The 144,179-nt window shown below is 39.3% G+C and overlaps 1 protein-coding gene across 2 annotated transcripts; it reads left to right on the top strand.

Moving 5' to 3' along the window:
• Nucleotides 1-56,309: 56,309 nt before the first annotated feature.
• On the top strand, nucleotides 56,310-142,183 carry xirp2 (xin actin binding repeat containing 2). Of its 2 annotated transcripts, none has more exons than XM_002936750.4 (9): nucleotides 56,310-56,449; nucleotides 104,705-104,847; nucleotides 113,533-113,664; nucleotides 125,494-125,592; nucleotides 126,949-127,021; nucleotides 128,174-128,283; nucleotides 129,260-138,599; nucleotides 140,738-140,868; nucleotides 142,096-142,183. In XM_002936750.4, exons 1-8 carry the CDS (start codon nucleotides 56,416-56,418, stop codon nucleotides 140,827-140,829), a joined length of 10,023 nt encoding a protein of 3,340 aa, XP_002936796.3. In that variant the 5' UTR covers nucleotides 56,310-56,415; the 3' UTR covers nucleotides 140,830-140,868; nucleotides 142,096-142,183. The 2 variants fall into 2 exon arrangements, with proteins under 2 accessions (XP_002936796.3, XP_012826760.2); XM_012971306.2 differs by lacking the exon at nucleotides 56,310-56,449 and adding an exon at nucleotides 74,063-74,277.
• Nucleotides 142,184-144,179: the final 1,996 nt, after the last annotated feature.

The raw sequence follows: 144,179 nt of genomic DNA, 5'->3' as shown, positions 1-144,179 counted from the left end.
AGAACAAGGAAAGGTGAAAACTAAATAAGCTTTATCAGAAAGGTCTTCGTAAATACAGCCATAAGCACTCACAGAAACGCTGAGGTCCTGTATTTCATTGTTGGTTCCCAAATAACTTCAGCAGAGCCGCAAAAATTATTGCATCAGAGAGGGAAATTTTATTGGTTAAGAACAGAAGTATTTTTTTCAACTATCTATCTATCTATCATCTATCTATCTATCTATCTATCTATCTATCTATCTATCTATCTATCATCTACCTATCATCTATCTATCTATCTATCATCTATCTATCTATCTATCTATCTATCATCTATCTATCTATCATCTATCATCTATCTATCTATCTATCTATCATCTATCTATCTATCTATCATCTATCTATCTATCTATCTATCTATCTATCATCTATCTATCTATCTATCTATCTATCTATCTATCTATCATCTATCTATCTATCTATCATCTATCATCTATCTATCTATCATCTATCTATCTATCTATCTATCTATCTATCATCTATCTATCTATCATCTATCTATCTATTTCATATCAAATGTATGTATCTTAAACTTATTGGAAATTAATCTCTTAGTCATAATGGTTATGAAAAATAGTCTCTAGGCAAATTTTATTCTAAGCAATAGTAGTTTCTCAACTTTGTTTGTATCAAGCATCAGTTTCTTAATGTCTGCACATAGCCAAACCGCATATTTCATCAAGCAATATTTGTTCCTCCTTATGCTTATACCGTCACATATCTATCTAAAATAATTGAGCTGTTAATATCTGTTACCTAAGATAACAGTTCCTAAGATACCTGACACAGTGCTGGGAATCAGCATTCCCATTGGCGGATTCTTTTGCATTTATAATGATTTTTTTTGACCAGTGGAATTCTCATTGGTGACTATTCTTGCATTTATAATTAAAATTTCCTACAACTTCTATAGCAAAACTAGGGGGCCCAGTGGGACATAGTTGGGTTTACAAGCCCTGAAACTTACCAATCTAGCACTACAAAGCGATGATAGATAACACAAAACCACATTTTTCCAGTCATTACATTTCCCTTTCTTATAAACTGAGACTGAAGTGTCAGGACTGAATTCTAAGAGGATATGTGGATGCAATATAATCATATAGATCTTGTTTAATGCTACTGTGAAGTGTTGAATCTTCCAATGTAGTTTCTTTTGTTTCCCTGGAGCATTGCCAAAGTATTGCATGGTTCATCACCCAGAGATTGGAATCCGCAAATCCTTCATGTTCATTCTCTTAGTTTGCTTGCAAGACGCTGTCATACTACATGGATTCGTCTTTAAAAAAAGGATAATAGCAGTCTGTTGAACATCATTGTGAGTCATACTGGGCCTTTGTTTGCAAAGTGGCTAAAAAGGTTATTTCACTGCTGCATTTTCTCATTTCATAAATGTCCTATGAAAGAACTCCCACACAGACATGTACAACGGGCAATGCAATAAATGTTACAATTACAATGAGAGCGTTAGATTTTGCACTTAAATTTACCATCTGTCCCTGTTTTATGTGGACAGCACATTTTGCAAACGTTTATCCTAACCCAAATATATGTTTCCATTGGACCAATGAATACCTGCGGTGCTATTACTAACAGTGAAAGGCAACTACATGAACCCCTACTTCAGCCAATCATGGAAATACACAATGCAAAGTAACATACTTGCTGAGAGGATGGTGAAACGGGTAAGGCAGATATTTATACTTTATATTGCTGTGCAGTTTAAGAGTGAACTCCGTGGGCAGGAGTTTTTTACTTTGAAAATTCCAGACAGACATCTTTATTAGTTCCATTAGTAATAAGGACATTGCAGTACTGAATGTCATCATCTGCTGTTGGCCTTAGCCGTGAACTCATCAGAAGAAACAAATACAGTAACGTTAATAAGTAAAGTAAATGATGGGAGCAGCTCTAGTAGGAATTTCTAATAAAAAAGTCTTAAACACTGCTGTTAATCATAGGCCAATCATAATTGAGCTGACATCCTAGCTTAGATTCCAGCCAGGGCACCTGCAAAGTTTTATTATGTTCTCCCTCTGATTCCATGGGTTTCCTTTGGGTAATACAGTTTTCTCCCAACTACAAAAACATACATGCAGGTTAACTGGCGTCTGATGAAACTGAACATAGTGTGAATAAGATAGGGACTTACCTGTAAATTGTAAGCTCCATTGTGAAAGGGACTTCATTGTTAGCATTGCATTCTTGTGACCTAACGAATAATAAAATAATAATGGCAAGAGCTGTACCCCCTGCCCTTCAAGACAAAGACTGGTACCTAGATAAGGTGAGAATGGTAGCAAGTAGAGCCATAATTGGTGGGAAGAGGGGGAAGTGGGGAAGCGCCAACATATTCTGCAGCGCTGTACAATAAGTGGGTTTCATACATTGGACATACAGAGTAACATATAAAGCAATCAATAACCAATACAAGAGGAGATCAACGTATAAAAGAAAAGGTGGAAAGGAAATATGGCAAATTACTGGGAAGGAACAAGGGAGAGAGAATGGCAGATAAAAAAAAGAGATGAGTATAATAAATAATGGAGGAAAGAAGAAAAGTGTGAGAAGAATGGTGGAGAATGGATAGACGGAAAGTATGGTGTTGAAAGAAATGGCATACTATGATGGAGAAATTAGAGAATTACTCACCAAAAGGACAAAACAGGAGAAAGAAGATTATAGCAGAGAACACAAGCTGAAAGTAAATGGGACTTAAGTTCTATTTATTTAAGTAGTGGAAGAATGAGGAAAGAAAGAAAGAAAGAAAGAAAGAAAGAAAGAAAGAAAGAAAGAAAGAAAGAAAGAAAGAAAGAAAGAAAGAAAGAAAGAAAGGAGAGAGAGAGAAGTGAATAGCAGATAAATGAATACAAGGAAAGACAAATATATTTAATTTTACAGATTAAGATAAAGTATCATGGTCCAGGGTTAGATTATAAAGTAGATTTTTATTGCATTACAGCATATAAACCATTTGGAAATAAAATGAAGTATGATATGAAATATTTAGTTTCTTACCACTTCAGTATGTTTGGTAGAACATGATGCCACTACCTACTAACTTCAGGCATGTCAAGTATTATTAAATACGACAGTGCAGCGAGTAGGTGGTTTATCTTGTTTTCAAAATGTAAAATCTACTTTTTATGACTGTCTTCTAAATCTGCTTCCGCTAATGGCAATTCCATCAAGGCTGTGACACTGAGCCCCAAGGAATCAAACTGTGTCCGAGTATGTAATGTTGAATCAAAAGTGAAGGTTATTTTTCAAAAATGTGAATGCATTGAAATTACAAAGCTGAATATAAAGTTATGTACTGAAAAGGATCTGGTGACCAATACAGAATCAGAAGCTTCCTGGCATAAATAGGTTACTTTATCATGCTTTCTTTATATTGAATACACATTTAGTGCAGTGCTTTAAAAGATACTACATCACAAACAATCTAAGACCCTATCACATATTCCCTATCATATTCATAAGGAGCCAATTAACCTTCCTTCTTATTTATGAAGTGTGGGAGCAGGGCGATTTTAGGGCCTTGGTGGGCCCAGTATATGCCAGTATAATTACTACAGAAAATTAATAATGACCATATTGACCATACGTGCCAATATAATCACTAAGTAAAATGGATAACAGCCATATTAACTTGAGACGTGCCTGTATAATTACTCCAAAAAATAAATAATCAGCATATTAACCCCAGCTGTGTCAGTATAATCACTGTAGAAATGGCCAATGAGCACTCCATTAATCTCAGGTATGTCAGTAGGATCATTAAAAAATGTCCAATGAGTACTTCATTAACTCCACACATGCCAGGAAGACCAGTGGAATGCACGGCCATCTTCTCCAAACAGAAAAGGTAGCTGGAAGCGGGAGAGAGGGGTGGGAAGGTGTGCAGGTAGTGATGAGTGAATCTGTCCCGTTTCACTGTAAAATTTGCGAAACAACGAAAAATCCGCGTGACTTTTTTTGATGCCCCCATCTTTTTTTACCATGACTGCGCCCATTTTGGCAGCACCACGGACAATTTGACGAGCCACAATTCACCATGGTGAAATGCGGAAATTCGCTGCAAATCTATGCCTGGCAAAAAAATGTGCTCATCACTATGTGCGGGTAACGGCGGAGAGGGGCATGGAGGTGGCAGGGATTGGCAATGATGTGGTGGGGAGCAGTGAGTGGGTGGCAGGAAAAAAATAAATTACAAAAGAAAGAAATATTGGCACACTGGGCCCCCTAAATTAGTGGGCCTGGAAAAGATGCCCCTTTTTCCCACCTTTGAGGTGGTGGGAGAATATAGATTACACTTAGGCCCTATTTACTAATGAGTGTATTTTTTTTTTTTTCATTTCCCCGAATCATACTTTTTAGCACTAAAATCTTCAATTACACTAGTCAAAAACATGAAAAATTAATAAACTATTAAATGTAAAAATGACAAAAAAACAGAAACTTCCCCATCTAGAACCTGTAGAAGTCAATGGTGGGAGTCCTTTGCAAATAGTAATACTCTTTAATTCATGGTTTTGAGAGGTTTTTGTGATTTGTTTTTTGTTTGTTAGTGCATGAAAATTCTTACGGAAACGAGGATTTCAAGGTTTTCAGATTCTTAAAACACATAAAAATAGAGATGCACTCCCATAGTGTAAAATCAAAAGTAAATGGTTTAATACATAAAAGTTGCACTTACAATTGTTGCAGTACAATAAGCGTATCAATCAATGTGGCCACAATTATAAGTGCAACTTTTATGTATTAAACCATTTACTATCGGTAGATATCGCTAGATTGATTTGCTAGGCGAGGTGACTGCACTGACTATGCACCTGGAAAGCTGTATATATTTTCTGAGAACTCTCATTACTACGTTTATTCAGACTGCGTATTGGTTCAAGAACACTGACTCTCTATTTTCACTTTTTGCTAACTATATTTGCTTTTTGGCTTTTATATATTTTTTGCTCTTTACATAGTGCCCCTTTTTTCTACTTTTAATGTGGTTTTCAGATTCTTGTTCAGATTTAGCTTAGGGACACTAAACCCTGCTGCACCTACTCAACCAAAACTTTGCTCAGTTGTTGCTGGACTAAAAATCCCAGAATAATGTAACATATAATAAGGTTGAGGCAATAAAACTTTTCCAAAACGTTCCCAAAAATCTCCAGTGCCCGTGGTTGCATTAAAATACAAAAAATGCTCCAATGAGAATCCCAGCTGATCTGTGTAAATCCGGCTCCCTGTTCTCTGTTCCAGCAATTGGAGTTGGGAGCATTAAGCACAGTTTCCCAGCACTGAACAAGTCTGTCCTTTATCCCCATGTCTGATTCCTGTGTCATATAATGAAGGAAGAATAATGACATAATTATCTCTATATGTAAGATACCAGCAAGATGCCTGACACAGTGCTGGGAATCAGTATTCACATTGGATTATTTTGCATTTATAATATTTTTTTTTGATCAGTAGAATTCTCATGGGTACATTTTCTTGTATCCATAATTAGATTTTCCAGTAGCAAACTACAGGGCACAGTGGGGCAGTGTTATAGTTGGGTTTACAACCCTTAAATGTCTGTACAAATAGCACCAGTTGATAGCACCAACTATTCATTTTTATTATTTTTATGATCATTCACCTGGATGGCCAGGTCAGATGATTCCCATCCCAGCAACCCATAGGCCAGATGGTTGGATAATTCGACCATGACTGGGCTTTTTAGCTGGACTAAAAGCAAGATCTTCCCCAAATGTATAGCTATAATTTGTTTTTTTAAAACTTTTCAACTTTTTTCACATTTTTTGATGATTCAAGTACAGCTTCAAAGTTCAGGATTGCTTTGGAAAACTTCACAGCTGAATGGATTTTCTGCTAAATTGGCTTTTAATGACTGCAGGTAATGTAGGTAGTTTTCTTTTTGATGGATTTTTCTGGATCTCTAAGGGCCAAGTTTTAAACTAAAGTTGTAGTAAAGTGGTGGGAAAAGGAGCAGATATGATGGCTATCATTTTTACACCGTAATTTTGTGCTGTTATTCTCCCATAAATCATTACTCCTTGTGGAAATACCTTTCAGGTTAAATATGATGCCTTCTAAAGTCTAGGATGAAAAGCCTTGGCTAGTGCTTCAAAGCATTTTTATTCCCCTTTGTGGTTGTTATGAAATACATCAAAAACTTGCAAGTTTAATTACTGCACATTTGTTTCATTCAGAGAAAAGAAAAATTGAAATAAAACATTCTTGTTTTCTCTAGTGACCCCAATGAAATGCTGAACTATGTGAGCCAAATAATGTTCTAAGGATTGATTGATTTGTGCAGCAAGTGGTTTTAAAGTTTAAGTTTTTTTTTATTTAATTTTTAGTTTGAAAATTGCAAATGTCGCCCATTTTTGAACTGTTCAAATTTAATATTATGACATACGGTTTGATGTACAGTGTGTTACAAATGTATAATGCTATATATAAAGATGTTTCAAATAGTTCCAAACAAGGTATTTAGCAGCACAGACAGACTGTATTCATTTATTGGAGGAAAAGATTGATGGAAGAAACAGAAAATAGCAGTAGTGATGGGTGAAAAAATTCGCTAGGTATGGATTTGCAGAAAATGTACACGTTTCGCCATTGGCGGATTTTTTCGCGAAACTGAAAAATTCGGCGTGTGTCCAAAAATTGTCTTGCGCATCAAAAGAATTGTCATGCGTCAAAAAAGAATTGTCTCGCTCGTCAAAAGAATTGTTGCATGTCAAACGTATTATCGCACGCATCAATATTTTTTGACATGCATCATTTTCCCTGTTTCTTTTTTGGCCAATCGATACGGGACAGATTCACTAAATAGCAGTATTATCCCAAAATAATGTAACATATAATAAAGGTTGAGGCATTCTGGGAGCTGTTTTCCAGCATCATCAGGGTTGTATTCTTAAAGCAATATTGCACAGATTTCCCCGAAATCTCCATTAAAATGCAAGAAATCGACCAATGAAAATCCCAGCTGATGTCTGATTCCTGTGTCATATAATGAATGGAAGAAATAGCATAATTATTAGTGATGAGCAAATCTGTTCCGTTTCGCGAAAAGATTTGTGAAACGGTGTAAAAATTTGTGAAATGGCACAAAATTTGGGAACTATGGCTACTGCACATGTTTTCCACGTGTATGACTTTTTTGACGTGCCCATGGCTTTTTGGACTAGACCGAACTGTATTTGACTTGACCGCGACTTTTTTTTCACAACTGCAATGTATTAGATGCGACTCTTTTTGTGCCGAATTTTCATTGGAGGATTATTCTGCATATTAATGCAGCTGCTGGCCCTGGAGAGCTGGGTCTTTCTTACACACATGCGAGCAAATAAGGGCACAAAGTATCATTTGCATGTTAGTCACAACATGGCTGCCTGCACTGGGAGCTCTCACCTGGTGCCCATAAGAAGCATTTTTTGCACAAAATGGTATTGTTTCCCTCAACCAAAGTATGGGGTCTATTAACCTGCATTTCCAGTTGGGGACGCTATTTTCCACCTACAGCTGCCCTAAAATAGATTTTGTTTAACTTAAAAAGTTTGTAGTGTAAGTATTAGAAAAATCTACTCCTTTGGCCGAGAAGGGGCCATTCTTCATTCTCTGTATGTGCCGTATTATGACATTCTCTATATCAGTGCTTCACAGGTTTCATTATGACAACTAAGGCAATAATTAAAAAGTGAGATGCCCTTTTCTAGGTGATTTCTTTTTCTAACTTAATCAGAGTTGTCCCAGGTGTTTGACCTTTACTAGTCCGCTGGCCATGACCACCTACTACCTATCACATTGGCACTTAATTGAACATATTACCAAATCAGTGTGACATTTAGGCAGTTCATTTTCTATAAAGATTTCGGTTATCATTGATGTGGGTGGGATATAAGTGATTTATATGCATATTTATACTTTTGTTACACTGGACAAATTTGGAGGGAAAAAACAGGGGTGGAGCTATGTAAAAGTGTCTAACTTGGCTACATGCTACCAAATCCTTTACATTTAGGCTAATGCCACACCATGCTGAAAAATGCTTGCCGAAAATAAGCGCTATATGCTCCTACCTGTGCCTGCACCAGAATGAATGGAATACGCTCGGGTGCAGACACATGTAGCCCATATCCGCATAAAAATGCGGAGGCTTTGCACTCTCTCACATTTTTATGTGGATTTCGGCTAGTGCCTGCACCCTAGCATATTCCATTCATTAGGGTGCAGGCACAGGTAGGAGCATATGGCGTGTATGGAGCGTATTTTTCAGCTTGCCGGGCATGTACGCCATACACATGGGGGCACATTTACTAATCCACGAATCCGAATCACGAATGGGAAAAAATCGTATTGGAAACGAAAATTTTGTTAGATCGTAAATATCACGAAAATGCTTATGAAAAAATCGTATTAGTCATGATAATATCGTATTGGCGATCCGAAAGTCACGAAATTTTCGTAACGAACAATTGTAAACAGCGGTAAAACCTTTCCGATTTTTTCGTGCACACGTCCAAAAAAGTCGTGCGCTGTACGAAAAAGTCGTGCGCCGTACGAAAAAGTCGTGCGGACGCCCGAAAAAATCGGCGAAAATATGCTCGGAGCGTTCGCATGAACGCTCGAGCGTTCGTGCTTTTGTAAATGTGCCCCATGGTGTGGCATTAGCCTAACTGAATGCTTGTAGGTACATTTTCAATTTCTTAATTTCAATTTTATATCAGAAAATCTATTAACATATTTGATTATGATCAGATTTATACTTATTTTTGAGTGAAGATCCTACTAGCAAGAGATAGACAGTTCATAGTCAAGCACAGGGATAGCTTGGTAATAATTTTATAGTCAATTGAAGATTTATTTTTAAATGATTCAAGTCTGAAATAAAACCATGGTGTAGGCCAGAAAGCTTATTCCAAAACACCATTAATTAATGATATATATTTATTGATGAGCAAATTTTTTCGGTAGGCATGAATTCGCAGTGAAATTTCACCTTTCACCAATGACAAATTGTTTCATGAAACTCCCGCAAAGGATTTGTGGTCGCGTCAAAAAAGGCGCGGTCAAATAAAAAAAGGGTGCAGTTGCATCAAGAAGGGCGCAGTCGCGTAAAAAGGCATGGTCCCGTAAAAAACAGGTGCAGGAAAGTTTTGGAAAAGTTTTATTGTGCAATATTGCATTAAGAATACAACCCTGATGTTGCTGGACTACAGCTCCCAGCATTTTACATTACATTAACATTTATTTATAAAACGCCAACATATTCCGCAGCGCTGTACAATAAGTGGGTTACATACATTGGACATACAGAGTAACATATAAAGCAATCAATAACCGATACAAGAGGTGAAGAGGGCCCTGCCCAAAAGAGCTTACAATCTACAGCATGCCTCAACTTTCATTATATGTTACATAGTCCAGCAACATCCGAGTAAAGTTTGGTTGAGCAGCGCAGCGCAGCAGGGTTTAGTACCCCTTTAATGGTGCAGCCATGGGTACTGCCATCTTGGATTAAAAGCAGAGCCCTCCTGACAATCCTAGTGGTTGCTGACATGGAAAAAAGAACATTTTATCATACTTACTGTGAATTACCTTTTCAGGACAACTCCATGCCAGTGGATAGTTTTCTAGAAGCTTTTCGCTAAACATCGGATCTCAGGTGTCGGGTAAATCAGCTCTCAACCGCCGTTCTAATTATCTCTTTGGCCTCACTAAACTTTATTCTGGTGGTATCAGCAGAGCTGCCTGCAGCAGATCGACATAAACCTAAATTAGACTGCATATAGGGAGTTCTCATCTGCCTGTATTAATCACAGCTTGTCAAGTGAATGTACTCGATATGATATTTACATGGACACAAACTATTCAAACTATTCAGCATTTTTCCCCCCCAACTTGCCCATCAAAAAGCGAAATAATAGGCCTGTACTTAATGGTCAGCAGAAATAAAAATAAATAACAAATCGTTATTTCTTTGCAGGAATTTCTGCAGACTGGACACTTTTGCACAATCAAGCGTAAAACAGACATCAGTAATCACTTTTGAGTGAAGAGAAATGTTGTTAGAAAATATATAGACAGTGAAAAATCCCAATTGCTATAATCTAACGGCTAGGCTTCATAATCCAAAAATTGTTTATAGTTTGCAGAGTGGGAGAAAATCTATAATTGGTTTCAGTCTATCAGCAGCTAATGCTGAGTGTGGAAATATAGAGGTCTTAATTATTTTCTATGCATGCATGAAAACTGCAGTGTGTATGGGCATAATGGCAACATATTCTTTAGTCTAAGCTAAGTGGAGCATTTACTAACTCCTTTTATTTTTTTTTCATGATTTGCGCTCAAAAAATACACATTTTTTACGTTTTTTTCGCCATTTATTATCCATAAAAATTTAGAAAAAGCCAAATCTAAAACCACACCATCTAAAACCTGTCGAAGTCATGTAGAAGTCAATCAGCAGCTGTCCTGTTCCCAACTGGAAGATCTTCTTTTGCTTTGTGATTATTAGAGGTAGTGATGAGCGAATCTGTCCCAGTTCGCTTTGCCATAAAATTCACGAAACCGCAAGAAAATTCACGAAACGGTGAAAGATTCGCAAAACTAATTTTTTCTTGTCGCCTGCGTCTATTTTTTGTCGCCTTTGTCAATTTTTTTGTCGCCTGTGTCTATTTTTTGTCACCCGCGTTTATTTTTTTGTCGCCCGTGGCCAAATTTTCACGGAATTTTCATGAAACAATTCACCAATGGCAAAATGCAAAAATTCACTGCAAACCCATGCCTGGCGAAAAAATTCACTCATCAATAATTAGAGGTTTTTAGGATTTTCCGAATGCTCCATTATTCGTTGAAAAACAGGAAAAATGTGTGTTTTTTTGCGGGTTTTTTTTTGTTCATATTTTTTTAAAAGGTTGTTTTAATTAATCACTTGGTATTCGTGTTTTTAGAGAAAGTGAGTTTAATCGTGGTTTAACAAAATAGTGATGAGCGAATCTGACCCGTTTCGCTTCGGCAAAAAGTGTGCAAAACTACAGAAAAATTTGCGAAATGCAGGTGTCGTGTGACCATTTTGTCGAGCTCAACTTTTTTTTACGTGACCGCACCCATTTTGATGCAGCCGCATTATTATTATTATTGGGCCCATTTTTATAGGTCTGCACCTATTTTGACCTGAGCGTGATTTTTTTGGACGTGTGCCATATTTGTGCATGCCAAATTTTTTAGTAAGTTTCATAAAACAGTTCACAAATAGCAAAATGCGGAAATTAGCTGTGAATCCATGCCTGACGAAAGAATTCGCTCATGACTAAATAAAATAACACCAAAACCACAAAAATGAGAATGTTCCGCGGGTCTCCAAATGCCAAATCTTTCTGGTTGAGAATGGCCCCGGGGGGGGGGGGGTGCAGGGGTGCAAGTTCCACATGGTTATCTGTTGGTTATGGTATCAGTGTTAGGGGACTGGAATCACAGTGACACATAGATACGAGGGTCACAAGAGTGGTAGAGATGAGATTTGTTCCATAAGGTTACTGTAGATGTAGTTAATTGCCCATGTAGTACAACTGCAACTTTATAATTTCACTTACTAAAATTTGGCTGCCTTGATTGTTATAAAGCACTATGAGTACCAAGGTATATTTCAGTGATATCAAACCAGTCGCTCATAAGCAACTTGTTGCTCACCACCCCATCTTAAGTTTGCTCCTATTGCCCTCAAAGTAGGTGCCCATTTTTACATTTCTGGCTTGGAGACAAGTTTTGGAAGCACAAAGACAGTTTTACTCCAAACAGAGCCTCCTGCAGGCCAGCATCCCACATGGAGCTACCAAATAGCCAATCACAGTCCTTATTTGGCACCCCCAAAGAAATGTTTTCATGATTCAACAACACTTTTTACATCTGAGTGTGGCTCATTAGTAAAAAATGTTGGGAACCATTGGTATATTGGGTCTTGCTCTACCAACAGCTCGAAACTGCCTTCTGTGTTGTTACTTTGCCATCTAGGAAAGGCACATTTCCCTTTAAAGACAGAAAAAAACTCTCTGCCCTATGACTGAAGCAAAAGGAGAGCATATCAAAAGTAAATATTGCCATGGCAGTGAGGGAGATAAGATAAGAGAATAGCTTATTAATGATGTCAATGGAAGCCTATGCTCCCAAGAGATGACTGTCCTGTCTTCCTGACAAAATGTCAAAGAAGATTATGTGTAACCAAAGAAAACAGAAAATGTCAAACCGGTACATTTATTTTTCCTTAAACCTGCTTCGCCACCTCAGAAAACTCATTTTCCTCTTTAAAGTGGTAACCTTTCTATAGTTGATACACTGGTTGCTGCTTCAAGTGGCCACTAAAGAGACACTTCTACCCCAATGGGAACACAAAGTGACCACAATAAGAGACCTGGCAACCTAAACCCTTGTTAAATCCTGTTGTCACATTTTCTATTGACCTCACAAACATTTTATAGGTACCCGTGTAGCTGGAGTGGTTTGAATAAATCCCATATGTCCTATTTTTGCATCTGTCTTGCAACTCTAATCCGATCAAACTCTATCACACCGTGTAAAACTGCAACTCTATAAACATATTAGTCATCAACTAAATATACATTTTGATGACTCAGATGAATGACATAAACATGAAAAGGCTAATTTTACTTATGTCCAATTACATAAGAGAGAGGAGTAGGGAAGTAACAGTCAGAAATTGAGGCTGTGTAGCTCTCCAGAGAGGACAATGGTCTAGATTGAGGGGAAAGACCATAGAATGTGCAGAAAGTTCACATTACAGGCATCTATGCATACACAATGGGGCTGATTCACTATTATTATTATTATTATTAACATTTATTTATAAAGCGCCAACATATTCCGCAGCGCTGTACAATAAGTGGGTTTCATACATTGGACATACAGAGTAACATATAAAGCAATCAATAACCGATACAAGAGGTGAAGAGGGCCCTGCCCAAAAGAGCTTACAATCTACAAGGAGAAAGGGTTGAGACACTACTAATGTGCGTTAATTCATAACGCATGTTTTTTTGCGGTAAAATAGACGCGGTAATTAAGTACTGATTCATGAACGAATTTTCGCAAGCGTTAAGTCGCATATCGTATGCGCTAAATAACGAATCATTGCAATGCGTTCTTTTTATCGCATTTCGGAAATTAACCAATAGAAATAATACGAACGCATGATTCACAAACGAGTATGAAGCGATAAGCGCGCAAAATATCGCAACAATCTGTGCGAATATTAACATCTAATTGGGGGAGGCGTTAGTCACAGTACATTGCACATTGGGAGTGTTTGTGAAGGCACGATGGAGTTTGAAATGGGATTTTTGTTGGATTTGGAGGAGGATCAGCAAGTATGTGAACATCCTAGAGTGATGCATCCTAGAGTTTTCAGGGAAATAACAGTTTGCAAACAAATGTACAGTGAGGAAGTAGAATGAAACAATAGAAACATATCTCTCCCTCAGCACATCAAGAAAACCTGGACATTTTTTTATATCACACGCAACGAAAATTAACACAGGAAATGAAAATTAACACACGAAACGAACATTAACACAGTAAACGAAAAGTAATGCACGAAATGAACATTAAGGCACCAAATCGCTCATCGCCAGATAAATAACGAACAGAACATCGCTTCCTAATTATGACGCGTGTCCTTTTCGTGAATCGATCGTTAAGTCCCAAAAAATAAGAAGCAATAACATTTTTAACGCATGCTATAAATAGCCCTCGTTTTAACGCACTTTAGTGAATCGACCCCAATATTTCTTCTTTTACCCCTATACATTGTCTGTTGCCTGGATGTCTTCATCAACTGAAACCCAATTGTAACCCCATCCCTTTCCATTTGAGATGCAAGTTTCAAAATATGTAACTGCATTCTAGGAAATCTATTGCTGCATTCCACCCGCTTTCGGCACTTAGATGTGCCTGTGTCAGTACGGGCACATTAGAAAGAGTAAATTGCGTTTTATGCTGCACTTTCCTATGGTGGAATACAGGTGCACTCAACTGCAGGGAAACCTAAGGGCAAAACACCTGAGAGTAAGAGCCCTTAAGTGGAAGAACACTGGGTTTTGTTGCATTGTTTCAAGACACTGCCTTTAGTTACTACTGAACATTTGTACATACTGAATGTTGAAAGTTGCTTTCAAAACTTTTTTTCATTATAGAAAAAAATTGGGTGGAATTTCCCCATCCAGACTGGCTTTAAGTCAAACAAACCTCACCCCTAATTAAACAGCTATAACAGGAGAAATTCAAATGATATCAGCTGATGAGGGGGAAAAACACATACTGATTACTGGATCTCACAATTACCTAATTGAATTAAGCTCCTAAATTTCTCGGTATACAGCAGAGTTTTATGCCTTTAAACTGATTAAGTCCTATATTAAATGGCAACGATATAACTGAATTAGAAGCTGCCGAGCAGATGCTTAATGTTTGCAGCCGCCCTCAGCTGTCAGAACCCAACGTGTATTTGCACTCCTGTAAACGCTTGTGTTGGCGCCATCTGCTCCGGATGTACTTGAGATGCTCAGAGATTTGTAGCGTTCATATCCAAGCACCCCTGATGTTTGCTGCCTGTAACCTGCACCACCTTTCCACATGGGCAGCTATAAAGGCCATTAAAAGAGAAGAAAAGGTCCAATCACTGGGGGGGTACTAAATGTTAGAATTGCTTGTATGTACCCTGGGTCAGTGCAGTTTTCAGAAGCACCGGCCTGGGGTATCAGGTAAATGAATACAACCACTGGGGGCTGGCTAATATTTGTGATTGGACCCAGCGCCGGAATTATCTTCCGGGCGCCCCTAGGTGGCCCCTTTTGATCACCCCCATTGATCGCCCCATTGAACTCCCCCCGAATGCACATGTGCGAACTTGCGAGTATCCATCCCCCCCCCCCCATGTAGCCACGAGTGCGTATGTGCATACAGTACATGTAAAGTCCCATATGGAGCAGTGGGGAGAGGTCCCCATTGCTCCGTATAGGAGCAAAATTTTAAAATATTGTTGTGGCAGGGTGGCATGCCGCCCCTATATTAATGCTGCCCTAGGCCCGGGCCTTTTGGCCTCTCCACAAATCCAGGCCTGATTGGACCTCGTTTAAGGGAATATTCACCTTCAGACAACAGTTCCAATTAGAACAGCCCCTGTTAGAAAAAAACATTTTTCTAAATCATCTTTAAATTTAAATTGTTTGGTTTTGAAGCTACAGACCAGGATCAGCACTGCTGAAACACTCACCAATCTGCTCTCTGCTCTCTCTTCTGTAGGGAACTTGGAAGGCAGCCAAATAAGAAAATTTCACATTGAACTTGTTACTGCACATGCTTTCCTTCATCTGCTTTATTTAAATATCTTTGATACTATTGGCTGGCAAGATTTAGCCAATTGAATCAATGAAATGCAAGTTGGTGTTGGGGATCCCTTCCAAAGAAAAAGCAGAGAGCAGAAGAGAGAGAATTGTTGCAGTACAGATCCTGATCTGTAGCTTTAAAACAAAACATTTTAAATAATGAAGATGAATTACAAAAATGTTTTTTTTCTGAGGGGATCTTTAAATTCAGACTGTTGTGTGAAAGTGAACATTTAACCATTGTAGCCAATCAGATCTTTGATCTCATGTTCTAGCTTGCAGCAGACTGATTGTCACTCTTAATATGGTTATAGTTTCAATTTTATGTAACGAAATAACAGGCTCCCTGCATTCAAAAGTACACAAAATGCGCTTCCTGGTGCCAGCCAAGGACACTAGAAAATTGCATGGTGGCTATGAGTTATGGAATAGCTTTATCCAGTCCTGCAATGTCTGTATGAACAAGATTTACTGCTCCAGTAGGAGATTTACCATCCAGCATTCAGGTATCTTATGGGAGTGTGATTTGCATTATTGAGACAAACACATAGCAGAAGATGAAACCAAAGATGCATCTCTGCACATTCAGTATAAACACATGAGGATACAAACAGGAGGAGAGGGGCTTTCATACCCATATATACAGTGTGGCAAAAAATAACTCATGCACTTCTGGGCAAAGCTCAAGGAAAGGAAGGCCCTGGAGCTATGAGCGCAGGGGCTGTGTGACAAGTGATCCAAATGACCAGCAGCCAGATTATACTGCTTTATGTTTAGAGATTGGCAGAATCAGGTGCAACTGTGATTAAGTGTGAAGGAAAGATTAAAGGGAGGAGAAAGAGAGGGATGTGATGTCTGGGGAATGAAGCACTCACTTCCTTAACTTCTGAGCAGGTAGAAACTTCAGATCTCCAAGCAATTGGTACTGCCTTAAGGCTTGGTCTTTTTTTGCCTGCCTCTGGATCAAAACAGTGGATATATGATAATGTATTTTTAGTTTTATTGTTTTATTTGTCACAGAAGCAGTAAGAACTTGCCAGAGTACTGCACAGGTAATTTTAGCAAAGGGAGAAAGGAGGCTCTCTCCTGTGACTGCACGGTGGATTAATTGATACAGATGCTGCTACTGCTTGTGCTAGGTGACAGCCTGCTTGGATTTCCTATCATCGAGACACTGCAGATCCAGGACCGGCAGCTGAATCTCTCTCATGATTAGGGATGGTGCTCCTGCTGGTAGCAGGGTTTGGGGCCATCCTCTCTGTAAGTAGAGGCAGTCTAATACTTGGTGGCAGATATAATGACATAGTGTTGATCTCAAATGGAAGTAAAAAAAAGTCTTCAGTGAGGAACAGCGGAGCATAGTATCAATCTCTTATGCAATTCTGGCTTTAGAATACTGCATTGGGTTGGACTGGCAAGGTCCTATTTATTTGATAAAATGTGAATAAATGCTGTGGCCATATACACCCCATCTCAGTTTCCTGTTGTTTCATTAAAGTATGTAACAAGGGTGGTCAGTGGGTTGGATCAAGGTGAAGGTTCAGTTGAGAAGTCTCCATGTCAAGGCTGGGCTGGGGTCTAGAATACAAGGAGAATGAGTACAGGTCTACGATTGGCTGAGCCTTCTATGAAGAAATGATGCAAATGAACAAAAAGTAAAATAACAGCTTCACTACTGAAAAATAAATGATTTCAGCCCCAGTTTTAACCCACAGCATTTCATATTCCCTGAAAGAAGAAATGAGCTAATCGAACGGAATATTGATTGGGAATGAATCAGATGGGGCAATGTAATCAATGGAATCAGTCGTTAATGAAACAAAATATGCACAGTGCAGTACCTGTAAATGTATTTAGTGACCCACTGACTAATTGAAATAAGAGAATGCTCGTTTTTCTTCCTACTGAAAAAAGTACTGTATTTTTCGCTGTATAAGACGCACTTTTTCTTCCCCAAAACTTGGGAGGAAAAGTTTGTGCGTCTTATACGGCGAATGCTCCTTCCTCTATGTGCCGCGGCTCTCTGCCGCATACTCGCTTTTATAAGGTTGCGCCCGTGCGTACTGACGTCACACTCACAGGGCGCAACCTTATAAAAGCACAGAAGCCGCTGGGAGCCGCGGCACAGAGGAAGACATCACAGGAGCCGGAGGCCGCTGGGGGGAAATGGAAGGTGCTTGGGGGCCCGGGGGGGAAGCTGAAGTATGCTGTGGGTGCCATGGGGGAGCTGGAGGATGCTTGGAGGCCCTGGGGGACGCTGAAGGATACTTGGGGGGGGGGCCCTGGGGGAAGCTGAAGGATACTTGGGGGGGCCCTGGGGGAAGCTGAAGGATACTTGGGGGGGCCTGGGGGAAGCTGAAGGATACTTGGGGGGGCCCTGGGGGAAGCTGAAGGATACTTGGGGGGGCCTGGGGGAAGCTGAAGGATACTTGGGGGGGGGCCTGGAGGAAGCTGAAGGATGCTTGGGGGGGCCCTTGGGGAAGCTGAAGGATACTTGGGGGGGGCCTGGGGGAAGCTGAAGGATACTTGGGGGGGGGGCCTGGGGGAAGCTGAAGGATACTTGGGGGGGCCCTTGGGGAAGCTGAAGGATACTTGGGGGGGGCCTGGGGGAAGCTGAAGGATACTTGGGGGGGCCTGGGGGAAACTGAAGGATACTGGGGGGGGGGCCTGGGGGAAGCTGAAGGATACTTGGGGGGGGGCCTGGGGGAAGCTGAAGGATACTTGGGGGGGGCCTGGGGGAAGCTGAAGGATACTTGGGGGGGGCCTGGGGGAAGCTGAAGGATACTTGGGGGGACCTGGGGAAAGCTGAAGGATGCTTGGGGGGGGCCCTGGGGGAAGCTGAAGGATACTTGGGGGGGGCCTGGGGGAAGCTGAAGGATACTTGGGGGGGGGCCTGGGGGAAGCTGAAGGATGCTTGGGGGGGGCCTGGGGGAAGCTGAAGGATACTTGGGGGGGGCCCTGGGGGAAGCTGAAGGATGCTTGGGGGGGGCCCTGGGGGAAGCCTCATTATGTGCGAGCCCAGAGACATTTAACTTTATACAGTTGATATAAAATATTTTACTACAGTATTTGCTTCAGAATCTTTTTTTTCTAGATTTTCCTCATTTAAAATTGGGTGCGTCTTATATTCCGGAGCGTCTTAAAGGGCGAAAAATATGGTAATTAAATTGGTGGCAAAAAAAATTCTGATAAGCAGATCTTGATGAGCTATGCACAATTAAATGGACACTAAACCCAACTGTACTGCACTCCTGCACTTTATTCAGTTGTTGCTGGACTACAAATCCCAGTATACTTTAACATATCATGAAGATTAAGGAATGCTGGGAGCTGTAGTCCAACTACCTGGAGGAAGCCCACACAGACGCTCAGGGCCAGTTTTATTAACATTTCCATTTTTTTTATTACACTGAATTGTACTTTTTAGTGCTAAAAACACTTTTTTTTTATTTATCAAGAGTAAAAACCACGAAAAACACTAATTACTTCATGTAGAAGTCAATGGGAGCTGTCCTTTGCAAATTTTGAAATCTTTATTTAATTTGTGGTTTTTGAGGTTATTTTTTTTTTCATTTGAAAACCCATGAAAATTCTTACGAAAAAATTAGGTTTTTGTGTTCTTTTTCGTATTTGTTGCACAACTGGGCTTTTTATAATTGTATTTTTTAAAAACTGCTGATATAGTAATGCTTTTTTTAAAAAAATGTGAGTTTAGTTGCGGTAGAAAAAAATACAAAAATTACACAAATATGAATTTAGATAAACCTGCTTCCCTGAGAAAATACAAATTGCTCGTGGACCTGAATAGTCTCAAAACACATGTTGGCAAATGCATTGATAAAAAGGGTTATTTACTATGACCTGTGACACAAAAGTAAAAAAGAAACTTAGGGGGCAGGAAGGGAAATGCCTACGCAGGCAGTGCTGTAGTTGTTGGGTGAGTGCAGCACCTCGTTTTGGAATGAAGAGATATCCGGCAGTTCTTCAAAGTACACACAAATGCACAATAAAACTTTTCAAAAACTTTCCCCAAAATCTCCAGGGCCTGTGGCCAGGGTCGGACTGGGGGGTGCAGGGCCCACCGGGGCTCCCGCCCCAGGAGCCCTGCAGGTGCCCCAGCCAGCCGTGTCCCCTACCCCCACCAGGGGCCCCCCTAACCCCCCCCCGCAGGGCCCCCACCCAACTTACTCCCCGAGCGCGTATAAATTGAACACGTCAGGGGAGTAACAGTCAGTAGGGGTAGTAACGGCAAAGGTCGGACTGGGCCGCCGGGGCCCACTAGGGCCGGGGCCCACCGGGATTTTTCCCGGTGTCCCGGTGGCCCAGTCCGACCCAATGAGAATCCCAGCTGATGGGTATAAATCTGGCTCCATGTTCTCTGTTCCAGCAATTGGATTTGGGAGCATTAAGCACAGTTTCCCAGCACTGAACAAGTCTGTCCTTTATCCCCATGTCTCATTCCTGTGTCATATAATGAAGCCAAACTGACAGTGATCTCCGTATGTAAGATAACAGCATGATGTTAAGAATTAACATTCTCATTGGTGAATTCTCTTGAATTTACAAAGATAGTTTTGAGTCAGTTGAATTCTCATTGGTTAATTGTTTTCCATGTGTAACTACATTTCTTATTGACTTCTATTGAAAACTTTAGGGGTGTTGTGGAATAGTTTTATGGTTGGGTTTAGTGTCTCTTTTAAATACAGAAGCCAGTAGGAATATAAGGAAAATAAGCTTTTTCCCCTATTCCATTGATTAGACAGTAGCATATAAATCACAAAGCAATCTAATGTTAAGTTGTTATATAATATTAGTCTGCAGAGTTGAAGAGGGTAATTTTAAATTCTGATCTTTGAAATGCCATCTAGATTACATCTCTTGTTCTCTTAATCATCTCATCATATGGTAGGGTTTTGAACCTAGGGGAGACTGAGAACTCTGCCGAATTGTAAGTGGGAAGTAAAATAAAAATAATGGAAGATTTCAAAGGAAAGAAAATTCTTAAAACAACTTTGTTTTAGGATCAGTTAGCCCAAGAAGATCTTCCAAAGAAAAGCTTCTGCCTGCTCTCAATATAACAGGTTCCCTCTTCTTCAACCTTTGGCATATTCAGCAAGTCTTTGCAAATGGTCCTGTTGGAGGTAACAGGGTTAGATTGGCTCATTGGGATACCGGGAAAAATTCTGTTGGGCCCTGCCACCTGTCCACAAGCCAAGCAAAGTGAAAGCAGGTCATGTGATCCACTAAGGAATGCAGGTCCATCTTTAATTTTTCCCCTGGAGGTGTGGCCTATTTGACAGCAAAGTATGTAACTACGCAGTGGTTGACACAGGATATGGTGATTAAAGGGTTACACAAGATAAATGTAAACACGGCACCTGGGCCAGATGGAATACACCCTCAGGTACTGAGAGAGCTAGGGGCAGAATTACAGTGGCCTTTGTTTCTGATATTCTCAGACTCGCTTACATCAGGTATGGTACCTAGGGATTGGAAGAAGGCGAATGTCATTCCCATATTTAAAAAACGGAGTAAGATCTCAGCCTGGCAATTATAGGCCTGTAAGTTTGACATCCGTGGTGGGCAAGTTATTTGAAAGCTTGTTAAGGGATCACATACAAAATTATGTACTGGAGAATGCCATTATGAGCAGTAATCAGCATGGCTTTATGAAGGACAGGTCATGTCAGACCAGTTTAATTGCTTTTTATGATGAGGTGTGTAAGAAGCTGGACAGTGGGGATGCAGTAGATATAATTTATTTGGATTTTGCCAAAGCATTTGATACCGTTCCCCACAAACGACTGCTTTCTAAACTAAGGTCTATTGGTCTTAGTGAAGTCGTTTGCCCATGGATAAAAAAACTGGCTACAGGATCGGGTACAGAGGGTGGTTGTTAATGGCACATTCTCTACTTGGAGTAAGGTTCTCAGTGGGTCCCTCAGGGTTCTGTACTGGGTCCACTTTTGTTTAATTTGTTCATAAATTACTTAGGGGAGGGTATTACAAGCAATTTATCAGTGTTTGCAGATGACACAAAACTCTGCAGACCAGTCAATTCTATCCAGTATGTGAAATACCTGCAGCAGGATTTTGACCAACTGGCAATCTGGGCGGCTAAGTGGCAGATGAGATTTAATGTGGATAAATGTAAGGTCATGCACCTGGGATGTAAAAATATGCAAGCCCCGTATACCCTTAATGGAGAAGGACCTTGGAGTCCTTGTAGATAATAAACTTGGCAAGCAATGCCAGGAAGCAGCTGCAAGGGCAAACAAGGTTTTTAGCATCCCCTTTACAGAGCGCTGGTAAGGCCCCATCTAGAATATGCTGTTCAGTTTTGGTCTCCAGTGCTCAAACGGGACATTATTGAGTTAGAGAGGGTCCAGAGAAGGGCAACTAAGCTGGTAAAGGGTATGGAAAGTCTCAGTTATGAAGAAAGACTGGCCAAGTTGGGTCTGTTTACACTGGAGAAGAGGCGCTTAAGAGGTGACATGATAACTATGTATAAATATATAAGGGGATCATATAATAACCTTTCTAATGTTTTATTTACCAGTAGGCCCTTCCAACGGACACGAGGGCACCCACTCCTTTAGAAGAAGGGAGGTTCCGTTTAAATATTCGGAAAGGATTTTTACTGTGAGAGCTGTGAAGTTGTGGAATTCCCTCCCCAAGTCGTGCTGGCTGATACATTATATAGCTTTAAGAAGGGGCTGGATGGATTCTTAGCAAGTGAGGGAATACAGGGTTATGGGAGATAGCTCTTAGTACAACTTGGTATAGTGATAAGACAAAACAGAGGCGCCAAAAGGATAAAATTAGCTAAAAACACTTAAAAACCCAATGGGTAATTCAGAGGAGGTAGTACAAATACATACAAATAATACAAAGACACTGTTGTTTTTTTTGCGCCTATTCTACATTGCCTGATGAAGCAGGAAATGCCTGCGAAATGCGTTAACGCAATATTGTTGTGAATAAACTATTACTGAAAATTACCACTTTTGTTGGTGTCTGCCTGGAGGAGGTAAGTTCACTACTACCTCCTCTGAATTACCCATTGGGTTTTTAAGTGTTTTTAGCTAATTTTATCCTTTTGGCGCCTCTGTTTTGTCTTATCATTATACCGAGTCCACCCCGAGTGGAGGGGTGTTATCCCCATTTTTCTTCCTTCTACAGAGAGCGACTTCTTATTCCTGAGTGGGGTCAGGATAATCTCCCCACCTGCCTATACAGTGGTTGCCTATTGGTAACCCTGGCTTGTGAGTATTAATTTGTTTATTCTACCATTACTCCTTGTAAAAACATATTACACTATTGGGGCTCTTGGTGTTCCTTTTTGTCTTCATTTAGTACAACTTGGAGTCAGGAAGGAATTTTTTCCCCTCTGCGGCAAATTAGAGAGGCTTCAGATGGGGTTTTTTGCCTTCCTCTGGATCAACTAGAAGTTAGGCAGGTTATATATAGGCATTATGGTTGAACCACTATATGGTTAAGTACAGCATTAACATGATGGCAGGTCTCAAGATATCTGGTGTATAGTAAGCAGCAAATTTGTTTCACTTTGCCGAAAAAGTTGCAATACATACCTTACTTTTTCTTTTTTTAAAAAGCCATTGAAGGGCAAAACCTGGCAAAAATATTGATTTTATTATTACATGAGATTTTCTTGGAGATTTTAAACCAGTTTGTATAATAGTTGGAGCTATTTGTGCAGATACATTGATGTGTCTCAGCCAGAATGAAAACCTTCTATGACACAGCTGCGCTATGGATTACCAAAGACTGCCTGCTTCATTTACAAATTGGCTCTCCATTCTTTGTTTTATAAGATCACTGCCATATGAAATAAATAAATAAACATGTTCTAGACCTAAACAGCATTATATTCACCCAGAAATAACACCTTAAACTTAGTATATTGAATAACTGTCAGATGATTGATGTTAAGCTGGCAAAGAAGATTCCCATTGGAGAATTCTCTTGCATCTGAAATAAAGCTTATGACGTCAACTTGGAGAGCTAGGGGGAGTAAAGCAGTCAGTTTACATCCCAACTTACTGTAATTATAAATGTAAAGCAAAGAAGTACAGGACGTGCCTTAGAGCTTCCCAGAGTATAACAGGGACATTTTCATTAGGCTCACGTGTAACTCGTGTCTCTTTAGAGAAAAAACGAATGAGATTTTGCTGCGCCTGAATACTAACTTATGATGGTGCCGTAATTGCAATGCAACAATGATGCACTGACAAGCTTGTAGGCTGCATAATATCTCGTAATCATTAGATCATTTGCAATTCTCCGCGAAGGACTTAATTTGTTTACAATAGAATTTTATTACAATTGCGCGTAATAGAAAACTAATGATACAGAAGAGTTATGAGACTGTGCGTTTGAATAGAGAGAAAGTTTCTTCTTGATTTTTCTGTTTTGGGGAAAAAATATGTAGACAATTTTTTCTCTTTTGTTTCTGAGGATCAAGAAGTCAGCACTGTTGAGTCAGATAGACCTGGTTCCATCATAGGACTACTGAACTGCCAGATGGTTTGTTCATTGGAAGCTACAACCAAAGCCCTAGGGCAAAGAGAGAAGAGCAAATCAAGCATAATACATATATTTTATATTTGATCCATCCATACTGTGCCTTGTGTGTGTGTGTGTGTGTGTACATAAGTCCTGGAAATATGTCTTCTTTATGAACCCATCTTTGGTTTGAGGTTTTTTTTTAATTAATCTTTAAATGCCATGAAACACAGAGGCCTCCTTTACAAACTATATCTCGAAGAAGACATTGTGCAGACATCTATGTTTCTGTAGACTGTTTGATCCATGGTATGTGTTTATATGCAGGGTAGGGTTGGCAACTGGCCAGTATATGACCAGCCTAGCCAGTAAGACAGCAGCTAGGGCTGGCACCAGTATTCCAAACTGGCCAACAATGTACTTGCTGGTAATTGCGCAATGCCCTATAAATCCTTCCCTTCCCTGACCCTCTCTGCTGTCAATCACATTTATAACCACGGGCTAATATCTGCTCCACCTATAACCCCCCATTTTCATACCTATTTCCTGACCCCATCCACCTTTTCCCGATCCCAATTTTCTTGCATCCATAATTAAGTTTTTGCAACTTCTACAACAAAACTAGGGGGTGCAGTGGGACAGCGTTATAGTAGGGTCTACAACCCCTTGAATTGTTAACAACAACGGAAGTGGCACAGCAGAGCAGGAGCAGCAGTAGCTAGAGATGTAGTGGGAGCGATGGGGGCTGGGTGGTGGGCCCTTGAGTCAGGTACCTGGTGAGCCTAGAGTGGAGTAGGAGCGGTGGGTGGTGGTTGGGTGGTGGACCCTTGAGTCAGGTACCTGGTGAGCCCCGAGTGGAGATGGAGTAGGAGCAGTGAGCGGTGGGTGGTGGTGGCGGGCCCTTGAGTCAAGTACCTGGTGAGCCCCGAGTGGAGATGAAGTAGGAGCGGTGGTGGCTGAGTGGTGGGCCCTTGAGTCAGGTACCTGGTGAGCCCTGAGTGGAGATGAAGTAGAAGTGGTGGTGGCTGGGTGGTAGGCCCTTGAGTCAGGTGCCTGGTGAGCCCAGAGTGGAGGTGGAGTGGGAGCGGTGAATGGTGGGAGGTGATGGCTGGGTGGTGGGCCCTTGAGTCAGGTATCTGGTGAGCTCAGAGTGGAGATGAAGTAGGAGCGGTGGTGGTGGGCCCTTGAGTCAGGTACCTGGTGAGCCCTGAGTGGAGATGAAGTAGGAGCAGCGGTGGTGGGCCCTTGAGTCAGGTACCTGGTGAGCCTAGAGTGGAGTTGGAGCGGTGGGTGGTGGTTGGGTGGTGGACCCTTGAGTCAGGTACCTGGTGAGCCCCGAGTGGAGATGGAGTAGGAGCAGTGAGCGGTTGGTGGTGGTGGCGGGCCCTTGAGTCAGGTACCTGGTGAGCCCCGAGTGGAGATGAAGTAGGAGCGGTGGTGGCTGAGTGGTGGGCCCTTGAGTCAGGTACCTGGTGAGCCCTGAGTGGAGATGAAGTAGAAGTGGTGGTGGCTGGGTGGTAGGCCCTTGAGTCAGGTACCTGGTGAGCCCAGAGTGGAGGTGGAGTGGGAGCGGTGAATGGTGGGAGGTGATGGCTGGGTGGTGGGCCCTTGAGTCAGGTATCTGGTGAGCTCAGAGTGGAGATGAAGTAGGAGCGGTGGTGGCTGGGCCCTTGAGTCAGGTACCTGGTGAGCCCTGAGTGGAGTTTCAACTATTTATATGCCAACAGTACAGATTAAAGAAGAACTAGCCATTGGCACTGAAAAGGGTTAAAATAAGCAGCAGAAATGTGAACTGAAACAAAAAGACAGCAAGTCCTCCCTTGTTAATTTGTGAAATTGCTATTGCTGCATTAAGTCTCACTTCAGATCCAGTCAAATTTGTGCATTGTTAGTTAGGCGCAAGGCAGAGGCGGAATACAACCTATTAGATTTATTTCGGTGACAGTTCCACAAATAAGTGAATATTACTGCTGGGAATTTGGGGGAGAGGAATGGAGAGCGCTATAACACCGTGTCAAATCCATTCAGTCGGCACATTCGGAGCACGGAAGAAAAAGAACTGGAAAGGTAAAATCAGATTATGGATGATAAGTAACTCAATGGGCTTCCATGAAGATTTATCCGTTAGTCATGGCATCCAGACAGCTCCTGCTGCTTAAGGACCATTCAAGTATATCATTAAAATGCTGAGTCATCAAGCTCACAACCTCCCCTTGATGAACGTAATGTTATTTAGAGCAAGAAAACATTAACTGGAACTACACAGAGAGAGAAGGGGCTCCCAAACTCATTTACTGTGTACCTGTGCCGCTCTGAGCCCTCACTATAAAGGCAAAGAAAAGCCTTTCTCTCTGAAATTGTATTGCACATTCCATTGTCTTGAAAGATTGTTTTGACATATCAGTAGAACTGTTGAATAATAGTGACATGTTAGAGACAGCAAACATTTATCTTATTTCAGAGCAAAATTCTGATTTCTGAATTCAACTTTAGAGATCTTAGTACAGGTATAGGACCCGTTATCCAGAATGCTCGGGACCTGGGGTTTTCCGGATAAGGGGTCTTTACATAATTTGTATCTCCTACCTTAAATCTGCTAAAAAAAATATTTAAACAGTAAATAAACCCATTAGGATTGTTGTGGCTCCACTAAGGATTACATATATCTTAGTTGGGATCAAGTACAGGTACTGTTTTATTATGACAGAGAAAAGGGAATCATTTAACCATTAAATAAACCCAATAGGGCTGTTCTGCCCCCAATAAGGGGTAATTATATCTTAGTTGGGATTAAGTACAGGTACAGTTTTATTATTACAGAGAAAAAGGAAATCATTTTTAAAAATGTGAATTATTTGATTAAAATAGAGTCTATGAGAGATGGCCTTTCCGTAATTCTGAACTTTTTGGATAATAGGTTTCTGGATAAGTGGTTCAGTACCTGTAGTAGCAGTGGCTTTAAAGGGCACCTATCGGTGGAAGATTGTTTACCCCCACTGAAAGTGTGGGTTAATAGAGCTCACATTCTGGATGGGAAAAACAATACTATTTTGTGCAAAAAATGCTCTAATGGGAACTATGCCACCAGCAACAGGAGGGAGCTCCCAGTGTAGGCGGCCATGATATGATGCGAACATGTAAATGTTACTTGTGCCCCAGTTTGTTATAGGCACTCATGTGAGAAAGACCCAGCTCTCCAGGGCCAGCAGCTGCATTAAAGGGACACTAAACCCTGCTGCACAGCACTGCTCAACCAAACTTTACTCAGCTGTTGCTGGACTACAAATCCCAGAATAATGTAACATATAATGAAGGGTGAGGCATTCTGGGAGCTGTAGTCCAGGAACATCAGGGTTGTAGTCTTAAAGCAATATTGCACAATAAAACTTTTCAAAACTTTCCCGAAATGTCCAGGGCCAGCGGCTGCTTTTAAATGCACAAAATCCTCCAATGAGAATCCCAGCTGATCTGTGTAAATCTGGCTCCCTGTTCTCTGTTCCAGCAATTGGAGTTGGGAGCATTAAGCACAGTTTCCCAGCACTGAACAAGTCTGTCCTTTATCCCCATGTCTCATTCCTGTGTCATATAATGAAGCCTCACCTCTGTATGTTTGATAACAAATTAGAGAGGCTTCAGATGGGGTTTTTGCCTTCCTCTGGATCAACTAGTAGTTAGGCAGATTATATATAGGCAGGTTATATATAGGCATTATGGTTGAACGTGATGGACGTATGTCTTTTCAACCCAACTTACTATGTTACTATGTTACTATGTGATAGCTGCCAAAGTACTGGGAATCTGGATTCTCATTGGTCAGTTCTCTTGCATCTGTAATTAATATTTTGGACAGTAGGAATCTTATTGGTGAATAGATTTCCATGTGCTGGGAGGAAGATTTATACAGATCACCATGGAGGATTTTTCACATTTTAAAGCAGTCGCTGGCCCTGGAGATTTAGGGAAAAGTTTAGAAAAAGTTTTATTGTGCAATATTGCGTTAAGAATACAACCCGGATGTTGCTGGACTACAGCTCCCAGCATGCATCTGCCTTCATTATATATATATATTACATTATTCTGGGATTTGTAGTCCAGTAACAATGAGTAAAGTTTGGTTGAGCAGCACTGTGCAGTAGGGTTTACATCCCCTTTAAATACTTCCCCTAGTTGGAGATTCTATGTTCCCTACGACCATCATGCTGTATTAGGATAATATATCGAATACTTTTGGGAAGAGGCTAATTTCACTTCTGCACCTCGAATACTGGAGCTAAATACTGCTAAGACAGAAGATGAACTGCTCAGTAGCGTCAACATTATTTGAAATTAAAATGTCCTTTTAGATCTTCGAATAGAAAAAGGCTTTTCAACTTCAAGGGAAGAGTAAAGACAATGGCAGCTTTCTGTGGCTGGCAAAGGTGATGATTTAAAGGATCAATTACTTTCAGTTATGTCACGTTAATTACATTATCCTGAACTGGGGCTAAGCAAAACAATTCATTCCCATTGTGGTTTGCTGGTTATTAGCCAGGACATTAAGACGCCATCGTTTACAAGCAAACACCCGTGCTCTTTGCCCTGAGCTATTCTACAGCCCTGGCTCCTGGCTAGGCATCATTAACAAAACACTAACAGGGTGCTTGGCTCTATATATATAGGATGAAACAAAGGCATTATTAGCTAAAGTGCATAGAAACGTTAAATGTTGTTTATCACAGCTAGAATATAAAGAAATAATAGCCATATAATATATTTACATGAAATACATAAAATCCAACCTTGCAAATCTACTCCCTAATCAACTTCCCAATAAAACTGGTTATAAATTAAACTAGTATTGGCACCGGCACTCATAAATATAACTGTATGGAATGAAAGGTAGTTACCCTTTATTAAGGTAGTCCCCTAAGATTCTGGCCAACTAAAGGTGGTCCTAGTTTACAATGGGGAGAGAAAATATTCTCCTATTGTAGGTTAAAGTATTTTCCTGGCACTTCAGTAAATGACCAGGAGATGCCAGTGTTCTAGTTTTTAAACAGGGGAAGCCAACATATGCTTGGCCTCTTTGGATCCCAATGGAGGAGGTTGGTTCAGTAAATGAAGAAAATGTCAGGATAGTTTTGCAATAGCTCACTCCAGGAGTGAAAATTAGGATCAGGTTAGCTAGCAAGTAGCCTGCAGAGCCACCAAAGAAAATTAGAAGGATTAGCAGTCCTAGGTGCACCACCCGCATTGTAGGGACTTAAGTGTATAGACCTAGGGGTAGATATGCTTCCACCTAGGTTCCACTTGGAGGGCCTTTACTTGTTATTGGACACATTTCCAAGTTGACTCATCCCACACATTGATTACTGACCCCTGATGGGTAAATGCTGAAAGCTTTGTATCTGAATAAATGCTGAAAAACTGTACTACATCTGTGACTGTCCTCAAAGTGATTGTTTTATGTTCCTGTAAACGGAGTTATCATTTGTTTTAAAGAACCAGTGGTGCCAAATTGATTGTAGTTCTCCACTAAGTCCATGAGGAGTCTTCCAAGAAATTAAGAGTCACATTTTTATTTATTTGTATGGTGAGCAAAGAGTTTTCTGAAGCACACCGCGCCCTTATTTAACGATAGGCTTACAACAGTATTCCATGTATTTAGTCATTTACTATGCAACTCTTCTGAGCAGTCTGAGAGCTTGGTTTTCAACATAAGGCTACAGTATAATGTATAACAGTGTATAATAAAGTATAACAGTGCTCTAAGATGGACACAATGGAGAGTACATGTTCATGCAATTAGTGATGGTGGGTTTTGCTTTGCAGAAAAATTCACAAAGCAGCAAAACTTAGCCAAAATGTTCAATGAGAAGGTAAAATGACATTGTGATTTAGGGTTTTAGCTCTGCAATAGCATATACATTGCCTGACCTTGTAGGTTTGCAAACATTTTTGCCACAGTTTTAGCCGCAAAATTGCCCCGTGTAAAAAAGTTTGCTTGTTTGATTAATCCTATCGGTTGGCCTGCAGAGGGCCTTCAGCAAGGGAATTACAGTGATGGGAATAGGACACATCTGTCAGAGTGAGGACCGCATACGTGAGCATATGTGGTCCCCGATCCAATGGGAAAAATCAGGGAAAATCATGATACAAAAATTGCACTTTGCCTTCTTCACTTGCTTTCACAAATGACCCCTAAGAGGTCACTCTTGGCCCTTCTAGTTTAGTAGCCAATTTGTAAATGTCCTACTTTTGTCAGTGGCAAAACATTTTTTTCCACAAGCTTTTTGCCTTTACTTGTACCTTTATGCAGTTCAGTTTTTCAGTTTTTTTTTTTAATATTTCTCTTTTATGATAGTCTATCATATTAGAAACTTAAATCAGAACCAACCATTTAGTGGCAAAGACAACCAGGTGGGGATCAGTGCAAGTAGTCTATCATCAAAACCCTCTACTGAGACAGGGGGTTTGATGATTCCAGGTTAAAGATATTTGAATCCTGATATGAAAGAGAATCAGTACAAGAAGCAAGTAATGAGGATAGTATGGAATAATAGCATCCATAATAACTAAAAGACTAGAGTCTGCATTTACTGACTTGTGGCATAGTTAACGTTCCTGTTAAATATTCAAAAAACAATTTCTAAAAGGTTTGCACCACTATATAAAGCCAAGAAGAAAGGCCACCATATAAAGCAAATATCTACATTACTGTCAGGTGGACCTATGCAAACTTGCTTGTATTATCTGATCTGCTGTACTTGAGACAGTAACCAAAAAGGAAAGTTCATCTTCCCACCTCAAGCTTCTAATGCCAACAGTGTTGGACTGAATTGTCCAGGCCCACTGAGGACCACCACCCTTAGGGCTAACCAGGTATGGAGACTTTTCATCCTAGCCATGGAGGGACCCATCACATACTTCTTCCTCCTTGCCCCTGGAGATGTGTTGCTGCTGCAGATATCAGACAGACAGCAGGCTTAAGGGTGACAGGGCTCAATGGGTTTTGGTGTGCAGCCCAGTCTGACCCTTAGGGTTGTCACCTATTTGGTCATTCACCGGTCTAGCCAGCAAATTACCAACTAGAGCTAGTAATTTGTATGCCCCTGATCTGCCAATACCCCTCCTCTGTGCAGTCACTTCCAGCCTCCTTGGACCGCAGGCCGGTTAAACCTGGATGCCATGGCTCAGCTCAGCAGACCATGTATAATACTGCACCCTTCATTGCGCTGCAGTCATAGCTGCGTGGATGTCTTACATGATTTTATTTTTCAAATAATATTATTTACCAGTTTTTCAGTTCCAATCATGAACCATGAAACTGCCTAGTAAAGGCAAGTCTTCAATGAAGAAACAGATAATCATTATTCTATAATTCATGTAATTTCAGTATTTGCCAAATACTCAATGTATAAGTAAATTACATAACCTTATAAGTAGAACAACCCCTATTTATACATTTATAGTCAACTGGGGGCCAATACATCTAAAGCCGAGTTCAACCCTGGCGAATACAGGAAATCCTTTTTGGAACTGACCTTTGCAACTGCCAATGCCTTTGCAGTGCTGATTACTTGAAAATTATTCATTTCTTTAAATGACTCTAGTGCTGGTAATCTGTCAAGCTCGACAACCTTGGTAATAGACTGTAGATCATGATCAAATAACCAATTTTTAATTTGTAGCAGAGCAGTAATTGTCATTCCATTAGAATACGAGTATTCTTTAACATTACCAGCAGCTTATATAAACACGCTCAGTCTGTATAAAGCCACCAAGATATTTATATTAAAATAACAGACGATTAGGCATACATTTGGGGTATCCATTTTAACAAAAATAATGCCAAATGTATCCATTCCTGCACATTGTACAATGGGCACTGTGCATTTATATACACTGTACAGAATTTTCATCACAAGATGCGAAAGGGAGCCTTGTAATTGGGGAATTTTTGCCTTGTTCTGGTAGTTCCATACATACATAGACATGTTCAAGAATGGGTTGGTGGGTTGGATGAAGATTTAGTAGGGCTACCTTCAACACCCCCCCCCCCGCCCCCGTTTTCTGATTCAAATAAACTTGCATATTAAAAAAACTCAAATGCTTGCTTATTCATTAATATGGAAAACTGGTCCGATTAAAAAAAAACTCATATATCTCGAATTTGTGAGTTCACAAACTCGTAAAACTCCATTGCTGAGGACAACTCCCATTGACTACTGCATAATCTCGCTAGCTTTTAGATGCCAATGTTTTACATTCATGTTATTGTGGATTTTGTACTTAATAAATATGGGGCATTTGAGTTTTTGAACCATAATTCAAATTTTGGCAGCTGTAGCACAAAAAAATTTTAATTGCAGAAAAAGTCGAATTTGAACATTGTTAAATTTATTGTTTGAGATCAAACATGAATATTTCATACACAAATATTCATGAAATGCTGAAAAATCACAAAATGCAGGCACCGCACAACTTTTGTTGATGTGCATGACTTCTCTTTGGAGAGAAGTAGTCAGCACCTAGCCTTGTGATTAGTTAGAAGTAGTGCAGGTTCCCCAATGGCCACTTTCCATCGGCATATCCTGGTACAGAAGAACAGGAACAGCACCTCTTGTCTTTGTAGATTAAAATGCCTTTATTGCAAAGTTTTTTGGGGCAAACAACAACAGCAGCAACGTTTCAGGTCACATAAGACCTTTTTTAGCTGTTCCTGTTCTTCTGTACCAGTGCATGACTTCTCTGACATGGCCACGCCTTTTTTATGTGGCCACTCCCTTTTTTGACACAACTCTGCCTTTTTTGTTGACATGCAATTATGGGACAAAATAAGGCACGGCTTTCTAAAAAAAAAAGGTGCTTTTTTACGCGAGCGTGCCTTTTTTTTATCCCATAATTATTCAAATGTTATGCCCTTTCTATATTCTGTTTTTAAAGAGCACCTATCAGTGGAAAATTGTTTACCCCACTGGAGGCATGAGTGAATAGAGTCAGCACTCCATTTTGTGCAAAAAATGCTCCTAATGGGCACTATGCCACCAACAACAGGAGGGCACTCCCAATGCAGGTGGCCAAAGGGTTGTAAACCCTACCATAACACTGTCCCACTGCGCCCCCTAGTTTTGCTATAGAAGTCACCAAAAACCGTAATTATAGATATAAGAAAATTCACCAATGAGAATTCTACAGATCAAAAACTTCATTATAAATGCACAATAACTGACTAGTGATGGGCGAAATGTTTCGCCAGGCATGGATTCGCAGCGAATTTCCGCGTTTAGCCATTGGCGGATTGTTTCGCAAAACGGATGAAAAAAATTACCGCGGAAAAATTCGCCGCACGTCCAAAAATTGTCGCCGGTGTCAAAAAAGAAAAGTCGTGGGTGTCAAAAGAATAGCCACGTGACTAAATATTAGCCACGGGGGACAAAAGAATAGCCGTGGGTGACGAAATAATAGCCGCGGGCAACAAAATAATAGCCACGGGCGACAAAACAATAGCCGTACGACAAAAGAATAACCACGGGCGACAATTTTTTTTGCCGCATGACATTTTCGCCGTTTCGCGGATCTTTTGAAAGATTTGCAAATGTTTCGGCGAAGCGAAACGGAACAGATTTGCTCATCATTATAACTGACCAATAAGAATGCTGATTCCCAGCACTGTGTCAGGCATCTTGCTGGTATCTTACATATAGAGATAATTATGTCATTTTCCCTTCATTATATGACACAGGAATCAGACATGGGGATAAAGGACAGACTTGTTCAGTACTGGGAAACTGTGCTTTATGCTCCCAACTCCAATTGCTGGAACAGAGAACAGGGAGCCAGATTTACACAGATCAGCTGGGATTCTCATTGGAGGATTTCTTGCATTTTACAGTAATACAGCCACAAGTTCTATTGTGCAATATTGCTTTAAGAATACAACCCTGATGTTGCTGCACTACAGCTCCCAGCATGCCTCACCCTTCATCAAAATGCCTTTGATTTATAAGCCGGAGCGACATCCATGGCAATATTCGCACCATGCATAATTTGTATGCCTCTGTACAGAACAACATGAAATCAGTTCAGATGGAGAAATAAAGGCTCACGGACCATTAAAACAAACTACAGACTTTTTTCTTTGTGCAGCGTCTTCATTTATATTCAGTCGTTCCGCTTTCCCCAGCATTTTAATAGGCTGATATTTTTCCCTTCATAACGCAGTAGATAATGGTGCAAAAATAGATTTCTTTAAATGGAAAAATCTGATATATTATTAATTTAATATCCATCAGCCAGTTAAATGTGTCTTCAATAATTGGACATTCTCCATAATCACGGAAAAGCAGATTTTTTAAAACATAATATATGTTGAAGTAATAAAGGAGCATAATTAAAAGTGATTGAGTGTAAATCATTAAACCGCAACTAAATTGTTCCCAGACAAAGGGAAAAAGTAAGGTAGCTCTCTTTATCTAGCACAGCAGACTTGACTTTAAACTTGTTTACTCTCTTCATTTATAGCATTTAAATTGGGATTTTTTAAATAAATCAGAATTATGCTATGTCTAATTTTTGTTAAAGCGTAGGAACTGTAAGATAATTTGTTTTTTATTATTTGGATCCCTAAATCCAGCCTTCAGGGAAGCCAGTCGCTGTAGAAATATGCATGATATTTTGTTACTGAATCCATGAAAGGCGGGGTATAGACTGATAGGTTAATTGGTTCTGATAAGATTCACCCTAGTGTGTGTGTGCGTGCATGTGTGTGAGTGTGGGTGTGTTTGTGTGTGTGGGTGCGTGTGTGTTTGTGGGTGGGTGTGGGTGTATTTGTGTGTGTGTGTTTGTGTGGGTGTGTGTGTTTGTGTGTGTGGGTGTGTTTGTGTATGTGTGTGGGTGTGTTTGTGTGTGTGGGTGCATTTGTGTGGGTGTGTTTGTGTGTGTGGGTGCATTTGTGTGGGTGCGTTTGTGTGTGTGTTTGTGGGTGTGTGGGTGGTATTGTGGGTGTGTTTGTGTTTGTGTGTGTGGGCGTGTTTGTGGGTGTGTGTGTTTGTGCGTGTGTTTGTGGGTGTGTTTGTGTGTGTGGGTGTGTTTGTGGGTGTGTGTGTGTTTGTGGGTGGGTGTTTGTGCGTGTGGGTGTGTTTGTGTGTGGGGGTGTGTGTGTGGGCGTGTTTGTGGGTGTGTGTGGGTGTGTTTGTGGGTGTGTGTTTGTGCGTGTGGGTGTGTGTGTGTGTGGGTGTGTGGGTGTGTTTGTGGGCAGGAATGGATATAAATTTTTTAATATTTTTTTATCAATATTTTTTCTATAGTCTTGAAAATATTAATGGGGTTATGTAAGGCTACATAACTTGCTGGCATTATATAAATAAATTAGATTATTTTTAGTGCCAACATATTCTGCAGAGCCTCACAGAATATACATTATTATCATTAGTTCCTGCCCTGGGGCTCACAATCTAAATTCCCTATCACATGCACACAGTATGGTTTTTGGCAAAAACCTGTTAATCTGCCAGTAGATTTTTGGGGTATGGGATGGAAACGGAGTACCCAGTAGAAATCCTTGCAGACATTGTGCCCTGGCTGGATTTGACACCAGGACGTCAGTGCTGCAGGATAGCAGCCCTTACCACTGCACTGCTGTGTTTGCTCCCACTCCATTGTCAAAAAGGCTGGCTGAACTGTGCTGTGTAACCTTCAGCAGATATAACAAAGGAATTAATGGTGGAGACGATCTAGAGTGGCCTCCAACTCCTTATAGGATGAAAATTTGTGAATGTAATAATAAGGAGAGTGCTATTCTAAACACAAAGCAAAAATCGTTTTTTTTTTTTTATATTCCAAGATATGAAGGCAAATATATACTCTTAATATGAATACATTTTGTAACAGCGCCGCCTGCTGGTCAGTTTTCAACCGTGATCCAGTCTAGGAGAAAAGAGGTCCGGTTTGATGTTCTTCTGTTGTGAGAAAAGTTATCTGAGGTTTCTAATGTTTTTCCTAAGCAGAAGAACATCAGACCAGCCCTTCTTTCTTTCTCTTGAAGAGATCCTCATCTTGATCACAGTCAGAAACTGACCTTTAATTTAGATTAACATTATATATTTCCATTAATATCCCTATACCTTGAAAAACATGTGAGTGCAAATTGCAAAAGTGCTTAGAATTGCTCTCTTATGGATCATACATTCACTTATTTTAAAGGTTTACTTTAAAGAAAGACAATATCAGGTCAAGAATGGTCTGGGCAAATGGCAGGTGAAAACCAGGGAGTCAGAACGGGGACTCAGGAGGTCTGGTCACAGCCAAGAGCTCAATGATCAAGCTCAGGGTATAGGAGGAGGCAGGAAGCCCCTTTGCTCAGTTAAGCTTCCCCCATCTCTCCTGGACCATTGGGTGCATTATAATACAAAATAGTCCTCCAAAATGACTTCATAATCTCTGTAGGATAACGGAAAGATGCCTGACATAGTGCTGGGACTCAGCATTCTCATTAGTGAAGTCTCTTGCATTCATAATGAAGTTTTTGGTCAGTCTTCTTGCATCTACAATTAAAGGAGAGGGAAAGTCATTTTGGCATTTTACTGCCAATGGATCCGCCACATTAGTGTCACCTAGAACGCTATATTTATTCTGCAGAAAGCTTTACTATACCTGAGTAAAGAGTCCTAGAAGCTCCCTCTGATAGCAGCTGCCATTTTAGCTTGGTCTTGGTAGCTTCCTGCTGCAGTTATAGACGCTGGAAGCTCAGATCACACAATCCTAAGGGTGGGGGAAGTGAGTTCTTATGCATTCTTATGGAAGGGGGGAGCAAGAGAAGGGAGGGAGAGAGAGGACAGAACTGAGCAGACTCAAGCCCCAAACCTGAAGGAGCCCTAAAATAGAGTAAGTCTGATACTGAAGAACATGTTCCCAAAAATGGAGACAAGAAATCCTGTGTTTCTTTTGATAGTGGACTCTCTATAAACAGCGTTTCTGTGAGTGCTTATGGCTGTATTTACATAGACCTTTCTGATAAAGCTTGCGTAGATTTTACCTTTCCTTCTCTTTTAAGCAGTTTTTTAACTTTAACAGAAAGCTAGGGTCTCAGTGAGACCACCCCTTTAAAGATACTCACATCCAAAAAAGATCCTTGCACTTCATGCACCAAGCACCAGTGGTATAATGCAAAGTCATTGGCCCCCTTGCAAGAATGTTTTGAAGGGCCCAGTGTGCATCTACTTAAGTCCCCAGCAATTATGAGGTCTGCTTTATGGTAGTTACACCACTGCCAAGTGCCATTGCTTCTGTCCTGCCAATCATCGGCAAGTGCTCCTTTTGATGCTGGGGATCCATAGATCTAGGACCACCCTAAACATGATGGTAATTCCAGAGCAGGCCTGGACTGGGACTCAAAATAGGCCCTGGCATTTCAAGTATACTAAGGCCAAACAGCCCCCACAGGCCCAATAAATAGTGACTGTCTATGGCATCTTACAGCAGCCCCTCTGGCATTTGCCAGAATTCACTACGTTTATAAATTACCGGTATATTGCCCCTTAAGATTTTTCAAAGATATTCAAAACAGTTGATACAAAGGAAAATTTGCTTGTGTTGTGCATCTTTTTCCACTGATGACAATCTATTACATTCCCCCATTAAGACTGATAGCAGGAGCAGGAGAAATAATTAGATTGAGGGATTTCCCAATTAGTGATTATCCTCATTAAACAAACCAGTTCCAGCAGGAATTAGCAGTTTAGAATGCCCAAGTGTAACACAGCACGACTGAGCTATTCATAGCAGCTAAAAAATAAAGTGATATCCATTTAACATCTGATGGGAAAGGAAGCATTACATTACTGTTATGCTATGGTTACTAGGAAGGAGGATGGGTACTTCGGCAGTGAGAGAGTCGGGTTTAATAGATATGGTAACATTAACTAAAGTTTTAGCCAGGAAATGGGACTCCCCTTCACTGATGACACTCAAGTGTATCTCTCCTCTACTAATCTTAACCCAGACCTCATCTTGTTTCTCAAACATTTCTACTTGGATATGCTAGTATCCAAGCAACACCTATAAGATCCCATTAATCTCTGATACAATCTCTGTCCTCACTCAGCATATCCACTCAATATCTAAATCATATCATATTCACCAATGAAATATTTATTAAATGTAACTGTTCATTACATAAGATGCCACTCACATCATGACCACAGAAGTTCAATGTTAAGTGGCCCACCCCTCCAAAGGCAGCGACCACTGTAGTCCATAATAGATTTAGCTGCTAGGCTCACATACACCTCACCAACTTCTCCTCCTCCTTTGTGCCCCTCTGCCAATCCTCACAGTGGTTTCTACTACCTTTTAGAATAAAATTGAAGTGACAGTTACTGACCTTACAATCAAAATACTGAATGTTCTGTCCCACCTTATGTTTCTGAATTTATCACAAAATATGCAATATACGCTCTTCTGTTGATCAAATCCAAAGGATGGATTAACCTTCCCTAGGGAAGGCCCACCCATGCTCCTCCTCTGGTCAATCCATGCTCCTCCCCTGGTCCACCCATGCTCCTCCCCTGGTCCATCCATGCTCCTCCCCTGGTCCACCCATGCTCCTCCCCTGGTCCACCCATGCTTCTCCCCTGGTCCATCCATGCTCCTCCCCTGGTCCACCCATGCTCTTCTCCTGGTCCACCCAGGCCTCTTCCCCTTTCACAGATTCTGAATGGCCTTAAAGCTACAACAGCCCAGATATGACACACTTGATAAAGGGCGTCACATTGCCCGAAACATGTTGTGTATTTTGGTCTGAAATAAATAGCATTTTAGCAGAATTCTGCTTTATGGTGCTCTCCTCTATATTTGGATAGCCCAGATATGCCCTTTAGATACCCACTGCTATTCTATTCCTCAACACTAGTGATGAGTGAATCTGTCCCGTTTCGCTTCGCCGAAAAATTCGCGAATTGGTGAAAATGACGCGCGTCAAAAAAAATTGTCGCCCGGCGAATTTTTTCGCGCCAAATTTTTTCATCCGTTTCGCAAAACAATCCGCCAATGGTGAAACGCGGAAATTCGCCGCGAATCCATGCCTGGCGAAACATCTCGCCCATCACTACTCAACACCTTACTTATTACATCTTCAAATTCACAGGTTCAAGACCTTGCTAGAGTGTACCCTGAGATTATCTTCCATGTTCCATCAAGTTGTTTAGCCTTTAAAGGCATTCTAAACTGTGCTGCACTGGAAAACTTTTATTGTGCAATATTGCTATAAGAATATGATCCTGGTGTTGCTGGACTACAGCTCCCAGCATGCCTCAGCCTTCATTATATGTTACATTATTCTGGGATTTGTAGTCCAGCAACAAGTGAATACATTTTGGCTGAGCAGGGTGCAGCAGGGTTTACATCCCCTTTAAAACACATTTCCATTGAGAAGATCACACTCATCTAGCCTAGCTTGCCTACATATTACATTATAAGCCACTGCCCCCTGTTGTATCATTCAGTATGTGTATTAAATTCATATTAATGATATATAAACCTTTCTATTGTAAAGCACTGCAGAAAACTGTATGTTATTATTAGAATTTGTTTTTTTATGTATACAAGTATTATTACTATTTCTACCGTTGTATAACTCTTTAAAATAGCTTTGGTTTACACCCTGGATATTTTATGGTAATTATTTAACAAATAAAAGCAAAAAAAGCTTTATAAATGCTTTAACCCTTTCTGTACCATTGGTTTACATTTTGGACTATGCTGCACATTACCATGGAAACATTGGCCCAAAGGGAGTAATATAATAAGGATTAGTATAGCAACAGGCAGCAACCAGTCAGATCCCTTCAAACTGCTAACCAGTAGTAATAAGCTAATCTGTCCCACGTGGAAAAATACGTGAAACGGCAAAAATGTAGCATGTCCCAAAAAATTGTCACGCGGGTCTTTTTCCTTATGTGCATAAAAAAAGACGTGTTCGCCAATTTTTTTTGGCCGCGTGTCATTTTTTGAATGTGTGCAAAATTTTTTTTTGACGCAGATGGCAAATTTTTATGTGCCGAATTGTGTCAAAAATAATCCGCCAATGGTGAGACATGTAAATTCGCCACAAATCCATGCCTGGCGAATTATTTTGCCAATCACTACTGACCAGTACATTGTGCTGATTGCTATGTGTTATTGGACCTGTACAAACCTTTGTTTCTTCTATTTCATTACATTGTAAATATTAATGACCACATTTTTCCACCAAGTGTGGATCCACTGTGAAACTCTGCATTTTGCCATTGGCAATTTTTTTGGCAAAAAAAAAAGGAAAAAGTTTCGCCCCATGCAAAATTGCAGTTTTCTTCTGCTGAAAAATTTATATCTTGAAAACATTGTATTAGATGTTGACTATATATATATATATATATATATAGTATATCTTTATATATATAAAGATCTATATATATTTATATCTTTTTTTTTCTAGTTGTGTAAGATAAAACATGTCATATTTCTTTCTCCCAGGCATGGCATTCAAGCTGTTTGTATAGCAGAAAATTAGGAATGATCAGTGGACATTATATAAATTACCAATGATTGTATTAATGCCTGGAATTGTAAAAGAAAAACACTATAATTACTGTATATGCATTTGTTTATTTTCTTATCTCCTTTACTTCAAACCATCAGTTTGCAGGCTAATGATACAAGAGAACAAAGGCATTCAATACCACTAAAGAACAGGGGCCTTTTTATAAAATAAAAGAAATAGAGAGAAAAATGGCCATTTTTGGTCATTGAGTCATTACTTATAATGTGCTGAAAGTAATAAGAGTTTATTTTTCATATTCTACGATGCAGATAATGTATGTGTTACTTTTGTCACCAAGATTATGTAGGTTTTACTTCTCACTGGGCAAATTACCTAATGCAATTCCCCTTAGGTTTTTATGTTTTGTTTTTTTTTCCAATTCTTTATTTTTCAAAGTATTTTTTATAGGGAGGGGATACAGAAAGGAAAGGGGTATGGGTAAGGGGGTGGGGAACATTGCATTTACAGTTTTTTCACAAATAACATAGTGATATTTTAGGAGACAACATTCAGCAAGTCATGTCTAGATTTCAGCTAGTAGATAGGGTCCATATAGACCAGGGATCCCCAACCTTTTATACCCGTGAGCCACATTTGAATGGAAAAAGTGTTGGGGAGCAACACAAGAATGAAGAAGGTTCCAGAGGGTGCCAAGAAGAGCTTTAATTGGCTACTTAATAGCCCCCATGTTGACTGGCAGCCTACAGAAGGTTCTGTTTGGCACTCACACTGGGTTTTTATGAACCAAAACTTGCCTCCTAACCAGAATTTCAAAAATAAGATCCTGCTTTGAAGCCATTGGGAGCAACATCCAAGGGGTTGGTGAGCAACATGTTGCCCCTGAGCCACTGGTTGGGGATCACTGATATAGACAATATTCTACCTTTAAAGATGCTAGCCTGAATGGCAGAGATTGGTTTTGGGATTATAACGTTTTTATGTAGTTAAGCCAGGGTGTCCAGAAATTCGAGTAATACATGCTTTTGTTATGGATCATAAATGTAATTTCTTCTAATTGCCTAATTTTGTTTGTGTTGTTTAACCATTCTATGAATGTGGGGGTATCTGTGGTTTTCCACTTTCTAGGTATGAGAGATTTTACTGATTGCAATAAGTGGAGGGTAAGGGGGTCTGATATAGTGACATTTTTTACTGGGTATACTGTATGTTCAGTAAAGGTTTTTATGTTTAGGCATACTACTGTTCCTATGGGATTTTCCCTAGATGTGGGCAGTCAGTAACAGTGTATGTTAAGTCTGCTAAAAAATAATTTAAACATTAAATAAATCCAATAGAATTGTTTTGCCTCCAATAAGAATTCCTTATAATTGGGATCACGTACAAGGTACAGGTATAGGACCTGTTATCCAGAATGCTCCGGACCAAGGGTATTTCGGATAAGGGGTCTTTCCGTAATTTGGATCACCATACCTTAAGTCTACTAAAAAATCAATAGACCATTAATTAAACCAATAGGATTGTTTTGCACCCAATAAGGATTATTTATTTCTTAGTTGGGATCAAGTACAGGTACTGTTTTATTATTACAGAGAAAAGGGAATCATTTAACCATTAAATAAACCCAATAGGGCTGTTCTGCCCCCAATAAGGGGTAATTATATCTTAGTTGGGATCAAGTACAGGTACTGTTTTATTATTACAGAGAAAAGGGAATTATTTAACCATGAAATAAACCCAATAGGACTGTTCTGCCCCAATAAGGGGTAATTATATCTTAGTTGGGATCAAGTACAGGTACTGTTTTATTATTACAGAGAAAAGGGAATCATTTAACCATTAAATAAACCCAATAGGGCTGTTCTGCCCCCAATAAGGGGTAATTATATCTTAGTTGGGATCAAGTACAGGTACTGTTTTATTATTACAGAGAAAAGGGAATTATTTAACCATGAAATAAACCCAATAGGACTGTTCTGCCCCAATAAGGGGTAATTATATCTTAGTTGGGATCAAGTACAGGTACTGTTTTATTATTACAGAGAAAAAGGAAATCAGTTTTAAAATTTTGCATTATTTGATTAAAATGAAGTTTATGGGAGACAGGCTTTCCGGAATTCGGAGCTCTCTGGATAATGGGTTTCCGGATAAGGGATCCCATACCTGTACTGTTTTATAATTTCAGAGAAAAAGAAAATTATTTTTCAAAGTTTCAATTATTTGATTAAAATGGAGTCTATCGGACATGGCCTTCTGTAATTTGAAGCTTTCTGGATAATGGGTTTCTGGATAAGGGATCCCATACCTGTACTGTTTTATTATTTCAGAGAAAAAGGAAATTATTTTTGAAAGTCTCAATTATTTGATTAAAATGGAGTCTATCAGAGAAGGCCTTCTGTAATTTGAAGCTTTCTGGATAATGGGTTTCCATGCTTCTTGCTGTTGGTTACTAGACTTATAGTAACTTCAACATCTTTTATTTTATTACCCTAATAGAGTTTAAAACAGATACTGAAGTGTATACTCTTCATAGCCCTACAGTAGAAATCAGGAAAGCAGTTCTTAATATACTGTTTAAGATTAGTATAACGTATAGGCAGGGTATCTTTAGATTCTAGCACAAATGGCCTTTTCCAATGGCTTTCCTGAAATTAAAAACAAAACAAAACATTCTTTTCATCTCTGCTTAGTAATAGAACTGGTCACATTATGTGGTTTGTTCTTTTGCGGGGAATATCAGTATTCCCTATTTCATCTCGGTGTTTTGGAATTTGTATTCGTGTTTGCACCTGTAATACAAGGCAAGAGATATTTCCCCAACCTCCTGCTCATTTCTCTGCTCGAATCAATATAAGCTCTGGCAAAGAAATAATCGCCTGCTGACCTTTTTCTTCCTGTGGAACCAGGTAAAGGATTATTTCTACGTAAGGAAATATTGATATATACATTGTGTTTATAGAAATAAATCCATGTGTGAACCTGTTTTTACAGCATTTTACAGAAAAAGGATATAGAAATATGGAGGTAAACTGAAACAGGAACGAGCCTTCCCCAAATGAAGCACAAACTTGTCAACAATGTCATTGTATGATATAGTGGCATCTTTGTAGGCCATGACGTGTGGCTTCAATAGCCAATTCCAATAATTAGAAGAGGTGTTCACATACTTTTGTCTGTATTAAAGCTTCACAACTCTGGTAATATGGATCCCAACACACTAAAAATGATAGAACATATGCTAATGTGGTATTCCTTATAAAACCTTTTTTATGGTAAGGATTTTCTAGAACAACAACACTAAATGGAATATACTGTAAACCTTTTTTAATAGCCAACTCGAATGTTTCTGGACTACAGTTTCAAGACATATTATCAATAAGGTGCTAATAAAAAATTCTGCCTACCAGCCCAAAACTAGCCCCCCTGGTTATAATCTAATTCCTGTGATTTCAACTACAGTGAAAACAATGCAAGTCCATAGCTCTAGCTTGACATCTTCATACACATATATCATCCACATAATCCATAAATACACTATGTAGAACTTGCATATAAAGATGAAGAACAGACATCCAATTAGAACTAATACAGATTATAAATAGTACTCACATGTGAGACATTATATTAGCTATACATATCCTGAGACTGACTGATTGTCCTTAAACATGGTTCTGGAGTATAAATTTCTCAAAAGAGACATTCTGGGCATCACATGTATGGGCCGTGGTTTGGTACCTACATGCCCCTCAACAGTGTGTGAGATTGGAGCCCTATACTTTATGCCTGGTCTCAGGGCACCCTTGCTCCTCTGGTCTTTAGGGTGAACCTCTTCTGTAACTGGGGAAAGCCTCATAATTAGTGATGGGCGAAATGTTTCGCCAGGCATGGATTCGTGGCGAATTTCCGCGTTTCGTCATTGGCGGATTGTTTTGCGAAACGGATGAAAAAATTTGATGAGGAAAAATTCGCTGCACGTTCAAAAATTGTTGCCCGCGTCAAAATAATAGTAGCGGCGACAAAACAATAGCCGCGCGATGAAACAATAGCCGCGCGACGAAACAATAGCCGTGCGCGACGAAACAATAGCCGCGGGTGACGAAATAATAGCCGCGCGACAAAATAATAGCCGCGGGCGACGAAATAATAGACGTGCGACAAAATAATAGCTGCGGGCGACAAAAGAATAGCCGCACGACGAAAGATTAGCCGTGGGCGACATTTTTGCCGTTTTGCGAATTTTCCGCCGTTTCGCGAATCTTTTGAAAGATTCGCAAATTTTTTGGCGAAGCGAAACGGGACAGATTCGCTCATCACTACTCATAATTCAACTAGTTAAATATTTTTTAAAAAATTAGTGGTACACTAGCTATGGGTGGAAGTTTAGCAACCTTGAACCTAACATACTAGTACCCGGGTCTTTTATTTTGACTTTAATAAAGAATGTAGCAGGGATGCTAGCTTGTGAAGAAATAACTGCTAAATTAGAGTTTGCTTAAAACATCATAAAGAAGAAGGGCTTTAGCCTAATTCCATGCTGTATATGTCACAGGAATTAGAATTCGAGGATGAGAAAATAAAGCTTTAGCCAAAGCCCACAGAAAGCCGGCAAGATATTGCCCTGGATAAGATTTATGAAATTCCCTTTATTCAAACACCAAATAGAAAGGGCTTCAAATCATGAGCTTAAAAGATAATTGTGTGTTTATGGACAACCCCAGCTAGTAAAATAATTAGGCTTCGTGAAATTATCGAAATGCTGATTATTAATAGGATGTATTATGTCTGTTGGCAAAATACCCCGAGCCTGAACAAGACTCCTGCAGCAGCTCACCTGGGTGCAGTGTGCCTCTCTGTGTCAAGTGCCATCCAGTTACTGTTAAATGCCAGTGGAAATTGATCATCCAATCACACTAATTAACTTGCTAGTGCGTCGGAGAACTATCGTTGCCTGGATTCCACTTTTATCATCCATCAGCTCATCCCCCGAGCTCATCTATTTTCTTCAGCATAGAGAAAAATTAAATCAGATGTAGCTTCGCTTTCCTATATGCTTTATAAACCACACGCAATGTTGCTCATAAAAGAGTTAAGCGCAAATGGTCTCCTGCTTCTTGGTAGAAGATCATCATTGTTTATTTATATAGGCTATTATAGTTCAGAAAGTCACTATCTGGAATCAATGTAAAGCCTGCTGCAACTTGTCAGCCATATGGCCTTTTATACACATGTGATACTTTGAGACGCAAGTCTGAGTACACCAAACGCTTAAAGGAATACTGTCACGGGAAAACATGTTTTTTTCAAAATGCATCAGTTAATGGAGCTTCTCCAGCAGAATTCTGCATTGTAATCTGTTTTTTTTTTTTTTAAATTATAGCAGTTTTTTTTTATATTTAATTTTCAAATTTCACATGAGGCTAGCCGTATTCTTAATTTCCCATGGTCCTACAGCCATGTGACTTGTGCTCTGATAAACTTCAGTCACTCTTTACTCTTTACCCCCCTCCCAGCAGCCGATCAGCAGAACAATGGGAAGGGAGCAAGATAGCAGCTCCCAGTAGGTATCAGAATAGCATTTAATAGTAAGAAATCCAAGTCCGGCTTGGGACTCCTCCAGTTACATGGGAGAAGGAGAAACAATAGGTTAGCTGAAAGCAGTTCTAATGTGTAGCGCCGGCTCCTTCTGAAAGCTCAGACTCAGGCACAATGCACTGAGATGGCGCCTACACACCAATATTAAATTCAAATGGCAGAGGGAATTATAATATATGTAAATATTGCAATTTAGAAATAAAATGTGCACCATAAAAATCATGACAGTATCCCTTTAAGTTGATTGATTTCTTTTGTTTCATTAGATCAGTGATCCCCAACCAGTGGCTCGGGGGCAACCTCCTGTAAGCTGATAGTGTGCATAGAGGCTGACTAATAGCCAATCACAGCCCTTATTTGGCACCTACATGAACTTTTATGATGTGTGTGTTGCTCTCCAAGTCTTTTTACATTTGACTGAGGCATATGAGTAAGAAAGGTTGGGGATCCCTGCATTAGATGCCCAGGGAACCTAAATGGCCCTAAATAAGATAAGGCATAAAATGTAATACATAGACTAATGGAGCAAGTTACAGCAATTACGAGTGCTGGGGCAAGTCAGGAAAATTCCCAAGACCAGAAGCTCTCAATCACCCCTCCCCCCATAGATGAGCTCTACAAGGATCTTCCAGTTGATTCATTCCCTCACCCCACCCCCACACTGATGCACCCTAGGCACATACCATTTCTGCCTAACCCTAGTTCTGTGCTTCCTTAACCTAACCTCATTATAGCATTGCCTACTGCTGACTCAACAGGAATAAGCCAATTAGATCAAGTGAAATCTGTATGACTCCCAGCACTCACTGGAAGATGGTAACAGTTTTGTGTGATGCTAATGGAACTGTAATAATCACCTTGGTTGAGTCTCAATATTATCTTTTAGTTAGGGAGAATTATTCAGCAGGGTTCATGCCAATTCTGAAGACTTGACAAATAAAAGTGTTGAAGCTATTCCGTTTAGAGGTTACTTCCAGTCCATATTCACTCAATGTCCGTGTCAAACCTCAGTTCTTCAGGTAACCAGGACTAAGGCTCATTTACTGAAAAATCACTAGATATATGTGAACCTTGGCAGTAACCAAGCAAACTTCTAATTGATTGCTATAAGTAATTGCTTAGGAACAAATATGCCCATTGCTGGTAAATGAAGCTAACATGTCTGCTTGTGAAGCTTGAAAGGAAGAATACACACAAAGACGCACAGGGAGCTGTATTTCACCACCATAAAAAATACTTTAAAAAATAGTGATCAATTTATTGAGAAAAATATTACTTGTGAACAAGTCATATTTGACATGGACCAATAGACACAAAGAAAATAAACAAAGCCCAAGGTTCTCTAAACTAAATATTGGCTCTGGGGCCCAGCAGATCAGTAATAGCACAGCTTCTGGACATTATGGGGGCATTTACTAACGTTCAGAATATTTTTTTCAGATTTCATGGAAAAAAAGTTATAACTTTTTTGAGATTTCCTATGCGGCTAAAAATACGAATCAGCCAATTCGCCAGCCAAAACTTCTATGTCATTTATAAGCCAATGGCAGATGTCCCTTTCCTTTCCTGGAAGATCCTGCTTTTGCTTCAAAACTTTCAGATTTTTGATGCTGGCTATTTGTGCGACAATTCAAAAAAGTTGCAATTCTCATGGGACAAAAAATGTGGGATCTTTGCGACTTTTCAGGGACTTTTTCAATGCTGACTCAGTTCAGACTTTTTAGTAAATGCATTTGTGAAAATGAGTTTCTCGATTTTTTAAAAATTAGAAATGTTAGAGTTTTAATAAATCTGCCCCTATGTCATAGTCAGATTCTGTTAATGTTTTTTTGATGTCGTACTATGACTTGATTTGATATTGTGTACATATTTACCATTTAAAAAGATATTTGTCGCCATTTAGAAATATTAGTTTGGGCAGGACCACAGTTATTTATTATTCCTGTTTATATGGTGCTGACACATTTCTGCAGTGCTTTACAGAGATAATTCACATCAGCCCCTGCTCCAGAGGAGCTTACAATCTAAGGTCCCTATCACACATACTATGGTCAATTTTCTGAGGAGCCAATGAACCTTTGTGTTATGTTTTTGAAATATGGGAGGAAAGTGGAGGAAACCCACACAGACATAGGGAGAACATACAAACTCCTTGTAGATAGTGCCCTGGGGGTTTTTGAACTCAGGACTAGAGATGTAGCGAACTGTTCACCGGCGAACTAATTCGCACGAACATCGGGTGTTCGCAAGTTCGGAGGTTCGCGAACTTTTCGCGCATGTTCGCAATTTGGGTTCGCCGCGGTTTTTTTTCCGCTGCGTTTTTTCTCGGCCTAAAAACGCTGCACAAGCCACACATGGCGTTTTTCAGCCTAGTACTGGTGTAAGCAAATCCCGTTTCCATGGTGCTAATAGTGCGAAATAGCAAAAAACGCTGCGTATTTCCACTAGGTCTGCCAGCTGCCTTTGCGGTTTTACGCAACGCTGTGTCAGTATTTTTCAGAGAAATTTTTGCCCTTGATCCCCCTCTTGCATGCCCCTGTCCAGGTCGTGGCACCCTTTAAACAACTTTAAAATCAGTTTTCTGGCCAGAAATGGCTTTTCTAGGTTTTAAAGTTCGCCTTCACATTGAAGTCTATGGGGTTCGCAAAGTTCGCGAATATTAGCGCTTATTCGCCTTCACATTGAAGTCTATGGGGTTCGCAAAGTTCGCGAATATTAGCGCTTTTTGGCGTAAGTTTGCGAAGTTTGCGAAGTTTTTGAGGTTCGCTACATCCCTACTCAGGACCCAAGTGATGCAAGTGCCACCATGCAGCCACAGTTTAGTACAAAATCCGCTTAGTTCTTGCCTACTCTTAAGGGCTGTGGTAGATGGGCAGATTAGTCGCCCGCGACAAATCTGCCTCGTTGCGGGTGAATAATCTCCCGATATGCCATCCCACCAGCTTATTGGGGAGATTAGTCCCCGTCTACCACTGCCCTAACAGGCACAGGGAGAAGGTACCTTTGTTGCCATCTCAATTGCAAAGACGTCAAATGTACCTGAAGAAAAGGAACATTTCTTATGATATTTTATCCAGAAATAAATCAGATTGGTTAGATTAAAATTATGACTTGTTTGGTTAAGGCTGTATAAACTCAACTGTGCTTTATATTCTTGTGCTTTATATTTGGATAAATATTGTCATACACAAAAATAATGCATCCTGTTCTTTTGATCAACCAACATATGTTGAGACAGGGTTATTTTAATCATGAACAAAAGTTTCCAGACCTTCAGTGTGAAAATCACTTTATTCAACTCAGATATTGCTATGGAGAACACACAGCATGGGACAGAGGTGTGAAGAGCCTGTGAAATGCACCCTGGGACTGCTACTGAATGAGTGAATAGGGCAATATGGCCCATTAATTATATCATGGAAGCCACACTTTTTCTTGCCTTGATTTCCCCATAGGAGGGAGAGTTGATTATATTATTGTACAGACATTTGGCATTTCTAATCATGAGACATTTTCACCAATGAAAAGTGGCACACATTTTAATCATAAACAATATATATATTACAAAAAGAAAGTTAATGTGTAGTATGTAGAAAGGTGATGCCTCATTAATACGGTACTTATGGAATATTTAACATTGGAGCGTTAGCCATTAGCACCATATAGAATGGAATTGTTTTAGGGCAACCCCTAACCATAAATGTCAGCATCTGATAGGGCAACAAAGCATTTATCAACTTCTTCCAGAGCTTTATGTTGGTACAGAGACCAGTTACCAGTGTAAAAGTATGGGGTTTTTTTGGTACAAAAGAACAGTTGAAGGTCTGAAATAAGCAAAAAGAACATGGTGAAACATGGAAATTTCCACCAGTATAATTTTCCGGTGGAGGTCAGGCAAGTGAGGAATGATGAAGACTATGAAGTTAATAGAATGTTTAAAGGGATACTGTCGTGATTTTTATGGTGTAGTTTTTCATTCTTAATTACACTGTTTACATAGCAAATAATTTAGTCGACTATTTAAAATTTTGTTCTTGAACCAACAAATGTATTTTTTTTAGCTGTAATATTGGTGTGTAGGCGCCATCTCAGTGCATTGTGCCTGAGTCTGAGCTTTCAGAAGGAGCCAGCGCTATACATTAGAACTGCTTTCAGGTAACCTATTGTTTCTCCTACTCCCATGTAACTAGAGGAGTCCCATGCCGGACTTGGATTTATTACTATTGAGTGCTATTCTGATATCTATTGGGAGCTGCTATCTTGCTTCCTTCCCATTGTTCTGCTGATTGGCTGCTGGGAGGGGGTGGTATCACTCCAACGTGCAGCGCAGCAGTAAAGTGTGACTGAAGTCAGAGCACAGGTCACATGGTTGTGGCACCCTGGGAAATGAAGAATATGGCTAGCCCCATGGGAAATTTCAAAATTAAATATAAATAATCTGTTTGTGTTGTTGAAAAACAGATTACAATGCAGGAGTCTGCTGGAGAACTGGTGCTTAGCGAAATGGTGAAAATGGCACACGTTAAAAAATTTGTTGCACACGGAAATTTTTTTGATGCACACAACAAATTTTTGACTTGGACAACAATTTTCTGACGCGGGAGAAAATTATTTGTCGCGCAGGAAATTTTTCTGCGGCAAATTTTGTTTCTCATTTTGCAAAAAAATCCAACAATGGCGAAATGCAGCAATTTGCAGCGAATCCATGCCTGGCAAATTATTTGACTAATAGTAACCCATAGCAACCAATCCGCAAGTAACATATACTGGTCAGCTGCCTGGTTATGTGTCTGAAAACAAGCATCTGATTGGTTGCCATGGGTTAAATAACCTTTATTACATTCCTCTACAGTATTTGTTTCCAGATTTAAACAAATACTGTAAGAGGCAGGAGCTTCTTAAAGGAACAGTAACACCAAAAAATGAAAGAGCTTTAAAGTAATAAAAATATAATGCACTGTTGCCCTGCACTGGTAAAATTGGTGTGTTTGCTACAGTAACACTACTATAATTTATATAATAAGCTGCTGTGTAGCCCCGGGGGCAGCCATTCAAGCTGGAAAAAGGAGAAAAGGCACAGGTTAAATAGCAGATAACAGATAAGTTCTGTAGAATACAATAGTGTTTTATCTGTTATCTGCTATGTGCCTGTGCCTTTTCTCCTTTGAATGGCTGCCTCCATGGCTACATAGCAGCTTATTTATATAAATTATAGTAGACTTTCTGAAGTAAACACACAACTTTTACCAGTGCAGGGCAGCAGCACATTATATTTTAGTTACTTTTATACACTTTCATTTTTTGGTGTTACTGTTCCTTTAATATATCCCACTATGGTTTTCTCTTTCTGAAACCTCTGTGTACACACTGCTGTATTTCTATCTCTCCTCTTCTGATCCCCCAGCTTGTTCCTGTAGCCGCCGAGGCATGCTTTATGGCCGGGATTCTAACTATCTGTGTAACAGGGCATGAGTCACGGTAAAATCAATGATTTGAATGATCTCAGCAAATGTTGTTTTAGTGCCACTGTAAACTGTGAATCCCAAATGTATTTAAGTGCAAGAGTGAAGAGATGGCAAAGCTCAATATACGCAGTTTAAACTGAGTATTTTGTATGAACAAAAATGACATTACCTTTCTAGGGAATATCAGAATATTTCAAAATATCAGAATTGCTCTTTTTCACCTTATATTCTCTTGATTTGACAGTAAAATATACAAACACAAGGCTTATTCTACATTGCCCTAGGTGTACCAGGTGCCCATGAATTTGTCTAGGAATCATTGTCTAAGACCCTAAAGTATTGAGCATAAGATATTGCATATATAGACCTAGATGGGTTTGTAGGTAAAACCAAACTGGTCCAGACAGGGCTGTGTAGGCAGAAGAGGTTCTATTATAAAGAGGCTGGTAAATGTGTAGTAAAGGAGCCAATGTGCTGTATAATCACGACTACACTTGACACATACTGTGTGTTTCAACATAAGGTTTACAAAAAAAAAAAAAAAAAACACACCGCAGAAGTGAGAATATGGAGCAGACGAGTACTTCCGAGCACCAGCAAAGAGTCAGGGCAGGCTGCAATCAAACAGGACTGAAGGTCAAGTGCAGGCATCAGACAAACAGGGGTCCAGATAAGGGGCCATGGTCAAAACCAGGAAGTCAGATCAAAGGGAACAAGGGCAGTATCAGGAATTACAGGACAGGATTCTCAGGACAGGATCTCAGGATCAGGAACATGAGACTCAGACAAGGCAAAATAAGCAACAGGCTTTTGTAAAAGTAGAGTAGAATTGTAGTACCTACAAATTACAACCCACATTATAGTGGGTACAGTAGGTCATGTCAAAGGTCTGGCTCACCCTAACCTGTCTGTTATTAAATTAAAGCCCACATTGAAAAACTTCATATGTAACATCATCTTTTCAATTGAGAAATAGAGACCAAGTTCCTGAATAGTTTAACGACCAATGATTTGTCAGACAGACCCCCAAACACAAATTAAGTTTACAATTAAGGAAGCCCACATAGCACAATTCAATAATGCAAAATATATACCTAGGAGCAATGTGAATGTGAGTTCCCATTGTGTGCTCAGTAACCTATTGAATCACTAAGCAAGACCATTATATACAACTATATACACACCTACCCTTAAACTAAGTCATGTCACATATATCTGTTGTTATTGGAAATATAACATGGTGGCAGGTTGTGTGGATCGGTGGTCTGCCCGACCACCTTAACTCTGCACAAACAGTGAAGAGGGGGGGGGACAACTTTACATCTTCTTAATATCTTCTTAGGGCCAAGATACACAGAGCTACTAGTAGCAGCTACATATTAATGGCTACTAAACTCCAGAAAATACCCTGCCATAGACAATACTGAGAATTGCCTCTGCTAAAAAACATTTTGGCACAGTGGAGAGAGTTTTGACACAGATTATTACTTCATAGTTTGGAAACAACTGCGTATAAGTTCATAAATGTCTTACATAGAGTGGCACGTGTTGCAGAAGGATGTATAAGATCTGCGTTACCATCTTTATCGGATATTTATATTAGGAGAAGCAGGCTCAGAGCAATTAGAATTAATAAAGATATAACTCGCCCTTGTGATTATCTGTTTGAATTGTCGAAGTCAGGAAGACGTTTTAGAAGAGACGTTTTAGAGAAGTTATTACCCCCAGGCTATAAGGATCTTAAAAAAAGACCTCACAGTCACATAAAAAGAAAACCTCACATAAAAAAGGTTGCGCGGTAGCCACATTGTGCTAATCTTTGCCATTTCACACATTTTTCAGCAGTTTCACAATTTTTTCAGTAAGGGAAACAGGACAGATTCACACATCATTATTGGTGGTTTGTAGTATAACTGGTTTATTTCTGATGAATTTCTGGTGAATGTTGCACATTAGCACAATGCACTTTACAGCTGCTTATTAACAGGGATTTTTTGCACATTCATTATTGTTTGCACCATGTTTTAGCTGCTTATTATATTGGGATTTTGCACATTTAATATTGTTAGCAAAATGAACATAGCTGCACTGGCCTAACAATATTAAATGTACCAAGTACCTAGTTTTGTATTTGACTCTGCACAGGCAGCTCTGGTCTGTTAGAGTGATAAAACAATAGTAATATTAACAAAATATAATCACTATGTTAGTATGCACTGTTTCATTATAATGCCTTATTAGCCGCAGTAGATAGCAGTTGACAATTGTTATTTTTTTTTCTTATTATTTTCTTTCTTATTTTTCTTTCATTAGTCTTGGAACAATCAGGGTACATTTCATTACATGTTGTACTTGTATAACAGTTTATGTGACAAATAAAAGGATCTATCTATCTATCTATCTATCATCTATCATCTAATCTATCTGGCTGTCTGTTTGTCTGTCTATCTATCTATTGTGCTGGGTATATACAGCAGAAGGTACCTAGTTCTATATATAACTGCCGGTCTGTATGTGGGTGGCACTGTATGTAGGCAAAGCTATGTATAGGGGGGGGGCAGGGCCCACCAGGGTTCCTGTCCCAGGGGCTCCACACACCCCCAAGGGGCCCCTGCCATGGCCCCTACACCTATCTATCTATCTATTTATCTATTCTGCTGGGTATACTGTATACAGTAAATGAGCAGATGGTACCTAGTTCTATATATAACTGTGCTGGTCTGTATGTGGGTGGCACTGTATGTAGGCAAAGCTATGTTTATACCAATAACCTCATGCAAGGTTTATGTTACCATCCTATGCTGCACTCTATATGGAAGGCAAGGGCCTGGAAGAACTTTATCTTCTCTTTACATAAACCTTTATGTACATGAGGAACACATTGAATGTGTGAATTTCGTTTCTGCTGGGAAACAGCATTCTCGCTAGTAAATTCTTCTGCATAAGTTACAAGGCCAGTACAATTCTCATTGCTGAATGGTGCATTTTCTATAGGACATTAAGGGGTGCAGTACAGCATCAGAACACAACCCCGATGTTACAGAACTACAGCTCCCAGAATGCCTTAACCATGATAATATGTAAACGTATGCTGAGATAAGTAGAACAACAACAAGCACTGGAGTATAGTAGGGTTTTGTGTCCCACTAAGCTTTTCATCAACTTCTACAACAAACTTGTATTCTTCCTTTCTGGCTGCCCACCCAGGGATACCCCACACTGAGACAACTAACCTCCAAAGCTGCTTGCTCCTAGGTAATATGGATATCCTCCTTTCCAGATCTACCATTTAAACTTTCCTGTGCCTCTCCAGTTTTCAAAACCCGCCCCAACCTACAGTCAGCATCAGATTGGGGTGTCAGGGGCCCACCACAGCTGCCACCTTAGAGGCCCCAAACCCCCTCAGGGGCCCCGGTCATGAGGTCCTCCACATAGAATACCTGACGATGGAATCTTTTCTCCCACCTGAATACCTTGTACTTCTTTTGATCGAGGGGAGATCAGGGGGTAGTGCCCATAGTATGGGTTGGTGGGGGCCCCACCAACCCAGTCTATCCCTGACTACAGTACCCATAATGCTTGCCCCTTCCGTGTAAGCCTTTTAAGGCTTTCTCACCTGGAGCCCCTTGATGGAAGCTGTAGTACAGTAGCCATAAATTTTTGTCTATACAGGTACAGGACCCCTTATCCAGAATGCTTGGGATCAAGGGTATTCCAGATAAGGGGTCTTTCTGTAATTTGGATCTCCATGTCTTAAGTCTACTAAAAAAATCAATAAAACATTAATTAAACCCAATAGGCTTGTTTTGCATCCAATAAGGATTAATTATATCTTAGTTGGAATCAAGTAAAAGGTACTGTTTTATTATTACAGAGAAAAGGGAATCATTTAACCATTAAATAAACCCAATAGGGCTGTTCTGCCCCCAATAAGGGGTAATTATATCTTAGTTGGGATCAAGTACAGGTACTGTTTTATTATTACAGAGAAAAGGGAATCATTTAACCATTACATAAACCCAATAGGACTGTTCTGCCCCCAATAAGGGGTAATTATATCTTAGTTGGGATCAATTACAAGGTACAGTTTTATTATTACAGAGAAAAAGAAAATCAGTTTTTTAAATTCTGAATTATTTGATTAAAATGGAGTCTATGGGAGACGGGTTTTCCGTAATTCTGAGCTTTCTGGATAATGGGTTTCCGGATAAGGGATCCCATACCTGTACTATGATGTAATCCCACATTTCAAATACATTAAAGGACCATTAATCAACTCCTGATAAAACTGAGCCTAGTATATATGAAATTGTAATTTAAAGCTCTACTGTTGCAAAGACTGATGTGAATTATCCATACAATGCTATGTGAATGTGCTATAGGATAATAACATCATCAATATCAAGGAACCAAACCCGAAGCAAAAGGCTGTCACAATCATTTTATTCTTGTGGCATCTTCTGGAAGAACAAGTCATAAAATAATATACAAACACATTCTGAAGCAGCAAAAATATAAACAAGATCCCAGTTTTAAGCATCTGCCAAAATGTTTTATTGATATTGTGTGAGCTGGCCTGCAAGTTGGTACATTTCCAAGTACCCCCTCTCCCAAAAAAAAGAGTCGGTGTTATACTGGAAAATACAACTTTCATAGCAGACACCCTTTGGCGAAAAAAAAAAAGCATCTGTTTCCTACTGATAACTTCTCAGCAAACATCCCCTTTATTTCTACTAACAGGAAGGTGCTGAAATCGAGAGAAGTTTACGGTCACCAACGCTGAAGAGACAGCCTGGGAGCCATTCCAGCTCAGTGACAAAAGGTTCTGATGCGAAAGGTGGCAAAACAGTTCTCAACAAGATGTCAGAGAGTGAGCAGAACCATGTCCCCGACGGTGAGTGGCACTTTGATCTCTGCTGGCGTTTGCTTAGACCTTGAGATTAATGAGGGAAGGGCGGTTTCAATGAATGTAGGATGAAGTGGAGATGACTTACTGCAGATTCAGCTTTGCACTAACATTCGTTAGTTTGCTCTAACTAGCAGGGCCCTCTGTTTGTTCAGTATTTCTATGTAATGTGTATATTTGACATACCCTTCTTTTGTACGGGGCTGCAGAGTATGTTGCGGCTTCTAAACACAGGTATGGGACCTGTTGTCCATACCTGGGGCATATCCAGATAAGGGATCTTTCCGTTATTTGGATCATGCCTTAAGTCTACTAAAAATAATTTAAACATGAAATGAACCCAATGGGATTGTTTTGCCTCCAATAAGGATTAATCATATCTTATATATCTATATATGGGTTTCCAGATCATGGATCCAATACCCGTATGTGACAGTAATAATAATAACATACTTTAGGAGCCCACATTGTCTTAAAGAAGAATGGAAGGTAGAATTCCTGGGGGTTACTAAGTTATTATCATCTCTTACTTCATACCCTGTATAATAACCCCTCATCCCTTACTTCCTACCCTGTATAATAACCCCTCATCCCTTACTTCCTACCCTGTATAATAAACCCTCATCCCTTACTTCCTACCCTGTATAATAACCCCCCATCCCTTACTTCCTACCCTGTATAATAACCCCTCATCCCTTACTTCCTACCCTGTATAATAAATCCTCATCCCTTACTTCCTACCCTGTATAATAACCCCCCATCCCTTACTTTCTACCCTGTATAATAAACCCTCATCCCTTACTTCCTACCCTGTATAATAACCCCCCATCCCTTACTTCCTACCCTGTATAATAAACCCTCATCCCTTACTTCCTACCCTGTATAATACCCCTCGTCCCTTACTTCCTACCCTGTATAATAACCCCCCATCCCTTACTTCCTACCCTGTATAATACCCCTTGTCCCTTACTTCCTACCCTGTATAATAACCCCCCATCCCTTACTTCCTACCTTGAATAATAACTAACACAATGAAAACACATAGGAATTTTTTCGGTGAAGCAAAATGGGACAGATTCCCTCATCACTAGTTGCTATGAGTTACTAGACTATTGGAAGCACAACTTGTATTACTGCACACTTTACTTAATTCACTATTGTTGCTGCCGCCTTAATTGGTTTCTGTAGACCTGCAGCAAATGTTGCACCTTTTATTCCATACAATATGCCCCCTTAGCATGCTAGCAAGTGCTACAGGAGAAACGCATAATGTAAATATTCCACTTTCCCTTTCCTGCAGAGCTATGGCTGTGAGCCAGATGCACCTCCGCACCCAACAACACAGGATACACATTGTATTCACTGACAGCAAAATTCTCTGTTCCACAATGGCAGGGAAATACAGTGTATTAGCTTGGAATCATATCTCGGCTTTCCTTTATTGAGCGCACTGCCATATCCTACTTCCTCTCCCTGTCAGCACAATAAAGTTAAATGTCTATCATGTGCGCTAAACATTTCTTTTCTGTGTCGAGGCTGATAACTCCATCATTTGGCTACAAACAGCATTGCGTTCTCTTTCTAAACCATGTAATTCTCTTTCTTTCTTTATTTCCCTAATGTATCTGAAAACTTTAAGGGCCGTGACACACGGGGAGATTAGTCGCGCCGCGACAAATCTCCCCGCAAGGCCATCCCATCTGCTGGAATGTAAATCGCTGATGGGATGGCATACACGGCGCCGCGATTTGTCGAAGTCACTGAAGTTTCCTCTCAAAGCAGTTTCAGCAAATCACTGTGCCGCGTATGCCATCCCACCAGCGATTTACATTCTAGCCGGTGGGATTGCGGGGAGATTAGTCGCGCGCGACAACGGAGATTTGTCGCTGCACGACTAATCTCCCCACGTGTCATGGCCCTAAGAGGGGCTCATTTGTGAATGTTGGGGAACTTTGGGCACCTGGGAAGTAACCCATACAAACCAAGCCATGATAATCGTTTTTTTCAGGCAGTTGAAGGTAGAAGCAAAAATTTGATTGGTTGCCATGGGTTACTACATAGCATGTATTAATGGGGCCCCAGAGTATTAAGTCTATCATCTTTTTGTATCTACTGTAAGTGAATACTGTATAATGTTTGCCTGCCATAATTATACTGTCATCAAACTTTATAAGGGCATTATGTGTTCAGACCTAGAAAGAGTTGTTGGAGCAATTGGAGTTGGGAGCATTAAGCACAGTTTCTCAGCACTGAACAAGTCTATCTTTTATCCCCATGTCTGATTTCTGTGTCATATAATGAAGGGAAAAAATGACATAATTATCTCTGTATGTAAGATACCAGCAAGATGCCTGACACAGTGCTGGGAATCAGTATTCTCATTGCAGATACTTTTGCAATTTTAGTTTTTGATCAGTAGAAGTCTCTTTGGTGCATCTATAATTACATTTTCCAGCAACTTCTATAGAAAAACTAAGTGGTGCAGTGGGGCAGGGTTATAGTAGGGTTCACAACCCCTTTAAATTTGGTCATCTTGACCTAGGGCAGGGGTAGGGAACCTTGGCTCTCCAGCTGTTATGGAACTACCAGTCCCACAATGCATTGCAGGAGTCTGACAGCCACAGTCATGGTTAATTAAGGAAAATGCTTGCTGGGATTTGTAGTTTTATCACAGCTGGAGAGCCAAGGTTCCCTACCCCTGACCTAGGGCAGTGATCCCCAACCAGTGGCTCAGGAGCAACATGTTACTCACCAACCCCTTGGATGTTGCTCTCAGTGCCCCCAAACCAGGGAGTTATTTTTGAATTCCTGACTTGGGGGCAAGTTTTGGTTGAGTAAAAACAAGATTTCCTACCAAATAAAGCCCCCTGTAAGCTGATAGTGTGCATAGAGGCCCCTAATAGCCAATCTTAGCCCTTATTTGGCTCCTCCATGAACTTCTATGGTGCTTGTGTTGCTCCCCAAGTCTCTTTACATTTGACTGTGGCTCCTGAGTAAGAAAGGTTGGGGACCCCTGACCTAGGGGATGGATATAGAGGGCTTAGATCCCTCAGCACTGACATCCCTCTCCACATACAATACCTGCCGCTACAATGTTTTACTAAGGGGCATTTACATTTCTAAACAAATTCCCTATTGAGATGAATGATGGCAAACTTCTACACATTTTTAGAACATATTTATTTCTTGTAATACAGAATGAAACAATATAAAGAGTACTTTGCTCAGTGAAATAAAGAATGCCTTTATGACAAAGGAAAAACAATCGCTTTATACTGTTACTGGATCTTCAATCAGGGGCTGGCTAAAAATGTATCAAGTTTTATTAAATCTAATGAGACACCGAAGCTGCAAGTCAGTGGCTGATTATCCTGGGTCACATGACTCTGCAAAGTTCTGATCACAGATTTAGGGTTAATTAATGTCAAGTCACTCCTGGCAAACATCTAAACCTGCTCTAAAGAAGCCCAGCAGTTATATTACATGACATATTACTAGTATGTATAGTATATTACTAAAAAAAAGACATTTTGCATTTATTCTAGATTACTCCTAATCCAGAACAATCTACTTAACCTTTCTTTGGTACAGCCAACTTACTGCGATTGCTAAACTCTTTGTAACGACAGCAGAGAGGAAATATAGTGAAATATAAGTTTTGCTTAAATGGCTTTGAAATGTGTCAACAAAACCACAACTTCCTCACTTACAGATATATATATATTCACTGTGCAATGCAAAGATACCTATCGGCCATAAAGCTTACACAGGTTTCCTAGGTCTCCCAGGTCACCAATTCCAATCTTTACTGACAAATAAAATGCAGTACAGCTATACAACTTTGAAACATCTGCAAAGCTGAAAAAAAAAGTTGTGAAAAGGCTACAATCAATTTGTGTAGAAACCAAACTAGTAAGTGTTTACAAGATGTGCAAGCCTCCAACTTAATTTTGAAATTTGATTTGAGGCTTCCTCATCCATGTTACTTGTGCTCTAATAAACTTGTCGCTCTTTGAAATGGAAAAACTGTCATGTTAAAGGGGTTGTAAACCCTGCCATAACACTGTCCCACTGCGCCCCCTAGTTTTGCTATAGAAGATGCCAAAAAATTTAATTATAGATTTCACCAATGAGAATTCTACTGATCAAAAACTTCATTATAAATGCAAAATAATTGACCAATGAGGCACCTTGCTGTTATCTTACATGTAGAGATAATTATGTAATATTTTCCCTTCATTATATGACACAGGAATCAGACATGGGGATTAAGGACAGACTTGTTCAGTGCTGGGAAACTGTGCTTAATGCTCCCAACTCCAATTGCTGGAACAGAGAACAGGGAGCCAGATTTACACAGATCAGCTGGGATTCTCATTGGAGGATTTCTTGAATTTTAATGCAGCCGCTGGCCCTGGAGATTTTATTGTGCAATATTGCTTTCGAATGCTGATGTTGCTGGACTACAGCTCCCAGCATGCCTTCATTATATGTTAAATTGTTCTGGGATTTGTAGTCCAGCAACAGCTGAGTAACGTTTGGTTGAGCAGTGCAGCACAGCAGGGTTTAGTACCCCTCTAAGGTTAAAAAAAAACAAATATTGCAATAAAGATCACATTATCACATTATTCCATTTATTTTCAATGAGTTGTTGAACCTTTGTTTAAAAAACACAAATAATGAAATAGATTGATAGTCTAAAAATACACCTCCCATTGACTTTTATATCAGTTTGTCAGATTTTTTTTCCAATTAATAAATATAAAATTCAAGTAAACAAAAACTGAAAAAAATGCAAAATTCCAAAAATTGAAAAAATGTCTTCTTCTTTCAGCAATTGCCCTTAATAAGCTGATTTCTACCCAAGTTTGACATCTTTGCAATACTTTGGCACTGAGTTTGTGGAACACATTGATTTGTACTATTGTTTACATGAATTCTGCATACATTTATTATCAATATTATTCCAAAATTACACTATTTTTTGAAATAGGTACTTTTTCCAGCTGTAGGTATAAAGCTCTTTGATGTTACTTGTGTTTTAATCTGGGTCCCATGAGAAAAAAATGAAGTAACCTTGAATTATAGGCATAGTGCTTTACTTTGAAATTTTACTTGAAATACCTTTGGGTGCAGAGATTTGGCTTCATGCAGCTTAGCTGTGACATAATATTAACAAGGCTCTGACAAAGTCAGCTAGAAATGGAAAGAAGTGCTAAATGATCCTCACGTTGATTAAGGAAATATAATACATTGGGATTTGCCTTTCAGAGCGCTTCCTCTCAGGGCAGGGTGCCGGCCAGTATTTCAGTCTATCTTGGGAATCTGGCGTCATGCATCAGGGTGCCTTTGTGCAACAAGGAAAGAGTGGGGATACTATACAGTAGAGGGGCTTCAAACTCTTTGCCCAGTTTGCAATGGATTACATGCTCTTTTCCAACATTGGCCAGGGTCATTGCTCCCCTTAATGGGTTTGGGCCTGCCAGTAATGCCAGGGTTCCCTAAGAAGGTTGCATAATAAGTATAATGACAATTATATACATTGAAAAGTCAGAACAGTGCTAGAAGATTCAATATACAGTTGCAATGAGGTCATACAATACAAGAGCTTACAATCTATAAGCTTTTGGTGCTGAGGTTTGTCACCAATCACGGGGCCCCACACAACAAAATTTTCTGAGCCTCCCTCCTCCCACGCCCTGCCCACCAATGGCCCCTCCCATCAGTACAAAGGACACACAGACATTGGTAGCCAGGGCCCCCTAAAACATTGGTAGGCAGCATCTCCCCAGCATCCTCCAGTTACCCCTCCTCCCTTGTCCTCCAGCTCCTCCCCCTCAGCATCCTTCAGCTCCCCCCAGCATCCTTCCCACTATCCTTCACCTCCCACCCAGCAACTTCCTCCAGCTCCCCTCAGCACCCCCCCCCCCAACCAGCATACGGACGCACGGGGCGCAACCAATCAAATTTCCCGCTGGCCACCAATGACAGGGCCTTTAGTTCTTTAAAGGGGGCTTGAGCTAAAAAAAAACTGTATCACGGCCGGCCCCCCTTTGTCTGGGCTCGGGACAACAGTCCCCCCTGTGCCCCCCTGATGGCGGCCCTGTTTGTTAGCAAACGGTTCAGTGGGTGGAGTGGGCCATTTTGTCCATAACTATTTAGGCCAGAGGCCTAACACCCTTACACTTTACATATATATTGTAATGTAATTAGTCCTTTGAGATTTTTCTCAAGATTTTCTGGCCAAGACTGGCCAATGCTGGAGCCATCATGGAAATGACTTGCTGCCAAACTATAAACTATAAATCATTCTTGTGTATCTACATAACTTTTTTACTAATTTAACTTTGATAAGGAGATTTGGCTCCTCACATGCACATTTCTCATAGTAGTCTTGGAAAACCTTACAAACACCATATGGATTTTCTGGGCAATATCGTCACTGGAGCCTAATGATTTCTAATGGTCATTATTCTGGGTGACAGGAGAATGCTCAGTCCTAGTGCACGAAGAATAATAATAATTAACCAATAAGACTGGCACACAAATATCTCTTCAGGCCACAATAATTTATTATGGGCCTGTTCATAAATCCTGATGTTTTCTGTTAAATATTTTTACTAGAACTGAAAGGAAATCACTTTGCCCCCAGAACTGTTCCAGTTGTGACATGATAAATATTTTTCATTTTACATTCCCTTCATCAGCCGTCCCTAGATGCTTTTTGATTGCTAATAAAGTTGACTTATTTTAGCTTTGGGAAACCAAGATATCATTACAAGGCAACAATCTGCAATGGCAGCCATCACCTCTTCACACTTGTATGTGCAACAATTTACACAATTTGAAACATCAATCCTTGAATTGTGCCTTGAGGAGACTGTGAATGAAAAAAAGCTTTATATCTGTAACATTTAAAAAGTAGTTTAAGTGGGAAGCCATGATGGGCAAGATTACAGTTTTAAGCTGCCTGCTTGGGTAGGGTCACTATACTGGATTCTCTAGCTGATATCAATCAGATTAGCAGGAAAATCTCATTAGTAAGATCCTATATATTTTATATATTGATACATTTATGTTATACATAAGCCTTTTTGCAGGGGCAGTGACTTTTCCTGGCTCAGGGGGTGGAGCTAAATTCCTGCTATTGATCACCTGCAAGTGTTTGTCCTATCATTTGTTTGACTACTTTTGGGATGATAGTTTAGCTGATTTGGTGCTGTCCCCTGAACGCCTGAAGTCTCAGCTACAATAACACTGTGCACTATTACCATAAGGCAGTAGTTCCCAAAGTGTGGAGCAGGTCTGCCTAGGTACAATAGGCCCAGAGTAATGGCCAATAAGCCTAAATGTTTGAGAATAATGCCTATTTGTTCCTCTAGATCAGGGGTCCCCAACCTTTCTTACTCATGAGCCACAGTCAAATGTAAAAAGACTTGGAGAGCAACACAAAAATCATAAAAGTTCATGGAGGTGCCAAATAAGGGCTAAGATTGGCTATTAGGGGCCTCTATGCACACTATCAGCTTACTGGGGGCTTTATTTGGTAGTAAATCTTGTTTTTATTCAACCAAAACTTGCCCCCAAGTCAGGAATTCAAAAATAACTACCTGGTTTGGGGGCACTGAGAGCAACAACCAAGGGGTTGGTGAGCAACATGTTGCCCCCAAGCCACTGGTTGGGGATCACTGGTCTAGGTAGTCCTGGAAGTCCCCCAGGGGGTAAATAAGGGATGGACTGTACAATCTTGGAACTAGTACTGAATGGTTGATCCAAAAAGGTTTAACTACACAGTAGAACCCTGGTTTTACATCTTTGGATTTTATATCTTCCTGGAATTGACACTGTTTTGTTGCACTCCCATTCGGGTAAGCTGCATTTTTAGTTTTCCCGATTAAACATTTTCCCAGAATTTACACAATTTTGACACGGCCCCCTGGGAAACGTAAAGTCCGAGCTCTACTGTGTCTGTAACATTGTTCTTAGTTAATAACATAGGTGCTGACTTGTTGCCAATACCAAACATTTCTTGGTTTTCATTTTATCTTATAATAGGCTGTTGAAAACTAAGGGGGGCAATTACTAACACTTGTAATTTCTTTTTGTTATTTGCATGAAAACTCAAACTTTTTGTGGAAAAATGTTGTGCCATTTATTATGCATAAAAACTGAAAAATCAGAAGGAAAAAAACACCATCTAAAATCTGTAATAGTCATGTAGAACTCAATGGACTGTTGTCCTTTTACCAGTTGGAAGATCTTCTTTTGTTTCTTGGTTATTAGAGTTTTTTAGATTTTTTTTGGATGCTCCATTAGCTGAAAAATGTGTGGGTTTTGCATTTTTTCAGCCTTTTTTTTTGTTTGTGCTTTTTCAATTCAGATCTTTTAGTAAATAGTAAACATAAACAGTTGAGGTTTTACTGGAAATGAGTTTAGTTGTGGTTTCAAAAAACTCTAAAACCATGATAATCAGAATGTCAATAAAAGGGCCTCTAAATGTGCCTCTAAAGACCGTAGGCTGTTGTGTGAAGCAGCTGTAAAAATAGCTAGAATTTTTTTCCCCAAAATGCATCAATTTATTCACAGGGATACAAACATGACTTTTATATTTATTTACTCACACGTGAGTGCAAGTGCTTTTGCCCTCCCTCTCCGACAGCCATGCTAATGTTCCATCAGGAAATCTGCGTTTGGGGATATCACAGAACATTCCTTAGTACAAAATAAAGAACAAATTCCTGTGCCTCGCAGAGGTGAATTTGTTACTCTTAATTACAGCTAAATGGAGCCAACGCAGGGGCAAGGGATTCGTTTCTGAGCCTTAGGAGCGCTCGGGGAAATGTAATTAATGACATAATGGAACTAATAGCTTTGCGCCAATTCCGTGCCTGTGTGTATCAAGTATACGGTACACTGTATGCAATATTAATACAAACACATCAGCAAAGTTTTGCTCTATTTTTGTGCCCATTTTATAGTTTGGGCCATCTTGGGCTTAACCCCTTGTTTGCCAGAAGCATCTGTTTCCCCCGGTGATCTCAGCAGAAGCGATTTGCTTCAGTCACAGTCCTATTTGTGTCCCTTGACATCAGGCACAATAGTCACACACTAGAGCGGTGACTCTGTAAAAATAGGCATGGATCCCAGCTAACGCTGCAATTTATAACGGTAACGGATGGCTTTTAAATGTTATGACTTGGCGAGAATGAGAAGCGAGATTATAAATATAAATGATATGTCATATACAGAGGGCTTGATTTACTAAGTACCGGGAAATTCACCAATGGATGCACATGGATATACATAGACTGTTGTATGACGTAATGTTTACTGGAGATCACTATTATAAATAAAGCCCTGTGTTAGTATAGTGCCCATTGTCCTCAATATAAAAAGAAAGAAGGGCACTGGTGTCTACTGGTGTTACAGGGAGCCTTTTCCTTTCAGCGCCCCCTGGCTTTTAAAAGTGACACAACGTTAATTATAGATGCAACAGAGTCACAGAGCTCAAGCATCTCGCTGATATCTAACATAAAGCATAATTTTATGTTTTTTTGTGTGATGATATTACATTACAAGTATTAGAAAGGAAGAGGTTTTAGAAAAATTTTGTATAATGCCTCTTTAAGATTGCTAAACATAGGGCAAGCAGGATTGTTTTTGGGGGGTTCCTCTTGTGTCTGTTTGGCTGTTTGTTTCTATGGATATAAAGGGGTTGTAAACTGTCCCACTTCGCACCCTAGTTTTGCTATAGAAGTTGCCAAAAAATGTAATTATAGATGCAAGAAAATTCACCAATAAGAATTCTACTGATCAAAAAGTTCATTATAAATGCAAAAGAAATGACCAATGAAATTGCTGATTCCCAGCACTGTGTCAGGCATCTTGCTGTTATCTTACATATAGAGATAATTATGTAATTTTTCCCTTCATTATATGACACAGGAATCAGACATGGGGATAAAGGACAGACTTGTTCAGTGCTGGGAAACTATGCTTAATGCTCCCAACTCCAATTGCTGGAACAGAGAACAGGGAGCCAGATTTACACACATCAGCTGGGATTCTCATTGGAGGATTTCTTGCATTTTAATGCAGCCACTGGCCCTGGAGATTTAGGGGAAGGTTTTATTGTGCAATATTGCTTTAAGAATACAACCCTGATTTTGCTGGACTACAGTGCCCAGCATGCCTCACCCTTCATTATATGTTATATTATTCTGGGATTTTTAGTCCAGCAACAGCTGAGTAAAGTTTGGTTGAGCAGCGCTGCAAGGTTTATTTTATTGTACCTCTGTGTTTACACTAGTTTTCTATAGAAGTTGCCAAAAATGTGTCATGTAATTACATATATTAATGTATATATAGAAATGTAATTCTAGATACAAAAAAAAAATCGCCAATGGGAATTCCACCAACCTAAAACTTCATTATAAATGCAAAAGAATTTACCATTCAGAATGATAATTCCCAGGACTGTGTCAGGCACCTTGCTGCTATCACAAACGCTGGCTGTGGAGATTTAGGGAAACCTTTTTTAACTGCTTTAAAATGCAAGAAATCTTTCCAGAATCCCAGCTGAGTCTGCCCTTTATTCCCATGTTTGATTCCAGTGTAATATAATGAAGAAATAAAATGACATAATTATCTCTACAACAGCAAGATGCCTGACACAGTGCTGGAAATCAACATTCTCATTGGCAGATTCTTTTGCATTTGTAATAAAGTTTTTTGATCAGTAGAATTCTCATTTGTGAATTTTCTTGCATCTATAATTACACTTTTCAGCAACTTCTATAGCAAAATTAGGGGGCGCAGTGGGACAGTGTTATAGTTTGGTGTACAGGAAGGAAACTCCAATATGTCCAATAACATTATGGTAGGTGGCACAGTGGCTTAGGAGTTAGCACTGCTGCCATACTGTTTGTATGTAATATGCATTATTTTATTAGTTTATTATCATTTCAATTATAGCACTGAGGAAATATAGTAGTGGTGCTTTATAAATACATCATTATAATGGAATAATAATAATAATATATTCTCTCTGTGTCTCTGTGGATTTCCTCCCAGACTTCAAAAACCTGCAGGCAAGTGGCAAGTTTATTGTCACTGATTTATTGGACCCTAGTCTCTGTTGTGTGAATGGCATCCAAAGACCCATAGACAGCATAGAAAGGCTGAACATAAAGTTATATTTAGTTCTATAAATGGGGTATTTTTCAGAGGATACATCCAATCTTTCTCCTCCAAGTGTAGCCAGAAACACCAAACCATTAGTTGTATATTTTGGGTGTATCTTGACCATGTACCATTGTGCTCAGAAACCCAGAATTCCCCTAACTGCACAACCAGGTGGGCTTGTTCTTGCCCATTTAGCAGCTGCTGCTTGTTGCTTTAGCAATGGTGCAGGGTTTCATGGAAGTACATGCACAGTTATAGGTCTAAAGAGGACAACCTTGAGAGCTCCTTCTCCAAGATGGTGGCCATGTGGTCCTCAGAAAGAGAGCAAAGAACACATTTTTAGAAAAGCTTTTTATGCTGTTAACGTGAACTTGCTCAGGGTCCCAATGCCTCTTCTGTAGGTCTCCCGATTAAAGGTTGCAAATATTTCTCAAACCTGCGGCCAAAAACTGGAACCAGCAGTAATCTTGCACAAGGAGACATTGCAATGTCTGCCTTGTGAAACGAAACGGCTAGATGCAGAGATAAACAAATGCATTTCACTTGTTGTAAGTAAATTGTTCCAACCGACACCATGACAGGGATGGATCTTACTTACAGGACTACATACCTTCACAGCGGCCCTGCTGGTGGGCAGCAGACATACAGGGCCGGCACCCTTTACTGCCCCCCTGCCCCACCCACAGGATTGGGCATGAAAAACACACAGAGGCCCAACCAGCACCCACCAGCCCAATAAATAGTGAGTGTCTATGGCATCTTACAGCAGCCCCTCTGGCATTTGCCAGAACCCACAGATTGCCAGTGCAGGTCTGGTGAAAGGAAATTTTCACTTTTAGATATACTTTAGTAAGGATAAGGAAGACCATTCCTTGCACTTGGACTTTATTTTGTATTTTGTGCATATTTTTTCTTTACAATTTTTTACTGTTTTGTTTAGCCTTAATTCTCCTTTGAATCTCACAGTGTGACAAAATAATGTATTTCAGCAAACTTTGTTTCTAACATGGTGAACTATCTCCAGAGACAAATTGATTCCTTCTCGGTTGTACATCAGTGGCCTCTGACAGCTCTGATGGAAATCTGCTGACTGGGCTCCTAATCTATTGCAAGCACAATATTCCCCTCAATCAAATATGCAGGCTGACTCCAGGCGCGCTGACTACTGCCGTCAGCTTCTTCCCTAGTGCTAGAAACCCTCTTTGTTATCACAATAAATAGAAATTAGTAGTGATGGGCGAACTAATTCGGCAAGCATGGATTTGTGGCGAATTTCCTAATTTTGCCATTGGTGGCGGAAAAATTCGCCATGGGAAAATTTGCCGTGCGTCAAAAATTTTTGTCACAATAAAAAAAATGTTGCACATCAAAAGAAAAGTTGCGCACAACAATTTTTTCTTTTGACACACAAAATTTTCCCCGTTTCAAAAATTTTTTGCCATTTCACATATCTTTTGAAAGATTCACAAATTTTCCGGTGAAGCAAATTGGAACAGATTCACTCATCACTAGAAATGAATTACAATGTAAAGCTATTTAATATGTAACTGAAGTGGGGTGTAACATTTGGTTAGATCCCCTCTAGTGATAATACCTGTGGAGACTACAAGGTGCACACTGCGTAACAATTTATATTATGGCTCTGCTATTGGGTGAGCAATAATAAATGAGCAATTATAAGTATAAAGTCATGAAGACTATAATTATGCCTATACTGTAGATCTCACAAATTATTTTAAAAAATAATGCTGCTAGAGATGTCTGTACTTGTATCTGGGTCAGATACTCTTCACTTAAGGGGCCCAGGGACCCAGGGCCAGAACTAGGGGAAGAAAAGGCAGAAAAGGCTAGTGCCTAGGGCACAATGTTGGAGGGGGCACTAGGCATGTACCTCTTCTGTCTGCTTACCTACCCCCAGCCCTTGAGTCTTCTGTCTGCTCCCCTCTGCATTTTTCACTCCTGTTCCTTCCTGGTCATCACCATGTAAATACAAAAAATAGTTGCATGCATTAAAAAAAATGATGTTGCAGTTTTTCGCCAAAGCGAAATGGGACAGATTCGCTCATCCCTATTAATAAGGTTCTGATAGAGATAATATAATAATAGATGATAGATGGAACATACTGCAGATGATAGACATACAGGGCAGACAGACAGGACAGACAGACTGATACATGATAGATAGAGATAGATGATAAATAGATATAGATAGACAGCTGGTCTAAAAGATAGATAGGAAAATGATCGGTAGATAAATAGATTATAGATGGATAGATAATTGATAGCAAAAAAAGAGGCAGAAAGAAAGACAGATATATAGATAGATAGATAATAGATAGATAGATAGATAGATAGATCGATAGATAGATAGACAGACAGACAGACAGATAGAAATAGATATAGATATAGATAGATAGATAGATAGATAGATAGATAGATAGATAGATAGATGATAGATAGATAGATAGATAGATAGATAGAAAGATAGATAGATAGATAGATAGATAGATAGATAGATAGATAGACAGACAGACAGACAGATAGATAGAAATAGATATAGATATAGATAGATAGATAGATAGATAGATAGATAGATAATAGATAGATATAGATAGATAGATAGATAGATAGATAGATAGATAGATAGAAAAAGAGAGACAGAAAGAGACAGAAGTTGTTAGCAGCACCAGCAAATGAACTTGATGGATTTATAGTCTCTTTCATCCAAGCAATTTATTTAACAATGTAACTAAATATTCTGTTAAACCTCCCTGGGTGAGAGAAATCATTAGCAGCCACCCAAGAGCAACAGGTAACACCCTATCTGAATGTACTCACTATAGTAATGCAAAAGGATTTGGGGCAAAACCAGTTATTTATCTTAGAATAATTATTTTATCCAGTTTATGCAACTGTATTTATTTTTCCCACTCATGGATTACTCCCAGGGATAAACTAAGCACTCATTTTACAGACGCACGCAAGCTCTGCATAGGAGCCTTTGAAATTTTAATCTGATAAGTGCCGGCTTGCATATATTAATATAGCACAAAATATGATTGACTCATAAAGCCCTCGCAAAGTATTTCTAATGCTAATTAGATTTTGTATTTAGCAAATGCCCTTTTGTGTCTTTTCGATTTTTGTCCTCTGAGGGTGTTAGAAACCGTGGCAAGCCCAGAAAAAGCAGTGCATCACCAATACATTCAGGATTTGGTCAGTGCGCAGTAGAAAAATACGTTTTTTCCATTAGTCGCACACAGGAGGCAAGGCATACACAACTTAGCTGCTGATTATGTCCAAGGAGAAGAAGTGGGAGCAACAATAAAAAGACACAGTTTGGGATAAAAAAAAAGTAGAAAAGCATTAACTAAATATATACAGAGTATTGTAACTGAATCACCTGTAATGATGTAGCCATTTAACAGTAATCAGGCCAAAGAGCTTGTAGAACCCACACCAAGAACTTGTGTTTCCAGGGCCCTTCTCCCCGTTGCCCCCACCCACCACCTACCACTAGCGATGGGTGAAATGTTTCGCCAGGCATGGATTTGCGGCGAAAAGTTTGCGGAACAAATTCGCTGTGCATACAAAAATAGCTGCAGTCAACAAAAGAATAGCCGTGGGTGACAAATGAATTGTCGCGGGCGACAATTTTTCTTAACGCGCAACATTTTTGCCGTTAGGCGAATTTTTCACCGTTTCTCGAATCTTTTGAAAGATTTGCAAATTTTTCTGCGAAGCAAAACGGGACAGATTCGCTCATCACTACCCACCACCCACTCCGCACTTCTATCCTTGGCGTCGGAATGAGTCAAGGGGAGGCTGCATTGCTATTGCTCTGGAATAACTGAATTTCCATTTTAAAAAATGTTCATTTAGCTGCTAAAGTTACCAAAGGGAACCTTTTGCTGCCCCTGGAAACCGGCCGCTCACAGTCATTTGAGGCAAAGAGAGTCAGGATCAGACCTGCTTGCTCCTCCAATAACTGCCCAACCCTAGTTTTACCCCATTCTGCCTACACTAGATACCTTACGTCCCATCAAGGTATTGAGCCACCTCAGCTCAAATGGAAATTTCCACTACTTACCCTGTGCCCATTGGGTTCCCCCTAGCCCAATGCAAGTCACTTTATCACTTTGGAAGCAAACCAAAATGAATTGATCTTCTCCCCAACTGTTTCTCTTTTCAATTCCCCCACAAAGTACTGTATATACTCGAGTATAAGCCTAGTTTTTCAGCACTCAAAATGTGCTGAAAAAGTCACCCTCGACTTATACTCGAGTCGGGTCCCATGGGTCCCTCTAGACAAGCACCCTCTCTCCTTTGTGTGCAGATTAGGCCACCCACAACCAGACCCTCCAGCGCCCTGGCCTAGGCTCCCACTAGCAATACTTATTTCCCCTTACATCTCCTCCGGGACCGGGTCTGCTGCCAGTTTGCCAATGTGCAATGAGCGTGGGGTAGTACTCATATTGTTTTTGTTGACCGTCTTCTCCGCTTACAGAGCTAGTTTACTGTTTTTCTTTGAAATAAATATTGAAAAACATATACCCCACTGATGCCTCAATTAATGTAATTTTATTGGTATTTATTTTGATTGTTAAAACTTAGCAGTAGCTGCTGCATTTCCCACCCTAGGCTTATACTCGAGTCAATACGTTTTTCCAGTTTTCTTAGGTAAAATTAGGTACCTCGGCTTATATTCGGATCGGCTAAATCCAAATTTGAGTAGCTATCTGGTTGCTAGGGTCTTGTCTACCTTAGCAACCAGGCAGTGGCTTGAATGAGAGACTGAAATATGAATAGGAGAGGGCCTGAATATAAAGATAAGGAATACAACTTAAATTTAGCTTGTATAAGTAGGACTTAAAAATTACATTCATAAATGTTTTCAAAAAAGTTTTACCTGCCTCCCTCTGCATATATTATGCCCCCCGAAGGTCCATAACCCAGGAGAATGATGGGAGGCTGGTTACATTGAAACTGAAATTCTTCTCCAGAACTTCTTGAATTTTTTTTCAACATATTTAATATTCCTGTTATTTATTCTAAGGTGCCTACTTATTCCACAGTGCTCTAGATAAGGAACATAGCATCAATCATACAGATAAATCAAATAATAGAAAATGAGGGCTCTGCCCTCAAGGGCCTAAAGTAATTCATTTTTACATAAATAGGATGTGTTGAGTATAAAACCCCTTAATATGCCTTGGTGGGCTCCACGTTTCCACTTGGACAGTCCAGAGTAAATTTTCCAGTACTTGCTAAGATGGATTTAGATCAAATAGGGCCCTAGGCAGGGTTATGTTTTGTGTCCCCCTTAATCCACTGCCAGTTTAGGGCCATATTTATTATAGTGAGTAAACCAACATCACCGGTTATGTTGCCCATAACAACCAATCAGATCTTTTCTTTTGTTTTCTAACTTATAGGTGGCCATTCAAATCTAATTGCAGATTGGTTGCTATGGTTAACATCACCCATTTTTTTTTTACTGACCAAACATACACTAGGGTTGCCACCTCTGCCAGCTAAGAAAGTTGGACAGGGGGTGGGGATGACACCATTGGGTGGGGCCATGACATCGCGGGGTGGGGGCATGACATCACTGGGTGGGGTTTTGGTGCGTCGATCGGTGATTTGCTGATCTCTGTGTCAGTGGTACTGAGTCCTTCCCTGTTCTCCTAATTAGGGGAAAACGGGCAGCCCTTTCGAAAACTGGGCTTTCCGGGTCAAAACCAGACAGGTGGCAACCCTAGCATTCACATATGGGCTTATTTATCAGTTTTCAAATTTTTGTGAGTTTTTTCTACTTTGAAAAAAAAAAACCTCAAATCTTATTTATTAAAAAATCAAGATATGGAAAACTCGATGGAATAAAAAAAATTCCAAAACCTCGAATTTACAAACTCAAAAAAATTCAAAAATCTCAGTTTGTAAAAATAGCTTGAATTTTGCCTAGGACAAATCCCAGTGACTTCTACATAAATTCGCAAGTTTTTAGATGCCAAAGTTTTCTGATTTTCTGCACTTAATAAATATTAAACATTTGAGTTTTTGAACCATAATTCAAATATTGGGAGTTTGAATTAGAACGTTGATAAACAACCCCATACCCTCAGACACTTACACATAATTAGGAAAATTAGGGATTATTTATTTGTTTATTTTTATTATTTTTAACTTTTTTTTTTTTACTTTTTTGAAAATAAATCTGAATGTATTTTAAAATGTCACTTTACCTCTCTTGTTAGCCTTTCCGAGTGCCAATGTATAAGGCAAGGCTGGTTTCATAACAGGTTTCTACATCTAGTAATTGACTCAGACACTCTGCATTCAGTCCTCAGTCCCTAAAAATAGCCCCCGAAGTTCCACCTATTCTGCATGCATGCAAAAATAAAATCAGCTGTCACCCTTAACTCATGTGTGAGAAGGAAGGCGCATCCCGAGTGGAGCTGGTCTCCACGAGCCTGCTTTGTAACAACGGGGACTGGGAACTGTATTAAAAGTAGGGAAAAAACTCAAAGACCAGTTATAAAAAAAGCTCCTTCAAAGGAAGAAGTGATTGTTTTTTTCTCTCATTGGTGCCCATTCTGAGAGGCTATTGGGACTAAGAGCTGCGATTTAAGGTAAGTCATTCAGTCGCCGGGCAATTAAAAATGAAACAGACAACGGAATGAAATGGCAAATCATATTCTTAGCTTTGTACAATTAATATTTATCTTATGTTTAATAATAAGGATAAGAGTCAGATGTTGTGGCTATGTTGTCCTTCAGTCAATATTCTGTTTTTCACTGAATTCTGTCATTTTGAAAAATTCAGTACAGAACAGTAATGAGCAAGTCTGTCCCGTTTCGCTTTGCTGGAAACTGTGGAAAAACTTGCAAAGCGGCAAAAAATTTGCAAAATGCCTTTACGTTAATAGCTTTTCTCGCGGCTACCGTGCAACTTTTTTTTACTCACGTGAATTTTTTTTCTCACTCCAAATGCTTAAAAATCAATGTACAGGTATGGGATCCCTTATCCAGAAACCAGTTATCCAGAAAGTTCCGAATAACGGAAATGCCATCGCCCATAGACTCCATTACAAGCAAATAATTCAAATTTTTATAAATGATTTCCTTTTTCTCGGTAATAATAAAACAGTACCTGTACTTGATCCCAACTAAGATATAATTACCCCTTATTGGGGGCAGAACAGCCCTATTGGGTTTATTTAATGGTTAAATGATTCCCTTTTCTCTGTAATAATAAAACAGCACTTGTACTTGATCCCAACTAAGATATAATTACCCCTTATTGGGGGCAGAACAGCCCTATTAGGTTTATTTAATGGTTAATTGATTCCCTTTTCTCTGTAATAATAAAACAGTTGCTTGTATTTGATCCCAACTAAGATATAATTACCCCTTATTGGGGGCAGAACAGCCCTATTGGGTTTATTTAATGGTTAAATGATTCCCTTTTCTCTGTAATAATAAAACAGTACCTGTACTTGATACCAACTAAGATATAATTAATCCTTATTGGAGGCAAAACAAGCCTATTGGGTTTATTCAATATTTGAATGATGTTTAGCAGATTTAAGTTATGGAGATCCAAATTACGGAAAGATCCCTTATCCGGAAAACCCCAGGTCCTAAGCATTCTGGATAACAGGTCCCACACCGGTAACATTTTTTTCACTGCAAATATTTGTTTCAGTTTTTGTGAAAAAATTTGCAGTTGGTGAGATGAGGAATTTTGGTGCAAAATCCGTGCCTGGTAAAAACACCAGTAACACAAAACACTAGCCAAAGTAGATGGACGTGGCACAAAAAGTGGCAAATGAAAGTCTATATAAAGCTTCTCTTGTTTTGCCAGCTAGTGATGACAGAAAGTTGTGCACCAGGCCTGGGTTTGCAGCGTATTTTTCACGTTTCGACATTGGCAAAAAAAGTCACTTGCATCAAAAAAAAATGTGTAACAGTTTGTTGATGCATGTGACAATATATCTTGGCGCGCAGCATTTTACGCATTTTGCTAATTTTTCTGCCGTTTTCTGAATTTCTGCAAGGTTTCGTGATTTTTTAGGCAAAGCAAAACAGGACAGACTCCTGTCATCTGTGGTAGCAAAGATTTGTTTCAGGAGCAACAAAATCTCCCCATGTGTCATTACCCTTAAGCTGGCCATACACGCACCGATACTATCGTACGAAACCTTGTTTCGTACGATATTCGGTGCGTGTATGGCATGTCGGCGAGTCGACCGATATCGCAGGAAGCTGCTGATATCGGACGACTCGCCGATCGGCCAGGTTAGAAAATTTTGATCGGGCGCCATAGAAGGAGCCTGACCAAAATCTGCCGTCAGGGCTGAATCGGCAGAAGGAGGTAGAAATTCTATTGTTTCTACCTCCTTATCTGCTGTTTCAGCCCTGACTGTGTGTGGCGGATCTGACGATGTTTCGTGCGACCATCGTCAGATCGCCACGTGTATGGCCAGCTTTAAACGCATAAGGCCTTGCCCCAGTGGAGCTGACAATCTAAGGTCCCTATCACATACACACACTGCAGGCAATTTGATCAGGACCTATCTAATCTACCTGTGGGGGGGTCATTAATAAACACTGGGCAAATTGGTCCTGGCAGTTACCCATGGCAATGATCAGATGTTTGATTTTATTATTGTACTTGCAGCTGGCTCAAAAAACTTAGCACTGATTCAGGGGCCCTGCTGCCACGAGGCAACTTGAAAAACTCCCCTCAGGAGTCAGCACCCCCAAAGTTACTGGGGCAGAAAAAGCTTCTAGTTTTTTAAACTGGAAACCTGGCTCTGCTAGTGTAGAGACCTCAATTGGGTTCTCTGAAATAGTGATGCAGCCCCCCTGAACCCCCTCTGGTGCAGGAAAGGTAAGAGCTGGGGGGGATGTGGCATTGCAGGCAGCTGACACTGATTGGTTGCTATGGGTTACTGCCCAGGTGCAAATTTGCCTAGTGTTTATAAATGAGCCCCTTAGTTTATGGAGTGTGGAAGGAAAATAGGGTATCCAGAGGAAACCCACACAGTATTTATAGGCAGATTTATATAAATTCAAAATGGGAGATCCTGATGGATTAAATCACAATTATTTTACCTATGTGCTTTTATACTGTATCTAATGTGAACATTCCCTAAAGGGAGATTTTAACCCATAGCCGCTCTCTTCTAGAATCAAAGTGCTGCAGAGCTACACTGGGGCAATTTGGTCGGGTGTGAGACAAGGAGACAGCAATTCAGTCTTGAGTAGTCACGGAGCACAGTTTGATTCACTGGCTACCTTGCATGGTAAAACAGCACCCACTCATATCAGGAAAAATATATGCCATTAATCTACATGATGTTTGGCCCATTCATGTACTGATGTCCCAGGAGGTTCCTTATATGTGGTTGCTCGTTAGCAATTAATTGCTGGGGATTGCATTGCAGCTCGCTTACATGTTGGCAGCAAACCTTCCGGTCGTGCACTGATACTGTACAAAGCAGGTGTCACTGGCTATGATCAAAGAGCCTAAAGAGCTTTTAGTGTAATTAGCAATTATGTCTTAGGTGTATGCAAACTGTTTCAGAGGAAAGCGAGTTCTACCAGTTCCCTTAAATTGAAGAATAGGACCTGACCAGGGTCAGACTGGCACACCAGTGTACTGGAAGAAAACATGGTGGGCCCAAATCCTGTTGGACCCCAGTTGGGCCCCTGCACACTGGCAGGCTGTGGGTTGTAGTGTTGGCCTACCCATGGAATGTTGTACTTTCCCAAAACTTTGGTAGCTAATAATAGTCTTATTGCACCTGTATTGTATTTGTATCTATTAATGCAACCCACTATGGCAGTGATCCCCAACCAGTGGCTCGGGAACATGTTGCTCACCACCCCCTTTGATGTTGCTCCCAGTGGCCTCAAAGTAGGGACTTATGTTTGAATTTCAGGCTTGGGGGCAAGTTTTGATTGCATAAAACCCAATGCAAAGCCAAACAGAGCCTTCTATAGGCTGCCAGTCCACATAGAGGCTACCAAATAGCCAATTATAGCTCTTATTTGCACCCCCAGGAACTTTTTTCATGCTTGTGTTGCTCCCCAACACTTTTTTCATTTGAATATGGCTCAAGGGTATAAAAGGTTGGGGATCCCTGCACTATGGGAACCCTGTAATTACAGTCACGTTCAAGGTGTTGTAGCCATAGGGTTCCTCTATCATAGGAACACTTGCACAGGACTCAGCAGAAGAGGCAGGACAGATGCAGTGGGGCTCCTGTTTGGCGATATCCTTCTATATAGAGTTACATTTTGCTTTTTGGTCAAATTTAGCAAAAAAATTTATCTTTTCCTTTGTGGCCAAATAAGGTTTGGTTGGCTTTGGTTAAAGGGGCAGCTCACCTTTGAATTAAATTTTAGTATGATGTAGAGTGCTATTCTGAGACAATTTGCATTTGCTCTTCATTTTTATTTGTTGTTTTAGAATTCATTCGCTTTCTGTTCAGCCGATCCACAGTCTGGAATTTCAGCAACTATATGGTTGCTAGGGTGCGAATTACCCTAGCAACCAGACAGTGGTTTGAATTACAGACTCAAGCATGAATAGGAGATGGTTTGATTGAAATTACAATAACAGTACATTTGTAGCCTCACAGAGCAATAGTTTATTGGCTGCTGGAGTCAGAGACCCCCATTTAAAAGCTGGAAATGCTTTTCTCTTCTCTTTAAGGAGAGAATGTAGTGGAAATGCTTTTCACCTGGATATTTTTAACAAGCAATGAATCCCAGAAGGGCAAACATTCTTATTAGATCCCTCACAGTATAGCTGGTATGGTGCGGCATCGTAAAATAGCTTCTGCCTGAATTTACTCCCAAAATCGCTGGTGTAGGGGAAACTCGCAACACTATAATTCTAGAAGCCACATCATTAACTAGATTTATTTTTCTTTGTTTTTTTACTGCGCTTCCATGAGAGACGTCAGAAAGAAGTCTTTAATGATCAGAAACTAAAAATTATCATTATAGGTGCAGATCTTCCAGCGGCAGGTCGGGGGAAGACAGAACGCTGTTTAAATGAATTGCTGTTTAGACATTATAATTCCCATTATTACACTTGATTGGACCAAGTTTTACAGTCGGCAGTTTGTTACAGTTCTGCATAGGTTGGAAATGATGAAGTATGTGCCCACATTGGGCGCAATTGCAAATTGCACTTGATTTACTAACCAGGCGATTTACTAACCAAGATGCTAATATGTGTCAGCATTGGGAAACAATGTGCAATTGCAGGGGATTTGCTATTAGGCTGGAATTCTGAGAAATAAAGCTGCATTATGAGTAAAAAGTAGTGAAGAACGAATCTGTCCGTTTCGCTTCTCCGTAAAATTCGCAAAACAACAAGAAAATTTGTGAAACAGCGAAGAATTCACGAAACGCATTTGTCGCATGACTTTTTTGTCGCCTGCGTCTTTTTTTTTTGTTGCCCACGTTTTCTGGCGCGACCGTGCCTATTTTGACGCGACCTTGCTCAATTAGATGCGACCAAGGACTTTTTTTGAAACAAGATTAATATCGCAAAACAATTTGCCAATGGCGAAATGTGGAAACTTGCTGCAAATCCATGCCTGGCGAAAAAATTTGCTCATGACTAGTAAAGAGTAGTGATGAGCGAATTTTTTCGGCAGGCATGGATTCGCAGAGAATTTCCATATTTTGCCCTTGGCAGATTGTTTCTCAAAACTTTCGTGAAAATTTGCTGCAAAAAAATTTTCCACGCGTAAAAATGTTTTTGTTGCGGTCAAATTGGGCGAAAAAAAAAAGACAAGGGTGACAAAAAAATTGCGTGACAAATGCGTTTCGCAAAATTTTTCGCCGTTTCGCAAATTTTATGGTGAAGCGAAACGGGACAGATTCGCTCATCACTAGTAAAGAGTGAATCGAGCACAAATGTTGCACCTGCTTCATAAAAGAGCCTTAATATGTAAAAGTTTTGGTGAAAATAATCTTATTCTTTAAGGGTAACAGTGCTGCCTTGCTTTCATGGCTGAGATTCTAGCATCTCAGTATATGGGATCCATTATCCAGAAACCTGTTATCCAGAAAGCTCTAAATTGCAGGAAGGCCATCTCCCATCCAGTCCATTTCAAGCAAATAATTCTAATTTTTAAAAATGATTTCCTTTGTCTTTGTAATAATAAAACAGTACCTGTACTTGATCCCAACTAAAATATAATTACCCCTTATTGGGGGCAGAACAGTCCTATTGGGTTTATTTAATGGTTAAATGATTCCCTTTTCTCTGTAATAATAAAACAGTACCTGTACTTGATCCCAACTAAGATATAATTACCCCTTATTGGGGGCAGAACAGCCCTATTGGGTTTATTTAATGGTTAAATGATTCCCTTTTCTCTGTAATAATAAAACAGTACCTGTACTTGATCCCAACTAAGATATAATTACCCCTTATTGGGGGCAGAACAGTCCTATTGGGTTTATTTAATGGTTAAATGATTCCCTTTTCTTTGTAATAATAAAACAGTACCTGTACTTGATCCCAACTAAGATATAATTACCCCTTATTGGGGGCAGAACAGCCCTATTGGGTTTATTTAATGGTTAAATGATTCCCTTTTCTTTGTAATAATAAAACAGTACCTGTACTTGATCCCAACTAAGATATAATTACCCCTTATTGGGGGCAGAACAGCCCTATTGGGTTTATTTAATGGTTAAATGATTCCCTTTTCTTTGTAATAATAAAACAGTACCTGTACTTGATCCCAACTAAGATATAATTACCCCTTATTAGGGGCAGAACAGCCCTATTGGGTTTATTTAATGGTTAAATGATTCCCTTTTCTCTGTAATAATATAACAGTACCTTGTACTTGATGGTAACTAAGCTGCATGAATCCATATTGGGGGCAGAACAATCCTATTGAGTTTATTTAATTTGGGAACCCAACCCAAACACAACTTGAGCTTTTTGAAAAGTAAACATAATTCCAAGCAACTTTGCAATATACATCAATTAAAAAATATGCAGCCTTTTCATGAAGTGTAATATACAGTTCGCTAATCCCACAATTCCCTGCACACGTGACGTCAGTAAGGAAAGGAACATTACAGTGCAATGCATTGTGGGTTATGTAGTTCCTACATGCTGTCTGTAAGCTGTGGGAAAGTTGTTACAATTTGTAACAACAATGTTTTAGACCCTCCTCCCCAGCCAGGATTTCACATGATGCAGAAAGAGAAGAACTGGTTTGCAGCTGGATTTCGGCATATAAAAATGGTCACAGTGGTCACAAATCTAATCTAAAGCCCTCTGTTTACTTCACTGCAGGAATCAGAGCCCTAGGCAGGATCAGTTAGCACCGTGACTAAGAAAAGACAGCTTAGCAGGAAATATCTCCATGGCCGTAAATGTCATTTTATGAAAATATGATATGTATATTAATAGCCCAGCATTAATTAGATGTGCGGTAAACATGTGGAATGTGTAAGTTGCTAGTATCCTTTACATTGGCATTAAATGCTTGCCTTACATTGACACAGCAGGCAAAATATCAGATGATTGGAGAGATGTTGGGGGAGAGACCATCCAAAGCAATATTAATAACAACACTGGACAAATTGCTAGCTGTAATTGAGAGAAATAAAGCTTGAAAAGCCTATTTTTATGGTTGTTTGTGGCTGAATTTATATATCCCATGATACTTTGCAGTAGCAGAGAATATATTGTTCTTTTAACAACTATATATTAATATTAATCAGACCTTTATCCCTAGCTGAACTTCTCCAAAGCAGATGCCGAGATACCGAGCTATGGAGATTCATAGGAGCAGCTGCTGTTACTTTATGCATTAAAAGATCAGCATGTAATCCCCTTGCAAATAACTCAGCATACATAATACACAAGGGTTAAGTTTTGCATACAGTAACTTTTGCCGCTGCATAGAAAGTACAGGGTTATAAGCTTGGTTGGTTTATGTTGTGGGATATGTGAAGGTTCTTATTGCAAACCAGAGCTTTGCAGCCATTGCATGTACTTTATACATATAAAAGAGACTTTATTGATGAATCTGGTGCACGTGAATCTGGTACATACATTGTTCAAAAGGAGTGGCAATGTACAGCAGATGCTCCAGTTAATACTGCTCCATCTGTATTTGATCGCATTTCTAAGGCATTATAATGGGTGTAAGTGCTATGAATTGATAAAGACAAGCAGTTCATTAGCAGGTTTGGGTGTGCTCCCTTCCTACAAGGAGAATTATGGGCATGGCCTGCAGTCCTGCAGTGAGTTAGGTACCCTTAGAATACCTGCAAACCAGTTGGGACTCGTCCGGAATATACTTGATGTCCCAACCATGAGGCTGGTCCACAGACAGGCGTTAGGTGCAGTGGCGTGGGCTACAGGAGGCCATTTAAGGGAGAAACAATTAAAAATATACTTTTTCCATGTAAAAAGGCTTTTTGTGTGTGATGTCTCTCTAGGTTTGTGTGATGACACTCACGGTCTAAGCAACGCTTGCTACAGAAGGCAGGTTGGGGACATAAATGCATAAATTGCATAGGGACATAAATGCGAGTAAGGGGGATCAGGCCAGACTTGGGGTAAGTGGGTACAGGTTGGGCTAGGGGTACAGGTTGGGCTAGGGGTTTAAAAAACCAAACCCACTCAGATCTCCAATTTGTGGTTCTTCTGTACAACTGGTGGTATATGTGATTGCCCCGCCCTCAACATATGCCCTGTTTATAAAAACACGTGATAATGAAAGTTGGCTGGCACTTAGGATGAACCAACTGCCTATGTGTATGTAGACAAAAGGGATTATTTACCACCATTGTGACTGACTGACACATTAGTAGGTGCCCAGTGGGAGGATGCCTATGTGCCTACCCTTCTTTACCACTACAGCAGTGACTTATGACATCGCACTGTTTCGGGCTTTTTTAACCAACCTTGTTGTGCCAAATCATACAAAGAACTGCTCACCAAATCAGTGGATCTTCACATGTATGTCCAGCGTAAAGGTGGCCATACACCGGCCAATAAAAGCTGGCAATTTGGTCCTTTCAGATTGATTTTCCTGTCGGGACAAGGACCAAATGAGATCCTTGATGCAGTTCTCTCCTGACATCATTTCCCTTCATTATGATCCCATTGTTGGCCCAAGAGTGGCCACATCGGTGAAAGATCTACTCATTTGGTGATCTTTAGGTGTATGGCCTATTTAACTCAACTGGCACTAGCACAATGGCCTCCATAAGCAAATAGTGTTTAGCTGCTTACATCATTCACAGTGCAGTCGTGTGCAAAACCTTGGCATGTTTATTCAATGAAAAAGAATAAAATTGTTAACACATTTGCCGTAATCATCTTGTTTTATTTGTGAAAGGAGAAAAGTGAAAGTTCTTCATTCATAACTACAAAAAGTGGCAGCAAACAACTCTTACGTTTAAGCAAAACACAAGAAATGACAAATTTGGGAAAATGCCTCCATGTTTCCCCCCCCCCTCTGATTATTCTGTTATTAAATCGCCCATGTGTAGGCCTCATTTCTTTTTAACACCAGCGCCAGAGAAAGGCTCAGTGCCTGTTACTTGCTAAATAGTGTACTTTTTTGTAACTGTCACACACGATAGCATTGCCTGGCAGCAGGAAAATAAATCTGCACAGGTGAAATAATTTCCTCCAATCTATTTCACTGAGAATCTGCACCGTCAGCTTATACGGTATCTTAACTTTTATTAAGCCATGAAAACCTCTACTTAGAACTGGGAAGTTTGCTGCATAAATAAAAAGTCAAATATAAGTGTTAACCCTTCACCTTCTTCTTCTCAGACCCAGATTGTCAATAGCACATGTAAAATTAGAAGAAACTATGGAAATTCAAAGCCCATTCCATTCATGTTTTAGAAATAAAGCCTGGATAGAAACAATGGGCAGTATATGGGCAGCACATGGGCATATAAGGTACAGTGGCCAATCTACAGCAGGGCAGTCCAACTGGAGATCTGCAGGCCAGATGTGGCCCTCTAGTCTGCTCAAAGGCATCATAGATTTGTATGAGAAACAACTGGGCTACTAAATAATAGAAATTTGAGCACTGCTCTACAGTATCCCACTAATGGCCCACTCCATATGGAGTGGCCACCTACCTCCTTACTCATCAGTTTCTTCTGGCCATCATCTTGGATGATTTGAATTGATCAATAATGTAACCCCCTTCACTTCCTTATCTACCCATGCACCATGCAATCACCTACTGTACACAGTGCACTAACAGATGCCATTTCAGACATGTCAACCAACCAGTTGGTCACACCAATGATCATGTGGTATCATTAGTTGTTTTTTTAAGGCAGATTGTATCAAATATATTTATGGCCAGACTGGCCTACCAGAGCACTAGAGCATCTCCTGGTGTGCCCAAGCCCAACAACAATTCTCTTCAGCCCTTTCTTAAGGTGGGCATACATGAGAAGATTTAAGCTGCCGATTCAACAACTTCATCTACCTGACTAGTATCTGGCTTAAAAGTTGTCCCACCAGATCTAGTCCCATATCTGTACATTGATGTGGTTCTCAATCCGTCTGCCTGCATGGCGACAATTATAATCAGTTTATTGGCCTTTGGGCCTAAACAGCAGCTCATTCGGTGAGGTCATTTGGATCTTCAAGTGTATGGGCAGCTTTATTTACACCATAGGTCTATATGACACCTAATACATTTAGCACTGCCCATAAATACATGATGTCCAGGATGCCACAGACAGACAGCAGCAATTGTTGACTCTGCCCATGAACCTGAGGTAGTTCACTATGACTGGAAGCTGCATTCAGAGCCACATTGTAAGGCTTGTCTCTGCCAAGTTACTAGAGTTGTGTGTTTTGATTTATGACATAAACATCCAAACTACAGTCTATCAGCTGTTGTTTGGCTGTGGCTCCCAGCATTCCTGGGCAATACAGTGCTGTTGAGAGAGACTGTAAACAATATGGCAGCTATGGTTTATACCTCCTGTATTGTGATGAGAGACAAATATTGTGATAGAGACAGGGTGGAACAGAATCTGCTGTCGATAGTGGGTAACTTAAAGGGGTATATGGAGAACTACACACACCACATACACATACCAGCAGACTCAAAAGTATTTTGATTTTTGATTTCAAAAAGTATTTTCTAGCACAAGCCCAGCTTGAAGTTACATCAGTTTTAAAATAGGCCTGCCAGTGTAAAGGGAAAGTAATATTCATCCATGATCAGCCAAAAACTGGGCTTTGTCCCCCAAATTAAATATATAATTTCAGATTTCCCTACAGTGTCCACAGTAGTAGTAGTAGTAAGTAGTAGTAGTAGTAAGTAAATATTTTTAAGTAAGAATTCTAGCATTCTCCTACCAGGACAGAAGTATGAAAGGGAGGATTAGGGAATGGAGGGAATAGATATAGAATCTGAAATACCGTGGGAATCTTGAGATTTTGTACCTTTGCCCATGGTAATCACAGCAATAATTCGGATGCAATGAGCTTATTGGAATTTTAAAAAAGACAAAAATGAGAAATGTTAGAGTTTTTCTTTTTTTTTTTATTTTAAAATTTGAATAAACTCATTTCCACGAGTTGCGTTTACTAAAAAGTCTGAATTGAAAAAGTCAGCGCAGAAAAAGTCACAGAAAAGTTGCGAAAAAACAGATTTGTTTTGACTTGTTGCATGAAAACTGCAACTTTGTCAAATTGTCGCACGAAACACAGTGCCAAAAATCCAAAACTTCCAAAGTTTCGAAGCAAAAGAAGAATCTTCCAGGGAAGGGACATCTGCCATTGACTTCTACTTCTACAAGTTTTAGCAGGCGAATTGTCGGATTTGGATTTTTAGCCATTTGGACGCATAGTAAATTTTGGGAAAGTCACAACTTTTTTTTCTGTGTCCAATTGGAAAAAAAAAAATCCTACTTGGCCCCCTTAGTGTATGGGCACTGTTTGGTGCAGTTTTGCCCAGCACTTGTGTTCCTGCCCACAGTAACTAAAGGTGGCCACACACGTGGCGATCTGCGATCTTTCATGCGACCATCGGTCGCACGAAAGATCGTCAGATCCGCCACTAATCTTCAGGGCTGAAACAGACAGATAAGGAGGTAGAAACAATAGGATTTCTACCTCCTTCTGTCGATTCAACTCTGAAGGCAGATTTTGGTCAGGCGCCTTCTATGGCGCCAGATCAAAATCTTTTAACTGGCCCGATCAGCGAGTCGACCGATATCAGCAGCTTCCTGCTCGCCAACTTGCCATACACGCACCGAATATCATACGAAACGAGGTTTCGTACGATATTATCGGTGCGTGTATGGCCAGCTTTAGCCTTTTATTGTTATGCACTAGAACATTCTGAAGGAGAGCAGCAATATGGGCAAACCATGCATCTGCAGTCTGCGCTCCGGTATTTCTGGAAACTAAACAAGCATTTAAATTGGGCATTGGAATGTTGTGTGAAATCATGTTCTCAATCAGGCTGAGAACTGTCAAAAGGTCACACCGGAATGCTTTGCGGTCTCAATTTAGCAGCTAGTGAAACACAATCATCTGGACGTCTTCCTGAAGTCTTTCTTTCTACGCGAGCACAAGTGCTTGCCATTCTGCCACCTCTATTGCATATTTCTGGCTTTGATATGCATATGTATATATGTGATAGATGATAGATAGATAGATAGATAGATAGATAGATAGATAGATAGATAGATAGATAGATAGAGTGTATATTTAATTCTCTATATTACAGAAACTTAAAAATTATTTCTTCAAATGTAACATTAAAAGCATTCTGGTCCATATTTGAGAGGTCTGATATCATAGAATTCTACCTACCGTATCATATAAGGTGGAACTGCCTATCCACAAACCTGTCAGTCACCAGAGTAAGAGTGCGGGAAGGCACAGTTGTGCAGACTACAGTCTATATGTGGATATGCTTTGTGCATAGGGACCAGGGGTAAGGCCATCTGTTTTATTAATCAGACTTGGTAAATCCAACAAGTTACTTTATGCCATTAAATGATATTATAACTCTACTTGCTTCCTTCTGCGCATCCACAAAAATACATAATGGAAGCATACAAACAACTGCAGAGTATTTTGTAAGCTCACTTATAATTTTAGACTGCCTTGGAACTACCCATTGGCTACAAAAACTTGAGAGCAAATTGTGGTAGTTATTTAAAACTATAAAAATGGAAAATTGTTCTTCCCTTACCTGGTAAATTTGCTGTTAGTGTTAGGCTAGTGTTGGTGTTAGTGGGAAAAAGCTTTTTCTATTCAGGCAACTTGTGCTTTTGTAGAAGTGGAGCTCCTTATTGGCATAGGGTGTAGGTGGGTTCCATAGCCTGTAAAAGAAAGGGAATCTAGGCATTGGCCTGGCTACCTCTAACTGCTGGATAATGGTTTTTGGTGTTTCCAAGGCAAAGTAGGCCTCAATATAGTAGAAGTACTCTACAGGATATGGATATTGCCTAAGTCCATGTAATTAGGGTCTAGCTTGAGCAGTGATCCCCAACCAGTGGGTGTGAGCAACATGTTGCTCACAACCGCCTTTGATGTTGCTCTCAGTGGCCTCAAAGTAGGTGCCGATTATTACTTTGGTTGGAGGCAAGTTTTGGAAACACAGATACATTGTTTTACTCCAAGCAGAGCCTCCTGCAGGCCAGCAGCCCACATGGAGCTACCAAATCTTTTTCATGCTCACCAACAATTTTTACATCTGAGTGTGGCTCAGAAGTAAAAAAAAGTTGGGGATGCCTGAGCTAGAGTATGGGCTAGCTACTGTAATAGCTTACACTAAGGGGCTGATTTACTAAGACACGATTTCAAATCCTAATTGGAAAAATTCCGATTGTAAACGAACATTTTGCAACTTTTTCGTATTTTTTGCGATTTTTTCGGCGTCTTTGTGATTTTTGCGTAAAAACGCAAGTTTTTCGGCGTCTTTACGTTTTTTGCGTAAAAACGCGAGTTTTTCGGCGTCTTTACGAAAGTTTCGCAAAGTCGCGATTTTTTCGTAGCGTTAACACTTGCGCGCAAAGTCGCGCCTTTTTCGTAGCGTTAAAACTTAAAAGGCGCGACGTTTCGCGCAAGTTTTAACGCTACGAAAAAAATCGCGACTTTGCGCAACTTTCGTAAAGACGCCAAAAAACTCGCGTTTTTACGCAAAAATCGTAAAGACACCGAAAAAATCGCAAAAAATACGAAAAAGTCGCAAAATGTTCGTTTCCAATCGGAATTTTTCCAATTCGGATTCGAAATCGTGTCTTAGTAAATCAGCCCCTTAGTGTAAGCTATTACAGAAAATACGAAAAAGTCGCAAAATTACCGATCATTACGAAAAAAACGCAATCGGACGCATTCGGCCCTGTTTGTGGGTTAGTAAATGTGCCCCTAGGCATATGTCAGGTTTGGGTATGTAGTAGAGCTGCCTGGGGCTCCTCTAAGGAAGGCAGAAGTGTTACTACCCCATCCGTCACCCCAAGAGAATTTCCTTAATATTGTTAATATAATGGCCTTGTACACTGAAGGTAGACAGCTGTTGAGTGAGTGCTAACACTGACTGGTACTCCTTCTGTATCAGGAACATCTGAGAAGCTATTAACTGTGTGCCATCTGAGAGTAGATTTGTTGATGAGGGTCTGTTAAGCCAAAAACTGTGTACTGGAGAACCAATGGTGATGCTTTGCTGGGAATAGCATCCAGCATAAAATATATGGCATGGGATCCTGTATCCGGAAACCCATTATCCAGAAAGCTCCGAATTACGGAAAGCCTGTCTCCCATTGACTCCATTTTAATTAAATAATTCAGAATTTTAAAATGGATTTACTTTTTCTCTGTAGTAATAAAACTGTACCATGTAATTGATCCCAACTAAGATATAAATAATCCTTATTGGGTGCAAGACAATCCTATTTGGTTTAATTAATGTTTTATTGATTTTTTTGTAGACTTAAGGTATGTTGATCCAAATTACAGAAAGACCCCTTATCCGGAATGCCCTTGGCATTCTGGATAACGGGTCCCATACCTGTACTAACTGAGCATGTATATATACTGTAAATACTGTATATACTTCATCAGTGGTTATTTATTCGCACCCGTCACACCAGTATTTTTATTTATGCTTAGGCCTTTGAAATAATGATCACACATTATTTAAACCGGGAAGAGGGAAATGTTTTTGCCATTTGAAAGCTGGAAAGAGTCAGAAGAGGAAGGCAAATAATTAGAATTAAAAAAAAAACATATGAAAATGGAGACCAATTGAAAAATTGCTAGGAATACGCCAATCTAGAAATACTAAAAGTTAACTTGAAAGTAAACTACTGTTTTAAACACCAGTTTCCTCTGAAGTCAACCCTCTGAGTGGCATACGGCGCAGTAAGTTTGGGCAGGGTTTATTTGCTTCTTTTGGATAAGAACAGCTGGGAGTCATCTTTTTGATCCAAGATTAAGTTAGAACTGTGCAGGTCCTGTATTCTAAGTACACAGAGGCCCAAGTAGCCCCCCACCAGCCCAATAAATAGTGACTGCCTATGGCATCTTACAGCAGCCCCTTTGGCATTTACCAGTCCTGACCTTTAACTGTGAATCTATTGTATGTATCTCACATACTGTATTATATTATTTCACTATACAGGTATTTCCAGAAATACAAAAATGTATAGAGTTATTATATCAGTATGGCTTTAGCTAGGTGGTCTTAAAAAGGTCACTCTGTGTGTGCAAGGAGAGTGTAAGTATCCTTCTAGTGAAATACAATCAGGCGAATGTCTTCCTGAAATCATTCACTGAATGTGTCCAGAATAATTGCCATTCCACATGTCTACTGCATATCTCTGTGTAAGACACACTTACAATAATAACTCTTGGTAAAGAGGTAGGATTCATGGAACTTAGAGCAAATAATACTGGGCCCCCCTTAGCTCCTGGGATTTGTGTTTCTTCCCATGTGTAAAAATGTTTAATTGGTTCCCTTGGTGGTCTGCAAAGCTACAAAATAAGTGTCCAAAAGGGTGTTAGAGCTCAGTGCCAAACTTACTGTTTACCTCTAAAAATAGAGGGATAAAGTTGTGAGGGCTGGTCATTCTCTCTTTCATTGTTCCACATAATATATATATATATTTATATGGATTTATATAAATAGAGCAAGAGAGAGAGAGCAGCCAAAACCTAGAAAGAAGTGCTCTCTGCTTTATTACTAAGGGGCGTACCTTTACCTGGGGTCATAGTAAATTACCCCTTTTATGTCCCCTGGGGGTGGCCAAGCTCAGAGGCCTAGCAGGTAAGAAGCCTAGCTTCCAATATGTAAAATTCCACAGTGAACATTGCTGATTTATATATATTTTTCTGCTACTGCTTTGTGCTTCTTCTGTACTCGTCCAGCTTAATAGTCTCTGCGCACATAATAACCTGGAAATGATCTCTGCATAGAAATAATAATAATAATAATCACAATTATGTTGTCTTAAACATTTTTATTCCCCTGGGAACACCAAGCCTGACATTATGCAGACTGGAAAGTAACTAGTTTTAATGCACTACATTATATATATATATATATATATATATAAAGAAATGGCGCGCATAGCTGGCAAAAAATTTTCACCACGCCTATTTTTGCACCACACCCCCTAAATACCACTCCCATTTTACAAAATTTGGCAGGATATGTAAAGTTTGAACACATTTCTGGAGGTTTGGGGGTCTTGTTTTATGTGTTATTACAGTTTTGCTAAATAAAAACTGCGAGTCTCAATTCCCCCAAGAGACCTGTTTAGCTTATTAGTTTCAATTATATCTCAGTGCAGGTGTTGAGTATTCTGGGCTCTCTGCCAAAAGCTACTTATCTAATTGAGTTTGAGAAACTTTGTATATTTTTTAGCGTTCAGTGCAAGAGATCAAAGGGAAATGAGGGGCTTTTCGATAAGAATCCGGGACTGCGGACTGAGCTGTTAAGATTGTGACTGTCTCACGAAAATCGGGACATTTGGGAGGTATAAATATTGCCCTTTTACATCCTTTCCCTTGAGCCCCCATTTTGTGATGGGCTGTGTGCTCCCTCAGAGATCAGCTGACAGGAAATAATGCAGCTCTGACTGTAACAGGAAGAAGTGTTCATTAATTGGTTGATGTGACCTAACCTGTATGTGTGCCTTTAGTTTGTGAGTGTGTACTGTATGTTGGTTGTTTATTTAGACAAATCAAGGTTTTGCATTTGGGCTGTTTTATGTATATACTGTATATATTAGGGATGCACAAAATCCAGGATTCGGCCAAGATTTGGCTGTTTTCGGCAGGATTCGGATTCGGACGAATCCATGGTCCTGGCCGAACTGATTAAGCCTATGATTAAGTACCGCAAGGTACGAAACGCGTTAGGCTTAGTTGTATCATGTGTTAAGCTTAAATAAAACTTTGTGATTTTACTTCAAAGAACAATCGCTTTTTTTCACTTGAATACCGGAGTGCCTGCCCTTTTTTCTATGTTTCGCGATTATCCATCCTGGCCGAACTGAATCCGGATCCTGAAAATCACGTGACTTTTTCTCACGTAAACACAGACGTTATTTAACCCTTCCAAAATCGAATTAGCATATGCTAATTAGGATTCGGTTCGGTATTTGGCCAAATCCTTTACAAAGGATTCGGGGTTTGCCCGAATCCAAAAAAGTGGATTCGGTGCATCCCTAGTATATATATAGTTACCTGTACACTGCTTACAAAGATCCCTGTGGGAAATCGAAACATTGAGTCAGGTGACTAATATAAAAAAACATTTTTGAACTCTTATCCTCCTTCAATCTTTTTTTTCCCCCATTTAAATGTGAAGAACATGATACAGTACAGAGAAACAAGACAGTAGTACATCCATTGATGCAATGCGCTAAGTGCAATCTCTTATGCAATTGCTGTGTATTTTTTCCCCACAATGCAACATTTTTTCCCATAATTTCGGCATGATGAAATTATAGTCAGTGGTATGAACTGTCAGAAATAATATTTTTTATTCTTTTTTTTTTTTTTTTGACAGATGCCCTACATTCCTTTCATCTTCAGTAAGAAATCTCTCCTTTATTATATCTCACATATGGGACTCTCCACAACATGCATAACAGCCTCTCTCTCCCGCTAAACTTACCTTTCTGCCTTCTAGCAGTTTAACCAACCCCTGGCCAACATCTTAGTTTACAGGAGAGTCATGTTCATTGTTTATAAAAGCAATTTACAAACCCTCAAAATAAATAACACTTACATGCTTACAATTACAGTTATTTATACTGGAAATAAGATCAGCTAAATATACCTGAATCCACTAAGAAGTTGTATTAGTGTTTATTAAACTTTTTGAAATCTGGAAGAACAATTTCCTATATATTCATTATATTGTATTGTTGTAGAAAGAATGTTTATTGTGTTTAAAGGTGATTTAACCCAACCTTTAGATTTTCTGACAAACACATTTAAAGCCCAATAGTAAGCACCATTAGCAAACAAGTGGGAATTTGGTGGGAATGTAGGAGACCCAAAGTTGGACTGGGACAGAAATTTAAGCTCTTGTGTAAATACAGTTTTGGTGCAGTGATTATTCTTTAGCACATCTTTGAAGGTTTTGATGGAATTTGAATCAGTTGTGGGGCGACAAATCAGTTCTGGGAATGGGGTCCAGGTAAAGCCCTATAAGGGTGAGAATGCTTTGATCTACTGAATGCTCCTGAAATCCCATTTTGTAGATCGCCTAGGGTAAGAATTTATTTGTTGTCCTAGATATCCAAGAATCTAGGAATTTATTTTTTAACCTTGTCATTGAACTGTTGGACCTTAGAAGTTGGCTTCATTTGTTAACTATTGTTTTGCAGGAAGCTATTTTTATGGTTATAAAGTTCAGGAGGGTATGTAGCAAATAAATTACCCAGTGTTGTAAAATATAAGGATGTTAGGCTTTTATAAAGGTGACTTCTAATATCACCATATTTTACAACAGGGGATACAATATTTATTACAATATACGAGTTTCAAGTCATGTGACAGAAATGACGTCACTAAGCATCGATTATAACTGATGACATCACTAAGAATATATTTTACAGGCTATTCATGACTTATCGTGATATATCTGGTGCTTTTTACAGTCATAGATTTCTTGTTATATATTACAATGGGGGTACATTGTTTTTTAGAATACACAAGTTTCAGTGCTTGAGGTGACACAAATCATACCACAAAGCACAATTATAACCACATGTATTTTTCTTTCAGACAAATAGCCCGCTGACTTCTTTGGTCAATCAGTGCACGTTAATGTGATCAAAAACGTCCTTCTTGTTATTATCAGTCAGGGAGTTCAGTACATCGGCATTCCTAGTAAAAAGCTTTATGTGTCTAGTTGTCACCCTGATTGTATTTAAAGCTTGTCTTCGGATGAAGACTGAAACAATTAGGCTAAATTCTCAGACACAGCTGTCTCTCCACATTGCATTGACATTAAGCGCCTTTGTCAGGTTGATGTATTGTATCATGCTCTAACTTTGGCAACTTACATAATAGCCCAGTCCTGGTACAGCGGCCCCTTTCAAGTTATAGAATCGGGACCCTTAATGTAAAAGTGTTGCCCAGTGTTTTAATCAGTGTCTCTGACCTGCCCTACTGTATGTAAAAACGAATAAAATATAAAGAAAGAGTGTAATCTGTGATCACCGTTGAATGAATTGTCAGAAAACATCTCTGGCGGTCAATTACTTTTGCCAGGGACACAATAGATAGAGTGCTAAAGGGGTGCAAGAGAGGCCCTTAGTGATCATCTAACTTGCACCCCTGGGAATGCTGAACCCTGCTCCTCATAGAAGCAAACTGTAGTGTCAGCCCATCCCTGCCCTTACCATCTGCCATAAGGGAGGGCCCCATCTCTTGCCACTCTCTAACTTGCTTATCTGAATGATCCGAAACTTAGGGGATGGGTAGGGAATGAGAGTGGGGATGCCTACATGTCTCTCACCGCTCACCAATACAGTGCAAATATAGTTGGTAGTTTGTGCAGGTCTCTTCCCTTCAAAACTTTCACAAACATTAGGAAAGTCCCTAAGGCAGTGTGCGAAAAGTGCGAAATAATGGCCTTTATGCACTTTGCACACTGACTTCTGTTGCCTAAACAAACCCTTGTATATGCTACTGCACTACCAACTCCACTACCAACACCTCTCCAACCGCTCCTCCCCTGCCGTGCCAGTCTGCCAATCCCTGCACTGGCTTCCCCTACCATCCAGGATAAAATTCAAACTAATGACCCTCCCATTTAAAGCAGTCCATAACTCTGCCCCACCCTACATCTCTGAACTTATCTCTATGTACCATCCAACCCGCTTGTTACGCTCCTCTACTAACCTGCTCCTCAACTCCTCTCTCATTCCCTCCTCACATTCAAGCAATGGCTGCCCCCCTTCTCTGGAATTCGCTCCTACAAACTGTCAGACTTTCTCCCAATCTCTCTGCCTTCAAGAGATCTCTAAAAATGCATTTATTTAGAGACGCTTACCCTAATCTAGTTTAACATAACCTCAGCGTGCCGCTAAAACAATACCCTGTGCCACACCTCTCACAACTCTGGTCTTGCCCATTCCCACACCTTGTGTCTCAACCCTTTCTCCTTGTAGATTGTAAGCTCTTTTGGGCAGGGCTCTCTTCGCCTGTATCAGTTATTGACTGCTTTATATGTTACTCTGTATGTCCAATGTATGAAACCCACTTATTGTACAGCGCTGCGGAATATGTTGGGAGCTTTATAAATAAATGTTAATAATAATAATAATGTTAATAATAACTCAATGTAACTAGAGGGAGTTATGCCATATTATAAAGTCGTAATGTAAAAACGTTACCTTTATTTACAACCATTTAAGTATTGTGTAAAAAAATCCCATAAGGGAGCTTCCTACCCATAAGTGATCAGAATAATTGCACCTTCAAATTACCAATAGAATAATACTCTGCCTATGTCCAGTTTAAAGCCGCCAGACTAGAAAAAATGAATACCAATGAAAAATTCCATTACCCAGCATGCTCCACTAGGTGTACAACTGGCCCCTATCCCTTTTCTCTACACGTGCTCCATAGTATAATACTGTCCTATCCAGGGAGCCCTTTCAGTGTCCAGTATTATGGACACTGGGGTCAGTTTTGTGAGGAGCCAATTAACCTGCATGTAAGATTTTGTAGTCTGGAAACTGGAACTGGAGAACCCAGACACTGGGAGAACATAGCAACAACGATGCTCAGTTAAGATGCTAAAATAGCTCAGCTATATAAATACATTCTTTGGTCTCCACTGCTTAGGAAGATCATAAATAATTCTATACTGGGGATAAATAAACATATGTGACTAGTATGCTGGGATTCCAAAATTAGCTACAGAATGACAATGACAATAGCAGGCCCAATCATTCGTACAGAAATAAAAATGATATAGGTAACAAAAATAGGTTACAAAATAGGTATGGGAGTATTTTGGGCATTTGACATCTTAGTCATTGGTCAGGTGGTACCATACTGATATTCCTGCGCAGACACTCTGTCTGTGATGAGGTTTCTAAAACTAGTGGTTAACCATTAAACGTGGCTATATCACATATCAGTAAGGCGATAGCCCCGGTTAAATACAACCGCTAAAAAAAGTGTATATATAAAAAAAAACATTCAAAGAGGCACAGAGAGAAGTAAAATGTTTAAAGGGGTTAACTTTTAGTATGTCGTAGAGAGTGCTATTCTAAGACAATTTGCAATTTGTCCTCATTTTTTATTATTTGTGGATTTTGCGTTAGTTAGCTTTTTGTTCATCAGCCCTCCAGTTTGGAATTTTAGCAGATATCTGGTTGCTAGGGTCCATAATACCCTAGCAACAAGACAGTGGTTTGAATGAGAAGCTGGAATATAAATAGGAGCAGGCCTGAACATAAAGGTAAGTAATAAAGAATAATGATAACAATAAAAGTGTAGCCTCAAAGAGCAATAGTTTTTGGCTACAGGGTCAGTGACCCGCATTTAAAGCTGGAAAGAGTCAGAAGAGAAAGGCTAGTAATTTAAAAAAAACTATTCAAATTAATAACATACTAAAAAATCATGTAAAGGTCAACCACCCCTTTAAAACACAAGTCATTACCAAGATTTATTATAGTATAAAATTCATCCCAATTGAAACCCTATGTCTATCTCTCAAGGCTTGATAATGTTGTGTATAATACAGAGATTAGAATAGAGTTGAGTATAACATCTGGATTGTGATGAGCGAATCTGTCCCGTTTCGGTTTGCCATGAAATTCGCGGAACGGCAAGAAAATTCGAAAAATCAGCGAAAAGCATTTGTCAGCCGTGTCTTTTTTTGACGTCCACGCCCAATTATGACATGACTGCGCCCATTCTGACGCAACCGCGCCCAAATTGACGACTGCGATTTTTTTTGACCTGCAACAAATTTTTCCGCATCGAATTTTCACGGAAGTTTGTTGTGATGGGCTGGGTGCTTCCTTAGAGATCAGCTGACAGGAAATAATGCAGCTCTAACTGTAACAGGAAGTAGTGTGGGAGTAAAAGGCAGAACTCTGTCCATTCATTGGCTGATGGGGCCTAGCATGTATGTGTGCCTTGGCTTGTTTGTGTGCACTGTGAATCCTATGATCCCAGGGGGCGGCCCTTAATTGTTAAAATAGCAATTTTCTATTTAGTATTACCTAATGGCACATACTGCTAAAAAAGTTAATTTTTATGAAAATGGTTTATTTAGATGAAGCAGGGTTTTACATATGAGCTTGTTTATGGAATATATTTTTATAGAGACCTACACTGTTTGGGGGTATAGTTTTCCTTTAAGAATTCTGTTGCTTTATTGCACGATTGCATTTTACCTGCAACTTGTTATTTTCAGTGTTGAAACTCCCAAAATGGCTGCTCTTTTATTGACCACCACTAGGATCATCTGACTGTAAATGGGTCACACCCACATTGCACCCCTGCCCAAAGGTTTAATATTTATTGATGAGTGCAACTTTTTTGCTGTAATCTATATTCTTGGTCCTGATGTTGATACAGGTATGGGATCCTTTATGCGGAAACCTGTTATCCAGAAAGCTCCAAATTACGGAAAGCCTGTCTCCCATAATAATTCAGAATTTTAAAACTGATTTCCTTTTTCTCTGTAATAATAAAACAGTACCTGTAATTGATCCCAACTAAGATATAATTACCCCTTATTGGGGGCAGAACAGCCCTATTGGGTTTATTTAATGGTTAAATGATTCCCTTTTCTCTGTAATAATAAAACAGTACCTTGTAATTGATCCCAACTAAGATATAATTACCCCTTATTGGGGGCAGAACAGCCCTATTGGGTTTATTTAATGGTTAAATGATTCCCTTTTCTCTGTAATAATAAAACAGTACCTGTACTTGATCCCAACTAAGATATAATTACCCCTTATTGGGGGCAGAACAGCCCTATTGGGTTTATTTAATGGTTAAATTATTCCCTTTTCTCTGTAATAATAAAACAGTACCTTGTAATTGATCCCAACTAAGATATAATTACCCCTTATTGGGGGCAGAACAGCCCTATTGGGTTTATTTAATGGTTAAATGATTCCCTTTTCTCTGTAATAATAAAACAGTACCTGTAATTGATCCCAACTAAGATATAAATAATCCTTATTGAATACAAAACAATCCTGTTGGGTTTAATTAATGTTTTATTGATTTTTTAATAGACTTAAGGTATGGAGATCCAAATTACAGAAAGACCCCTTATCCAGAATACCCTTAGTCCAGGGCATTCTGGATAATGGGTCCTATACCTGTATATGTATTTATTACCGCAATAATTTGTATTTCCTGGTAATATGACATAATGTATATATTTAGTCCAGAACCACTTGTCCAAGTTATTGTAGGCTTTGTTCTAGGCTTCTGGCCAGGAGATATTTTGTAAAATATCCTAAACCATAATCACTTATCTTTGTGTTGACAGTTAACTTGACTGTCACTTGACACAGTTGGCAAAAATAGCACCTATTTGAAAAGCTAATTCCACTGTTGTATTGTAATGAAGGCACCCTGACTTAGGAAACACCCACCTGGTGTTAAGAAGTTAAATGGTCACCAAGGCAGAATGCAGGAAAAAAGTAATTATCTAATAATAGTGCGTCTGTTGTTCAATTCTTCTTATTCGTGTAAAATTACTTGTTTTGGAACCAGTGTTGGACTGGGTGGCCAGGGGCCCACTCTCCCAACTAATTCTCCTCCACTCCTCACTCAACCTCTATATTTTCCTAGTCTTTTTAATCTTTACATATTATAATCTATTCTAGTATCTATTTAGTCTCTTTGTTGATACAGGTGTGGGACCCATTATCCAGAATGCTCGGGATAAGCATAAGGGGTCTTTCCATAATTCGAATCTCCTACCTAAAGTCTGCTAAAAACATTATTTAAACAGTAATTAAACCAAATAGGATTGTTTTGCCTCCAATAAGGATTAACTATAGCTTAGTTGGGATCAAGTACAGGTACTGTTTTATTATTACAGAGAAAAGGGAATCATTTAACCATTAAATAAACCCAATAGGGCTGTTCTGCCCCCAATAAGGGGTAATTATATCTTAGTTGGGATCAGGTACAGGTACTGTTTTATTATTACAGAGAAAAGGGAATCATTTAACCATTAAATAAACCCAATAGGGCTGTTCTGCCCCCAATAAGGGGTAATTATATCTTAGTTGGGATCAGGTACAGGTACTGTTTTATTATTACAGAGAAAAGGGAATCATTTAACCATTAAATAAACCCAATAGGGCTGTTCTGCCCCCAATAAGGGGTAATTATATCTTAGTTGGGATCAAGTACAGGTACTGTTTTATTATTACAGAGAAAAGGGAATCATTTAACCATTAAATAAACCCAATAGGGCTGTTCTGCCCCAAATAAGGGGTAATTATATCTTAGTTGGGATCAAGTACAGGTACTGTTTTATTATTACAGAGAAAAGGGAATCATTTAACCATTAAATAAACCCAATAGGATTGTTCTGCCCCCAATAAGGGGTAATTATATCTTAGTTGGGATCAGGTACAAGGTACTGTTTTATTACTGCACAGAAAAAGGAAAATTTTTAAAAATGTGAATTATTTGATTAAAATGGAGTCTACGGAAAGACCATCTCCCATAATTTAAACTTTTCTGGATAATGGGTTTCCGGATAAGGGGTCCGATACCTGTAATAGAAAAATAAGGACTGACCATGAACTAGGCCAAATGGTTAGAAGCCTGAGGGCCCCCTGACACCTGGGCCCACCAGGAGTTTTCCTGGTACAGGTATAGGATCCATTATCCAGAATGCTCGGGACAAAGGGTATAAGGGGTCTTTCCGTAATTTGGATCTCCATACCTTAGGTGTACTAAAAAATCAATAAAACATTAAATAAACCCAATAGGGCTGTTCTGCCCCCAATAAGGGGTAATTATATCTTAGTTGGGATCAAGTACAAGATACTGTTTTATTATTACAGAGAATAAGGGAATCAATTTTAAAATTTTCAATTATTTGATTAAAATGAAGTCTATGAGAGACAGGCTTTCCATAATTCGGAGCTTTTTGGATAATGGGTTTCCGGTTAATCGATCCCATACCTGTATAGCTGTGGACCAGTCCGACACTGTCTGGTACTAATTGTTTTTGTAATGGTCGAATGTCTCCTTTAGTTTTCCTGGAGCAGTGAAAATTAGGCTACTGGCCATTCTTTACGCAAAGCAGAGGCAAATTAATTACAGTGCTGTATGCAGTTTAATAACAACGTTACTGCTTTATCACTAAAAACCATTCTAATGGACAAATTACAATATATTAATTAAAAATGCAGTTAAAAATTCCTTTATAATTGCCATCAATGCATATTGTTTCAATAATGGCTATAAAATCTTAAATCAAGATGACAACAGATAATAATTGCATGGTGGATGATGGACAGCTCTGTTTATTTCGGATTTCAGCCCTGGCTGGTCCAACGCTGTCACCAAATTTCCTGTCATTATTTAACAACCTTTTTTTTTCCCTATAAAAGCCATGGTTGCCATAGAAACGCAATTAACTGTCAAAGCTCTGCAATATTTATTAAAAAAATTATAGCAAAGTGTCTCATAAAGGATTATTGAAAGATCACAGTTAAAATTCAGAGCACAGGAACAAAAATGCTGTCATTCTTATATAAAAACCTCCAGGATATTGAACTTTTTTCATGCTGTGGGCTATCCCATTGCAATGGCAGGCCTGTCAAGTCACAAAGGAAATCGGAGATGCCACCCCCAACAAAAATGGGCTTGTCCTTTTTTAATCTACACAACCTAATGTAAACTTGCTCTTCTGAGCACTTTACAGTTATAGTTTTTTAAAATTATGTTTTCATGATATTAGCAGTTTTTAACACAGCTAATATTACAGGAGCGGCCCCTCATTTTCTATACCCCCAGAATGAACACTTAACCAACAGATAGTTTATATTATGTTGTGACCTATTAAAGAATCTCGCCAAACTGGAATATATATATCAGTAAATATTGTCCTTTTGCACCCTTTCCCTTGAGCCGCCATTTAGTGATGGACTGTGTGCTCCCTCAGAGATCAGCTGACAGGAAATAATGCAGCGCTAACTATAACAGGAAGTAGTGTGGAAGCAAAAGACAGCTGATGTGGCCTAGCATGTATGTTTCCGCGTTTTGCTATTGATGGATTGTTCCTCAAAACGGGCGCAAAAATTCACCACAGAAAAATTTGCCGAGAGTAATAAGAAAGTCATACACGTACAAAAATGGTTTCAAAAAGAATTGTTGCGCACATTGTAAGGTCCCTGACCGCCGATCTTAGATTTAGTAATCCGTGGGAGCCCTCCTACCAGGACAAAGGCGTATATACGGGGACAAGAAAGACACAGCTCCAAGGGAAGTTCAAACTTGTCCAGTTTATTCTTACGTGATCATAGAATTTATACCCCTTGTGTACATGCAAAGACAAAGGAATCATTATAAAATAAAGATGGAGTAGAACCTCATTATCTACAAGGATGGCCTTCAAGGATGGCTAATGCGGGACAGGAATTTAAAGGAGGATACAAGGAGTAGAAAGGCGTTAGTGCACAGATAAGATTAAGTTGTTTCTCAAGGCTTATGTTTTGTCAGGTGCAAGTTGTGCAAGGGTACTATTTGGGAAAAACAGCTTATTATGGGATGTTCAAACCTTGCTGGTTGCTGTTACAAAATGGAGATACATCTCTAAAATGGAGTATGATATGCTAAGTATCAAAGTGTATCAAAGTATCAAAATACATGCATATATGAATATATAATTACATGAATATATGATTATATGATATTATATCAAACCTTACACACATCATTTCAAAGTCTTTTCAGAGTTTCACAAACGGGACAGATTCGCTCATCACTAGTCACCTAAGGGCTCTGGTACACGGGGAGATTAGTCGGCCGCGGCAGAACTCCCTGCTCGCGGGCGACTAATCTCCCCGAGTTGCCTTCCCCCTGCCATCCCACCGGCGAACATGTTAGGCCCCGGCGGGATGGCAGACGCGGCGGGGCGATTTCGGGAAATCGCCGAAAAAGCCTGGCGAGTCTTTTTCGCCGATTTGCGCGAAATCGCGCCGCCGCGTCTGCCATCCCGCCGGCAACTTACATGTTCGCCGGTGGGATGGCAGGGGGAAGGCAACTTGGGGAGATTAGTCGTCCGCGAGCAGGGAGTTTTGCCGCGGGCGACTAATCTCCCCGTGTACCAGAGCCCTTAAGGGACAGAGGATAGAGTCCCCCATTGTTTTATCATTATTGCAAAGCTCTATGTAACTCATTGGGGCTATATAAATAAACAATGATAATGATCGATATCACTGGAAAGGGATGTTTAATTGGGAGCTGTCACGCGGCACTGTTCCGTTATTAGAGCAATAGCAAGAAACGGTAGCAAGCAACACAATTTGTCATCTATGTAACAACAGTGCTCCATAATTAAAGCCTTGTATACTGCTGTAACATGTGCAAACACTTGTGACCTTCTAATTGTTTAAACGAAGATTCTAGTGTCATCTGCAGCTATTTTCTGCTATCCAAAGCTCCCTTTTAATTAACAGTGTCATTGCTGAAAAGGGAATATCAGTGTGCAGGCATGAACCAAGGGAGACGGCTGATACAATTATATTTATATGGATATTATAGGGTGCGTATCCCACAATGATGTTAGTACGGGTATAGGATCTCTTACCCACAATACCTGGGACCTGGGGTTTTCTGGATAAGGGATCTGTCTGTAATTTGGATCTCCATAACCTAAGTCTATTAAGAAATCATTTAAACATTAAATAAACCCAATAGAATTGTTTTTTCTCCAATAAGGGTTAATTTTATCTTAGCTGGGATCAAGTGCAATGCACTGTTTTATTATTACAAATTAAAAAATGAATTATTTAATTAAAATGGACTCTGTGGGAGATGGCCTTCCCGTAATTTGGAGCTTTCTGGATAACGGGTTTCCAGATAATGGATCCCATGCCTGCAGCTGGCTAGAAATGCATTGTTCCTTTTGTAGAACATAATATTCCTATGGAAAACAATGAAACTGAATTAATGGCACATATATATATATATATATATATAGCTGATAATCAAGTCATAAAGGCAACAATGGAGAGCAATTAGAGATCACTGGGGTTATTTGATACCATTCAGTAGACAAAATGCATAAAAATTGCTTCATAAGCCATTGCCTATAAGGCATTTCATTGGGCTGTGCCAGCCTACTCTATCTTTGGCACTCTGCCTATCTCTGTCACGTCAAGAATTCTAATGACGTTCCCACGTCGCATTAACAGCTTTAGGTTCACCCTATATTGATTCTGGATTTACAAAACAGTAAACTCATTTTGTCTTTTCTACTGAGCATTCCCGTACCACTTGGCAAAGCATTGCTCCGGCAATTGGAACAATAAAAAAAATAAGTGTGCATCATTTTACATTTGCACCAAATAGAAATAAATACAGTAGAAACTACCAGCCAATCAGCAGTTTGCTTTACTGGTCTAGTTCTGTTTGTAAAATGAACGCAAATATTCAATTGGTTACTAAGATTTTGCTGGTCAAGAGCAAACTTCAGTAATTTTTTACTTTTCCTTATCTTATTCCACTCTCCAATCCATGGTAACAGCATAGTAAATATAAAGAAAGCTCACAGATATAGTAAAGATGGGGCAGCACAGTGGTGCAATTGGTAGCTTAGCCGCCTTGTAGTGCTGGGGGCAGTAACTACAAGTTAGCTGGGGACTGGGTAACTTATTTTGTGCCAGTGGGGTCTTGGGGACAGTATATGGAGTGAGTTTGTTGGGGGGTCATTTATAAAGACAGGGCAAATTTGCACCTGGGCAGTAACCCATAGCAACTAATCAGATATTTGCTTTGACTACTTAACCTGCAGCTGGATAAAAAAGGCTAATCCCTGATTGGTTACTATAGGTTACTGCCCAGGTGCAAATTTGCCTTTATAAATGCGTAACTTCTATATATGCCACTGTCTGCTCCTCTCCATAAATACTGTATCTCTTCAGTGTTGTACTGTTGTGTAAGATATTTCATAAATATATAAATCATAAAGGCAACCTGGGCTGCTCCCTGGTGTTTTCAGTCAGCAGCAAATTACAAGTCTTGAGGAGCAATATTGACTCGATTTATTGTGCTCTTGTGACGAAATGTTCCTATGTAGGAAACAGTAACCCAGAAATAGATTTTTTTGCTTACTTAGATTAAGAATTCTATTAACAAAAAAAAAATCTTTGGAGTCTATGTTAGAAACTTAAAAACCTTAAAGTGACACTAAAGGCAATGGAGCACTTTGTCCCAGACAAAACTCATGCAAATATCTTGGCATTACCCTAAATGTACATTTTTGTCGCTCAGATCACGGAACCACACCTACTTGATACCTTGCATGCATATCTTGCCTCTTTACATTCGGGGTAACCCTTTGAACATAATAACCTTGTCTCTGTTGCTATATATTAGGCATGTATCTGGTACCGCCAATCCCTATTTCTCATAGGAAAATAAAGAATAGAACAGGCAGTAACCCTTCCAACATTGGGCCAGATCAGTTAGATTAGAAAAAGTTCTCATGGTTTTATCACTTGAAAACTCATGGATGAGATTCAATTTCAGGGCAAAAAACTTTTCTCCAAATTCAGTTCCAGTTTTTCCCCATAGACTTCAATAGAGCTTTCATGTTATAAACTTTGAGATAAGTTTTTCTGAATTGAATTGCATCTCAAATTGAATCTCGTCCATGAGTTTTCTTGTGATAAACCTTTATATCTCTATATTGAATCTGCCCCATTGTTTGTTGTCTCATTGCATTTGTATAGTTCTACCACACTAGGATTTCTTGCTGTGTGGAAAATACAAACAGAACAGACACACTTTAACTGTCCTTCTATAATAGTCACCTATCAAATGCTACCAAATTATTCATATTTGTTTTTTGAATTTAGTAACATCTCCTCTGTATACACTGCTCCCCACAGTGACCTTGTACTTTCCCCCTGCAATTGCTTAGGCAGTAATTAGAGAGCTCCATTGGTCGTCTGAGACCTAATCCTTTCTGCATGGCAGAGAGGTACAGTAGGACAAACTGTTCTGAAACGCCTGTATTTAAAAATGTCATTAGTTTTGCTTTAAAAGACAAATTTCTGTGGTTTCTCATCACCTAAGGCCAAACATTGAGGGTCCATTTTCTTGGGAAAGTTCTTAAGCAAACAGATCTTTGCCTCATATGACCATTCAGGTGGCCACACAACAACTTGAGGGGTTTAAATAGAACCTTGAAATTGAGTGCCAGAAAGGGCACCATAAATAACCACATTGTTATACACATTGAACTGTTTATAAATGAGAATGTGTACTAATTGTCTCTTTTTCATCCGCCATAGGTATTAATAAAGGTAAAAGGAGTCAGTCAGAAGATACCACCTGGAGTGGTAGTTTGGATCTACAGGAAACTTTGCCTTTGAGAGACAGAATGGCTATGTATCAGGCTGCTGCCTCTAGCACAGTCCAGACCTCCACGGCAAATGTAAGTCATTGTGATTGGATGTTAGACCAGGGGGAGCATCTAAACAACATTACTGAGACTTGAGGTTGCTAAATAAACTTTGAATTCAGGCTGATCTGTGAAGTCCATAACAGGTCCCATACCTGTATTTACTTTTTCATGTATATAAATTGCTATCGGGCTGTTATTATTGGTTGATTTATGATCAACCAATCAGAAATTAAATCAAGTCAGTCGAACAGTTATTCAGACAGGAAAAGGGCACCCGTGAATTACAGAAATGTAGAATTACATCCAGGCAGAGTTTGTAAGGCATTACAGTTATTTAAAGGTATCTTGGTAAACAAAGCATCGCCATGATATGGAACCCATGTGTTCAGCATTAATGGAAGAAGGAGCAGAAGCACTCCTTAAATAATAATGGCTCGATGGCTCCTATGCCCTTCGTTGAAGTTGAATTAACCTGATATCACCCACCCAAGGTGAGCATATCGGGCAAAGATTTTGGCGACCATGCCAAACGAGCAAATTTATGCGTGTATGGCCAGCTTTAGTCGGGATTGAGTACAAGGTACTGTTTTATTATTACAAAGAAAAAGAAATTAATGTGTTTTTGAGCAATGGGTCCCATACCTGTACAAGCATATTTTATTATATCTAACTTTATATTTCTAGAAAAAAAAAGGAAAATAAAGTATATGTCCAATAACATTAATAGGCACTCTCTAAATATTAGTTTCTGAATGATAGCATCTCTTTTGGATTATCATTTTTAAAATCTCCAATTGTGCAATTTTTCCCCCATTTCTTTCTTTACACTCCGAATCCATTAGGAGAAGCTTAATCAACATAGAAATGAAGGAGGCAAGCCATGACTCACTCAGTTAAACCAATTATGATTAGTGCAAGAAGCTGAATGTTGAGCTATTGGCAACTTTATGGGCAGCACATAATAAAGTCACATGAAAAAAAAAGTAATTTTCTTTCCTTAATGAGCAGCGGGAATGGAAAGAAATACACTTTTTTACTATGGCAGGTGGAAAAGTGATGTGAAGTGATAAATCTGTTTTAGTATTCATTTAGAAATATATACCTCTGTATGCAATACACTTGCCGCTAGCAGTATTATACTAGTCCCGGGCAAATAATCAGAGAGTAGTGGCAAGTGCAATAACCCCATAAATGAGAAATAGGTTGCCAGTAAACAAAATGAGCAACAAACGCATAAAAGCAAAGTAAACCAGAGTACAATGCTGCATTCGCTGTTTAGTGTAACAGCCTGAATTGCTGAATAGAAGTGTCCCTGTTGGGAGAGAAAGTAACATTAAAGGTAAAATTGCTTTATGTGAGGCACAGTCATGCAAATGCATACTTCATCCATTATATTTAAAATGTACTTGCTTCCATTTGAATAGAGAGAAGAGCACAGCTTCAGAAATCAACTCAACCTCCGCTAAAATGATATTGAAAGCATTGAATGTGTGACCTATAACTACACCTGAGTTAATAAAATAAAAATTCAGATCCCTGTAGATTTGCTGTTCTCCATGCATAGTCAGATTTCTGCCCTGTAGTGTGCCATGGGTGGAACAGCCTCTGCTTAGTTCTGACTAGAAGATGTATTGCCCTTTCTGCCAGAGCTCACAGATTGGGCAACAGAGGAATTCCTTCTGTTCCTTGTGCTGAGTTTAACACTGCTTACATATCTTTTTTTAATTAAAGGGGTCATTGATCTTAAAATAACTTTTAGTATGATGAGGAGAGTGGTATTCTGAGCCAATTTTCACCCCTTACCCAAATGCCTTCTTTAGTTGCGTACAAGGGATTCCCCGGTATTTAAAACTCCTAAAAGTAATAGTCACCATAATCCAATCAAAATGGTTTTATTGAACTTGTCAGATAGGTGTTAGCTATATTACTGGTGGTATTGGTGGTAGCTATATTATTATTAAAATATAATATTCTGTGGAGGCAAATTCTTAGCCTTCCTATGTTGGGCCATTCTTATACAACAGAATACTACAACAGAATAACACAAAGAAAGAGTAGAGAATAAGAACAGAAAGCAGTAGAGAAAAAAAAGTAAGAAAATAAATCAACACGTTAAACTCAATATGTAGCAGTAGGGTTGAGGAGCAAAAAGTTGTCAGAAACGAGTAGAATGAGTAAGGTTGAATGAAAAACTGGAGACAGAGAATAAAGGCCTATGGGTAGGCAGTAGAGACAGCTGTGTAGGGCACAAGATGGGAGAGGGCAAAATTCCAAGAGTGAGAATGAGTGAATGTGCAAGGGGGTAGGATGAATATGCAAAAATAGAATCCAGCAGCTCTTGTGTGAGCGGCAGCAAAGAGTGAAAGCAGGAGGGGATAGTGAGGGGTAGGCCATGGGCCAAGTAGTATAGCCTCAAGAGAACATGCTGCTTGGCCTGGCTCTGCGAAAAGAGGGAATACAGTAAAATAGTTAATATGGGTTAGCTAATATGGAAAAATGGAGATTAGGGTCTTTCCAGAAAGGTAGTGTGGCATAAGGTAAGTGGCACTGTCAGACACAGCATGGGTAAATAGAAAGAGTGAGCAGGGTGAAATGAAGGATATGTATTGTTTCAGCATATTTACACAGTGGAGAAGCAAGCAAGAGAAATCTTGATTAATATGACATTTGGAAACAAGTCTGGGAAATCAGTGGATAAAGTGAAAGTCAAGAAAGGTATGGAATACTCAGAATTGTCAGTAGCCAAAAGAAAATTTTGTGTTGCAAAGGAAAAAAAGAAAAAGGCAATAGGATGCTTCAGAAGGGGGTAATAGATGGCTAGAAGTGGTACAAAATGTCACTTCCATGGAAAGCAATGGGACATTAGGGAGTGTAGCAGAAGCAACAAGGGCAATTCAAAAATAAATTGATCAGACAGGACAGAAAGGAAAGAAGCAGAAGGAAATATGGTTGAAGAAGTGGTGAAGCAGTGGTAAATATAAAAGGGATGAGAAAGAGTTTTACATAATGTCAAATATAGGAAATACTTGGAAGGGAAAGAAGCTTACCAGAGGAATGGTGCAAAAGTAAAACTAATTCCAAGAAAAGAAATACTGTTGATCAAAGGTTAAAAAGTAGTGTAACAAAAGGATATCCCTGAGAAGAAAGAATGGACATGGAGGAGGTGGGGAGTCTGCAACCTCCATTAATGGCTCAGGTCTTTTGTAGAAGGGATGAAATGGACTGAAGGGAACGGAAAGTTTGTGGGACAGAAGGGAAGAGAATTAGACTTCAAAACGAGGCAAAGTTAGTACAGTATAAGGCAGTGATCCCCAACCAGTGGCTCGTGAGCAGCATGTTGCTCCCCAACCCCTTGGATGTTGCTCTTAGTGCCCCCAAACCAGGGAGTTATTTTTGAATTCCTGACTTGGTGCCAAGTTTTGGTTGAATAAAAACAAGATTTTCTACCAAATAAAGCCCCTGTAAGCTGATAGGGTGCATAGAGGCCCCTAATAGCCAATCTTAGCCCTTATTTGGCACCTCCATTAACTTTTTTGATGCTTGTGTTAATCTCCAAGTCTTTTTACATTGGGCTGTGGCTCACGAGTAAGAAAGGTTGGGGATCCCTGGTATAAGGCATAATGAGAAATAGAACATTAAGGGGAGATTGTACAGAATTACAAGAATATGGGGGTGAATTTATTTGCAAATAGATGTTTTTACCAATCTATTTCTTACTTTTTTGCGTAGCCACATCTTATTTATTTAAAATTCATTTTTACAGGTGCAATTAGGCCATTTAACATAGCATTAATGCTGCTAGGGCACATGTAATTACAGTAGCTCTAATGTGGCATTTTCAGAATGCTTGGGTGAGACATGACTTTGTTCATAAAAGAACAATGACTGGCCAACTATCAGCACTATTTCCCTGCTCAGGCAGCTCTGGGAACCCAAAAGAGTTTTCCTTTCATTGTTATGATTTGAGGCATGCAGCTGTTCCAGAAATCCGCTGGCAAGAATGCTACTGTATTAAAAGATCCAACCAGGGACATTTGAAGCTTTTATGTGCTACAGAATACAATGAGAGTCTTGAGATTTCTTTTTCTCTTTTTTTTCAGACGTTAATAATAATAATGCCAGATTAGAGAATTTATTTGGACGGAGTACAAACATGAGTCTAGAACTTTCATTTACGGGAAAAGTCTGTTATTATTTTCCATTGTCCCTCTAGTCAGATACTAATGTACAAAGTAGAAGGGCTGTGCCTAGATAAATGCATCTATACATCCATTGCATCAATGAGTTATAGTTTTACGGGCAGATATAAAAACGTATAACAAAAGAGAAAAAAAAAATAGCAACATAGAAACACAGGGGTAGGATGGGGGCCTGCTGGTTGTTATATGCATATTTACCAGATCACAAGATTAATGTTCTGTATAAAACATGAAATATAGGCAGCAGTGCTCTGGTCCTAATCTACAGAGAGTACAACTGGAATTCTGCCATTTTACTAGACAAGGCACAGTAACTAAATAATCAGCATGTTCTATTTGTACTGAATTGGCTACATTCAGATCATAGTTTCGGAGGCTCATTTCCAAAACTGTAAATATCTGTGCCCCGTGGAAGTTACTTGCTACATTTGCAGCCAACCTGGGCATAAAGTAACTAAACAACACCCAGTCTGCATTGACCCTACAGGGCTTGGTACTGTCTGTCAGTACCAAGTAGTATTCCATGTTTGGTGTGTCAGTAACAGGAGGTGCATATACTGTATATCTCTGGCTAAGAATGGTACAAGTCAGATTTGCTAGGTGATCCAACTTAGAAAGGCCTGTAGCACAGCCCCTGGTGTAGCCCCAGTAATGTAGCAGGATTTACACAATGTTTACTTTTGTTTTACACTCTCCCACACACTACTCAACCCCTTCCTACCAGCATGCAGTTTAAATTACCCCAAAGGTTGGGAAAGAGTAAATGAGGGTTGTTTAAAGTGTATTGCAGCAGCCTACCTATGTTTGCTTGGATCATGGGCTGGGCCTAGGCATAATGAAGCTTGTCTGGTTTGGGTCAATGGGTGGTAAAGTGTGGTGGGCTTTTTTTTAGTGGTGCCCCATTTTGTTTGTTGGTTGTACAGGGCCCCTACACCACCCCAGGTAAACAATGAATTAATAACTGGAGCCCACTGTGGGGAGGGCCCTGCTAAATAAGTAGTGTGGTGCCACATGGTTCCTGATGGTGGCCCTAAATGCAGTTTAGTTATGGGTTAATTATCTGCAGGTAAGGTGGGAGCTGGAAGAGGATATTTCTATCTTTTCTTAAAAGCAGCTCTTCCCCTGTGTTTTCTTGTTTCAGGGCAGACACCATGTAATAACAAGAAAAAAATGTAGGTGGCAGGTCTGGGTGTGGTTTGCAGGTCAGAGTTATGGTTCAAGTGCAGGTCCAGTTATTTAGACCCTAGGATATCCTTAGCTTCTGGGCCCACATGCGCCAAGACACATTATGGTGCCCTAGTCCTAAAGTGGTACACAAGCATGCATTGTGGCTGACCCTCACTCTTGTACCTTATGTCATAGGTAGCCATAGCCAATATCTTCTGCTTGCCCAGAATTTAATTGGCTGTAGTGGACACCAGCTTTATACTGTCCACTGCAAGATATATTTCTTGACCAAGCCATAGGAAACCCCCCAAAAGTGTTATAAACGGGGTCTCTCATTCCCATTTATTTAGCAGGGGTTGTGCTGATTAAATAACTCAGTAATTGCTGTTGATTAGTCATCCAGAATTCAGCCCACTGAGTAGGCCCCAATATTTAATGAGAATTCCATGTAGTTTAACCCTACAGCAGGTTATTCAAGATGTCCTGATACTATCCTTTAACAATTTACCAAGACTTCCTTCCTTTACGCAATTATTATTGTTTATAGTTATTTCCAAAATATCTCATACTGTGTCTTTGCATTTGTGTGTTACAAAATGACTTTTTACTTTCCTGTTAGCAGTACATTTACTTTACTTTGCACAATCTGATAAATGCGGTATCAGCTCCTCTCTTCCATTATATAGCACATTGACTGATCATTTATGTTTGCTTGCGTCAGCTTGTAATTAGAGATTCTATATAAAGCAGTTAATGCACCTAGATTTACACTGTTCTCTCTTTTTTAAATTAAATGTACTGATCTGTGTCAACATTAATAGCAACACCTGCTGCATATATAACCGCCACTACAGTATATCAAATTAACTGAACAGAAGAGCTCTAACCTATTAAGATATATATATAGGATTTAATTTCACCTATAAATAACCAGCATAATGGGGGAGTCTTCTTTTCTGTTGGCGCATTGCCTATTATAGCTCTACTGTATGTGTCACCAGTAAGAGTGCCAGTTTGGCTTGGGCTCTGGGTTGGAGTACTGGGTGCTTAGCTTCTGCAGTTGACATGGTGATGCAGTAATGTTCTGTATTTCTGCCCCTACGATGCTGGGAAGAGTTAAACTATGTACATTTCAATTTCTGATTTGCAGCCGTTACAAAAATGTCTTAAATTCTCAAGCTGTACCTTTAGCAAGTTTATGGCATCTACTACATCATTTCTACCCTTAGGTGTTATTATAATAATAATTATATAACTGTTAAGGAATTTCTTCAGAACCCCTATCAATCCAGAGCCGGGCGACAAAAGAATAGCCAAGGGCGACAAAACAATAGCCGCGGGCAACAAAAGAATAGCCGGGCGACAAAACAATAGCCGCGGGCAACAAAAGAATAGCCGGGCGACAAAAGAATAGCCGGGCAACAAAAGAATATCCGCGGGCGACAAAACAATAGCTGCGGGCGACAAAACAATAGCCATGGGTGACAAAGGAATAGCTGCGCGACAAAACAATAGCCACGGGGGACAAAACAATTGCCGCGGGCGACAATTTTTTTGACACGCGACATTTTCACCGTTTCGCAAATTTTTCACAGTTTCTCGAATGTTTTGAAAGATTTGAAAATTTTTCGGCGAAGCAAAACAGATTCGCTCATCACTAGTACTCAATAATTATATTCACCCTCCTATAAACCATTATAGCACCTTCCCTTACCCCACCATTGGGCAAGCTGGGCTGCAATCCCCATCCTTCTATCCCACCCTGTATCTAATACTGTAGATTTCTTCACACGAGCCCCTAGCCTGTAGTGCTTACTGTATCAGACACAGGCCCTGCAGAGTAGCAGCATACAGTGCATGAAAGGAGAGTGTTCCCTACAATATATTGTAATTATGAAAGGCTACAAAATATGAATTTCTCCTATGCTGCATACCTGAAAATGAATCTTTTTTTTTAATCTCAGTAGCCTTGTGAGGAAATTGTGAGGCCGCAGGCTTTTTATTCATTACTTCTCCCTGTGCTTTCAGGAGCACACTGCTTTCTTTGAAAGGAACACAAAATTAGATCAAAATGCTATGGAAAAATGTAAATGAGTTGTCAGCATGACATTGTGAAAGGGAATGCAGATCAACTGTCAAAACTAATATGTTTAACCTGCCAATATGCCTGCCCCTACCCTTTCTGCCGACAGGCCGTCTATTCCAGCAGTAATAACATGGTCATTCTATTAGGCCCAATCACGTAGATTGTTTTCAGGCTGTTTATTAAGGGAAGCGGGTTTCCTGCTTTAGAAAGTAACCAGTTCATGGTGTGTACATCATAAATCCTGTAACTGAAACGTATGGGATTCAGTACAGGTATGGGATCCCTGATCAGGAAACTCGTTATCCAGAAGTTCCGAATTACAGAAAGTCAATCTCCCATAGGCTCCATTATAAGCAAATAATTCTACTTTTTTAAAATGATTTCCTTTTTCTCTGTAAAAATAAAACAGTACCTTGTACTTGATCCCAACTAAGATATAATTACCCCGTATTGGGGGCAGAACAGCCCTATTGGGTTTATTTCATGGTTAAATGATTCCCTTTTCTCTGTAATAATAAAACAGTACCTGTAGTTGATCCCAACTAAGATATAATTACCCCTTATTGGGGGCAGAACAGCCCTATTGGGTTTATTTAATGGTTAAATGATTCCCTTTTCTCTGTAATAATAAAACAGTACCTGTACTTGATCCCAACTACGATATAATTACCCCTTATTGGGGGCAGAACAGCCCTATTGGGTTTATTTCATGGTTAAATGATTCCCTTTTCTCTGTAATAATAAAACAGTACCTGTACTTGATCCCAACTAAGATATAATTACCCCTTATTGGGGGCAGAACAGCCCTATTGGGTTTATTTAATGGTTAAATGATTCCCTTTTCTCTGTAATAATAAAACAGTACCTGTACTTGATCCCAACTAAGATATAATTACCCCTTATTGGGGGCAGAACAGCCCTATTGGGTTTATTTAATGGTTAAATGATTCCCTTTTCTCTGTAATAATAAAACAGTACCTGTACTTGATCCCAACTAAGATATAATTAATCCTTATTGGAGGCAAAACAAGCCTATTTAACATTTAAATGATTTTTTTAGCTGACTTAAGTTACGGAGATCTAAATTACAGAAACATCCCTTATCTGGAAAACCCCAGGTCCGGAGCATTCTGGATAACAGATCCCATACCTGTACTACAAGTTCTACAGACACCAGTTCTGCTGCTTAAAACAGTAAAAGGGATGGGGGGGACATTAATAACAATTACAGCATGAATAACCATATTGATTTTATTCTGCAAGGCGTCAGAAGATTCGGAAGCCCGTACGGTGCCTGGTGGCTTGGCAAGCATGAAGAAACACTTTGAAAAGTCTGAGGTTGCATCTTCACACAGAGCCGTTACTCAGTATCAATATCAGCAGAAATCAATACAGGTGAGGATACGTATCATGGGTTTCATGGGTACTGCAGGGGTCTAAAGTGATGTCAAAGTGCAATTTGCAGGTCAAGAAGGGGGTAGGGTTAAGGTGTATCATAGGTATGGTTATGTGTGGGTGGGACATTATTTTCTATTGGGTGCCACTCAGGACCCTCCTCTCAGGGGCCTAAGTAAGCAATGGGGACCTCTAGGCCTTGCTAACTTGTTAGTATGGGGCCCCATGATTCGTGATTACTGTTGCGTGCTTCTTGCTTTTCTGGTAGAATAATCAATTATTGCATTACTACCTGTACCCTGGAGCAAGGTCACAAATATATTGGTAATAATCTTAAATTTATGGGGGGGGGTTGTCTAAAAGAAAAAAGTTCAGAACAGCTCTGAAAAAAAATGGGTTAAGTCGCTCACAGGCCTATACTTTTAGTCATTAGCAGTACACTAACTGCATAAGGGGTGCTTTGGCTATTAGGGAAGACAATGAAGATTGTCAAAACACTCCTTCCTGCCAGCAGCCCCTTCCCTTAGATATAAATGGTTAATGCTTTGCCTATAATTGAATGGAGTGTATCACTAGCCTTACAGTGCAGTGACCAATTAGTGATCTGACCAATAAATATGTATATTGAGTGACCCCCTTTACATTATACAAAATTTCATGTGAAAGCCCCTCCCCTTTTATTTCAGCATTCCTGTAGTAACAAATACATTGTTTTCTAAACTATAAAACTTCTAGAACTATATCCACCTTTCTGAAGTTTGTTTACAGTAGTGTATTACTAAGCTAACATTACCCTGGTAAGGACAATTCTCATTGGTGAATTCTCCTGCACCTTCTTTGGAGACCTAGGGGGTGCAAAGGAGTCAGTTTTAGGGAAGGTGTTCTGCATGTCTCTTTTTGGTCAGTTTTTGGTCAATAGAATTCTCATTGGTGACTTGTACTGATGAGACAATCTGCTCAAATTAGCAAAACGGCGAAAATTCCCATAATGCACCAATTGGTTTTTGTCACGGTGACTTGGCATGTACAATACATTGTGGTCTATGGGCATTTTATTTTCTGCAAATTTTTGCAGCACTGAAATGTGGATTTTCAGCATAAATCCATACCTCATCACTAGTGATGAGAAAAATATTTTTCCAGGTTTCACTTGAAGAAAAATGGCCACAGACTCCAATGTATTGTAAACTGAAAAAGTCACCGCAAGAATCATTTGCCCTGAAATAACACCCATTGATTTCACAATGTTTTATTGAGGCAAAACAGGACAGTTTTGCCCCTTACTGATAAGCTAATCTGACTTTTTCCATTCCGCTCAACTTTATTTTGCAGCTACTAAAGTCTATGGGCATTTTTGGGCAACAAAACAAGGGGAAAAATTTTGCTCATCACGATCTGAATACCTGTACTTGTTTTCCATGTTTAATTACATTTTTCATTAACTAGGGGGTGCAATTTATGGCTGGGTTTAATGTCCTTTTAAATATCTATATCGAGAGGATATTTTTATATTATTGCAGTGATGCTCACTCTTCTGCTTTCAAAACGAAGCTGATAGCAATTAAAACTAGTGATGGGCGATGTTTCGCCAGGCATGGATTCGCGGCACGTCCAAAAATTGTTGCCAGCGTCAAAAAAGAATAGTCGCGGGCGTCAAATGAATAGCCGCGCGACAAAATAATAGCCGTAGGCGTCAAAATAATAGTTGTGCGACAAAATAATAGCCGCGGGCGACAAAATAATAGCCGAGGGCGACAAAATAATAGCCGCGGGCGTCAAAAGAATAGCCGTGTGATAAAATAATAGCTGTGGGCGACAAAATAATAGCTGCGCGACAAATAATAGCCGTGGGCGACAAAATAATAGCTGCGGGTGTCAAACGAATAGCCGCATGATGAAATAATAGCTGCGGGCGTCAAAATAATAGCCATGCGACAAAATAATAGCCGCGGGCGACAAAATAATAGCCGCGGGCGACAAAATAATAGCTGAGGGCGTCAAAAGAATAACCGTGCGACAAAATAATAGCTGCGGGCGACAAAATAATAGCTGTGTGACAAAATAATAGCTGCGCGACAAAATAATAGCCGTGGGCGGAAATTTTTTTTGCTGCACGACATTTTAGCTGTTTCGCGAATTTTTGACCCTTTCGCGGATCTTTTGAAAGATTTGCGAATTTTCCAGCGAAGCGAAACGGAACAGATTCGCTCATCACTAATTAAAACCCCAAATAATGACCTGTGTGAATCCACTGGGTTTTTTTAGCTGCATCAGTTTAAATCACACAATATAGAAATGGTTGATGAGTTCTAAACACTAGGCAGCAGTGAATTATGGGCAAAAGAAATTGGAAGTTTTCTAACCATCAGGTACAATGCTGAGTCCATCACACAGTTTCTCTGCTGTACGGAATATGCAATCAGAATCCCTATAGAGATTTCCTATACAAATCAAAACAGATGCTACAGAGAGAGGCATAATGCAGCCTGCAAACCTTATTTCGGCTAAGAGCTTTCTGCAGTTCATTACTTCATTATCATACATCTCAGTAAATTGTTGCGAGAGGTAATGATTTTTGGAATATATGAATAGTCCTATAATAAAGCTCATCATGCCATGTATATAGTGCACATAATGAAAAACTGTAATTGCTCAGTTAAGAGATGCATTTATGATAATACAGAATGTCTGACAGGCAGTAACATTAAAATTCGTAGGGAACTTTGTAATTGTGAATAAAGATTAAAATGATAGGAATAGTACAGTCAAAGTCAAACGCGGGTCAATTATTCCCTGAAGTTCATCAATGGACAAAAAGAAGTTTGTAAGTCATCAGTCGAGTCTGAGTAATGTTAGTACTTTGATGCTTGCAATATGTTTATTGGGGCTGGACTTTGTAAGAAGAAAGATATATCTGACATAATGGCAAACTAAAAGTTCTAATATAATCATACGCCACTGTAATCATTTTTGATCAGTAGAATTCTCATTGGTGAATTTTCTTGCATCAATTATGTTTTCCAGCAACTTCTATCACAAAACTAGGGGGTGCAGTGGGATAGTGTTATAGTTGGGTTTAGGGACACCTGCTGTACAGCGCTGCTCAACCAAACTTTACTCAGCTGTTGCTGGACTACAAATCCCAGAATAATGTAACATATAATGAAGGTTGAGGCATGCTGGGAGCTGTAGTCCAGCAACATCAGGGTTGTATTCTTAAAGCAATATTGCACAATAAAACTTTTCAGGCTCTCTAGTGCCCATGGCAGTATTGAAATGCAAAAGAATCCTCCAATGAGAATCCCAGCTGATCTGTGTAAATCTGGCTCCATGTTCTCTGTTCCAGCAATTGGAGTTGGGAGCATTAAGCACAGTTTCCCAGCACTGAACAAGTCTGTGCTTATTCCCATGTCTCATTCCTGTGTCATATAATGAAGGGAAAAAATGACATATTTATCTCTATATGTAAGATAACAGCAAGATGCCTGGCACAGTGATGGGAAGCATTCTCATTGGTCAATTCTCTAGCGTCTATAATTAAATTTTCAGTCAGTAGAATTTTTATTGGTGAATTGGTTTCCATGTGTAATTATGTTTTTCATCAACTTCTATAGAGAACTAGGGGGCGCAAGTGGGACAGCTTTACGGTTGGGTTTAGTGTCCCTTTAAGACTGCAATTGTCAAACTGGAAGGGGTTGGTGAATGTTTGCACGTACATTCATAGAAAATGACTCCAACTTTCTATTATTCTATAAGCCCCTTCTTCCCTCATGCTTATTACAGCCAAGTCTTTCTGTACAGCAGTGTTAATACCATTTGTTATAAGTGTCCCATATTCTGCTAATATATTCACTGTCATTATCCGCCACGTAGCTAAAAGCCATTAATATGCAGGATAAATAATGCAATGATGAATGTGATTACAACAAGAGCTGTTGATTGAAAAGGTGCTTTTTCAGTGAAGTAACCTTTCCATCTTTCCATGCAATGTACACTTATTTTCTCATGGACTGCATTCATCCATTATCTAAATACAGTCTGACAGACCGTATATATTCCCACATGGGGAAGGATGAAGACACATGGCGAAAAATACCCATCCCACATGTTCAAATACCCATCCCACTGAGCCCTCCTGTCTCTTCCCTCCCCCTTTTTTCTTATGCCCCCCCCAAATGACTACCACACCTCCTTGTGATCTCTCTCCAACATCAAAACCTAGATTCATGTTCTGCCTTCTGCTTTACTTTATTTTCTAATTAACCACAACAAGTTCCTTTCTATCTAATGCTAGTCCTGGGGTGGGAATTGACAGTAATAACAGGAGGTTCAAACATGAATTAGTCTCCAAAACTATCTAGTTGTATTTTGGTTTGCCACCTTTTTTTTAGCGGCCAGTTATGGGTGGGCACAAAAGGGTGTAGGCAGTAACATAAAGGGGGCAGAGCTGTGACATAAAAGGGGCATGATGACTGATGACAAATGGAAGGATGGTGGGGGGTTATGGAGAGGGTAAGGGAAGAAAAAAGAGAAAATTGGGGCAGATTGTGGTGGATCGGGGAAAGGCAGGGTTTAGTTTAGGGTTTAACAAATTTACTGGCAACTACTTACAGCCTTGGCAGGTTTTTACTAGCTAGGCCAGTAACCCTAATTGTAGTTTAGGTCTTTAAAAAAAAAAAAAAAAAACAGTGTGCAAAAAGTAAATCTGTTGCATTACAATAAGAGATAAGGGGAATCATTTACAAACTGGAAGGTAGGGTGCAATGTTGCACTCTGCACCTTACACCACATTTTGGACCTGGCACAAGGTGCAGAGAGCAACAAGACCTTGAGCAAAATAGTGATGCTCTTGTACTTGCCCCAGGACTTAGTTAAAGACTCCTGTAGTGCTGTATTTAAATGTGTACCCCAAATATAGAAAGAGGATAAGAAGACTGATGGATCTTACTTGAGTTGCTGTGATCTACTAGTCACTACTATGAATATGATCTACTAGCCACAGACAGATTGTGGAAGCAGACCCTGCAGTCATAGTGGCCTAGGACCATGGGGGCTGCTTCATCTATAGAAATCCCCCCCTACCCAGCCACACTTTTACCTACACCGGCACTAGTGGCCCGGGAGCAGGGGCACAAGCGGGCAGGCAGGTGGAGGGAGGGTAGGGACTGCTTGTCATGTAAATGACCTAACAACCGTATGCTCAAATACTGGAGAGAAACCTTGGAGTGTTCTAGCACTTTGTTTTTGTAAAGTCCAATGACGTCACTCAGCGACAGATTCTTCTAAAGAAGTAAAATAAGAAAAGGCAGTTCCAAAGTCCCGCAGAAGTATATCTGCAGTCTAAAGAAAATGATGGCCGAAGAGTAACTAAAGTGGTTGATCTGAAGTGCAGGAGACCTTTCCTCTCTCTCTCTCTGAAGACTGACTTCCAAGCTCTCTTTGGGCTCTTTTTATGTCCCTATTGGCCCATCCTCCCAGCAAGCCCCTATTGTTATTATGCAGGGGTGGGGAGACATATAGGTGCCAGGATAACCGGATTATCTGCCTATTGTTTCCAATCAGACTGGGGCAGACGTGTTGGAGCCTTTGGGTATAGCCCCTAATCTCATCAGAGAGAATTTACAGTAAATCAGTTCCGCCATTGTTTATCACAAACCCATTACACTGCTGTGTGCTCCAGGACCCTCCAAAAATGTTTATTGCAGGGGAGCCTGAAGCGCTGTAGTTACAACCACATCTACATTTTGGACACCCTTGGCCTACAGCTTTATCATCAGTGTCTCAGTAACAGGGTTTTCTGGCAAGTGGCAATTTTATTAGCATTTTACTTTCAAGGTGAGATCAAAGGGCAGTTAGAACTAGGAACATAAACAATGAAGCAGGGATATAAAAATTCCACTGCATGTTCTGTATAATGATTTGTATACCTTAGCCAGCATGATAAATGGACTGTGCTCATCATCTGACCTTTAGGTAGAAAAACTACATCAGATACACATATCTTATGGGGACATGGCCCATGTAGAGTGTTGTACTGTCAATTTATAATGGTTTTTAATTTGTCCAGGGTACCTAATTCTATTCAAAGCCCTTTTCAAATACAATATTTTCATTTTCCCACTGTAAAATATTCCCCAAACTACCAAAGCTACACTACATATTCAAAAGTATGAGGATAGCTCTACTACTTACAGATATTGGCTATTTACGTTACACCCCCATCACTGATGACATCATACAGTGGCATTCTTCACACAATCCTGTGTTTTTACTTTGTAGGAACAGTTTGAGGAAAGTTCTTTTTTGTCTCAGTACCATAATGTTCCTATGTACAAAGGGAGGTCAGTGGGTTTAATGAGGGCAGAAGAACTATACTGGCCTATACAAAGGACATAATTGATCATCTGTGAGATGAACTGGAACGCTGACTGTAAACCAGACCTCATACTCAAGAACATGACTTCACAACCTCTTGAGTATAAATGGAAACAAATGACAGTGTCCTAACATCTAGTGGAAAGCCTACCCAGAAGAGTCTTGGTTAAAGGCTAGTGGCCTACACAGAGACCTCACATCAATGTAATTGAACATCTTTGGGATGATCAGGAACCCTTAACAGTCCTAACAACAAAAGCCTACCCAGAATCCTTGGTTTTGTAATGAGATCATGGTCAAGCAGGATATCAGCCCAAATGTTTGTGGATTACAATTCTTCTCAAACATATTAACAAAGGTTAAAGCACAATGTATTCCATCAAGCCATAGAAATAAATTCTGAAAAATCAAAATTAAATTATAAAGCTTTATTCTAAGCCCCCCAGGGTCAGTGGTTCCCCTGTTCCTACCGGTATCGCTTATACTTTGGCAGACTGTGGGATAATATAAATAAGCCATAAATGTACTATTTCGGATATTACTGATTCTGTTTAATACTGAATGCCAATCTGTTACAATGTATTTTTAGGCTTAATGAGAGACAGGGAACTTTTTTCTTTGAATTGAACCTGTCACTATAAAATGCCTTTGGGTAGTTTCATACTGTCATAATCTGCCAAGCAAAAAGGTACAAATTGCCTGCCTGATCCGGTACACAAGCTGCCATTTTTGACAATGACAATTTATCCATTTTTAGTTCTTTTTAGCAACGGGGGGCAGGACCTTTATTTTAGAGATGTATAAAATATTCACTTTATAAGGCAGAAATTACTTTAATAGCCAACTTGTAAATTATGATTTTCTTTTCTTACTTCTGGTCTTACAAGGACTACATTCTGCTTTATAGAATACAGCACTTCTTAGTTCTTAGGGGCATTAATTAAAGAGAAAAACATATATTTTACCTAAAATAGAGCAATAAAGAGGTGTGTCCCTTCTGTTTGGGGTCTGACTGCTCTCTGTACCTTGCGCTGGGGTCAGTGAACCTTATTTGAACGTGGAAAGAGACAAAAGAAGGCAATTCTTTCAAAAACTTTAAAAAAAAAAAGACAAATAAAACATTTGAAAAAGAATACGACATACCAAAGGCAATGACATTACATACCAAAAAGCTTAAAGGTGAGCTACCCCTTTAAATGTGGTAAATAGATGGGAAATGACTTCATATCAATTGTGTACATTTTGTAAACCCCCAACTCCAGCATTATAATAATATAACCAGTCTTTGATTAGAGCTTGATTGATAGTATGAAATATAAGGGCTCATTTACAAAGTGCATGGCAGGGTGTGAAGTGCACAATCAGATTTTTCCATGTACTTTGAACAATAGCCAAAGGTTTTTTCCTCTTCCCCATGAATACAGTGCTTCCTGCAGTCAGGAAAGTAGGCATTGCCCCTCCTGCCCCCAACCCATCCCTCCCCAGTCTGTTCCCCATCCTCTATCTTGCGCAGGTAGTCTGGAAATCACTGGATTAGGGGGGAAATCACTGCCTTACACTGCAATCTGCACCACACACCAACAGTGCTTCTTCTACAAGCCCAAAGTAAACAGGCCCGCTAATTGCCCCTGCAGAAAGTCAAGGGTGGGTGGCGGGCCATATTGCCTATGAGTACAGCCCCATCCAGACCTCCCACTCCTGTCCCAACCCTACTTCTGATGGCAGAAAGTGATTGCTGTATTTATACACTCACCCCCTTTAGTAACATCATAGATGGGCAGATGAAGCAAGGGTATATACTGTAACTCATCAAATTATGGTGGGCTGGGCTTCTGTAGGATTAGAACAGATTAGAGTCCGTGCAGGATTTTGTGACCCACAATCATAACACTGTTTGGCTTTCCAAGGAGCATGACAGTGGCACTTGAACGGGGGCCCAATACAGCACATCCAAGAAACACTGTATGTTTAGTAACTAGAGTTGGTTATACCAGTTGTATATAACTTATATTGTGCACCTGTTTTCAGCATCAACCCATCAACAGGGCTTCTGGCAAAAGGAAATCAATACTGACGCAGCTCTGTTTCTCTAAACAAAATGAATCTGTTTGTACGGTTTTGCCCATTCATTCCCAGCAAATTTGCATCAGTTCTCGTCATCATTCAGACCTATTGGTAATTGGAACTGTCAATAACTTGTTTATCTCCATCAAAAATGTATTCCTCCTACTGCTTGTAGAACGAAAAAGATCTTGGGCAGTGATGCACAACCACGCCTATTTTGTGACTTTTTTTTGATGTGCAATAAATTTTTTTGTGACTGACTTTCGCTGAATCTTCATGAAAATTTGCCAATGGCAAAATGCAGAAATTCGCTGCGAATCCATGCCTGGCCAAAAAATGTGCTCATCACTAATCTTGGGTTATTGCTGATATTCTATTTAGAGGACCTGAGCATGAACTATTTTTACATTAGCCGCATCCTGCTGTGTAGCCAACAAAAAGATGGAAAGAATTGGCCTCATTTTCTTTTCTAGTATAGTGTCACGATCGAGAGACCCAAGGAGAGAGTTCTGAGCAGGCAAAGGAACCAATCGTGTCGCAGGAAGATGGGGAACAATTCAGAGTAGTCTGGGACAGGCCGGGGTCAGCAACGGCCAGACAGCGCAGTACGGAATCGGAATCCAGGAGCATAGTCAAACAGGCAACGGTCGGTGTAGGCAGCAAAACAAGAGATGTCAGGAACAGGCAAAAGTCAGTACAGGCAGCAAGCAAGAGAGGTCAGGAACAGGCAAAGGTCAATACACGGCAAAAAAACTAGATATATCACACCCAGGAACTCACAGGAAGTAAACCTATGTTGGGCAGGAAATACAGGCAGTAAGCGCTTTAGATATTCGAATTTTGGTGCATGTGCGTGCATCACCGGATGTGCATGCGCGTCAAAGGGCAGCGCGCCTAGAAGAGGATGGCGGGCGTCCCCGCAATGGAGGAGGTGGTGGGCGTCCCCGCCACCCCACTAGACCACCAGGTATCATTGCATATAGGTTCAGAACCTATTATCCGAAATGCTCAGGACCTGGGCGTTTCCGGATAAGGGGTCTTTTCGTAATTTGGATCACTGTACCTTACTGCAGCAATGAACAGCTAAAAAAACAAAAATGGAGAAGAATGTAGTGAATAGAACAGCAGATTAAATTCTCATTGGAGACATTTTTTGCATGAATTAGGTCACTGATTCTGGGGGTTTTAAAAACCAACAATGTTGCCGTAATTATTTGTTTCAAGGACCACTGATGCCCAAGTTACTGAGAGATCCGTTCTTTGTGTGACATGGTTAACCTTTCCTCCACCAATAATGTGAGGGCCCACGTAAGAGAGTCCAATGTAACACATGCTCTACTGGGACTCCAGGGAGTTGTTACTTGCCAAGTCCAAGTTGGGTAAGGATAAGGATGGTCCTAACTATGAAGGAGTGAGCCATGCTTTTCAAAAGAAATCCAAACTTAGATGATTTTCTGCACAGATTGTATTGAATATAAGTAAATCTTGCTTTAAGCATCAATTTCCTTACAGTTTGCCAAAGAACTTTAAGAAGTGTTATGCTTTTCTTGCAGTAAGGAAATGTTGCCATGGAATTGTATTGTTTCCTTTTCTCAATTGAACTATAATACACTGAAATGAAGTAGTGTTTTTCTTTCATGCCTCTACTGCATATGAGCGAGAAAATGTTCTTGCCTGATTAAATTGGGCTTTCACCAGGCGAAGTCGTTTAAAACAAAGCTTTAAATGCTTCTCACAAATGACTACATTTAAAATAATGCATCCCAGAGGCAGCCGAAAAGATACGCTCACAAATTGCAATTTCAATTACTCTTCCATTCCATAATAACATAATACATCTGAATCAAACCCCTAGTAAAGTATGAATGCGCGGTTATTGTGCTGCTTCACCGGGGCTTTAAAAAACCCAAGGGGAGGCATTATGTGTTTTGTTTTTACTATATGGTGAGACACTCAGCATTAATCACACTAGATACAGATTCAGGAAGACTGAGCGCTTACAGTGAACAATGTAAATGGACTTAATGATGATACCACAATGGGTCTATGCTATGCAAACATCTTTTTTCCTCTGTAATGTTGTTGTGCATCCCCTTCCCATAGATCCCTTATAGGCAGGCTTAGGCATTGCTGTAGATATGGATTCTGGAAGATTAGCGATTAGTGAAGATTAGTAAACAAAGAGCAACTTGATGATGATACCACAATGGGTCTATGATATGCAGGCATTATTTTTCCTGTTCAACGACAAACTCAAGATCTTGGCACACACACACTATACCCTTGTTACCAGTGCCACATTGTCAAGGATTTTCTTTGTCCAGAATTTCCTGGGCTACAAATCTTAGCATACTCCTACATATTACCATAGGTTAAACCACATCATCAAAAATTTACCATTCCTTTCTCATATCATGTAAGCTCCTTCCACTTGCTGAGCTCTGTATTCATTTTCTTACTTTTCTAATGCCTGATAATTCCCAGCCCCATATCTTGTGACTCATGTTCACTTCTCCTGATAGATTGTAAGCCAAGGGGCAGGGCCATGTTTACCTTTTGTATTGGTCAAAATTTGTATGTAATCTGTATGTTTGGTACATTTAATATTTTATTGTACAACACTGTGGAATATGTTGGTGCTGTATAAATACTTGTTATTCGCCGACAGCATATGCATATGTGCACTTGCTTTTGTCTACATATGTGCGTGAGTGTATGTGTATGTGTATACACACGCATGTGTGTGTGACATTTAAAGGGACACTAAACCCTGCTGTACTGCACTGCTCAACCAAACTTTACTCGGCTGTTGCTGGACTACAAATCCCAGAATAATGTAACATTTAATGAAGGCTGAGACATGCTGGGAGCTGTAGTCCAGGAACATCAGGGTTGTATTCTTAAAGCAATATTGCACAATAAAACTTTTCCTAAACTTTCCCCGAAATCTCCAGGGCCAGGGACTGCATTAAAATGCAAGAAATGAGAATCCCAGCTGATCAGTGTAAATCTGACACCATGTTCTCTGTTCCAGCAATTGGAGTTGGAAAAAATTACATAATTATCTCTATATGTAAGATAACAGCAAGATGCCTGACACAGTGCTGGGAATCCGCATTCTCATTGGTCAGTTATTTTGCATTTATAATGAAGTTTTTGATAGTAGAATTCTCACTGGTGAATTTTCTTGCAGCTATAATTACGTTTTTTGGCAACTTTTATAGCAAAACTAGGGGGCGCAGTGGGACAGTGTTATGGTAAAATGGTTACAATTCTGCCACAATCAGGCTGCTATGACGCATTAGTATTTCATTTCTCTTTTTGTAGGCTGATTTATTTATTCTCAGTTCTAAATAAATATATATACTCCTACAATTTTTGTTTGTTTAGGAAACAAGAAAGAGCAAAGAAGTAACATTCTCGTGCAGCAGTAGCAGCAGCCATGCAGCGGAGCAAAGATCCCAGTTTACAGCTGCAAATGCAGAACAGGTATGCATCAATGCAATATGTACAGGTATCTATTGAAATAAAAGAAGCACCGCACATCAGTTGGCCTTCTGATATTAAGTTAGTCAACTTGTTCCCATTTACATGGAGCATCCCACCCTGCTGTGCCATTAGCAAAAGCATAGTACCTCAGAGCCGCTGCTCCAATAAGAACCACAAGGGGGCAGTGTCAAAAACATCCCATAGGTAGATCGGTGTTGGGATCTGACCTGCTTTTTGATAAAACACACAAGGCCAGAGGGAAGTCAGCTGCTACATACGAATGAAGCTCTGTAAACACTGCCTTCTTCATGAATAGAGGTGATTACAGTCCTCCCTGTTCTGAGAAGCATACAGAGTCCAAGTTAATAAATGATGCTGCAATGAGCACCAATGAGCCTTATTGAACTGCTTCCTAACCTTGGAGCTCTATCTTTCTATAGCGCATATTGATTGTATTGCTTGGTTGTATTAACTACTTCTTTGTCTTTACCAATGCCTGGTCATTAAGAGTGCACCTTTCCCCCCACTCGCCCCATCTGATAATATCTTTCCATCCAATTACCATCCCTCCTGTCAATAACCCCCCCCCCCTCCCTCCAAATCACTCAGATCTATTTCTCTAGCTGTAATAGATCTTAGTAACATGTACCGGCCCAGAGGCCTTTATTCTTTTTACAGTATGCCATGATCTTTATCATGATGGTTTATCTACTGAATAATTAAAGGAACAGTAACACCAAAAAATGAAAGCGTTTTAACGTAATTTAAATATAATGTACTGTTGCCCTGCACTGGTAAAACTGTTTGGTTTTTTTTATACAGAAACACTACTATAATTTATATAAATTAGCTTTTGTGTAGCTATAGGGGCAGCCATTCAAGCTGGAAAAAAAGGCACAGGTTACATAGTAGGTAACAGATAAGCATTGTAGAATATAATAGGGCTTTATCTGTTTTCTGTTAAGTAACCTGTGCCTTTTTTCCTTTTAATGGCTGCCCCCGTGGCTACAGCAGCATTGTTTATATAAACTATAGTAGTCTTTCAAACACACCAGTTCAGGACAACAGTTCATTATATCATAATCACTTTTATTCGCTTTCAATTTTTGGTGTTACTGTTCCTTTAACTCCTGTATGGAAGCACCTGCTCTTAGTTTACTCTGTGTCTCTCCTTTCAAGTGATTACTTTATTTTCGCTAATTATTTGTATGTACTTGTTCTAAGAAACTCTAGGAAAACATATTCTGAATCTAGACTTTTAGTAAAATTCCTTTCCAGATGTTTACTGAAGCTTAGAGTCTGCTAATAAAGCTATTTTTTTTTTTTTTTTTAAATGCCATCATTTACTTTACTTAGGTTTCTGTGCATCAGCAACATACCCATGAGACAAGCACAGCATCTAATTATAATCAAGAAGATGATGAAGTAGGTAAGAATTCTGCTTTGGATTTGGTTGGAAAGGCTACATGACTGAAAGCACTGGAGTAGAAAATTTAGATCTGAAATTTAACATGTGAGCGTACTAGTGATCAAAAAACCATTTTATTTTATATGTACGCTCAAACTCTTGCTATGGGAATATAATTTCCAGGGTCGTTGTGCTACAAGCAGGTATGTACAGTATGTAATACAGCAATTATGATTTGGCTACATGGGCCAATTCTAGCTACTGATATTGGCCTCTTAGACCAATTCGGCAGCTTATCAGCCCATGTATGGGCACTAACGATGGGCCTGCCCAACCAACATCTGGCCTGAAATTGGCCAGATCTTAATCAGGCAGGTTTGATTTTTTTTGTCAGATCATGGACAGCATCGGTTCGTTGATGCGCTCCCCAAACTGACAGGTGCCTATACTTGCCATCTTAATTTGATTGTTTGGACCCAGGGCCAAACGACCAAGTTAGCCTGATATTGCCCATCCATACGTGGAGATATGGGGAGAAGATCCGCTCGCTTGGCGACCTCTTCAAGCGAGTGGATCTTAGCGTGTATGGCCACCTTTACTCTGGAACCTCTGGGTGGAGACCTCAAATTCAATAAATACAAACTTAAAATAATTCTTCCAGTAGCAGAAGAAGCCTCTGTAGGATCAACAAAACCAAGGAGGTGTCTGTAGGTTGATCCAAAAAGTCAACGAGAAGGCCACCACCAAGACAAACAGCACGCAACAATTTTTATGAAGTTTAGATCACCTTTTGTATGGCTGTGGCACCTACACAATTCTGATCCTTGTGCCATAGCCCTGTGTTTCTGGAAAATAGGTTAGATGCCAGGGAAGGCTTTTTGTGGAAAAGATAGAAATCCCAGGAAACCCACTGACCAGCAAAGTGGCAATATCTATAGCTGTTAAGTAGAAAAGCACCCTACATATTTTTTAACCCTGCAATTACATCTTTCTTGGAAAGGAATTGCATAGCATGACCGTCTTGAACGTAAAAAAAACAAAAAAACTTTTCTATGCTTATTGTGAAATATTCTTTTTCTCTTGCCCAGAGTGAGAGAAGACTAAGCCGTCTATTATCTTAGCAACAATCTAAGCTTCACTTTTCTTCTTTCTTTTTTATATACAATTATGAAGAACTACCAAAGATTTCAACACAAGTTCTCAAAGAACAATTTGAAAAATCTCTTAAGGAGAAAGGAGCCAAGACTCATTCAAGCGCTGTTTCTCAACCAAAGCATTCAAAGGTATTTATGTCTTATTGTAATAAGTATATACAATGGAGTCTTTTAGAAGTAGAACTAAAAACTCAATAGCCCTTGTTTAGCAGCTAAAGAACAAAGGATCTCACTAGGGGTAATAATTTGTTAGGGTAGTGGCACGCAGCGTGTTTAGTTGCCCGCTGTTAAATCTCAGCTACTGTGGGTAACTAATCTCCCCAAAATGCCTCTCCACTGACATGCCATATGGGGAGATTAGTCGCCTGTGGTAGCCGAGATTTAACCATGGGTAACTAATCTCCCCATGTGCCACTACTCTTAGACACCAACCCAAATCTTCTGCCCTAGGCCAGTGCACTTGTTCTATCAAAAAATGCCCCCTCTCCAGCCAAGCTCCTAGGACTGGTGTATATTTTAGGAAATTGGCACTGGACTATTTGTAATTATTAACTACTTTTTAAAAGGTCATATTACCAATTTTATTTTTCACTGCTTATAATATTATCCCTGCACTATAATGCTGAGAAAAGTAATAGAACTAATATTTCCTTTAATAAAAAATTAAAAAAATTTTTTGTCTGTCTATTTGAAATCAAAGCATACCGCTATTATCAAGTATAATTTACATCATTTTCAGACTCTCTGGTGTCTTAAGGGTCTAACACCCCCCTGGTTAAGAGTCTGGTATACAAATTAAAATTGGCAAACAAACAAATAGTTACCATGGAATATAATGTCAACAAATTCATAAAGGGGATGTGAGCAGCTATAGATGTGCCTTTAAAAGAGGAGATTTTAAATTAGCACATATAATTTATAAACAATATAAAAATATAAGGCATTTTCGTGTTATAAACTGCAATATCCAACATCTTTCAAGTCCACAGGATTCTGAGGGTTATAGTCTTCAATTTTGGGGGTCAGGCACATGAGTCCGATGTTTCTGTTTTAGAACATGATTTTAGTCCATGCAAATGAAAATTGTGTATCTTATTCCCTAAAGATCTATAATGAGCATCCAGAATTTGAGTGGCCAGTGGTAACTACCATCCATAGCAACTCAGCAAATAGAGTCCAAAATGCAGTGACTGAGGAGACAAGCGTGCATACTACATCCTCTGATAATGTTGCTTCAGCTTCATTTGGAAGTTTAGAAGAGTTTCCACCTCCACCTCCTCCAAATATTTTAGAGACAGAGGAATTGGCAGATTTTTCCCAGTCCCCAGAGCCCCCCAGCTATGCAGAACAGCAACCATGTGCCATGTCCAAAGAATTATACGCCAAGCAAAGGAATCTCTATGAGTTAAAACGTTTATACAAACATATTCATCCAGAACTTAGAAAGAACTTACAAAAGGAGTTTTATAGTGAAGTTTCTGACATTGTTGCCAATAAAGTTGAACAACTTGGTGAGGCTAAAGGAGATGTACAACAAGTCAAGTATGCATTTGAAAATCCAGTGGGTAGTCCTCAAAAGTGCATTAGCCCAGAGAGAGAATATCTGGAATGGGATGAAATTCTGAAAGGTGAAGTGCAATCAATGAGATGGGTCTTTGAAAACCAACCTTTAGATTCAATCAAAGATGAATCCCCAGAGCCAAGCCATATCAAACGTATTGGAGAGCAAGAGATCATTGCAGGAGGAGATGTCAAATATGCAACATGGATGTTTGAGACAAAACCAATTGATGCTTTGGGTGTGGACATTTCCACTGCTACTGAGAATATAGAAAAAGTCCCTGATCTTGCAAGGGGTGATGTGCGGACAGCTACCTGGTTGTTTGAAACCCAGCCACTAGATTGTTTGAATAAAATTTATAAGGAGGACGACTTATCTAACACATTGGAAACCACTGAAGAAATTAAAGGAGGCGATGTAAAATTAGGAAAGCATTTATTTGAATCTACTTTTCAAAATGAAATCAGTTCACTGAGACTAAGCTCAGAACTTGAGGAGTTAAAAGGTGATGTTAAAACAACAATAAAGCAGTTTGAAACTGAACCTAAATATGTCTTAAAGGATAGTTCTGGAAAAATGCTAGAAATTAAAACTATTCGGAGAGAAGATGTAGAGAAAGGAGATGTGAAAACAGCAAGATGGATGTTTGAAACTCAGCCTTTAGATACAATCAACCAGGATGAAGTAGAAGTTAAAGTTGTTCGGGGCATATCACTGGAAGAAAACCTTACAGGGGGTGTAGGAAAAGCAAAGTGGCTATTTGAAACTCAAGCTCTGGATACAATTAAAGAAGTAGAAAGCTCTGTCACAGAAAAAGAAACCATAATTGGTTCTGATGTGTATCAAAAATGTTGGGTCTTTGAAACTATTCCCATGGACATGCTTAAAGATAATGCCAATGAAAGGCCTATGCAAGGAGAAGAGATAATAGGAGGGGATGTAAGTAATACTAAATATTTGTTTGAAACAGTGCCAATGGATGAACTTAAGGAAAGTGTTGAGGTGGGCAAACTGAAACCAATAGTTACCATGGAAGATGAAAAAGGTGATGTACGCCATCAAAGATGGGTTTTTGAAACAAAATCACTTGGAGAGATAGGAGAAGACCACAAAGAACATGTCCGAACTGTCCAACTTGATGAAATTCATAAAGGAGATGTGATCAGCTGTAAAAATGCATTCGAGAAAGGAGATCTTACAAAAAGCGAATTAACATATAAAATTGCAGTTGAAGATGTTGACAAGGGTGCAGTAAAGCTTAATAAAAAACTTTTTGAAACAACTCCACTCTATGCAATTCAGGATCGTTTTGGCCATTTTCATGAAGTCCAAACAATCCGTAAGGAAGATATTGTAAGAGGTGATGTACAGAGCTGCCAGTGGATGTTTGAAACTATACCCATTGACCAATTTCGAGAAAGAAGTGTTGAGAATTATCAGATTATCAAAGGTATATCTTCCGAGCAAATACAATCTGGTGATGTTAAAACGGGTAAATGGCTTTTTGAAACACAGCCTCTGGATTCTATTAAATATTTTAGTAACGCAGAGGATGAAGAAATAATCACAGAAAACCAAACTGAAATTGTTAAAGGAGATGTCAAGATGTGCAAATGGCTATTTGAAACTCAACAAATGGAAGATCTCTATGAAAAACAAGATAAGATATCAGCCGATGTAGACATTCAAAGGGGAGATGTTAAAACCTGCACATGGCTTTTTGAAACACAACCTCTAGATTCGATACACGATGAATCAGAAAAAACAGAGACTACAAACCAAAAGAATATTCAAGGCAGAGATGTACAAAGAGTATGCTTTCTTTTTGAGACAGAAAATTTAGACAACATACAAGAAGAAGGGAAAAGGGACTTCAAAAGAGTTGTTGAAATTGACATACAGTCAGGTGACGTATCCTCTATGAAGTATATTTTTGAAAATCAACCTTTGGATAAAATTAGTTCAAGTTCTGAAGAAGTGCTGCAAAAAATAAAAACCATGAATCAAGAGGACCTGCAGAATGGAAATGTCCTTAGTTGCAAGTGGTTGTTTGAGAATCATTTTATTGATGAAATTAATGAAGACCATGTGAAAAACAAGTCAGAATTTGCTATTAGCGATGTCCAAGGTGGCAATGTGAGAAAAGGATGTTTCATTTTTGAAACTTTTTCATTGGATCAGATTACAGACAAAAATTCTGAAGAGTCATTTACAAGAACAATTAATGAAGAAGAGATAATAAAAGGGGATGTGAAAAATTATACTCTCATGTTTGAAACACAGCCTTTGTATGCTATTCAGGATAAGGAAGGATTTTATCATGAAGTGACAACTGTAAAGAAGGAGGAAGTGTCTCATGGAAATGTTCGAGGAACAAGGTGGTTGTTTGAGACAAAGCCCTTGGACTCTTTTCAAGATTCGGATAAAGTTTATATCATAAAAGCTGTTACACAAGAAGATATTCAAAAAGGAGACGTCAACTCTGTTCGATATCGTTTTGAAACCCAGTCACTAGATACGATATCTGAAGACACAAAATCAGTATTCCGTACAATTGAAGATGTTCAAGGTGGTGATGTAAAGGGCAATAAACAACGTTTTGAAGAGGAAGATGATACAAATAACAAATATGTTAGAACAGTTAGCATAAGTGAAATTAAGCAAGGCAACGTTAAAACCTCAACCTGGTTATTTGAAACACACTCTGTTGATGACATTCATGAAGAGGATTATCAAAATATAAAAACTGTAAGAAAAGAAGACATTAATAAAGGGGATGTGAAAGAAGCAGTTTGGCTTTTTGAAAATCAAAATTTAGATTCACTGAAGGAAGAAGTGGAAAATGTTAGAGAGATAGAAAAAGAATCGATCCCACATGCTGATGTTCGAACTACAACATGGCTGTTTGAAACCACCCCTTTACATGAGTTTAATGAACACGCATTCGAAAAACAAGAAATTATTGGCAAAAGCATCCAGGGGACCTTAAAAGAACTTTACAGCCATAAAATCGTAGAATCTCATGGCATTATTTTGGAAGCAGATGAGATTGGCGATATACGCATGGCCAAGTACAATCTAATGAATCAGGACTCTCCGAAAATACAAAAGGAAGAAATTATAAGGGGTGACCTCCAAAGTATTATGATGAATTTATTATCTGAAAACAGCTCCGCAAAGAGAATAATTATGTTAAATGATGAGGAAAAAGGTAATGTTAGCTTAACAAAATCCCAATTATTTAACAGAACTCAGGATGTTGAGGAACAAAGAGAAGAGATTATAGGAGGTGATATACAAGATACCATTAAGAACCTTCTTAATATTCAGAATTTTTCTAAACAAGGAATACTTATTCAAGAAAGTGAAAAGGGAGACATTAAAATGACTGTTTACTCTCTTCTTAACCAATCTGACCAGAACACCATGCAACGTGATGAAGTGATAGGAGGTGACATAAAGCGTACAATTTCTAACTTAAAATCCTCAGGAGAGTCCAGTGAAAACCGAGAGAGAGTGAAAATAGAAGACTCAGAGAGAGGCAATGTGCAGTTTTATACTACGTGCATTGAATCAGGAGCTTTAGATTATCTAAGGCAACTGCAGAAATCAACAGATGAATCTGTCGAGATAAAAGAACACGAAGAGATAATTGGAGGTGATGTTGAAGGTACCAAACTGCAGCTTAAAAGGCAGCAGTTTCAAATTGAGCGCACTGTTGATGAAACTGATATCATCCCAGGAGATGTATATAATACAGTTAAGGTTTTTATGACTGAACCAGAGCATAAATCTTTTAATGTAAATAAAGAAGAAGTTGTAAAAGGCAATTTAAGAGAAACTCTAAATTCACTTAGCCAAGCTGTAAATCAGACTGTGATTGCACAGAAAGAGGAGATTATTAAAGCTGATCTCCCTGCAACGCTGAAATCGCTCAGTGAATCACAGTATCAAACGAGAGAGACAGAAAAGGCAGATGTCATCCCTGGTGACATTCAAGGAACCATCAATTCTCTGGAAAAAGCAGCAAACATTAAACAAGAGCTTGTTAAGGAGGAGGTTGTTCGTGGAAACCTTGAGGCTACATTAAAGTCTTTACAAGAAGCACAAGATTATGTTAAGCAAGTAGAGAAGGAAGATGTAATATCAGGCAACATAGACATAACAATGAAAAACCTTAGAGATGTTTCTTCAGAAAAAAAATATGTCCAACACCAGGTTAGTATGCAGGGAGATGTCAAAAACACCATCAAGAGCTTCAGTCAGCCTTCACTAAATGTCCAAAGTCAAGAAAGTAAAGTGAAAAACACAAAGAAAAGCATGCAGCAATCAGAAGAAACACTTACTGAAACTGAAAAATATGCAGCAACTGGGGGATATATCACTGCAGGCCATGATGACCAACCCAAGAGTTTGGGAACTGAATGCAAGAACCAACAAAGCGTGAATGCAATGCAGAAAACTAGAAATGAAACCTTGAAAAATGACGCAAATAAAGTATTGTGTCAAAAAGTGGAGAGCAAAGATACAGTCTGCAAAGTAACTGAAAGCAAGTTAAAAATGAAAAAAACCGAAACAAGCACAGCCTGGAAAAAGCAAAACACCATTTCTGGCACTCAGTCTGCAGAAATAATATCTGGAGAGAAAAGATGTTTACTTCAAGGATTTAGTGAGGGTCATAAAGAAAAAACACCTACAGACACAATCAATCAAAGCAAGGTGATGCAAGAAGCACAACTGTCATCAAGTATTAATACTTCCAAATCCACTGCATCACAACAAGCTATCAATGTGATTAATGAAAGCAGCTATCAAGTCCCTGATCATGCTCACAGACAAGTGACAAACCATCAGGCACAAATTGCTCAATATTCTACCAAGACTCTCACAAAGAATCAAGTAGACATTCAACAAGCAGAAGTTTTAGATTCTATCAATAATAATATTGAAAACACAGAAAAAATTGAAATATCTGAGAAAAACATACAAATGCCAAAAGAAATTAAAAATCTGGAGGTTAGTAATGTAATTAAAAAGAAGTCTATGGAAGAGGTCACAGTAAAAAGGAAATTTGGATCATCCAAATCAGATCATCATTTGCAAATGAAAAATCATCCACAACCTGCAATACTGAGAAATCCAAAAAACAAACCCGAAATATATTCCCCACCTCCTCCTCCTCCCCCTCCTCCTCCACCAGTAACAGAGACATTAACAGCCCAGCTTCCTTTACCACCACCTCCACCACCTTTACCTTTGATGAAGTCAAACAACGAGCCTGAATATTTTCCTTCACCTCCTCCACCAGTAACTGATAAGATGGATAATGAGATTTTTCCACCTGTAACCACAACACTGCTCACAGAGCACAAGGAAATTGTAAACAAAAAAGTGAATTTCCAGCCTTATCATAAGCAGAAAACACAGGTTTTCTCTAATAACTACTCTACAAACCAATTGGAGTCAAGACAAAAAAGTGCCAATGAACAAACTATAAAATATTCTGAGAAACAAAGGCCAGATGTGCCTCCAAAGTCAAAACTGCCTGTCTTTCAGCATAAAGTAGACGATATGACAATTACTAATAAAAATAAGAGTAAGCAAGAATATGCTCAAAATGCAACTCAAGTTTCTGAGGAACAAAGAAGGGACTTTAAACAAGAAATAATTAATCAAGGACCATTACCACCCAAGAAAAAAGTAGTTGTGCCACAGAAAATATCTCCAACATTTAAATCTGAAAGTGTAGAAGTGAAATCAAAAGTACTAGATGAAAATGTTTCTGAAATCAATGTGCAAGACATTGATCAAATAATGTGTGACCAAGAACTAGAAAAAATTCATAATGAAACCTTTAAAACAAAGGAATCATTACATTTGTCACCAACAATATCCCCACATTTGAAACCAGAGAGTCCTATAACAAAATCTAACAAACAACGTGGAATTACTTCAATAATAAACCAACAAAATATTTCCAGAACAGAGGCCACGGCTTCCCACCAAGTGCAAAATATTCAGAGCCATGACATAAACCTACAAGATCTTGATCAAGCCATATGTGACCGTGAAATGGAAAGAATTCATGAAGAAACTTTGAAACCCAAGAAAAAAGTGTTTTTTCCACCTAAATCCTCCCCATTGTTGCAACCTGCAACACCACCACCAAAACCTAAAACCTACATAAGAAAATTCAAAACCCCATTAATGATCGCAGAAGAGAAATACCGTCAGCAGAGAGAAGAAATGGAAAAAAATAAAAGCAAGACCTTGTGCCAGGACATTAAGGCAGAAGTTGATGAATCTCACGTTGTACAAGCTACAGCAGGGTCAGAAGTCAACATTTCTGTTAAGGAAGAGTCACAAAATGTAACAGAGACAACCACATGTAGCCAAAATCTGTCAAACCAAAGCAAAGAGAAAATGATTGACTTATTGAGCACAAATATTAAAGCAGATCGTGAATCACCTCTAGCCCAAAGAGCACAAGTTAAACACGAGCCTAGTTTACAGATACAGAAAAAATATCAAACTGCTGAGCATACTAGTGAACAATATGTTTCTAGCAAATCTGAAGGGTCAGACAATGTAGAGAAGTTCAAACAATCAAGTTTTCGAACTATTTCTCCTAGTCTTCAGAGAATGCCCCTTAACAAAAATATAAAGAATGTGATAAAGCCGGGAAAGCTCATACAGGAAGTAAGCAGTACTGAAAGTAAGATACAAATTGACAACAAACCCCATCTTACCAAGCAAGAACTGGCTAAAGAAAGCCACAGGGCGCATTTCAGTGAAACTAGCTCACAACAGTCAGTTTCCCAGAGCTCAAAACAAAAAGAACAAGATGCATCGCTAACAGTGCATACTAAATCTAGTGAAATGGAAACAAAAAGCAAGAATGAAGGAATCTCCTTAACTAGAAGCCAAGAGCGGGTCCAAAGCCCAAAAATATTCAAAAAACTCCAAGTTAAAAAGGAGCAGAGTAACACAGATAGCAGTTCAACTCAAATTAGAAAACTTGAAACCTCAGAAGACGTTTCTGGCCACCTGCAGAGCCAGTTCAAATCTCCAACTCAGAAAGGCCTGGTTCAAGAAAGCAAAGTGGCAGCTCAAAATATTGTGAAAGATAAGCAAGTACATGAAAGCGAAATGGGAGAAAAGAAAAAAATGCTTCAATCAACTCAGGAATCCATAAGCAGAAAGGAAAACAGTTCAATCGATGTTGTTGAGTGTATCCGAAAGTGTGAGGAACTTCAAGAAATTATAAGAAAAATAAATACATTTGAATTGAACGCACAAACCCTTAGCAGTGACACCTTTACAACTTTCCTTAGTATTATCCCTGTGTGGTTAATAAGCGATGAAACAAAGAAAGTCCTAACTGAAATGGCAACATCCAGCAACCTAGATTATATTAGAGAACAATTATCCTACATTAAAAACAAAACAGTGGATATGCAGTCTTATTTTGAAAAAAACATACATTCAGCTATAAAATCATCTACGACTGTGAAAAGCAGAAATGAGGCCAGCACTTACAGTGGAATAGCCAAGAAACAAATTAGCACCGTCTCCAAAAAGGTGGAGAGTTCCAACAAAGTAATTCAAGAAAAATCTAAAATGAATAATGATGTTAGCAGAGTATTAAGTGATAGCAGACAAACAGAGTGCAGATCTTGTTCTCCATCTTTAAAAACAAGATCTCCATCACCCACATACATAACAATTGAGTCCACAGCAAGGCGCACAGATTCACCCCACAAAGAAAGACCACAGTGTGCATCTCCTCCTCAGAAAGAAGCAACACAAGCTCCGCCACCCCCTCCAAGATCAGTAACACCCAAAACAACAACTCGGTCAGAGCAGCTTGCTAAACTAAAAGACACAACTGCAAAGTTATCTCATGGAACGCAGGCTAGGGCTGTCACTCCAATTCCTGTAGTAATTGAAAAAAAGTGCGAAATTGTACATTCTCCTGCTACACTAAGAAGGCAACTCAAAATTGAAAGCCATGCCACAGAAACTATATGTACAACACCAGTTCCTACAAATGAGGTTACTGTCAGCACAGTAGGGGAGAAAACAGAAGTATATGAAGAATCTAGAAAATCAGAAATCCAAAAATTTCATTCTCACCAGGAACCCAAACACATTCCAGAATGGGTAGGGCAAGAAATGGACACATTGGATGTTATTTCAATCACACACGGCAGTGACATCCCCAAAAGTCATGTATTAGCCACAAGAGAAAAAACTATTTACTCAAAAGAAAAAGGGAATAGTTCTGAAAAATTAAAATCCCAAAGCAAAGATGAATCAAACAAGGCTGAAGCTGCAAATGTTCATTTTAAAACAGACCAAGGTAAATTCCAAAGTGAACAAAGGAAAACATTGCAACAGGTTAAACAGAAATCTCAAGCTGAGCTCGAAGAGAGCAAGTCACAAGAAGTTGTTAAAGGAAAATCTAGAAACGTTCCCATAAGGCAAATAAAGGATTTCAAGGATAACGCATCAAAGCAAGTGTATGTAAACAGAAAAAATAGAGACGACATGTTCAAACCAATGGTACATTCTGAAACAATGTCTTTTGCTGAGCATGTTTCTAGTGTAGACAAAAGAGAAAGCAAAACAGAAAGGTCAAGAATACCACCAAACTCAGAAACCATTAAGCCAGGCTTTGAGTTCAAGCACGCACCTCCAACCTATGAAGATGTTATATCTGGTCACATGTTGGACATTTCTGCTACTGAGTCACCAGATGACATATTGAAGAATTTTCAGAAGACATGGGAAGAAAGTGAAAGGGTGTTTAAGAGTCTTGGCTACTCTGTTTCGGACACTTCTGAGATGAGAAGTAGTTACCATCAGGAAGAGTATTTTACTGGTAAATAGGCATGTTGGGCTTGATGGATGGAGTGTTAACTAACCAATGGTGTTTCCCAACTATTCTAATACTTGTGGAATTTGAAACTAATATAAGCACTGACAAGTTTGATTTATCTGTTTTAAACTTAAATCACTACTATTTCTAAGCCTAATTAATGAAAAGTGTGAAGTTGTGTGATAATATGTGTTATACTAACCTTGACAAGCGTGCTCAGAATAAATGCTTAAGTTATTCAGTTAACACTTATTTCATTTTATGTGCACTTGAATACAAATGACAGTATTCCAGGTGTTTCAGATATATTCATGACTGCATGGCAAAAAATGAAATGTTGCACAAGTTTCCATAATGATGTTTCTGTAATTATATTGATTATCAACATAGTTTTCAAAAAATCAGGGACTTAATCAAAAATCCTGAACTATGAATTCATTCATTACCCCAGAACTTGTATATGGTGAACAAAGAGTGTTATCTTAGTACGATTAGTGATGAGCGAATCTGTCCCATTTCGCTTCACTGGAAAATTTGCGAAAAATTAGCGAAACACCGAAAAAGTTGCAAAACGCAGGTGTCGCACAACCATTTTGTTGGATGCACCTTTTTTTACATGACCGTGCCTATTTTGATGCAACCGTGCCCATTATGACGCGACCACAATTTTGCCATTGGTGAATTGTTTTGTGTGTCAAAATAGAAGTCTATTCACCCATGGCAAAATGCGCAAATTCGCTGCAAATCCATGCCTGAGTATGATACTTTATCAGCACTATACATGGCTTAAATAAATGAATATAATGGTATGTATGTATTTTTTCATTCAAAAAGTGCTACTTGTGCACACATTGCTGTAGAGCAGAACAATACATTAATGGAAAAAACAGGGGTCAATGCAATAATAAAATAAAAGTTAAATACAAAATAAATTCACAATCAAATTCTAGGTCTTGTATTCAAGTAGGTGCTGAGTATTAGAGAGACAATAGAAAGAAGGTCCCTGCCTCTTGTACCTTATAATGTAAGGGTACTGATAACTGGATATTCACATCTTGTATAATATTTAAAGTGATACTGAAAAGATCCAGGTTCTTACAGTACTGTGTCAATATAACACAATTACTGACATCTCTTCAGCTATAGCTTTTGTAGTAGTGATCTCATACTTCGGAAGTTCTTAATCTTTACAGGGTCTTTACAGGGATACTGTGATACTGACACACTATTTAGAAACTGAAATTTGCCAAGGCTGGCAGAGTAGTCCTATATGGGAGCAGGCATTTGAGTAAGTTCCCAGCAACATTTATCTATATTTGAGTTGATGTGGAAAGTTAATTCTGTCTTGTTGGTCCAGGGCCAGCAGACATATTTCCAGGCAAACTAACAGATGGTAATGCAAAGAGCAGTCCTCTGAAACTAATGCCACCCAACAAAACAAGAAAGCCCCAAATGCGTTTTCTGCAAATGGACTAAACAAGTGGACCTGCTACCCAGGGCTGTGTGTAGGCACTACCCACCTCAGGTAGGGACCTAAGGTGGGTAGTGCCTAGACACAGCCCTGTGTAGGGTTCCTTGTAAGGACAGTAAGGTGAACAAACATGGATTCGTCCAATAGTAATACATTGCAGAAAATAGGACACATTAACTATAATCTGGGATGCAAGAGGAGCAAAACTGTACCCCTTACACCTTATTTACACAACAATTGGGTTTTGGCCAATGCTCTAGAAGTTTACTCTTCAAGTCCAGTTGCTTTAGACTTAGCTCTCTTAGATCTTTAGTTCTTGATGGACGAAAATCTTCATAGACAAACTTTGGAAAGAAAGTTGCTTCTTTCATGTCTACTGTGTATTCCAATTGAATCCTAACAAAATGTTTAGTTTGGGTGTATTAGGTGTATATACCATAAAAAGGAAAGATTCAGCTTGGAAACTCATTAATTTGCACCTCGCTCCATTATTCATACCAAATCAAGATTCACTCAAATCAATTTGCACATCTTCCATGCAATGAGGTGTAAGGTGGTAATGACTGAAATTTTTCCCAGTGGAATTAACAAATACCTTTAACATGTTTTATTTGGTAGTCATTATTTCTAGAAAATCTGTAATAAATTTCTTTTTTTTTCTCCTATATAGAAAACGCATCGGGACAAGGACACCTGCATTATTTGTCAAAAGAAGGTTTATCCAATGGAATGCCTGGTAGCAGACAAGCAGATCTTTCATAATAGCTGCTTCCGCTGCAGTCACTGTAGTAATAAATTAAGGTAAGTAATAAAGAAGGAATGTAATAAAAGGGCAGATAAAGCTCAGATTCAGTTAGTTTTAGGACATATTGTTGTAGAGTTACAGTATCACTTCCCATAGCCAGAAGTCCTATGCCAGGTAAGGACGAGCTTCTAGTGGAACCCTACTTTATAAATATTTATTTATTCTTTTACAAAATGATTTTGTTTTTATAGGGATGGCTATACAATGTAATACAGTCCTTGCATCTGCAGAAGAAGGAAGGAATTCCCATGTATCTTCTTTAAAGACTATACCTCATATTTATTTCTTTACTGAATACTAGTTATATGGTATATTTTGTATAGGCTACAAGAAAACCTAGCGAGTTGTCCAACCAGGACAGTTTAGGGCTCTGTTTTTCTGGACATGCCCTTATACCAGACAGCATAACTTCCAGAAAAGCTTGGGGAACAATGAAGCAAATTAAAAAATAAATACGCTTAGGGGTATATTTATCATGCTGAGTAAAAAAAATGGAGTGAAGCATTACCAGTGATGTTGCCAAGGGAAACCAATCAGCAATTAGATTTCAACAGTTAGAAAACCAAAGTAAAGCATCTGATGGCTGCTATGAGCAACATCACCGGTAATGTTTTACTTCACTTTTTAAACAGCATGATAAATATACCCCTAAATGCCCAAAAGTATGCTGACACCCATTTAATTATTTCAATTCATTATTAAAGTCACACCCCTTATTGCTGACATAGGTGCCACTACATAATACTATAATATTCTTTACTATTCCATGCTTCTGACAACAGTTTTGGGGAATGTGCTTTTCCCATTTCAGCACCATAATGCAACTATATACAAAGTTAGTTCCATACATAATTGGTTTGCTAAGATTGCAATTGAGACGCTCCACTGGCCAGCACAGTTGGGATCACCCAATATCCGTGCCCACCCTTTCAGTGTTCCAACATTTAATGGAATGGAATGTTCTGCTATTGCAGAAGAATAGAGGGTAAAGGCTGTTGAAGCCGCAAATAGAGGACCAACTTCATATAAATATGAAGTTGGTCCTCCAACCAAGAGAATGAGATGTTGGACAGGTTGGTGTCTACATACTTTTGACCATATAGTGTAATTTCTAATAAATGTTTACACTGATAAAATGTTTTATAATTATGTGGTTATGTCCTGTAAGAAACATTCACTTTTAACATACAACTTTCATTAATCCTTATATATTTTTTTTTTAGCTTGGGAAATTATGCATCTCTCCATGGACAGATATACTGCAAAGCCCACTTTAAACAACTCTTTAAATCTAAAGGAAACTATGATGAAGGCTTTGGATATAAACAGCACAAAGAACTCTGGCATCCCAAAAACCAAACTCCAGATACCAACCAAGTCATAAAGATAAATGAAGACAAAAACAAAAAATCAACTGAAAAATCAAACAACCCTGAAAACTTGCATTCAAGTGAAAAAATTGTATACAGTGATGATATAGATGGTGTTTCGAAAAGTTCTAGTGAAAGAGGAAAGTTAAAAGTAACGTGGCCCCCAACGGCAGATACCACAATAACAAAAGCTCCTGTTGAAGATGTTTTGGTAACCAAGCCAAAATGGCCTCCTGAGAACTTGAGTCAGGAAACAAATGACACTGGGATCTGTCTGCCACTGGTGAAAAAGAACAGCATGAAACAGTTGGATGGGGAAAGACCTCCTCCTGAAGGAGGTGAGCAGGGTAGAGCAGAAAATGAAAACCCCACTAATTCAAATGAGGGAGGGGTAATCAAAACGAAGGAAAATGAATGTTCCTTATTGAAGAAAGATGGCACATTGCTACATGGGGATCAGGAAAGAATTTGTATGGAAGATGATGTTCAGGATATGGTTAAAGTTACAAAGATTGATGGAAATGAGGATGAGGATACCCAGAACTGGAACAGTAATAATAATAATAATCACAATACTAAATTCAAGGTGTTTAAACACAGAAAATCAATTGCAATATGAAGAAGGCAAAGAAAATGAAGAAAAGCTCCACGATACTAAGGCCCTATCACAAAAGAAGAGCTTTTATTTTCTTTGTGATGATCGTGCTTGTTTTGCAGAACATGTACAAATGAAACCATTCATTCCTCTGTGGATCAAAGAGTTTGCCCCATGGATAACATTAATATCACTGATCATTCTGAGAACCTCTTGAAATGAGTATTCAGGATCTTTAAGGTTTAAATGTCACCTCATCATAGGATTTGGAAATCAAGTCCTTCGCAACCACCATAAAACTCATGAAAAACAAAGACACTGATGAACCATATTTCCAAAAGCAGCAGGCCATGCCTACAAAGAAATTCTATTTAGATCTGGAAACAGACACCTTTGATAGCAAGTGAAATGATGATGAAAGTCTACAAGATAGGATTTAACATGTGAAACAGAAAGATGATGAATGAACCAAACGTGTTTGCTGATTCATATTTCATGGACAAAATGTGTCTCAAGGTATTGATGTTGAGGATCATAAACGGAGAGTTGCTATGAAATAGACTTGATTTATTGATTATTCTTTTGATCCAGCTGACGTTTGGGTGTCATGAGTTGAAGAGATCCAGTAGGGTTATTTTATGTGTTCTAAGTATAAGGCTTGCGAGTTTACACAAATAATCTACAAAGCTTGGTTTTACAGCTCAACGCATTTCATATATTACAGTATAAGCAGTTTATTTTTCCATGGAGATAACAATGCAGTAATTTTATACCAATGGCTTTCTTAAACTATTCCCTAATATTGTTTTTAATTTTGTAGTTTCAGATCAAGAGATATAATAAGCACCTGGTGTGCCTAAAAAATACATTGACAAATAATGGAATGTGACTTTTTCATTAAATACATGGCATAATATGTACATTGGGTTTCTGAGTTTGCTGTTGAAAGATTTTTTTTTTACAGAATGTTTTGACCTGAGGAAAACATATTTAGCTATAATTCAATATTTTGTAATAAAATAGCCAAGATTTTCATTATCCCTCTGTTGTAGGAAGTTCTGGTAAATATAATGTGCACTGAGTGGCCTCCTTTTACACATATGCTAAGGAAAGGTAGGTCAGGCACCTACACACATACCTTTTGCAAGATGAAAGATGTAGACATTGCTAAATAACATTTTCCTATCTAGGTACTTGCTTATTTTATTTGTTTGCAATATTTTATCAAGAAAATGGGTCTTGTCAATGGAAATTCATATTGAGTGAGTAGACTTATTCAGAGAGATGTATATATATCTAAACATGATAGAAACTAACATGGGGAAAAATTATGATTTCAAAA

This window comes from Xenopus tropicalis, chromosome 9 (genome assembly GCF_000004195.4).
Source record: "Xenopus tropicalis strain Nigerian chromosome 9, UCB_Xtro_10.0, whole genome shotgun sequence".
Classification (NCBI taxonomy): domain Eukaryota; kingdom Metazoa; phylum Chordata; class Amphibia; order Anura; family Pipidae; genus Xenopus; species Xenopus tropicalis.
This window is presented reverse-complemented; position numbering and strand designations above follow the sequence as displayed.

What these genes read in the sequence shown, in the direction of transcription:
- xirp2 (XM_002936750.4), top strand. Translation starts at nt 56,416, where the DNA reads ATGTCAGAGAGTGAGCAGAACCATGTCCCCGACG. An exon ending in CAGCTGCAAATGCAGAACAG is followed by an intron (nt 125,593 to 126,948) that starts GTATGCATCAAT and finishes TACTTTACTTAG; the next exon opens with GTTTCTGTGCATCAGCAACA. An exon ending in TCAGGAAGAGTATTTTACTG is followed by an intron (nt 138,600 to 140,737) that starts GTAAATAGGCAT and finishes TCTCCTATATAG; the next exon opens with AAAACGCATCGGGACAAGGA.